The sequence below is a fragment of the Cynocephalus volans genome, chromosome 2 (assembly GCF_027409185.1).
Source record: "Cynocephalus volans isolate mCynVol1 chromosome 2, mCynVol1.pri, whole genome shotgun sequence".
In the NCBI taxonomy this organism is placed as follows: domain Eukaryota; kingdom Metazoa; phylum Chordata; class Mammalia; order Dermoptera; family Cynocephalidae; genus Cynocephalus; species Cynocephalus volans.
The window spans coordinates 59,064,947-59,186,842 of NC_084461.1; the positions used below are offsets into that span (position 1 = coordinate 59,064,947).

A 121,896-nucleotide genomic window follows, 5' to 3' on the forward strand; every position below is an offset into this window, starting at 1 on the left:
AATGCCACATGAAGCAGAAGGATCACCCAGCCAAGCGCTGCCCAAATTCCTGACCCACAAACTTATGAGATGTAGTTAAAAGGTTGTTGTTTTAAGACACAAAGTTTTGGGGTAGTATGCTTTGCAGCAATACATAACTAGGATACCACATTATCTAATATTAAACTGACATCTTCAAACCTTTCGTACTCAAAATTCAGCTGTTCCTAAACTACCTTAAATGACAGCTACTGAGAGAAAGGGCTAAGTCCAAGTTAAGACCACAGAAGAATTTCTCCAGCATCTCATTCCCATGGTGCCAGAGATAAATTTACATTAGAAATTCTGAAAGACTATCCCCTGCCACCCAGGACTCCAGATATCATGCAGGGAGCCTGAAGTTGGCTAGCTCACACAGGACCACCATCCCTGAGGGTGTGGACAGCCCCAACCCCTCCAATACTTCACCCATGTCCACCCATTAACCACATGTCCATCTGGTTAGAGCTCAGCCTTATAACACAAAGGTCACTGTTCGGATCCCCATACCGGCCAGCCTCCAAAAAAAAAAGCAGCAGCAGCAATGTAAATCCATGTCCACCTCATCATCACCTCATGGGGCCCACAAGTGGCTATTCTTGGAGGCAGGGTAAGAACCAGACCCTCTACTCCAGCCTTTGCCCTTTCAGGCTGGGCTGAGAGCAGGAGAGCTAAGTCTTGGAAGAGGAGATTCCTGGATTAACTTCCCCAGCCCACAACGACTGGCAGTTGCCACCCACTCCAGCCCATGTGCCTGTTCTCACCCACCCACAGAGTTGCCAAGGCCTGAGGGAGGTGGCACTGTCAGAAACCATAATTAGGGATTTCATTATATGCTCTAGCTCCCTGAGAACAAATTTTTCCTTCCAACATGCAGATCTACTGCTCGACTTTCAAACGTTCAACTAACTTTCAAACACATTGTTGGGAACCCATTAGATATAAAAGTAAAATACTACCTCTTCTGAATAGTAGACGTGGCCTTAAAATTCAGAAAAGGGCATTTCCAGGGTTGAAGCAAGAATGGAAGATTGAAAAACCACATAATGGGCTGGACGGTTAGCTCAATTGGTTAGAGTATAGTGCTGATAACACCAAGGTCAAGGGTTCAGATCCCGTTACCAGCCAGCTGCCAAAAACACACACACACACACACACACACACACACACACACACACACACACACACACACACACACACGATGAAAGAGGATGATGAGGTCAGCAGACATGGTTCAGCAAGGCCCAGGTTGCACCAAGGCAAGCGTTGGCAAAGAAGCTATGAGGGAGGGAAGCGGGGATGCAAAGAGGGTCCCTGGCTTCAGGGGAGTGAATTCCCATTCAGTTTCATAAAAGACCTTTCACAGTTGTCTATACAAATAAATTAAAGTGATGAGTTGACCATCTGAATAATCTATTGTGATAATAAGTCTGGATATTACTAGGCAAAAAGGTGTTAGTTTGAGGGAAAGCTTTTTTCTTAAAGTCTGAAGAAAGAAATTTTATGATTTTCCTAAATCAACTCAATAATTTTTCAACCCCTCACTTTAAACAAAATATTTACAGAAAAGCTATTTCCATAGTATTCTTGGGTCAGGTCTATAGAGCCAGAGCCAAGGGAGAGGCAGAGGAGGGAATAGGGGTGGGTAGAATCACCCAGATTACCTGTCTGGTTGCTTAGACTGGTCCAATTTCACTAAGAATCACACAAACCTCTTCATTCCTTCTGTTTCTTTCACCTGACCTTTTTCAATTTCTTTTTTCCTTTCCCCATTACCCTAAGGGAGTAAGTAATCTAGCCACTCGGGCTTTCTTTGCATACAAAATGTAACAGTTCCTTCTTTCTTCTTTCAGATAAAGGCAATCTTGGGGAGGGGAAGAAAAAAAGCGCCTGGCTTCTTCAAATTAGCTCTGAAATAAAAGTCACTGCCAGCTGTTATATAAAAGGTGACGTAATCCTAAAGTACTTCATTACATATGCAGCTCTGCTCTTCAGCCCAGGAGTTTATTACATTTGGTCGATCCCATTTTCTATACCCACATCATTTTTACATAATTTTTCCAGCCTGACAGACATCTTCACATTTTCACAGCAACCCATCAAGATAGCGTTACAACAGCACAGGGAGCCAGGTTAGCAGTTTACAAATAACTGTGCTAATAAGTCAGATTTGTCCCTGAGATACAAATCAGGGGTAAATGGTCTATCCATGCATGTGAGAAGCACATCTATTTTAGAATAATAGGGAAGAAAGCAGAGCACCGTTTCAGCTGACACTGTGTTCTTTCAGAATATGTACCAAATCTATTCTACAAGTAGGAAAATGGGGAAATGCCAATCTAAACTTATTCTTGAAATTCTCTTCATTTTTGTAATAAATTCCTGGCTCGTAGTAAAATAGATAGCCATGGCAAATGCATTAAGATCCAACTTCCTGCCTTTGGGGATTGGCACAAAGTTAGAAGAAAATACACCATTTGTACCAATGAAAGAAATATCTAGCTACTGAGATGCTTTAAGTGCAAACACTGTGAGACACTTCCTCCCACTTGCCAGGTGCTAAGCATCTTTCCCCTCCTTCCTGGGCACTCACTGCCCCACTGCCCTCTGATGGTGAAAAGCAGCAGTGCAGGCTGGACCCTTCCTCCTCAAGGACTGGAGTGAATGGCTGAGAGGCATGTGCTTTAATGTTAGTGTAAGAGGCCAAGGACACTGAGCTCCTAGTTACTAGCTGGAAATGAATTTATCTGACTCAGAATCCCAGTGGGATAAGAAAGTGCCTGTGATTCACACCTCAAAGAAATATACATACAAGGAAATTTTGTCTTTAGAGTCTCCTTCAGATTTAGGGAAAGATCCCTGATAAAATGTACATTAGGTTTTTAAACAGTAATCGCAAATGTAGGGTAACAGAAGTTTTTATTCTTTTATAAGAACAGGATTTAAATATAGGAAAGGGAAAACATGAAGGCTTTCTAGAGGAACTTTGACCCTCCCCTCTGTTTCCTCTCCCCCACTGCCCAGGACACAGAGATACTAGCAATTAGCCCCAAAAATAAATTTATTCAGTTTCATGCTTTTGTCCAAAGTCAACACATTCCTTAGTTCTGCAGGTAATTTGCTTCATAGGTTCAAATGTTCTTCTTTTTTAAATTTTTTTATTTTTTTGGCAGCTGGCCGGAACGGGAATCCAAACCTTACCTTGATGTTATCAGCACCATGCTCTCCCAAGGGAGCTAACCAGCCAGCTTCTTCTCCTTTTTATAGCATTTTTTAATATTAAAGTTATTTATGCACATAGTGTAAAGAATCAAATAGTTCTACGGTGTCTTGTTTCAAAAAAACAGCAGTCCAAGCAGTCCCCACCGTTTCCTGCTCCCAGGAGGCAACTACTTTCAGCTCTTCCAACTAAATCATTTGCTATTTACCCCTGTGTCTCCCAATAATGTATTTGTTTGCTACTTCTTGATTTTTCAGTTTAAGCATCATGTATTGACTTTGCACTACAGACGGTGATTTCATACACACACGTGCACACGCATGCCCATGCACACACACACACACACACTAAATCCCAGCACACGTATATACTTCCCAGTATATTATAATTTTGGTAAGAGCAATAATCACTATTTATAGTACCATGACTATTAAATTCTTGACCACTAAGCCATGCATTATACCATGTTTATACTTCCTTTCCTGATCAAGTTTTTATCTTCTCTGAAGTTAAAAACGTGCTTCTTTTCACATGCTAAGTTTTCTATATACTTATTATACTAGTTTGAACATCTGCTGTGACAAAGTACCAAAAACTGGGTGACTTTAAACAACATAAAATTATTGTCTCACAGTTCCGGAGACTAAAAGTCTGAAATTAAGGCATCAGCAGGGCCTTGCTCTCCCTGAAGGATCTTCCCTGCCCCTTCCTGGCTTCTAGTGTTTCCCAGCAGTCCTTGGCACTCCTTGGCTTGTCGACTCATCACTCCAATCTTTGCCTTAATTGTCACCTGGGAGTTCGGAAACTTAATTGTTTCCCTGTGAGTATCTGTTTCTTCACATGGCTTTCTCTTCTCTGGGTATGGCTGTCTCTGTGTCTCTTCTCTTGTTCTAAGGATACCAGGCATCTTGTATTAAGGGCCTGCCCTATTCTTGCACAAACTCATCTTAATTTACACCTGCAAAGACCTCATTTGCAATCAGGTCACATTCTCAGGTACCAAGGGTTAGGACTTTAACATATATCTTTGGGGGCTGTCAGCGGGGAGGCACAATTCAATCCACAACATTTATCTTCACTAATTTATCCCCTACTCTGCTCAGTTGTCTAAACCTCCTCTGAGTAGATTTAAATGTTTTCTGTTTTGATCTTCTGTGTCAGTTCACTCTCGAATGGGCTTTCCCCCTTATGAGTGGCTGCAGCTGCAGCCCATACTCTTTCAGGTTCAAGTGGAAAACCAGGACGTTTTTCTCTCATTAGTCTCATTGACTTACAGGATCACATGCCAACCTCAAGCCGGTCCTTAGAGGCAGGAGAACACTGTGTGCACACTGACTTAAGCCTGAGTCAAATGCCCCACCCCTAGAATTGGGCACAGGGTCAGTTTTATTTTGCTAAATGACCTGAGCATGGGAAATTAGTGATTCCACAAAGGTGAACAAATGCTGGGCCCCAAAAATAAATTAATGTCCACCACAGTGGCCTGTTAAAAAGCACTTTTATGCTTGGGGTCATTTTTCCCTCAAGCTTAGAACACAGATTTTGTCTCTCTAGAGAATTTCATAATAATCTGTTCACTCCAGGATGGTTAAGAAAACAGAAAAGACATTGAACAAAAATATATTCAGATCTGCATTTTATCCTTTTTCTGCTTTTACAGGAATTGGTTTGGTAATATCTGAGGGGAAAATACATGTCACTTTAATACATTTTAACATCCTAAAACGTTTGGGGAGAAGGTATTATCCCAAATACAAAATGTCATACAAGTGGAAGGAAATATCCTCTGGTCAAAATCCCTATGATTTCAAATAGAATGATGCAGAAAATAACAAATTCCAACCAGGCAAGCAATAACCATTCTGTTGATAAAAATGTTCTCCTACTGAGATGCCACAAGAAGCTTTCTTCAAATGAGTTTTCACACTACCATCTAGTTGTCCAACATCATTTCTTCCCATCTGTGAAGTGTTTGGAACGATGCCTCCTTCCCCCTCCACCTGACAGCATCTGCCCCTGTGAAGGAGTTCTGAAATGTTGAACTTTTGGTTTCCTTTTTCTCAGTTTTCCTATTAATTTTTTCTACTTTTAACCTAATTTTTTAATATTTTTGCACTACAGAACACAAACTTTGTCACCTCATTCATTGGGACTAATTGTTCGAGTCTAAAAAGAATTAACAACCTTTTCTGGTCGGAGCATCTCCATCAAGGCAGAAACAAAGGCTAGAGATGTAAGAGCTAAGAAGACAAAATTGAAAAAAAAAATGGGGTGTCAGCTCTTTTACCTGCCCGTAATCCTGCCGACTGGGCCAATTGTCGGGCTAGGGCTGGGTCTGAAGCTCACAGACCCCTCAAGCCCATTGTCCAGACTGGGTCACAAACCCTTCACACGCCAGGCTAGGCCCCAAGACCCCTCACGCAGGTCTATGAGCTAGGTAACCAGCCAAAAGGTCCTTGGAGCCATAGGTTCGAAAGCATGGCTGTGCACAGCAGACACCCAAGGCAGTCAATGCCAGCCAAGTTGGTAGTGCCGTGCATGCCCCCTAACTCCACCCACACACAACTTATTTACAAAGAATGTGCTGCACCACTCCCAACCAGACCTAAGGCAAGGGGGCCTGATTAAATTATTCTATTTTCCCAACAAGAGGGAAATGGGAGAAGATGGAGTGAGAAAGAAGCTAGGAAAAGAGAACAGGAAAGCCAGGAAAACAAAGGAATAAAGAAAGTGGAGGGAATAACAACGTGGGCATGAGGACTGCACTGTGGACACTGCCCAACCCTGTGCACCCCTCTGGGTGACCTCATGGGCCTCAGTCTCCCCACTGGGCACAGTAACCCGACACATCTCTTGACTGCCTCCCATTCTAACACACTGTGATCTCGATTCCTCCACAGGGCTATGCAATGGGTGCCACCCTCTGAGTTAACACTCACATGCTGGGGCCTACCTGGGAGGGCCGTCACCTGTGTGGGAAAGACAATTGAGCAGTTCACTGTAGGGGCTGGTTTTAAAGGCTGGCTTTGCCAATTAAGCCATCTTCAGCACTCTGAGACCACAAGGAGGATCCCCAGTGGGATGGGCAGCTAAGTGCTGGATATAAAGCGGCCAAACCACCAGGCCCCTGGGAGGCGCTCTAAGAAGAGCATTTCCTAAAAACTCAGCATGTAAAATGTCACATCTTGACATCACATTCCCAGAACCCATCACCTCACCTCCTAGGGGGGGTTAATGGCTTAAAAAACAATGGACTCTCCGTTCCAGGTGATGTTAGCAAAAGGCCTATTTCCCAGACCAATGTCCTCAACCAAATACTGAGATATAAGCTTTTTTATGTCTATTCACCTTTCTCTTTGCTGTTGCCCTAAATGGAAGATCCTGAGATTTTATATTGTGCTTAGTATTGAGAAATTTGGGCCGGCAATAATCTTCAACCCTAAGACATTCAAATCACCTACAGAGTTGTTTGGTTTTTCTTGTTTTTTGGTGGGTTTATTTTGTTTGTTTGTTTAATATGGATGTCTACTCCCCTTCCCTAAAAATTTGTATTTAATTGGTCTGATGGGGGACTTTGTCTTTTTTAACCCCTCCCTAGGTGATTCTAATATGAAGCCAGAAGGAAATGACACTGAGCTGAGGTAGTGAAGTGTTTCTAGGGGGTTCTGAGTAGCCAGGAGAGCCTCAGACACACCTGTTTTACATTCCCAATTTTTTAAACCAAGAATTCTTAACAAACGGGAAGTTTCACCCACAATAGCAGTAGATGCTGTGTATTTTGGACTGCCTTCTCTCTCCCCCATAGATCCTGCAGCTGGTACAGACATTCCCAAGCAAGCAAGAGTCCTACCAGGGGTAAGAAAATCACCAATTTTTTTTACTAAACCAGTGTCCTTTAAACTTGGGGCTTACACAGCCACTTCAGAACTTACACGAATAATCGATGTATCTGCATGTAAGGGAATGTGTTCCAATGCCAAGCTCTTCAGGTTCCATAACATATTCATCAGCAAAGTCACATCTTAAGGTACTGGAGAAGGCAGAGTCAATGCCCATATGTTCCTGAACTTTCTCCAGCATTCCAAAAAGTCTGCCTCTCCATGGAGTTTAAAAGACCTATATCCATTTCTCCTGAGCACTATCTCACAGTTTGTTGTGGATTTTTAAAGTAAATTATTTGGCTTCTGTGGCCATCAATTTTCACTTTTTGAAATTTGGCAATAAAAATCTTCACTATAACCTACCACACAATTAGCCCTTACAATGTCTCAGACACCATTTCAAGGACTTTAGTATCTAGAGACAGGACAACTCTGAAAACAAGCACAATTTTCCCAAGTTTACAGATGAGATGCCTCATAGCTAGTAACTGTTAGAGGTGGGATTCAAATTCAGGTCTGTCTGGCTCCAAAAACAGCAATCTTTTCACAATGCTCTACTGCCCACAGAAAATCTGTTAGAAGGTGAGTGACTATAACAAAACAATAAAAGTAAATATCTGTATGGTAAAAAGCAGAATCACCCTGACGTTCTCTCCTACACAGAGCCATAGAAAGGCATCCTTAAGTACCAGCTTTCATGTCCTCAACCACATCAAAGAAAAGTCTTTTAAGTATCCAAGTCCTTTGAAAATGGAAATACTTCCTGATTAATCTGTGGGGTGTGTTATGAGGTCACTTCTAAACTACTGTATAACCAGGTTTTAGAGATGTTTATTTTGTCTGGTAGAGTGGGAACTGGAAGGTCAAAGAGACAGATGGACATCTTTTTGAGTCAAGCAGGAAAAACACTTCTAACAAAGCATTGCAAGTTCTTACACACATCAGTCTCTTTGAGAGAGAAAGAAAATTTGGGGCAGATGCCAGGAATATTTATTCAACCGCATTCAAAACACACACACACTCAGTCCCTGCCCTCACAAAGCTTTCAATCTAATGGTGGGGAGAATGATATTAACCAAATAATTCCACAAATGTGATAATGTGAAAAGTGCTAGCAAAGAAAAGCATAGGGTTCTTTGGCAGCACATGACAGGGCACCTGAACTAATTGGGAGGCAGGAAGAAATCACATACAGTGAAGAAAGCCTTCCCTGAAGAATTTTTATTTTCCCAGTAAGAGTTCATCGTTCCCAAGTTAGTTGATGATATATTCTGGGTTATGTAGTAATGATGGCTAGATATGACCTACTCTCCCATCTGTATCTTCAAAGCCACCAACCAAGCCGGTAAGGTAATGGGTAGGAGCCATCAATGATATTGGTGCCTCCTGATTCTCCTGGCCTTCTTCTCTTCCAAGGTTTAAGTTTCTAGGTTTTAGTCCTAAGGGCATGGATCCAATCCCCTCCCTTTTCCTGCCCCCACTGTTCCCCTCCTCCCCACACTTTACACCCAGCCTAACAACTACATATCCATGGGCTAATGGTAATTCTCCCATATCTCCAAAGGCAAGGAAATTAGGATTCTTGCCAGCCTTTTTGGAACAAAGGAAGTTTTCTCCAGCTCTCTACAAGCCAAGTGAATTGACTACGTGCCTGTAATGTTTGGTCAGCTTCATTCCCCCAGGGTTCTTAAACCAAGAAAAGCAGCACCATACTATACAAGCCCCTGCCTCACTCAGTAGGCCAAATAAAAGTTGGAAGAATATTACAGTTTAAACATTTAGATTTCAGTAGGGTCGGCCCCTCTCACAGAGACAACCCAGACTTGAAGAAGGGCTGTCCCTCTCTTCTCAGCTATTAGTAGGCAGGAGCCACCTCACCAACCCTTCCAGAGCCCGGAAAGGCTATTATCCACCTCACGGATTTAGTGAAGCAAATAGAAGTTTGATTTCTTTTCAGATAAAAGAGATGATGTAAATGAGAATTTTATCTTGCATGGAGGAGTGACAAAGTAGGAGAATGAATCCTACTTGATTACAATCTTCCATCATTCTGATTTTATAATTACTGAATGGAATCCATCAGCTTTCAATTGTTTCCTTGGTGAAAGATTAAAATATCATTACTTGTCCTACATATTTCACACTTTAGCAAATTTTAATAAACTGAATGCATGAGAAATAGTTATATTATCTTTCATGATATTGGGATGCTAATGACATTTCTATTGATTTTAATTCACATTTGTTGGTCCAAACGAGTCAGATTCCAGCGAGGCATGGCATCCTATAATCGATACTAACAAATGAAGACCACTGAACACTGAAATGGCCCAAATGAAATCATTAATCAGAAGTATCGTAAAATGATTGCCAAAAAGCTAAGGAGGTTTATCTCCCTAGTGAACTTCTTTTATGGTATATTGGTTCATTTGTAACTTTTGCACACTGGTGATTTCTCTATTAAAATATTTTTAAATAAGTATATAAAAAGCACTTCAAAAAGACAAAACTGGGAGCACATCAATTTATCAATGGAGTGAATCACAGGCACCTCCCTATAAAAGGTAAAAACGACTTCCAAAGATCATAGAGTAAAAACAACTCTTCCTTAGGACCATTTGAGTTTGAACAATTTTTAGCCCAGTATCAGGAATGACCACACAAAGTTACCAGAAAACATAGTACAGAATTAGAGATAAGGATGCAGGTTTTGTAGTTAGACATCATGGCTTCAGATAACTTTGGCCACTTTACTTCTCTGTGTCTCAGTCCTCTCATTTGTAAAATAGGGATATAATAATAGTACCCACTTCAGAGTGCTGTTCTCAGGATGAAATGTGATCATGTTTCAGCATAGTCTAGCCAAACTTCATTTACATGGTTAAAAGCAGCATTAAATTTCATGTGTGAAGATTTTGTTTTGATTCTCCTAAATTCTCTGTTTAAATTTCTTCCAGCACTTATATTTCTCTCTAGCTAGCAAATTGGGCCACATTTCCTAGGGCTAGTCGAGTCTGGGAAGGTCTGGTATCCAGAGTTCAAACTTGCAGGAGGTAAAGAGTGAGGGTGAAGAGGAAACAGGGGGCAGACTGTTAAATGCTCTGCAATGTGGACCTTGCCCCATGGCCCCAGTCTTTAACAGACCTACAAAAATCATGATAAATGTCCTTTGTAAGATTCAATTTCTTGTAAAAGGTGGAAAAAGCAGTGTTTTTCTCCAAGAAGGTATGGATAGAATCTGGCTCTGGAAAGACAGGAGAGTGGAGACTAGGGATCCCAGCTTCATGAGAGCAAGGATATGTAAAGAGTCGCAGGAAGGGTGCTGGATGGGTCAGAGCTGAGTGTGCTTGAATCTCCATGAGACAGGAAGTGGAGGAATGGAAACGGAAGGTCACAAAACTGGGGATTTCAATATAAGATCAACCCCTCAAAAGCCCCATTTTCTCAATTTAAGATTCATTGGTCTTCCTTTCCATTGGGGTTTTGGGAGAATCTCATGACATCAATTCAACGCACTACTCTTCAAGTTCCAGTTAAATTCATTCTGCCACCCTTTTTAATCAGCTTTTTATTGTCTCACATCTTCCTTTAAGGTTATTTAAAATGTTGAAACAATGTAATATTGAGATTTTTTTTTAAATCAAAGAGCTAGGTCAAGACATCCCTTGTATCTGATTTAGAAAAAAACTATATAACCCATTCATGCCTTAATCACAATAATGACAACAAAAGTGGTTATTGTTTATGTAGCACTCACTATGAACCAGACATTGTATTAATTGCTTTACTTGCATTAATGTATTTAACCCTCACAGCAGTCAGATTAGAGGTATAATATATCGAATAAGCCACATTTTTTTAAAAATCCAGATTAAAGAAAAGAGAGATGCAGTTATATTTTTAAGTATATCTATTCACAAGAGATCTGGTTACTACCTAATTTAACTTCTAATGATGTAGATTAAGATCATCTCTGTTAGTTCTGCCTTTAGTTCCCAAACCCTGCCACTAACGAGCACAAGAGGATTGAATAGGAATCAGTAGATCTTGGTCCTAGCACCAAGTAAGGCAAGGAGCTGTGTGAGGTTGGTCAAGTCTCTTGGCCTCCATTTCTTCATATGTAAAATGAAGTTGTTGCCTACCTTTCTGAGTTCTTATAAAAATCAACAGATATAAATGCGTAAGAAGAGATTTGGTCAGAGTCCAAAATAAATGCCATTTGTGTATCTTATTTTGCCATGTGTATTAGTTTGCCAGGGCTGCATAACAAAGTACCACAAACTGACTGCCTAAACACAGAAATCTATCACCTCCCAGTTCTGGAGGCTACAAGTCTGAGATCCAGGTGTCAGCAGGATCAGTACCTTTTGAGGCCAAGGAAGAATCTGTCCCATATCTTTCTCTTCCTCTAGTGGTTTGCTGGCCGTCTTTGGCTTCCTTGACTAGTACACACATCACTCTTATCTCTGCCTTAATGTTCAACATGGCATTCTGCCTGTTGTGCATATCTATGCCCAAGTTTCCCTTTAAGAATGCCAGTTACATTGGATTAGGACCTATCCTAATGATCTCATTTTAAATTGATTACCTCTATAAAGACCCTATCTCCAAATAAAGTCACATTCTGAGGTACCAGGGGTTAGGATTTCAACATATGAATGGGGGTGGGGATGCAATTCAACCCATAACATCAATGAAGATATGATGATCCAAAATGGGTAATGAGATGACTCGGGCATAACAGGACACAAATCCAGAAAACAATGACAACTTGCTCCATATGTAGAGAGAACTGTGTGAAACACTTCTTTTGAAATCCCAGACTAAGTGACTCTGGCTGGATCACTTTGTAAACCGCAAATTTAGCCCAGATTCATAAATACTTGAAGAAACTCCAAGTCAATTCTGGAGTTTCTGACAAGCTCCAGAGGCTGAATGGATCAGACAGAATTTCACTTGGTATTTAGGATTATTGAGTCCAACCTGAAACTTAATGCAAATTTATGGAACACAAACCCCTTACAAATTTAATAGAAGCAGATAAAAAGGGCTCCTGAGCCATCTGGAATGGTCATGGGGGGTGAGGAGGCCAGGCTGGCCTCTCACCATCACCAACTCTTACTGCAATGCTGTGCATTTACTTCTCATGTGAATTTGAACTATTTCAAACAGTGTGATATGCAAAGTAATAATAATAAAGTCTCACTTTGTGAGCAAAATTTAAAACAATATGAATCTCCTTAAATGTAAAAAGTTGTCAAAATTTGCAAAATTTCAAGATGGGCTGGCTGAGAGGCTTGTAAGCTGTGTTTCTGTTAATATATCAAAAGATATCACTTTAACTGATTAACAGAATACCTTCCATCTTTAATCAGCAAACACTATTGTGCATGTGCATCCAAACTTTGGCCAGCGGTCTTAGTGGCTGTTGTGCTCTCATTTTAAATTCAACAGTTGTTAAGAATTAAAAGCTTTTGAATAGTCCATAACAGTGTCATCCAGGTGCTCCTGTAAGTAAGGGCCCTACTGCTAAAAAAAAAGTCAGAAAATCAATATATTTGGACTAGAAGCTAAGGCCACATAATCTTGATATACTCTATTGTTAGTTAGAAGAGAGCACTGATAAAAGATGTAAGGTTGAGAAAACAGAAAGTGGTTAAAGCAAAAATAGTCCACAGTAAGTGTGCGGTTTTGCACTTTGAGAACACATCCCTCTACTTTACACTAAGTCCTACAGGAAAATTAACCTTAAATTGTACAAGATTTGAATTGTGCAAAGTCTACAGGAACATATCTTTTGAATTAAAGCCTACCGCCCTACATTTTCTTAACAGTTTTATTGAAATATAATTTCCATACCATAAGATTCACTCCTTCTAGTGTACAATTCAAAGATTTTTAGTAAGTCTATTGAGTTGAATAATCATCTATGTAATCTAGCTTTACAGCATTTTCATCACCCCAATCAGATCTTTCATGCCCATTTACAATTAATCCCCATTCGTACCTCCTGCCCAAGGCAACCACTAATCAACTTTTTGTCTCCTTAGATTTGCCTTTTCTGGACCTTTCTTACAAATGGAATCATACAATAAATATATGGCCTTTGAGTATGGCTTCTTTCACTTAGCATGATGTTTTGGGGGTTCTTCCATGTTGTATCATGTACCAGTATTTCATTCCTTTTTATTACTGAATAGCATTCCATTGTATAGAACCTGTAGTTGTTTTTAGGCTTAAGTTTAGATGGCCCAAAGGTATAGCCACTTCTTACTGTGTGTGCCAGATGTGACTATGAATATATGTGATAGATATGTACCCAAATATGGCCACTAACAATTCCTCCCCTCCCTGTACACACTCCTTATTTTGAGAGGTGGAGTCTATTTCTCTTGCCCTAGAATTTAGGCTGGCCCAAAAGAAGGTAGTAGTGAAGTAATGTCCTTTTTCAGAGAGCAGGACTGATGCCATTTAAGATAACCTCTCCATTTTGTGAAAGTTTATGCGGGAATGTGGGGGTGGGATGGGAGGAGCTTCGCTAACTGCAAAATTAGCTTATGTACTGTTGGCTTGCTTGCATTGGCTAATAACTCCCAGCACAGTGATGGGGTGACCGAGTTGCCACGCTTGCGGCTTTAAAAACTGAAAGTAAAAACAGCTCGGGGCCACACTCTGAATTGGCTGGTGCAGTCCCGGCCACTGGAAATAAAGTTTTTTTTCCCTTTTTCATATCAGTCTCTGAGGGTGATTTCTCCCAATGCCTAAAACAGTAGCAATGACATTCTGGAACTTCTAAGCCCAGACTGCAAGAGAACTGGCAGCTCTGCTTCCTCCTCTTGGAAGCCAGCTGTCATCCTGAAAAGAAGCAAGAGCTAGACTGCCAGACGACAAGACATCCCAAGGAAAAACCCCTGGACCATGAGAGGCTATCTTAGATGTTCCAGCTCCAGCCAAGCTCCCATCTGAACGCAGTGGTGTGAGTGACCACTGCAACACCACATGGAGCCAAGAAACCACCCAGCTTAGCCCAGTCAATCCCCATGAGAGGGAATGAATGATTGTTTTTTCAAGCTACTCAGTTTTGGACTAGTTTGTTCTGCAGCAACAGGTAACTGAAACATTATGGTTTAACCAAAGTCTTTCTCTTCCCTTTTGATTCTTATTGATTTTGTACTTTTTAAGTTTTTATAGTCGTATTCTATTCTACAGAGACTTCTAATGGGTCCTGACTTTAACATCACATCCTTGGCTGTTTATGGCACATTAAAGAGTTTTATTTCAGTCAGCCTGCTTCCTGAAATTCATAACTGAAATTTTGAGACAATATTTTTTTTAAATGCTCTAAAGAGAATCACCTGAAGAGCTGTATAAAAATGGATTCTCCCAAGGTAGGGGGGGCCAAGGGCCTCAGCCACACACCCCTGAAGTCCACATCCAGCCCAGCTACAACCAAGGAGCTGCCGCCAGAAGCCCCCTGGGCTCCCCTACCAGAATGAGGGGGGTGCAATAACCCTTAACCATGCCTCCCTCCCTCCTTCCTCCTCTTCCCACCCTATCTCCCTTCCCCACCCCCTACCCCCCAACTGCTCTGCAACAGCTTAGGATGTAAAAATAATAATAATAATAAATTATTTTTTTAATGGATTCTCCATCCTCCCCTCCACTCCCTCACCATGATGGATACAAAATCAGTATCCAGCTACTCCCACACAGTGAAAAAGTAAATTTAATATTTACTTTTTAATTACTATTTCAATAACTCAATTAAGTATTTCCTGAATCTTGATTAAAGCAAAATTACCATGCTAAACCCTATGCATAAGAATATAAAAACTATCAAAATATAACCCTTACCCTGAAAAAGTTTAAAATTTGGTTGCAAAATTAAAAAATTTTAAAAAAAAATTAAAAAGGATGGCAATATCAGATTAACATTCAATCGACCTGCTCTCCAGTTTTCACAACTCCAGGGGACACCATTCACAAAGAAAACAATGTGAATGGTGCCTTCCTGGAGCTATTTAGCAGACTGCATTCAGCAGTAAAAATAATAAGGGCTATGACTATTCCTGCAAGCAGTGTATCCTCCCACAGTTGGAACCTTGTCATTCATCTTTGTCAATCCACATTCATCAACCTAGCACCTGGCACAACACAAGTGCTTGATAAGGCTAACTCAGTGACCATAACTGAGATGGCAAAATTGCTGTGGGCTTTGGTGGTAAGGAAAGCTTTCATCAAGGAGAGGCTGAGTCTAACCTTGGGGAACAGGGTACAGTGAAAGAAACATCATAGAAGCTAAAATTAAATGTCTGCTCCCTTCAATTAATAAGAAATCCTCAGAGGGGCCACAGCCAGACAGGCTATGAAGAGCAAAAAAAAAAAAAGAAAAAAAAAAAAAAAAAAAGAAGAAATCCTCAATGTAGAGCTAGATGAATACACAGGTCAGCACATACCACTGGATTCATGCTTACAGCCCATAAGCCTTAAGAACTGCCTAGTTACTCAATTCCCATCATCTGCATGCACCTCAGATAATATATAAAGAGGAAAAGATAAGTGCCACCATAGCAACACCCCACACTGCAGGGTCTATCTCCCGCTTTGAGGGACTCAGTCTGGAATCACAGAGCAAAGGAGCCCAAGAAATCTATATAGAGCTCTTTTAATTGGAGTGACAAGAACTAAAGAGCACCAATACTGAGCTTTGCCTCTGTCACATTGTACTTCTACTCCATTTGAATAAAGCAGGAATGGGGGTTCCTAAAACTCAGACTACTCCTGATTTCTCATCTGATATCTCCAGAGTCTGTAGAGAGCTTCAGTGAGCTGAGCAGCCAAGTGAGGTCTGAAGAGGACACGCGTTTGTAGCAGGAAACACCCACGACGGTCACATAACTTTAGTCGCAGGCCCCTGACACTCAACAGCAAAACACAGTGCATCCATGCTGGTTTAAGAAGCTTCTCAGAGACAGGTCAGAAGAAATGCATGTTTCAGAAAAATATGTCAATTAAAATATAAAACAATATCGCACTACATGAGCCCTCTATGTCAGCAGACTGATGCAGACTGTTATTAAATCATATCAGTGGAGAGACTGTTATTAGGGGAGGATTTAAAGGAGATCCTATTGACTCATGGGTGTATAGAATCTTCCTACAAAACCAACATGTTTATGTGAAGGAAAAACAAGTATAACTTTCCATGGGTCTAAGATAAAGTACAACTCAGGTGTAAAACACATTTTGTGCAAATGTCATGGGCCAATTTCTACAGTGTTAGTGAGAATATTTATAGTGGGTGAGAGAAGGCAGGCCCAGTGCAATTCACGTACTTCACAAATGTAGGTAGGATCCTGCCTACTATCCCACATACATGAGGCCAATCCTGTGGTATTGCAAATAAATATTTAAGAGAAAGCTGTTGCGTGAGTCAGGCGTAGAGATTGTGACAAGGACACCCATGGGAAGAGATGAAATGGGACAAGAGAAGGCAGCACATGTGGTTGAGCCCCTTCTGGAGTCTACCTTGCTTTCAGAGAGGCCCTTCCTCAGGACGTGTGCATTCTCTTCCACCCACAGCAAGTTGCCACCCCTGTTGTGCTGACCCAGATCTGCCCATGACTCTGGGTAAGTGTAAGTCTCATTCTCCAGGTGGCTCTACTAGGAACAAAGCTGTTATTTTGATCTTCATCAGTCTGACTCCGTGTTTTATTACCCAGGAAAGAGGGGTGCTGTATACGCTCCTTCCAAAACCCCTAGAATGGCCTCTCACCCTCCCCTGTCTCCTGAGGAAGAATCTGTCTTTGCTCCATCTAGCTTTGGAAAACTGTTGTGATGATCTCAGTGTTGGGGAAAACAGAAAACTGGAAAAGCTCAAGAGAGGTCAAATTAATTTACTTGAGAAAGGGCATGCAGCTCATCTTGAAAGAATGGAATAGATATGGAAGGTGAGAGGAGAAATCAAAGGGCTAAAAATTTGCAGAAAAGAGGTTGCAGAGAGATGTGGAGACACAGCCAGGGTGAGGAGGTGGACTTTGAGAAGAGAGATGATGCTGGGTGGCATAGTTACCCTTTTGCTCCCTCTTCAAGAGATATCTATCTTGACTGGCATACATTGCTTTTCAAGGTGAGTGATTTTTTTTTTCCAGACTTAAGCATCTTTTGGATGTGACAGTAGACTGAGCCTGGACTATAGAGAGCCCCATTTCATTCGGGTTAACATTGAGACCTGCTAAACAGAGCAAGGAAAGAGAAACAACATTTCCCAAAGTGTGTTGCAGAACACTAGTACCCACTTGGAGATTTACAATGGATATTAACATTCAAGTCAAGTTTCTGGAAAAAATGGTCAGCAAAAGAGCCTGTAAAGATTTTAATACAGCATCTTCCAAATTTAATTTACCACAGAACTCTTCTCTCCATGTAAGACACTTGGAGAACCCTGGCACAAAGAATAAAACAGTAAAACCCAAAGTTATTGTTTGGGGATATGGGAAGAGAGGAAACGTTGGATATTATTACCAGAAAATGCCATGGTATTCATATCTCTGCCCATGACAAAACTGTTTAACTTTGGCTTCAGTTAAAGTTAACTGTTTCAGTGTGAAGTTTCCTTTAAAAACTAAAGATAGAACTACCATACGATCAAGTGTATTTATCCAAAGAAAAGGAAATCAATATACCAAAGAGGTGTCTATACTCCCATGTTTATTGCAGCACTAGTCACAATAGCCAAGATACGGAATCAAACTAAGTGTTCATCAAAAGATGAATGAATAAAGAAAATGTGGTATATACACACAATGAAATACTATTCAGCCATAAAAAAGAATGAAATCTTGTCATGAGCAGCAACATGGATGAACATGGAGGACATTATGTTAAGTGAAATAAGTTGGGAACAGAATGATAAATACTGCATGCTCTCACTCACATATGGGAACTAAAAAAGTTGGGCTCGTAGAAGTAGAGTAGAATTGTGGGAAATAGAGGCTGGAAATACGGGGGGGGGGCGAGAAATAGGAGAGGTTGGTAACTCATACAAACGTATAGTTAGATAGGAAGAATAAGTTCTGATGTTCTGTAGTAGTGCTGGTTGGCTACAATTAACAATAATTTATTGTACATTTTCAAATAGCTAGAAGAGAGGATTTTGTTCTCAACACAAAATAAATGATAAATGTTTGTGGTGGTGAATATGCTTATTACCCTAATTTGATCATTACACATTGTATACATGTATGGAAATATCACTCTGTACCCCATAAATATGTACAATTATTTCATGCCAATTTTTAAAAAGAATTAATACATTGTGCTATATATATAGACAAAACAAAATGCTTTAAGTATTAGAAAGTCCTGAAAGTATGCTAAAGGGAATAAAAACAAATTTTAAAATTCAAAACAAATAAATAAATAACTGTTTTAACCTTAACCTCAAGCAGGAAGGACTTCTATCATGAGAGAAAGTGGAGGGAGGGAAAGGGGACGAAAAGAGAGGAGGTGGGGGAAATAATCTGCCATGGCCACAAACAGCAGGAGAATGTTAATCTTGCAGAAAAAGCAGCCAAAAGCTAAAGACACAGGCCTCTTGCTTGTTGAAGAGACCAGAAACTTTGCAGAGCCAAGGCCAGTAGCTGCTGCATTAGAGGAAGTCTTCCATGAAATCAAGAGAGGAAAACTCAATACTTAAAGACTGCATAAGCAGGGACTGGCCAGTTAGCTCAGTTGGTTAGAGCATGGTATTATGACACCAAGGTCAAGGGGTTCGGATCCCTGTACCAGCCAACCACCAAAAATAAATAAATAAAGACTGCGTAAGAAAGATTAGAATTTACTAGTAAGGCCCTGAAAGCAAGACAAGCAATGTCCCAGGAGCTAATGTTTCAATAGGAGCACAGTTGAGGAGAGAGACAAGATAAAAGTAGTTATAACAGAGGCAGGTGGATTTAGAAAGCAGACTCTACTGTGAACAAGACTTTCCAAGACAAGAACAAGACAATATCTACAGAAGGGAGTCCAGACTAGGCCAGAACTAGTCACGCTAGTTAAATGTTATCCTCGGTTCCTCAGTGAAGAGGCACTGAAAAATGATGTGACTATCAAGGCTGACCTCAGTACCTACTGTATACCATTATAGTTTATTGTATTCATTGTTAGAGGTGAGTATGTGAAATAACCTATACATTCTTCTCATAACAAAGTGCTTTTCTCAACTTCATAAAATCCTGAGTTACATAAACCCACTAGTTGGAAATGTGAATAGATCAATAACAATAAAAGAAATTGAAAATGTAATAAAAGATATAATTTCAAAAATGGCACCTGGCCTAGAGAGTTTTATTCATGGAGTTTCACCAAAACTTTAAGAAATAGGTGATGCTTGCATTTTCTTTAATAAAAGAATACCCTAACATATATAAAAAAAAAAAATGCAGGTAATCTGAGGACTACCATTCAAGAACCATTGTCCTTGTAGAATGCTGCTTTAATTGAGCTTATTTTAACCTGGGTGTGTTTCACATGTTAGAAATTGAGAATTAGAACTTAAAACAAAGAAGGCAGGTAGTCATGGCAGCAACACAGAAAGGAACGACATCAGGATCTCCTTATCAGAGCAGCCTGGCAAACAGGGCACAATGAGATGCAACAAAATTAGGCAAACCAGTCTCTCTCAAGATCCAGTTAAAACTGAAGAAAGCAATTTTGAGTTGGGCCAGGGTAATATCCAGAAGATAGGATTTCCCCCTGAAGCCCAGTTATGTAGAGAGCTGTCATCACATATATGATGCATATGATATGTATATATGACAAAGAAAGGAGGGAGCTCAGGTCTGTCCACTAAGGATTCCTTCAGCAAAGTCTTGACTAGGGACAAGTCTTGTTCAAAGTAGAGCCTCCTTCCTAAATCCACCTACCTCTGTCAACAACTGGTTTCTTATCTCTCTCCTCAACTGTGCTCCTATTGAAACATTAGCTTCTGGGACATTCCTTGTCTTGTTTCTCAGTTTTATTCTCTACGTAGGCCTGGCCAGGATTCATAACAGTTGCATTCTAGCCTTGACTTAAAGCTTTTTAATTGTGTCATCTTGTCCATATCTTGTTAGTCATCTGTTGCTTATACCCATCCAACATCCATTCTCCATACTCAAGTAAAAATGCCCCGCTTTACCTGAGGAAGACCATCCCTAACCCCTCTGTGTCGTCAGTTCAGGAGTTATTGTCTCCAGTTTGGCTAATCAGAGTTGACAACATATTAGGAAAACAGAACTGGGAGATGTCAATAGAAGTTGGGCCCTGATAGTATCAACTGAATAACTCTCTCATGGCACACCAAAAGCTAGTTCTAGTCCTGGACTTTGCAATTCAATGAGCCAAAACACAGAGTGAGAGACAGAGACAGAGATGGAGACAGAGACAGAGAGATACACACCTTTTGTTGCTTAAGCCAGTTTGAGTTCTCTGTCACTTGTAACACACTTTTCTTGGAAGAGTGTTTTTCATCAGTAAAATGAAGACAATACTTGCCACCAGGCTTCGGGGGTCCGAGTATATTGGAAAGTCTAAATCCTATTCAAATATACAGGATTATTCCCACTTACTTCCTCTTTTCTGCTCCTGCCTGAGTTCCTTGCATACTAATACTTTTAAAGTGTAAAACATAATGCTACACCAAAAGAACGTTTTCATTACCTAATATTTCTGTTTTGTGTTCAGGGATTTCTGATCTCACTTGTTCTACAGAATTTTTCATATGATAGAATTCTTTGAAACCAAATCAGCAAAGCTCTGTTTCAATGAACTGTTTGTTCTTTAGGCCATGAAATGTTTCTGCAAATAAGTCCTATGTTAAAAATGGTATTTGTGAAACCATCATTTTACCTGTGATATATGTGAATGTGCTCTGGAAATGAATTTGTCTTGCAAATTTGCTGTTGATGTTTAGTAAATTTTCATTACTACTAATTAGTTAAAATCTTAGTTCCTTATGGTTTCTTGGTCTTGGGACTTGCTGCTCAAAAAGGCACAGCCTTTGAGGAGCCAACAATGAAAGCTCTTTGGTCTTTATTCAAACAGCAGAAGATTTTCTTTTCAATAATCAACTGCCGTTTTACTTCTGTAATTCTCTTTTTCCTTCATTTCTGCTCCTCCTTTTCATAACTCTTTAATCCAACTTTGAAATTTGAGTCTTTGATCGAATCCATCTGCAATATTTATTTCTCATAGCCATTATCAATGCCTTTGTAGAAATTCATCTCTTGTCTGTGGACATTAGAAGACAGAGAGGTATTAAGGGTTTCAGTTGTACTCTAAAAAATTGGTAAACAGAAGTAGTACATTGTTATGTGAATTCTATGTCAATAAAGCTGTTACTTAAAAAGAAAAAAGCAATGAGTTAATACTGACCCACCCCTTCAATTACTGATACAGAGTCACAAACTGATTCTCCTCCAGAAACAAATCATTTTTCAGGGTTCATCGGGATGAAGGATGATGACAATCTTCTCTGGGCACCCAAATAAAACCCAACAGATCCTCCCCCAAATGTTACCAGTGAGGTACATGCAATCACAGTGAGTGGATTTAATTGATAAAAGCATTTTATTGCCAGCATTTAAATGTGCCCTTTAAAGACTAAAATCAATTCCAACATCCCTATTTATACTCTGGTGGTACACATGTGTATACATAGCAAACCAGCCATTAGAAAAGAAGCTTTGCATCTTTCCACGTTATCCAAAATGATGGCAAATTATGATGTGGTAATTAAATCAAGACCTTACATAAGAAAAAATATATTATGGAGTGGATCTGTTCAAAGCTACCTTCTTTTTAAATTTTACTTTCTATTTTTTATGTTCCATCCCATCTTGCCAATGTCCTTCCTTGTAATTCATTCTCTAGCTCAAGTGGACTTATTGCTACTTAGGGTGGCAGATGCAACAGTGAAAAGATGATGTCATCCTTTAGCCAAATTGCACTATTATTCCAGAACCGCATGTACTCGCATTCATTTATCTCTGCTGACATCGCTCCACGGGAAGGTTTTCCAGGGCAGATGTGCGCTCCCTTGGCAACAAAAGTGGTGGAGAATTCATATCCATTTTAAAATCTTGAGAGGCAGAATTTAGTGAATCCTGACTTTTTAAAAATGTATTGTGAATAAAGGAGACTTCAAACATTGTCCTCAAACCTATTCTGATTAAAAACGTCAAAGAATCTTGAGTATGAAACAATCCCCAAAATTTATTCTCATTGTCAAAATATTTTCTTCATTTAAAGGCATGCTTTTGAGGCATTAAAGTAGTCTATTTTGCAAGTATATACATATATGCTAAAGAATGACTTTATATTTTAGTGACCATTTGAGTTTGGGCAAAAATTAGTAAAAAACATTATGGAGGTTTCCATCCAAGTGCACTAAAATAACTTCAAGATCAAATGCAGGCATTAGAGAGATAAAGAGGGAGTTTTTGAAGAGGAAAACAAGCAGTCAGAGAAATGATATAAAACAGAAAAAGCAACCCAGGAAATGAGAGTGAAGAGAAAACCCAGGAAATATCAGGTTCATTTGAAGGATTCTTTCCTCCATATTTGCTCTTCCTCCTCCTTTCTTCCCTTGTTCTTTGGAACAGCAGGTAATTTTTCAAAATACATTTTTTTAATTTTTTCACCTTTTTAGAAAGTAACCCATGCACATAGCATAAATTCCAGTAGTACAATAGGACAGAGAACAGGAAATCTCTTTCCCACTCCCGACCCTATCCCCCTAGAATCCATCCCCTCCCCCTTACCCAAAGACAAGCACTGTTACCACTTTCTTGTTCTCTTTATATTTATGTGTGTACCATGGACCCCTTAGCCGTCTGATGAAGGCTATGGATCCCCCTCTCAGAATTATGTTTAAAAATATGTAAACTAAACTACAGAGAATTGCAAAAGAATCCAATTATATTGTAACATGATTCTATCCATGAAGCCCTTAGGGACCATGGACTCCAGGATAAGAGCTTCTGCTCTTACAGCTCTTCTGCATGTGCAAGCACATGCAGGTACACATATATCCTTTCCCCCAAATGGCAGCATGCCTTCTGCGGTGGCTGCCACTGCAGCTCTGTCCGGATCCCCTTTAGCAGTAAGTGTACCCATCTCTCAGCTTCTGGGAATGTTGGTGACCACTGATTCACAGCTGCCCCTTTCTACAGAGAATCCTCCACCCTGTGGCACACTGCAGCCAATACAGGGGGACAAAAGGTTAGACAACCCTGCGGTGCAATTCACACTCCAGAGCTCCCTGTGGGATCAGGCTAAACCTGATATGCAGGGAGACCACCTCCTTGCTTAGCTTTTTACCCTGCTCTGTCCTATAACCTCCCCTTCTCCTGGGAGCAACTCCTCCTAAAAGCAGAAGAATCCCTGTCTCAGTCTTTGCTTCCAGAGATCTCAATGTAAGACACTTCTCACTGCCTCTTACCTTGATTTGTTGATTTCCTGATTTCTTGGAAAGGATTCCATATCTGTACATATGGGTCTGTTGCATTCTTTTAACAACCACATACAGGGCCAGCCCGTGACCCACTTGGGAGAGTGTGGTGCTGATAACACCAAGGCCATGGGTTCAAGTCCCTATATAGGGATGGCCGGTTAGCTCACTTGGGAGAGCATGGTGCTGACAACACCAAGTCAAGGGTCATCCTTTAAAAAAAAAAAAAAATACTATTCCATTAAATAGATTTATCGTAATTAACTTAGCACATTTCCAGCACAGTCATTTCCAATAGTTCCTCTCTGGAAACTTAAAAATCTAATTTTTACACATTTAAATGCAATTACTGCCTTGCCACATTTTAAGTATCTAGTTAGTTGCTGGGGAGCCTTTCTTCAACCGCATGAGCTACAAAACTTTAGTACTTTGCTATCAGTTTGGAATAAAGCTTTATTCTCAAAGCAATTTATCTCTATATTTGACAAACTCTAGATTCAGCTGGTTCCTAGCCCCTGCAACTCTCAATTCCCACAGCCCCAGCCTCATAGCATCAGGTCAAGGACCAGCCTCCACTCTAAAAAACAAGGACCCACAGATGTTTGACCTCGACCCTCAAATCCCTGGGCCTCATCACTTGCCACTTGAGTCTGGTAGGAAACACTAGATCTCTTGTTCTCTCACACACCACTCCTGATGACAAACATTAATTGCCAAGGACAGCACAGTGTAAACCCCCTAACAGAAAGAGAAAGTTTGCTATCTGCCTATACATTGAAAGCCAGTTTCAGCCCATCGTATAGACGTTTTGAGGGTATTTGTTTAAGGTTGCCCTGCACCTTTTGAAGAGCTTTCCAATGTTTAGGAATTTCCCACAGCTTAAGCTCCACTTCTCCGAGATTGAAATCAGCACTCACCTTCCCTGCCTTGCAGCCGGCTCACACTTTGCACGATTATAAATCATGAGTAGAGCAACACAAGGAAGCAGGTGCTTCTTGGAATCCATTTCCTGGCCAGGATGGAAGAGAGTGATTGGGAGAGCTAGCGATTCCTGGGCTGACAGCAGGGTGTCCACAGGATTCATTTGGTGTGTAAGCGCTGCTGATTGCAGCAAAGAACCAGACTGATACTGTACTTCACAGGCATTTCTCAGACTGGCCAGGTTGTTCAGTTGGTTAGAGCGCAGCCTTAGAACACCTAGGTCATGGGTTCAGGCCTCATACCAGCCAGCCGCCAAAAACACAGGTGTTTCTCTTTCCCTCAAAGATTCCACCCTCCTCGACCATAAAGACACTCCACTTCACTCAAAATCAGAGAAATGCAAAATAAATCAAGAGAAATATTGTTTTCTACCTATCAGATTGGCAAAGATGAAAACGTTTGATGAACTGTGGTGGTGAGAACATGGGAAAACACACTGCTAGTGGAAGAATAAGCTGGTGCAACCTTTATGAAGAGAATTTGTCCATAACTTTCAAGTGTGTAAAGCAAAACCCTTAACCCAGCAATTCTACTAATAGGAATTTATCCTATAGATCAGAGGCAAGCAAACTTTTCTTTAAAGGGCCGAACAGTAAATATTTTAGGCTTCCAGGCCATATATCACTATCACAGCTACCCAACTCTGCTATTGCAGCATGAAAGCAGCCATCCACAATATGTAAACAAATGAGCATGGTTGTGTTTTAATAAAACTTGTAAAAAAAAATGGTGGGTTGAATTTGGCTCACAGGCTGTAGTTTGCCAACTCTTACTAGGTATGCTAGCACATATAAGCAAAAACATATATACTGTATTCATCACAGCGAAAGCTTAAGAATGGCAACCATCTTGATGTCCATCAAGAGAACACTAGGTAAGTAAATTATGACGCCTCCATTCAGTGGAATACTTGTAACCGTTAGAAAGAAGAAGGAAGCTCTATGTGCATTGATAAGAGTCGATATCCAAAATATATCAAAAATTTTAAAGAGCAAGATAGAGAACAGGGTAAATTATGCTTCCATTTTAAAAAATTGTATATGCATATGTATATATTTGCTTGTCTAAGCATATCTGAAGGACAAACAAGAGATTGGGGAAGGGAAATGGATGGCTGGGGGACAGGAGAATGAAGGAGACTTTTTTTTTTCACTGTATGCCCTTCTGTGCCTTTGGAATTTTATACTGTGTGCTTTACCAATGAATAACAATTAAATACAATTTAATATTTTAAGTGCATATGCTCTTGCAGTAGTATTTCAGATCACAAAGTATAGGTATAAAAATAAAGTGGGGCTCTGGACAACAGACTAGCTGTTTACAGAGTCCCCTCCTATGCCCTGTGGCATCCCTCTAAGAGCATCATAGTGGGAATCGGAAGACCTGGCTTCAAGCCCAGGCTCTATTCCCAACTCTGTGCTGCCCTGAGCCAGCTACCTCACCTCTCTGATCATCCCTTTCCTCTTCTATAAAATGGAAGCAACAGTACTTTTGAGCTATGTTATATAAAATAATATTACTGTTATTGGGGAAATCTCTTAATGTCTCTGGGCCTCTTTCTTGATCTGCAAAATCAGAAAGTTGGACAAAAGGAGCCTTTCTACTCTAAAATACATGGTTCTGTTAATAAACAATGTTATCATTTATAAGAACTCAAGCAGAATCATGAACTTGGCAAGCAAGAGGTCTTTTGGACCTCCAAGTCCAAAAAGAAAAAAAAGAGACATGTTTGTGCTGAAAGAACCATTTCAACCTGGAGGTCACCTTCCTTCAAGGACACCACCTCCTTTGTCCCTGGCCTGGCTGATCAGGTAGTTGTCAACGAGGCAACATTTTTTTGAGCTACCAGTGAATGTAGAATACATAGTATAGGGAAAGAATTAGGAAATATCACTCTTGAAGAGTGATACACTAATAGAGTCAAATAATAGACTCGTGAGGGCCAGCAGGACAAAGAAATGGAGGGACTGTGTCAGAGGGACCATGCAGAGAGGGCCCTCTGCCCCGTGCTGATTTCCAGCCTCTGCTAAGAGCCATCATTTGTGTTGTTTCAGGGAAATGACAGGAGAGTGACAAGGAAGAGCAGCGTTGCACTATCCTCCTATTTCTGAGAATTAAGAACAAGAATTGACTATTGTTAAACAAAAGTTTGGAGGAGTTAAACTGACAGGAAATATGTGTTGAGTTATAAGATGGCAAATGCTGTGAAATCAATTTTCAGAAAAGGCCAACTGGATGGGAGCACACTGATATGATAAGAAGCAGAGCTCTCAGCACTGTCTCAGCTGGTACAAGACCTTTTCTTTTTCTTTCTCCTTTCCATGGGCTTGGGTGTAACTTCCCAGACACTTTGAAAAGAATCTTGCAAAGTCTCCCTGTCTTCCTGGCTTTAAAGAACTTTTTACTCCTTAATAAACCATTTTTGCCTTCTCAGTCTTAGAACTAAAACAATCAAACCTAAGAGATTTTGACAAATCACAAACTCTTCCTGGCAATTCAGAGAGCACAGCAGGGGTACATTCCCAAAAATGATAGGGTGGGGCAAGGGACGGAGAATGTAGTAGACTAAGTCAGCTGCACAAGAAGTGGGTGGGATTTCACGTGTGAATTCAAGATTATGCTTTGTCTTTGGAAAGTGGAAGGCAAATATAAGACACAAGATATCAGGGTTTGATAACAAGCCTGGTGGTTTACGGGGACAAGTAGAAACAGGGTGGAAAAGGAAAAGAAAAAGGAAAGAGCAAGAGTGAATTCAATACGACAGGAATGTGCTCTGTCCCCATTCTTTGGGTTGCCTAATGAGGAGAAAGCTCTTGATGGGGGAGTTTATGCTAGAGAAGGACAGGCAAGCCCTGATGGGGTAGGAGTGTGAGAGAGAACATTCAGAAGGACCAGTACCCAAGCATGTGAGAAGGAGACCCAGCAGTATGGCCCCTTTGTTTCCTTACCAGTCTCAGGCCCTCCCAGGCTCCCCAGGGGGAACTACTATCGTAAATTAGGTTAGTCTTTCAGTCTACATTTTGCTACATATATACACATCCACAACCAACAGATACTCTTATCTGGGTGTTTTTTACCCATAAATGGAAAAAAAAAAAAAAATGGCAGCACCCAGTATACATCTTTCAGCAACTTGCTTTTTTATTTTATTATTATTTTTTTTTTGTCTTTTTCGTGACCAGCACTCAGCCAGTGAGTGCACCGGCCATTCCTATGTAGGATCCGAACCCGCAGCGGGAGCGTCGCCGCATCCCAGCTCCGCACTCTCCCGAGTGCGCCACAGGCTCGGCCCCAGCAACTTGCTTTTTTAAAAAACTGATTGTTTCCTAATGTATATTGACCAAATTCATTCGCTTTAACCACTTTGTATCATTCCATCATATGAACATACCCTGATTACTTATGCATTCCTCTTTCGATAAACAATTAGCTTAATTCTAATTTTCCTGTTTTGCAAACAATGCTGTACATTCTGTACATGTCTCCTAGTGTACATATGCAAAAAGTTTCCCTAGACCAATGAACACCTGGAAATAGAATTGTTGGATTCTATAGTATGCTAACTTTCAACTTTACAAAATATTGCTAAGTTATTTTCCAAAGTGGTTGTACCAGTTTACACACCCACTCCCCACAGACTATTACATGATTTTTTTTTTTTTTTTTTTTGCCATTCTAATACATATGAAGTGCTATCATGTTTTTGCATTTTCAAGATTACTAGTGAGGCTGAGAATTTTTTCATATACATTTTCCATCTGTGACTTGTCTATACCCTTTGCTCATTTTGCTGCTCCTCCTTTTTTTTTTTTTTTTTGTCTGCCTCATATTGCTTTGTAAGAGTCCCTTATACATTCTGGAAACTATTCATTTGTTTCATGAACTATTCATTTATTACCTGAGCAGATTCTTTTATCCAACAGTTTGGAAACCAAAATATCAGTAATCATTTCTGTAGTATAGCATTTGGTTATATAAGGTATTCTTATGAGAAAAAAAATCTTGTTTGATTTTCTGATCTAAAAAATTCAAAAAATATTTTCTTTCTTTGACTCTGATGCACCAAAACTTCTCTAAAGGGCCAATTACTAGAATATTGTCCAAGAATATTGTCCAAGAATATTACATCATATAGTTCAATAAAACACAACACAATAGAAGAATTTTCCCCCAGACGTGTTTTAAACTTTCTGTATGTCTACGTTCCCCACCCCAAAGAATAAAAACAGATGGCACACACAAATTAAGAAGATCTGAAGAGGATTTATTTACAGAGGGACTAATTACAAAGGGGTGAGTGGGTTTGGGGAGCCATAAGGGATATTAGCAGTGGAGCTGTCACCATACCCAAAGGGGAAGAAGAATTTGCCAGAACCTGGAAAGAGAGTGGTATAGAGTGGGCCACCTAGACAAAAGCAGTGACATTCTTTTGAGGGACATATAGCCTGTGGCAACCTCACAGGAAGGAACCTGGGAAATAAATGCCCTGACCCCATGTTCTTTTCTCCCTCCCTCCCTTCTCCTACAGAAAGCCAGAGTGCATAGTTGCCTTTGAGGTAATCCATGCAGGACAACCTCCCAGGGCAGAGAACAGTATGGAGAAAGATGGAGAATGGGTCTAGAGAGGCAAACTGAAGAAATCTAATACCCTTTCCTAGCCAAATAACTCCAGATTCTATCCCACATACAGGAAAGGCAGATAACTTAATGAAGCTATAAAGAATTATGAAACATTTTTCTTTCTTCCTGAATATGAGTTTAAATCATGAGATGGTAAACCAGGAACTCCCCTCTAAACTCTACGAAGCATAGACTACAATATTCCAACCCAATAAAAACCCATTTAATAAAGATCAGAACTTTTGAATAACTCACATTCCTTGTAAACCCAAGTGCTCTACTATAAACTTTTAAATGTTAAGGGTTACTTAAAGGAGTTTTTAAAAGCAGAGGGGGCTGTCCAGTTAACTCAGTTGGCTAGAGTGGGGTGTTGATACCACCAAGTCCAGGGTTCAATCACTATACCGGACAGCCTCAAAAAAAGAAAGAGAGAGAGAAAGAAACTATATCAGAGTAAAAAAAACAAGGAAAGTGAAAGATTGATAATAGGGGAAGCTACATAGTCCATGGAATGCTTCATCTCCTATTTTATATCTTTCCTCTCTGCCAAGGAGAAAGATCATTGAACAGAAAATAGTAGAACAAGCATTCAGACAAGAGACCTAAAAAATCCAAACTGGTAGAGAGATTATAAACAAGCACCTAGGTTCTCTACATCAGTGCAGCCTCCTGTCCCCAACAAACTACATCCCAGCCTACTACTAGAAGAATTGATGAGAAGATGAGCTGCTGTTTGTTATCTCAAAAGAATCCTAGAAACTGGGGCAGGAGTGAACAATGCAATTCTCAGGCAGGTTATCAAACATCACCTAGAGCACAGAAAGAAAAAAGGGGAGTACTTAATCGTGCATAAGATTCAGAAAGGACAAGACATAATTTAATGAATTAATAACACTTCTCTTTTTATCCAAACTACCAGACTGGCAATCAGAGAAAGCTGTTCACAAAGCTTCAGCATTTGAACTCAGCATTTGACAGAGACTCTCACATTGAGCACAGGACAGAGGACTTTGGCCCAATGATCACAGAGAATGGTGCTAATTATGAATCAGTGTCAGAGTCTAGTGCTATGGAATTCTGTCTACAGCCTCATCCTATTTATTGAATAAATAGCTAAGTGTATAGCCAGCTTGTTTATGCACTTCATTGAGGGAAAGGTAGCTAGTATAGTGAATGGCAGAGTGAAGATCCAAAGGCTATAACAATAAGCCAAACCTAACAATAAAAATTTTAGTTGAAATAAATGTAAGGACCTACACTTACTTTTTTTTTCATGCATAACCAGAAAAACATGAGTAGGCCTCCAGTTAAGTATGGTGGGGTTTATTTCTTGCTTTATTTCTTATCTCTTCCAAAACCTACCAAAATGACAATAGATGAATTTTTTAAAGAAAAGCATAAATCCACAAGAACAAAGAGAATGAAGAGGACAAATAGAGAACAGACGTGAGCAATAATTTGAAAGAAAGTACACAGTAACCAACTTGGCAGAGCCCACCACCAGAGTGCCTACAAAGAGGAATTCCAATGAGAATGAAGCCAATTCTCCCCAAGAACCCCGGAAAGACCTAATACTAGGTTCTTCCCAGGTACTGCAGAAGGGAATGGTGACACAGAGAATGAAAAGTGGAGGTGTGTGAAAATGTTAACAAAATGAGCTGCTTAGTGAGGGTGTGTTTTTATTCACTGAAGATATTCAAGCAGAATTAGACAACCACTAATCACTAATTTTATGAAAGCGATTCACAATCTGGGTAGAAACTTGATCCATACATAATCCCACTATCTCTGAAATCCTATGATTTTAGAATTTATACTTACATCATTGTGTAGACATTAGGTTTTGGTAACTTTTGAATGTAATTCCTAGGAATGTCCCATAGGTGGCACTGTGGTATAAGATGAAACTCGGAAAACTGCTCCTACTTGATTCTGCCCGCATACTGAGGGTATCTAGTAATGGGAAACAACTAGATTGTTTCTGGTTTTTAAAAAATCAGAAATCTAAACCATAGATTCAGAACACCTAGATATAATGGTTTTAGTGACACATGAGGCTTTGTGTGCTTGTCTGTCATCCTAAGCTCTGGGCTTCTGCTTTATTCATACCTTAGCTGGGGCACTTAACTTCAATGTATTTTTTCATTCTTGGAAACCAAAGCAGCTTCTCCTACACATGCCAGGTGTCCTGCCTTATTATGCACACCCGTCATCTCAGGGCTCTACAAGTAACATCCACCTTGATTTAAAAAGTAACAATAAATAAAAACAAAACAAGAAACTTCCAGCACAGGTTTAGACCAGGATCTCAAATACGATTATATCTGGTTCACCTCCCTTTTCCACAGTTAAAGGAGATTTATGCTTTGCTTCTTAAAAGTTAATTACTTAATATCTAGCTCTTCTTGAAAAATGTTGCCACTCATCAAAGCTGTAAAACTTGGGGCTGGCCCGTGGCTCACTCAGGAGGGTGTGGTGCTGATAACACCAAAGCCACAGGTTCGGATCCTACATAGGGATGGCCAGTTGGCTCACTGGCTGAGCGTGGTGCTGACAACACCAAGCCAAGGGTTGTGATCCCCTTTCCCGTCATCTTTAAAAAAAAAAAAAAAAAAGCTGTAAAACTTGGTTTCTTCATTTCTCTCTATCTGTCTCAGATGTATAAGGTCTGTGAGGAATTTCTGCTCCTCACCAAGTAATGTCTCCATCAACTCTATCGATTCAGAAAACTCTGCTCCTACATTCAGGTCTCAAATCCAGGAACACTTAAAATTAGGAATCCATAAAACCATCAGATCCATTCACTCTTGGCATAACTTGATTCTCTGGGCTTTTTAACCTACCGACTTTTTTTTTTTTTTTTTTTTTTTTTTTTTTTTGTCTTTTTGTCTAAATGCCATTAGTCTATCCAAAAACCAGGACTGCATTTTTTTATGCTTGGTTATAGTATTGCTGACAAGAAATGCTAATGATCTAAGTGGGTGGGGGGGAACCCTACTCACAATACAAAACAAAAACAACTCCCAAACAACAAACAAAAGTAGTATTCTTTCCATGACCAGACTTTTCATAGTAATGCACCCTTGCTCCTTGTTCCATGTATGTGTCCTTTTTGCCTTGGTCAATTATAGGCATAGGTTCCCAGTATGTAATCGACAGATAGATCTCCATTGAGGCCCAATAAGTTCTATTTCTAACAAATATCCAGGTGATGCTGATGTTTCTGATCTTGCAATCACACTTTGAAAACTACTCTAACCTGTAGATGGATGGTCCTTCGGTAAGAGTCCATCCACTGTAGGTAGGGGGGAAAGTTATGTGATTTAGAAAATGGCCACCTATGAATAAGGAACTTTCAAGTGCCATTTTCCTCAGCAAAAGGCTCTGGACAGAAAACTTTTATGGACAGACAAGCCACACTCTGACATTTTCCCTGTCCAGTCTTTTCCTGAGTGAGGGTCACCAAGCAATCATTGAGTGCTTACTGTGTGCCAAGCCTCCATTGTGCTAAGTACTGGAGATTAAAAAAAAAAACTAAGCAATTTTAACTTGTAATAGCCAAGAACTCAGCTAAATAATTTTAATAACACATAAAAATCAAGTTAATTATTTTGGTTTCCTTTTTAAAAGAAAGACACATCTAAAGAAAACTACAGAAATTCACAGAAGTCTCCACTCAAATCATATTGTGATGGAAACAGAAGTGTGAGAGGTGCCTAAGCAAGAAAAACACATTCAGAAAGATAATTAAGATAAAAGAATTGGTTATGAACTACTCAGAATTTCTAATGCTGAGCAAACCAAAGAAAATTATTCTGACAACAAACTAACCTCTGTGCTCTCAAAATCCAGCTGCATGCAAAGGAGTAAAATAAACTTTAGGAAAAGGAAGAGGTATTCTGCTGATCTGCTAGAGACAGGAAATAAATCAAACATAGGGCCGACCCCGTGGCTCACTCAGGAGAGTGCGGCGCTGGGAGCGCTGAGGCCGCGGGTTGGGATCCTATATAGGGATGGCCGGTGGGCTCACTGGCTGAGCGCAGTGCAGACGACACCAAGCCAAGGGTTCCGGTCCCCTTGCCGGTCACAAAAAAAAAAAAAAAAAAAGCCAAACATATACGGGTTTTTTTTCAGTAAAGGTCATATGTAATCAGCCTCTAAAATGGGTGCTGCACACCAAGGTCTAGGGTTCGATCCCTGTACTGGACAGCTGCCAAAAAAATAAAGTGAATGCTGTGAAGAATAGTGTGCACTATTTTCCCTTGAAAGTAGTACAGCAGAAGGGAAAGCAGGAAAGCTGCTTTTTTTCCCCAGTCATTCCAGATTACAGTGCCTGCTCTTCCCTTCTCTAAACTTAGGCAGCATTAGCACTGCCTAAATTCATAGTGGATTGTGTTGTATTATATCGTCCTCTAGTGGTTTCAGAAATTTCTCCTCTCCTCCTCTTCACCACAGGCAGTGTTTATCCCAGTGTCACACAAACACTTGGTGCTTCTGTTAAATGGGCTGCAATGAATGGCTTAGGTCCTATGTTCTACTCCATGATTAGATGATACGACCTATCTCAGCTTCATCAGGAGGATGAGTACCCAAGTATTTTAGGCTCCGGTTTCTTATGCCATCACTGATTTTCCTTTAACAGAAATAATGCAATATAGTTTGCCATTGTCTCTGCTATGGATTGAATGTTTGTGTCCCCCCAAAACTCATATGTTGAAGCCCTAATCCCAAATGTGATGGCATTTGGAGAGGTATTTAGGGCTAGATGAGGTCATAAAGGTGAAGCGCTCATGATGGGATTAGTGCCCTTATAAGAAGGAAAAGAGACTAGAGTTCCTTCTCTCTGCCATGTGAGGAAGACACAGCAAGAAGGCAGCTATCTACAAGTCAGGAAGCAGGACTTCATCAGAACCCAACCATGCTGGCACCCTGACTTCGCAGCCTCCAGAACTATGAGAAATAAATTTTTATTGTTTAAGTCACCCAGTCTATGGCATATTGTTATATAGCAGCCCGAGCTGACTAAGACTTGCATAGTTTCAACAGAATCCAGTGTAAATTTTTAGGGCTAATATACCATGTGGACACAAAAATTCCAAAAATAATAACTATAAGTTGTCTACTGATAAGAACAAATAGAGCGAGGTGAAGTGTTTAAAATCTATTCCAGCATATTGTGACTATGAGGCATTTCAGAATGGGCCTTCTCATCTCAGTCATATCCAAAATGTGAACACCTCACTTACTGAATAAGGAAACTAGGCTGGCCAGTTAGCTCAGTTGCTTAGAGTATGGTGTTATAACACCAAGGTCAAGGGTTCAGATACCCTTACCGGTTAGCTGCCAAAAAGAAAAAAAAAAGGAAACTATGCAAGCTTATGTCTCATTAATCTTTTTTTTTTTTTTTTTTTTTGGTCTTGGCTTGGTAAATTGTGTTTTTGGTTTTGGTTTTGTTTATTTTTATTTTGTTTTATTTTGCTTTTTCTGTTTTTGTTTTTTTACTTTATGCATCCATTCAATAGTGTTCAATAGTGTTTATTGCTTCTACTATGTTCCAGGCATCCTGATGGTCAGTTTGGGGGGCGATGGAGGTACAAATGGGACATATCCTCGCCTTCAAAGTGCTTACAATGTAGGGAGAAACCAAAGTACACACAGATTCTAAACTAGTGTTTCAAAGTGCCCCAAGAGAATAATCAAAGGGGAGTTTTAGGAGGTCAAAAAAGGAAGAAGACCACTCAACAGCAAACCAACCACAGGAAATCAACAGTGACTGAGAACTGATATCATCAATCTATATTAAAACTATAACTAAGGACAAAGAATCCATTCCTGTTCCTCAGAAACTACTGGATTTCAGCACAGAAAAAACATTTACTCAGCATTTACTGGCTCTAAGATACCTTACCAGTTACCATGAGGAAAGAAAAAATAGCTAAGATATTGACCCTGACCTGAAGGAATTTATCATATAGCGGGGGAAAGTTGCTTAGGATTAATAATCAAGCAGTGTATCAGAACTGAATGACTAAATGACTCTCCAATTTAAGCTCAGCTATTTTTTAAAGTTTTATTAAAATAATTTATAACATATCTAGGTGTTAGTATTGAAGTTGGGTAGAAAAAAAAGGTTTTCTTTTTTTTTTCTGGAAGAAAATATTTACAAAACATTTGTTGATAAAGGAATAGTATATGCTGAATATAAAATACTCCTACAACTCTAATAAAAATACAAAGCACCTAATCAAAAATTGGGTGAGATACTCAAACAGAAACTTCCCAAAAGAAGAGATACAGACAGCGAATAAGCACATAAAAAGTGTTCAACTTTTATTAGTTATCAAGGAAATGTAAATTAAACAAGATACCACTATACACCTATTAGAATGGCTTACAATTTAAAAAATTGATTCTACTAAATATGATGCAGATATGGAACAACCAGAGCTTCATACATTGTCGGTAAGCCTATAAACTGATACAACTATTTTGGGAAAAAGTCTGGCATGTTCTTTTAAATCTAAGGATATACCTACCCTGTGATCTGGCAATTCTACTCCCAGATATTTATCAGAGAAAAAGGAAAAAACCCTGTCTACACAAAGACTTGCATAAGAACGTTCATAGCAGCTTTATTAAAAATACCCCCAAACTGAAACAACCCAGGTATCCATCAGTAAGAGAATGGATAATCTGGTATATTCATTCAGAGAACAAAAAGTAACAAAACACACCATGACAAAAAATAATAAATTTCTGATATAGGCAGCAACACTGATGAATCTCAAAAGCATTATGTTGAGTGGAGGAAGCCTTACTCAAAAGAGAACACATTGTAAGATTCCATTTATGTGAAGTTCTAGAATAGGCAAATCTATTCTATGGTGGAAGAAAAATGAAAACAGTTGTTTCCTCTCTTGGGTAAGTGCTGTGGTCTGAATGTCTGTATCTCTCCAAAATTCATTTGTTGGAAACTAATCACCAATTCGATAATATTAAGAGGTGAGGACTTTGGGAAGTGATTAGGTCAGGAGGACAGAGCCCGCATGAATGAGATCAGTGCCATTATAAAAAGGACATAAGAGAACTGCCCTGCCCCTCCCACCATGTGAGGACACAGTCAGAAGGTGCCATCTGTGAGCCAGGAAACAGACCCGCACCAGAGACCAAATCTGCCAGCACCTTGACGTTGGACTTCCCAGCCTCCAGAACTGTGAGATATAAATTTCTGCTATTTTCAAGTCATCTGGACTATGGTATTTTTGTTATAGCAGCCCAAATGGCTAAGACAGTGGGGGTGGAGATTAACCAAGATGGGACATGAAGGAACTTTGTGGGGTGATGGTAATTTTCTATATCTTGATGGGATTTGTTTACAAATTCATATTTGTCAAAACTCAACAAATGTACACTTAGGATGTGTACATTTCATTGTACATAAATTTTATATCAAAAGAAGAAGTTGTAAACAAATATTAAACTTTACTATTTTAGCAGCTGGCTGGTATGGGAATCCAAACCCTTGACCTTGGTGTTCCAAGGCTGAGCTCTAACCGAGGTAACCAGCCAACTCCAAACTTTAGTTAATAATATACGTGCTAAAGTATTAAGGGGAAGTGTCTGCAGGTGACTTTAAAATGCATCAAAAAATATGATGGAGCAATGAATGGGAAGATGAACAGACATTTGACAAAACAAGCATAATATAATGTTAATGGAAGAATCTGGGTCATGGTTATGTGGGTGTTCATTGTAAAATTCTTTCAACTTTGCTGTATATTTGGAAATATTTGTAATAAAATGATGGGGAAAAAACAAAAAAAACAAATAATAGGCTTAAAAAGTAGAGCACGATGGTGTAAATACTGAAATAAGTGTATCTATAGAAATTTTATTTTATTTTATTTTATTTTAAAAGATGACCGGTAAGGGGATCTTAACCCTTGACGTGGTGTTGTCAGCACCAAGCTCACCCAGTGAGCAAACCGGCCATCCCTATATGGGATCCGAACCCGCGGCCTTGGTGTTATCAGCACCGCACTCTCCTGAGTGAGCCACGGGCCGGCCCATCTATAGAAATATTTTTAAAATATGGTTATAGTCAAGATTGTTACAATCATATTCTCCTTTTAAAAAGTTGTTCATTATTTCACACTGTTCCTATTTCTTTGTTGTCTTCATATTTATCCTTTTATCTTTTTTTTTTTTTTTTGGCAACTGGCCAGTACAGGGGTCAAACCCTGGACCTTGGTGTTATCAGCACTACACTCTAACCAACAGAGCTAACTGACCAGCCCCATACTTATCCTTTTAAGTGACCACATAGTTATACTCCCAAACCTCTATGTCAGAATCAACTATTCCCCTATGATAGATATTCACATTAGAAGAGGCAATAGGAAAAGCCCTAGAATAGAGGCCTGTCTGGGGTTCCAGTCCTCCTCATCTCATCTCTGCTGGTTACCCTCTATAGAATCCTGGCTAGGCAGGTTATCTATCTCACCTAGCCTCAATCTTCCCCTATGCTAACTGAGGTACTAAAATTAAAAGAATCTATGTCCCCCACCAGCTCTGCACTTCATGCCTTGATAAGGGTGGTTTCTAGTTTTTCCTCTATTACGAATAATGCCATTATGAATACAATTTTAGAGTGTTACTTTTCAAATTATAAAAGTACAGTAGTCCCCCCTTATCCCTGAGGGACACGTTCCAAGATCCCCAGTGGATACCTGAAACCACAGATAATACCAAACTCTGTATGTACTGTTTTTCCTACACACACATACCTATGATAAAGTTAAATTTATAAATTAGGCACAATAAGAGATTAACAACTGATAAGAAAATAGAACAATTATAACAACATACTGTAATAACAGTTATGTGATTATGGTCTCTCTCTCTCAAAATATCTTATTGTGCTGTACTCACCCTTCTCATGATGATGTGAGATAACACAATGCCTACCATGATGAGATGAAGTGAGGGGAATGACGGAGGCATCGTGACCTGGCATTAGGCTACCATTGATTTAACCAGCAGGTAGCACACACAGTGTTCAGTGACAACGTGAGATTTCATCCTGCTTACTCAGAACAGCATGCAATCTAAAACTTATGAGCTGTAAAAAGAAAAAAAATTAAACTTATGTTTGTTTCTGGAATTTTTCATTTAATATTTTTGGGCTGTCGTTGACCACAGATAACTGAAACCGCAGAAAGTGAAACCACAGATAAGAGGGGACTACTGTAATAATATTAAATAAATAAAATAATATTCCAAAAAATTAAGAAAATGTTTAAAATTGAATCACCCATAACCCCTCTACCCAAAGATTATAATTGTCAAAGATACAGTGTGTCTCTTAGTTCAGATTTGTCCATTTTTTAATGAACTGATTTGAATTTTTTTTTTTAAAAAGGCTCTGACACATGTTGGAGTCTCCAGGAGCAGACACTAATTTGGAATTTGCATGCAATGTATTTATTAGGAGCCAACACGTGTAGAAGTGAGGGGGAGGGAAGCATGATTAGGCAGAGGGAAAAGTGGCACTGAGATGAAGATCTGATAAATCCTCAACCCTCAGAGTTGCATGCTCTGGAGTGTGCATGATTTGTCTAAGTTGCCATGCACTAAGACAAACTAGCCAGGCCTAGTAACACTGCTTCAATCAGTCATTGGTTGTTGGCCACCCTAGGAAGCTGAGGCAAGCACTGAAAGAGCTGACAGCTGGACAAGTCCCTCCCCACCCCCCATTGAGGTGGGATCTGGGACATGCATCTCTCTGTCTACCACACAGTATATTTTCTGTTTGGATTTGCATTTCTTTCGCTATTAGTGAAGCTTAAAAATATTTGCAGGTTAAAATGCAAATCGAATCATGCTTTAAAATGCTTCCAATCTAGGCTGGCCAGTTGTTTCAGTTGGTTAGAGCACAGTGTTACAACACCAAGGTCAAGGGTTCGGATCCCCATTTACCTCTGAGATAAAACGCTTCCAATCTAAGGTAAAATCCCCTCCCCAAATTAGGAGCCATTTGAAGGATTCTATTCCTGGAAGTGCCTTGTAGCCCTGGTGCAGTGAAGCAGAAAAGACAATGGTGAGGCTGGATAGGAACGGAAGAACAAGAACCAACTTGAGGAGACAGGTTGAAACTTTATGTAGGCTGGCAGCAAGGGAGTCACCAAATGTCCCTCAATAGGTGGATGTCATGATAAGATTGTGGTCTATCCCAGTGATTCCAGCAAAAGATGTCAGCACCCCACTCTAGCCTTAACTTACAGTCATATGACCCTTCCCAAGCCAGACTGGAGAGAGTTTGACTTTTGTGACTCCTTCCAAATCTAGTTCTCACTGGCCAACCACTCAATCACCATGAATAAATTAAAGTCAAAGATTATGGTGGGCAGAAACAAGCGTTGGATCAGAAAATATTTTAAAAAGTGTAGAAACTATACCTGACCATGGCCCAGGCAAGGAACCCAAAGCTGGAATTAAAGTCAAAGTAATTTCCTTAATATCTTTAGCATCTAAAGAATTTTTCAAACAATCAGTAATAGAAAAGATAATTCCCTTAAAAGAAAAATGAGAAAAAACTTGAAGAACAATTCCCATAGACTTGAAAATGAGGAGGGAAAGTCAAGAAATATGTCGACAAATGTTCAAACTCAATGGTTAAAGTAACAATTATTTATAATTTTTTTACGCATTAGGTTGACCAAAATCTGGCTTTTTATTTTGTTTTGTTTGGCAGCTGGCTGGTATGGGGATCCAAACCCTTGACTTTGGTGTTATAACACCACCCTCTAACCAACTGAGGTAACTGGCCAGCCTTAGGTTCTTTTATTTTATTTTACCTTGGGATATCCAAAAATGCATTCCTAATTTTTTTATAACAGCTTTTTGAGATTGATAAAGGAAATAATCAAAATGAAGCAAGTTTTCCAAAACTCACTGACTTGAGATAAGTTTCGTGAACTCAATGTCAATGACTTGTTCATAAGATAAATAATGTATGTGGTGAGAATTGCTGATTTATTGGTTTATGTATAACATACTGGTTCTGAAAAAGCCATTTAGATACTGTTAAGAATAGATGAAGCATGGAGCCTCAGGTTGCACATAGACGTTTTTGTTCCCATGTTGCAATCAGTAGCCAATGATTGTGATCTTGTGTTTGGTGAGAAAGGGACAACTGTACTTGAAACTTTCCCCCTCCCTTTTGAAACCTCCTTATAAAATGACTTTGCTTATAATAGTCTTTGGAGCACTTTCCAACTCTGTGGGCAAATTGATCTTCAAGTTTGTCTTTTTTTTTTTTTTTTTTTTTTTTTTTAAAAGATGACCGGTAAGGGGATCTTAACCCTTGATTTGGTGTTGTCAGCACCACGCTCAGCCAGTGAGCGAACCGGCCATCCGTATATGGGATCCGAACCCGGGGCCTTGGTGTCATCAGCACCGCACTCTCCCGAGCGAGCCACGGGCCGGCCCTTCAAGTTTGTCTTTTAAGAAAAATTTATTGAAAGTTTGTCTTTCAATAAATCTTTATAAAATTACTTCTGCCTTGGCAGCCTTGATTTTCGTCCACTTACCATCCAATTCACCCATTTATAGCATACATTTCAATAGTTTTTAGTATATTCACAGAGTTGTGCAACTATCACCACAATCAATTTTAGAACTTTTAAAATATTTTACCTTTTTAAAAAATTTATCTTATTTTAATTGACACATTGTAATTGTACATGGCAATGGAGTACAATCTGATGTTTTGATATGTATATATGTTGTATAATGATCAGCTCAGGGTAGTAATTGTAACCATCACCTCATGCATTTATCATTTCTTGGCAGTGAAAACACTCAAAAGCTTCTCCTCTAATTATTATGTAATATACAGAACTGAACTGTCAACCATAGTCATTCTACTGTGGCATAGAACACCAGAACTTATTCCTCTTATCCAACTGTAATTTTGTTCCCCTTGGCCAACTTCTCTCCGTTTTCCCTTCCCTCCTCCTCCTCCCAGTCCCTCCTAACCACTACAATTTTAGAACATTTTCGTTGCTTCAAAAAGAAACGCTGTATCCATTATCAGTTACTCCCCATTTCCACCTCTTCTCTCCTTCCTCCACACCCTCCCTGGACCAGCCTTAGGCAGCCGCTTCCTCTCTATATAAATGTATAGATTTGCCTGTGTGGACATTACGTATAAATGAAATCATGCACTTTTGTGATTTACATGCTCTTTTGCGATTGACTTCTTTCAGTTAGCCACGTTTATAAGGTTCATGCCTGTTGTAGCATGCATACAATTCCCTTATCAGATAACATGACTTGCAAATATTTTCTCCCATTCTGAGTTGTCTTTTCACTTTCTTGATGGTATCCTTTGAGCAGCACAAGTTTTTAGTTTTGATGAAGTCTAATTTATCTATTTTTTCTCTTGTTGCTTGTACTTTTGATATATCTAAGAAACCATTTCCTAACCAAGGTCGTGAAGATTTATACCTGTTTTCTTCTAACAGTTTTATAATTCTTGTGGTCTGTTTTTGTTTTGTTTTGTTTTTTAGTTCTTGTGGTCTGAATGCTTATGTCTCCCCAAAATTTACACGTCAAAGTCCTAATCCCCAAGATGATGTAATTAGAAGGTGAGGCCTTTGGGAGGTAATTAGGTCATGAGGGTGGAGCCCTTGTGAATGAGATTAGTGCCTTGATAAAGAGATCCCAGAGAGACTCCTTGCCCCTTCTGCTATGTGATGACACAGTGAAGAGTCAGCTGACTATAAACCTGTAAGCAGGCCCTCACCAGACACTGAATCTGCCAGTGCCTTGATCTTGGACTTCCTAGCCTCCAGAACTATGAGAAATAAATTTCTGTTTATAAGCCACCTAGTTTGTGGTATTTTGTTAGAGCAGCCTGAACAGAGTAAGACCATTTTTTTAACTCTTAAATTTAGGTCTTTAAATATTTTGAGTTCATTTTTGCTTGTAATATGAGGAAAGGGACCAACTTCATTTTTTTCCTCGTGGAAAAAATATTTAGTTGTCCCAGCACCATTTGTAAAAAAACAAAAAAACCTATTCTTTATTCATTGAATTGTCTTGCATTCTTGTCAGAAACCAATTGACTGCCAGTATTAGGGTTTCTTTCTAGACTCTCAATTTCATTGCATTAATTTATATGTCTATTCTTATGCCAGTACCACACTATTTTTATTACTGTACCTTTGTAGTAAATTTCGAAGTTGGGAAATGTAAGTCCTCCAAATTTGTTCTTTTTTAATATTTTTTGGCTATTTGGGGTCCCTTGAATTTCCGTATAAATTTTAGGATCAACTTGTCAATTTCTTTTTTGTTTTTTTTTTTAAAGATGACCGGTAAGGGGATCTTAACCCTTGACTTGGTGTTGTCAGCACCACGCTCAGCCAGTGAGCTAACCAGCCATCCCTATATAGGATCCAAACCCGCGGCCTTGGTGTTATCAGCACCACACTCTCCCGAGTGAGCCACGGGCTGGCCCTACTTGTCAATTTCTGCAAGAAGCCAGCTAGGACTTGATAGTGATTGCATTGACTCTACAGATCAAATTGGAAAGTGTATTAGTCATGGTCTTCAGAGAGACAGAACCAGTAGGATACGTATATAGATATATGAGAGAGGACTTATTAAGGGAATTGGCTCACACAACTATGAAGGATGAGAAGTTTCACAACAGGCCTCCTGTAAGCTGGAGACCCAGGAATACCTGTAGCATGGCTCAGTCCAAGTCTGAAAGCCTCAGAACCAGGGAAGCCAATGGTGTAATTCTCAGTCCAAGGCCAAAGGCCTGACAGCCCAGGGACTGCCGCTGATGTAAGTCCTAGAACCCAAAGGCTGGAAAGCCCGGAGTTCTTTTTTTTTTTTTTTTTTTTTAAGATGACTGGTAAGGGGATCTTAACCCTTGACTTGGTGTTATCAGCACCACACTCTCCCGAGTGAGCCATGGGCCAGCCCAGAAGTTCTGATGTCTACAAACAGGAGAGAAGAGTGTATCCCAGCTCCAGCAGATAGAGAGATATATTTGCCATTTTCCTGTTTTTGTTTTCTCCAGGCCCGCAGCAGAGTGGACGGTTCCTGTCCATGTTGAGAATGGATTTTCCACACCTAGTCCCCTCAGGCTCACAAGCTAATCTCTAGAAAAACTCTCACAGAAACACCCAAAAGTAATGCTTTACTATGCTTTTAGGTATTCCTTAATCTAGTCAAGTTGACACTCAAAGTTAACCATCACAGAGAGTATTTTCATTCTAACAATATTAAGTCATCTAATCCATGAACATGAGATGTCTTTCCATTTACTTAGATTTTCTTTAATTACTTCCAACAATGTTTTGTTGTTTTCAAAGTACAAGCTATATTAGAATGCAGCCTTTTAACACCAAGTTCATGGGTTCAGATCTTTATACTGGCCAGCCACCAAAAAAAAAAAAAAGTGTAAGTTTTGTACCTCCTTTGTGAAACTTATTCTTAAGTATTTTATTCTTTTTATTGCTGTTGGTTTGGTTTGGTTTAGTTAGGGAATTTTGTTTGTTTGTTTGTTTGTTTGCTTTGGTTGGCCAATACAGGGATTGAACCCTGGGCTTTGTTGTTATCAACACCAAACTCTAACCAACTGAGCTAAGTTACCCACCCCAAGTATTTTACTCTTTTTGGTGCTATTACAAATGGAATCATTTTCCTAATCTCATTTTTGGATGGTTCACTGCAAATGCATAAAAATAGAATTGACTTTTGTACACTGATCTTGCATCTTTAACCTTGACAAAATTGTTTATTAGTACCAATAGTTTTTAGTGGATTCCTAAGGATTTTCTATATGCAAGATCATGTCATCTGAAAACAGAGATAGTTTTGCTTCTTTCTTTCCAATCTGAATGACTTTATTTCATCTTCTTGCCTAATTTTCCTGGCTAGAACCTCTAATACAATGTTAAACAGGAGTGACAAGAGCAGACATCCTTCTCTTGTTCCTGATATTAAGGGAAAGTATACAGTCTTTCATCATTAAGGGTAATATTAGCAGTGAGTTTTTTCATAGATGGCATTTATCAGGTTGAGGAAGCTTCCTTTTGTTCCTCGTTTGTTGAGGGTTGTTACTATAGGTCAGAAAGGTGTAATACCTTTCCTCACCCATCATAAGGATCACAGCTGACACTCCTATAATGAAAAGACAGGTTAACAATAGAAAAGCTAACAGATTTATTTAATCAAAATTTTATATGACATGGGCACTGTCTGTTCCTGTTGCTTATAACAAAATACACAGAACTGGGTATTTTATAAAGAAAACAAAATTTATTTGCTTACAAGTTCTGAGACTGGGAAGTCCAAAGTCCATCTGACGGCGGTGACAGTGACCTAGGGGTCTCACATTACAAGACTGTGGAAGCGGAGAGAGCACAGAGAGAGACAGATTTTCTTCTCTCTTCTTTTAAAGCCCTCAGAACCATGCCCCTGACCACCATTTTTAACCCATTCACTATGGCATGGTCCTACAATCATATCAGCTCTTCAAGGCACCACCTTTCAATTACCGTAATACGATTTCCCACCGTCTTAACACTCACAGTGGGGACCAAGTTTCTTATACATAAAACTTGGGGGACACAATTCAAGCTTCAGTGAGTTTTAGGGGACATAATTCAATCCACTACCAGAGCATTCAGAAATAAAGACCTAAAGATCCAGGGAAAACTGTCTACTTGTATGCTTAGGTTTGGTGAAGAATGGACAGATGTGCAGAAATGTGATTGGACAAAAAGGGAACGAACCCATCAAGGACTGTTTGTTCAGATTCTTCTTGGCCTCTCTGTGTGGCATTCCTCCCCTCCGGGCATAGAGCAGGACCCCTTCTGGAATGAGGGTCTTATTACCCACTATCAGACAAGGTAGGTCAGAGAATTTTTTTATGGTCAGCTTTTATACAGAAAGGCAGGGGAAGATTAGAGTAATATTTCTTGTTTCTATGACCCACCTTGGGGGAAATGAATTCTAGTTTCTATGGCCTGCCCTGGGGAAGAAAGGGAAGCAGGAGAAAGAAGGCAGGAGAAGGTCAGAAAGACACTTTGCTTCTGAGGCCCTTCCAATGTCCTTCAGTTCAAAGTACTCAATATGCCAAAATGCCATACTTGTGGGTATTGTTTTATGAGCCCCAACATTATCATAAAAGGGTGTTAAATTTTGTCAAATACTTTATCTGCATCTATTGAAATGATCATATCACTTTTCTCCTTTATTCTGTTGATATTCAGGTATTTTACATATCTTTATTTTTTAAAGTTTCTTTTAATAATACCTAAACATGGCAAAAAAAAAATGTATAGGGGGGCTGGCTGGTTAGGTCAGTTGGTTAGAGCATAGTGCTGATAACACCAAAGTCAAGGGTTCAGATCCACGTTCCAGCCAGCAGCCAAAAAAATTAAATAAAAATGTTACAAAAACATGTACAGAAATAAATCAAACCTCCTTCATCTTTGACTTTCTCTCACTGTTATTTTTTTCCTTTTCTCCTTCCAGATACTCTCTGGACAGACATAAATGAATAAATTCTTATTTTCTTTTTACACAAATACAAGTGTAAAACAGCACACTTATTTTTTCACTAAATACAAATAGACGTACTTCATTTAACTGCATGGTATTCCATTGAATGATTATATCATTATTTATTAATAATACTCTCACAAGCTGTGTAATATGGGAGAACGTTTCTGTGTCTTGGTTTTCTTAGCAGTAAAGAAGGGATATAATAATACTATCTCATAAGGTTGTTGTTAGGAATGAATTATTATAGGGCTGGCCCGTGGCTCACTCGGGAGAGTGTGGTGCTGATAACACCAAGGCCCCGGGTTCGGATCCCATATAGGGAGAGCCAGTTAGCTCACTGGGTGAGCGTGGTGCTGACAACACCAAGTCAAGGGTTAAGACCCCCTTACCGGTCATCTTTTAAAAAAAAAAAGGAATGAATTATTATATATACAGTTATTTAAGAGAGTCATTTAAATTTAATAAAGGCTAAATAAATGTTTTTTATTATAATTAAACTTACATAATTACTATCAATTATTGCTGCAACTAATATCTTTATATTTATGTCTTTGTATGCTTGTGTAATGTATCTATAGGTTAAATTCCTACATCATGTACATTTTAAATTTTGATAGATATTGCCAAATTGCCCTTGAAAGGGATTATGTGAACTAACAATTTCGCCAACAATGCAAGAGTCCTTGTTTTCCCACACCCTCGACAACAGTGTATCACAAATTTTTCTAATTGAATTATAAATAATATTGTTTTTGCGGGAAGGCATGTCAAGAACTGTAATTAGACTTGCAAGCTCACAATTATCCAGTTTCATGGATGCTGGCAGAAGATACAAGACTCCTGGGTCAGTGACAAAGGACATTATTACTCATGGCACAGCCAGCAGCATGAGCCTCATGCGTGCATCATTTTGCCCTGCCTGTCCCCCCTTTCCCCCCAATCCCAAGTCCCATGTCAGTGTTGCAAGGCAGTCTAGATAGATGCTGTGCAGTGAGTTTGTACAGCAACTAAGGAAGCCTGAGTTTAGGAAACTCCAATCTTTTGAAGGGGCTGCTAGCAAATCTGCCCAAACTTTGCCATGAGGGAGGCATTATCTTCATCACTCTAATCAGCAAACATACCTTCCCTCTGCCCTAGAGGAAGATACTATCTCTGTCTTCCAAGGCTGTTTGCTATACAAACACCCTTTAAAACAGTCTGGAACAAAAGCTCTCAATGCCCATTTCAAAGTTCAGTTTTGATTGTGTGGCATTTAGCACAGTGATCCATTTTGGTTTGTTCTGGTCTGCTGGGGCCTAGTGCAGGAGGCCAGTCCAAAACAACAGCCAACCATAAACTTTGTTTAAAACTTATAGAGTAATAATTACTCAACTATCATCTTTATTTTTTTTTAATTTTTTTAAAGATGACCGGTAAGGGGATCTTAACGCTTGACTTGGTATTGTCAGCACCACACTCACCCAGTGAGCTAACCAGCCATCCCTATATGGGATCCGAACCCACGGCCTTGGTGTTATCAGCACCACACTCTCCCGAGTGAGCCACGGGCTGGCCCCATCAACTATCATCTTTATTTTTTTTATTTTTTTTTTTTTTAAAGATGACCAGTAAGGGGATCTTAACCCTTGACTTGGTGTTGTCAGCACCACGCTCAGCCAGTGAGCGAACCGGCCATCCGTATATGGGATCCGAACCCGGGGCCTTGGTGTTATCAGCACCGCACTCTCCCGAGTGAGCCACGGGCCGGCCCCAACTATCATCTTTAGAACATAGCACTGGCCAGCCGCCCAAAAAAATTTTTTTAAAAGAACATGAGAAAAGTGCATGTATAGTACATTTTTTGGAAATACAACATATACATTTACATTAGACATATTATAATATAGAAGTGTCTATGTTATAATAGGAGAAAAGCAAATACAAAATTATACGTATACTGCAGTGTACAAACAAAAACTCCAACACACTATGCTTAGAAAAGAGACTAAAAGGAAATATACTATCATTCTATGGGCAGTGTAAAGATAAGTTTTGGTTTTATGTCTTTAAGTACGTATACTTCCTTCTAATTTTCTGTTTTCAATACTTTTTATAAAACAGTGCAGTTTCATATTTCATGTAGATTCAGTGTCAAGCTAACACATAAAACAAAAATCATGTTTGCAATATTATCCTGACCATCCTTTAAATTGGGCCATCTCCCAGAAAGTCTGACAGTGATTTAAAGAATATTCAGGGTAATTTTGTGATACAATTTTCCCTCTACCATTGGAATTGTTGCTGTTTCTCTGAACAAGCACCAGATGGAGCAACAGAAAAGCAACCAGGTATAAAATCTACATTGTGTCTCTTAGAATCACACTTACTATAATGGGATGATGACATCATAGCCACCCAGGAACCAACTGGAAAAAAAAAGCAGGTTTACACATCTCCTCTCATGCTCACCCTGGGGTTCACCGAGTGGAATGTTAGGCAGAATCATGCACAATTTAGATTGTCGCTTTCTCCCTCTCTTATTTTTGTAAGGCTGAGCTCAGATAGTTTGAACCAGCTGAAAAAAAAAAAAGATTAAAATGGCAAATTTAAAACAAACAAATATCATTGCATGTCTGCTCTCCAGCACAGGGCTACATAATGCAAGAGACAGAAGGGAGAATTTAAACAGTCCCATCCCTACCCTCATGGAGCTTAATCAGCTAATATATCAGTCACATAAATAAAAAATTATCCTATGAAAAGAAGAGGTACATAGTATCTTGAGAACATACAATAGGGATATCTGAATGACACTGGGGGTTTTAGAAAGGTGTACTGAGAAAGTGCTGAGACAGATCAGAAGTGTGGGGGCTGCTGTGACGTGTGACAGGAGAGTGCTGGAGCCAGATCATGCTGCTTCATGAGAGCCAATGGTTTAATTTTCAGGAATTTTGAGACAGGTCTTAAAAAGCCATTATTAGGGCCTGCCTGTGGCTCACTTGGGGGAGTGTGGTGCTGATAACACCAAGACCACGGGTTCGGATCCCTGTATAGGGATGGCCAGTTAGCTCACTTGAGAGAGCATGGTGCTGACAACACCAAGTCAAGGGTTAAGATCCCCTTACTGGTCATCTTTTAAAAAAAAAAAAAGCCAGCCATTATTAAATATTAAATTATGAACACCAAGGTCAAGGGTTTGGATCACCTTACTGGCCAGCCACCAAAAAGAAACAAAACAAAACAAAAAAATATATTATGTAAGTTTATAATTATATTAAAAACAAAGGTCATAAATGCTCAAAACGCATCACTTCCTAATTATTTTTACTACATTTTACTATTGTCTGTGCTCTTGAGGTTATCTCCTGTGCATTTTATCTCAACTCCACATTCAGTGACATCACATCAGTAGCTTGAAATTGGCCAGGATGGGAGTATTAACACCATGGAAATTGACAAACATTGTAAACAAGGGCTTTTTCTTCCAAAGACTTGATTGTTAAACATTTGCCACCATACTACTGTGCAAAGCCCAGATCCTCCTTTGAGGAAAGATTCATTGCTCTGCTGGGAGTGTTCTCAGCAGATATGTGGCTCCTTTTAGGGATTGCTTACATGCTGCAGAGGGCCATCCTTCCAAGAGTGATGCACATACCATGATTGACTAAAGAGAGAGTATAAAGGCCTAGACATTTTGACCAAATGCAAAATATCTCTCAAGGATGATTTTATTTTATTTTATTTTATTTTTTAAAGGATGACTGGTAAGGGGATCTCAACCCTTGATTTGGTGTTGTCAGCACCACGCTCAGCCAGTGAGCTAACCGGCCATCCCTCTATAGGGATCCGAACCTGTGGCCTTGGTGTTATCAGCACCACACTCTCCCGAGTGAGCCACGGGCCGGCCCTTCAAGGATGATTTTAGCTCCAAAACTGTCCACAATGCCAACTGAAGCTTTTGCTGTTTTGTTGAACTATACAACTTTGGGCCGGCCCGTGGCTCACTCGGGAGAGTGTGGTGCTGGGAACACCAAGGCCCCGGGTTCGGATCCCATATACGGATGGCCGGTTCGCTCACTGGCTGAGCGTGGTGCTCACAACACCAAGTCAAGGGTTAAGATCCCCTTACCGGTCATCTTTTATAAAAAAAAAAAAAAAAGAACTATACAACTTCTTTTTTTTTTTTTGGCAGCTGTCTGATATGGGGATCCAAACCCTTGACCTTGGTGTTATAATATGGAGCTTTAACCAACTGAGCCAACTGGCCAGCCTTGTAAGTTTACTTTTGGACACAAAGAACTTGAGATTTTGTTTTTTTAATCAAACAAATGCAGGACTCTGGAAACCAAGGAAAGACAATGTTTCAAGGAGTGACAGATCAACTATGTTGAAAGCTATAGAGAGGTGAGGTAATATATGGCTGAAAGATATCCATGGGAGAGCTGCTTTGGAGGAGTGATAAATGTAGAAGTAAGGTTGGAACAAGTTGAGAAGTGAGCAGGAAGAAAGAAAACAGAGGCACTTTCCTTCTACCACAAAAAACAACAGTAGAACATATACTTACACTTGCCTAAAAGAAAAATGGTGTGGCTGTAACCACATGAGAAATATCAACTGAATTCAAACTTCACTTGGGATGAAACTTAATCTCAATTTATACATCATTTTATCTAGTTTTCTGAGCTCCAAAGGAATGCAAGTAGCTCTGGAAAAACTAACTAGTTAGTTGTACCACCGCCAAATCCCTATTCCCAAGTTTCCTCTATAAGTAATAATAACAGTTAACATTTATTGAGTGATACTATACACCATTCATTGTTCCAGGTACTTTTCACATACTAACGCATAATTCTCCCAACAACCCTATGACATAGATATTACTGTTCCTATTTTATAGATAAGAAAACCGAGGTACAGAAAGAGAAGTGACTGACCCAAGGTCTCACAATTAATAAGTGGCAGAGTTGGGATTCAAACCAAGACAGACATGGGAGCCCACTTTTAGCAAGAGAAAAATAACCCTTATTAGGCTGGATTAAGTGGCACAGTTTCGTAGCTAGAATTTTTAAAAATTCTATTCTTTACTTTTCAAAAAGGGGATAAAACATAGTTTACAGTTGCACTTAACCAAATACCCTTCCTTCTCCTGTGTTCTGTCCTCATTAACTTCAGCAATTCCAAGGCCTCTGTCCAGAGATCACTACCAGCTAGTACTCCAGCTCCAAACCAATAAAAAAAAACCCACAAAAGACATTCCCTCTCTCTATCCTTTCATTAGGATTGCCTCAGCCTCCCGGTGGAGGAAAAGACAAAATCCTTCCTTTAGAAAGCTAGGGATTACGTTTAGCTTCCCTTTATCAGGGGTGGGAAAGAAGGCCCTGGAGAGCCACACATAGTCACTATCAGAAAACTGCACTGGGGTAGTTTGCAGAGAAGATAAATTTTGGCCAAATACCAGTTTCTCCTTTGAAGGTCCACCAAAGGAGATGTTCAACAAAAGAGGCTGGACCACTATTTGTTTTAGATTTCCTTCAGATTCAAAATTAGTTATTTCTTGCGGAGGTCAGGCACACTTTTCAGACTTTGGGCCTCCTCGTCATAAAAATATTGATCCATACTCACGAATTTTGAGGCAGTGGGTATGTTGCAGACCTTGAACTAAGAATCCCTAACGCAAACAGAACTGTGGTTAGAAGAGGTGGGAAAGGGGGAGGGGGGCCAGCGAGAAATTGGTTAATTGACACAGGGAATGATTACCTATTGTAATAACGAATATGCTAACTATTCTTTTTTTTTTTTTAACTTTTATTTTGTCGATATACATTGTGGTTGATTATTGTTGCCCCTTACCAAAACCTCCCCGAATATGCTAACTATCCTGATTCGATCATCACATACTGTACACAAGTATTGATAGTCAACTCTGTACGCCACAAATACGTACTATAAATTATGTTTCCAAAAAAAAAAGTAATCCCTAATGCAAAAGATAAGACTAGTGAGCTCTGTTTAAACACACCCCGGGCATTTTCTACGCCCCCTCCCTCTGCGCTACAGAAACCCGCTGTACCCCTGATGGCCCATCCCGTAGGTGGCGCTGCAAGGACAGGTAACGGCGCAGGCCGTTCCAATGGGAGAGGCCGAAGGGGGCGGGGATTCCGTCCGTCACCTGAGGTAGGAGGAGCCTAAAAAGGGCGAGGGAAGGCACGCGTTCTTTTGTGCGCAGGCGCAGGGCTGTTCACTCCCCGAGGAGTGAGGGCTGCTGGGCCGGATGACGTGGCCTGGCAACGTCCGGGCCGCTGCTGCCTCCCGGGACCCGACGCCGCCGGAACTGCCCGCGGCCTAGTTCCGACTCGCGCGTACCTGTGAGCCGGACCCCGGGACAGTGGCGGCGGCGGCCGGGCCTGCAGGGACCCGACTGGACCGCTGCCATGGGAGAGTGACGCGTCTGCGCCCGCTGTTCCGCAGCAGCGGACAGACATGAGGAGATCCCGCGGCGGCGGCAGCGGCGGCGGCTCCTGAGCCCCGGTATGGAGGAGAAATACGGCGGGGACGTGCTAGCCGGCCCCGGAGGCGGCGGCGGCGGCCTCGGGCCGGTAGACGTGCCCAGCGCTCGGTAAGGCACCGACCCGGACTTGCCGGCTCGCTCACTCGCGGACCCGGACGGGAGCTGCCAGTCCGGCCGCTCCGGACACAGCTTCCCCGGCCTCCCCGAGGTCCCCGCTGACAGCCCGGAACGTCCTGGCTTCAGCACGCGCCCAGCGCCCTCGGTCCTCTCTCACTTGCTTCCCGGCTTGCGGGCTGCCTCCAGGTTCCACTGGCTCCTGTGGTGCCCGCCGCAGAAGGAACGCTCTAAAATCAGGAGGCTTCTGCCTGAGTTCCTCGGTTTCGGAACAGTCTGTCAGCCTCAGAACTGCCCATCAGTCAGTTCACGTGAGGTTTTTCTGATCTCTGAGAGACATTTCTCTTGGCTGTTTCTCCTTGAAATAGTAGTTTAGTGACCGTTTAACCTTTTTGACGTCTTCCTGCGTAAATTAGGGGAAGGTGTCACCATCATCTCTCTTCAGGCAAAGAAACAGACAGATGAACTTGGACCATCAAGAATCCAGCCCCGTTGTCTAGTTTCCTTTTTCGGCTTACTTTATTATTAAATAAGAAATGTATGATCGTTGGGGAAAAAATTTAAAACAGTGCAGAAATTTATAGAGTAAAAATAAAAACTCCCCTTTATCTTTCCCCCAATCTTCCCACCAACCCCCAAAAGGTAAGAGACCCAGTGGTTCAGTGACCACTTTCAGGTGTTCCTTTCTGACCTGTCCTAAGTTCTGAAGTAGTGTCAAAGATGCATGAAATGTGGTCCAGCAATTTGGTTGGAACTGGTATTCATTGCCTTCATTTTTAATGAAGTTAAGTTTTTCTCATTCTTTAATATTTCCTTTGAGATTTAAAGATCGTTTTTGTAAATTCTTTAGAACTGTAGTATAGCATTACTAACATAACTTTTTTATGAAGACTAAAGAACACCATATATAATGCTGAAACCAACTGCATTTTTGTAGCATAAATTTAATTTTCTGATCTATTTTGAGCAACTCATTCCCATAACAGAATATCAGATGTTAATTATTGAGACGTGACAACTAAATGCAATATGCATTTCTGCTCCGGATTTGGTTGTAAAGGGGAAAAAATGCTGTAAAGGGCATTACTAGGTAAATTGACAAAATCGGACTATGGATGATAGGTTATATAAAAGTATCATATGTATGTTAAATTTCCTGAAGTTGACAGCTCTGCTGGTTCTATAAGTAAATTTCCATGTTCCTAGAAAATACAAGTACTTGTATTTAGGGGTGAAGGAGCATGATATAAGTAACTTACTCTCAAATAGCCCAGGAGGAAAGAAGCCTCTACGTGTGTATTTAGAAAGAGAGAGAGAATAGTAAACAGATGGGACAATATGTTAACAATTAGGGAATGTAGGTAAAGAATATACTATTCTTGAAACTTTTCTGTAAACTTGAAATTATTGTTAAATGAGTAGTTGAAAAGTGTTATTTACTCAAATTCTTATTGTCTTAGGTAGGTAAATGTGGTAAACAGTTCTTTGCCATCTTATTTGCATTGTTTACTTAGCACAGTTGCCCTTCTCTTATAGCTGATTGCAGAATCAAATTCAACTCAGGACTGGTTGAATTTTGATGGATTCCAGGTTGCAAGTTTTTACTTTATATAGACTAAAAATCAAATAATCTTCAACAAAAACTAATTGACAAGTTCTTTAATTATGGATATTTTTACACCTGAATTCACAAATATGGCTTTAGGTAACAGTTTCTATTTTGGCTTAAGTCCTCTTCAAGTAAGGGCAGAGGGTGATGCTTACATTTGTTGAATACCTCCTATGTTCCAAGTGCCTCTAGTACATGATCTCATGTAATTCTTAAAACAATCCTATGTAGGGCTGACCCGTGGCTCACTTGGGAGAGTGTGGTGCTGATGGCACCAAGGACATGGGTTTGGATCCCTATATAGGGATGGCCAGGTGGCTCACTTGGGAGAGCGTGGTGCTGACAACACCAAGTCAAGGGTTAAGATCCCCTTACCGGTCATCTTTAAAAAAAAAAAAAAAAGCAGTCCTACAAACTAAGTTGTGGTGTCCTTGTTTCGCAGATCGGGAAACTAGAGTCAGAAAAGTTAAGTAATTTGCCCAAAGTCATACAACTAATAAATGAGCTGGGAATCTGAATTGTTTCAAACCCCATGTACAAGTATAGTGCTTTCTACATAGTAGACACTTGAATATTTATTGAATGAATTGAACTTCAATCACACACTGATTTATTTATTTATTTGTTTGGTCAGGGAATTGTGAACTGTAGCAATGGGCAAAGCCCAAGATGCAGGTTTGAACACAAATCCAAATTTCTGTAATTCTAGGTTTAAAGAACCAGAGAATTTTCTAACCTTTCACAGAAAATACCAGTGATACCCTTGACAAGACTGGTTAATAGCAAATACCGACTTATAAATTTGGAAGTTAGATTATATCCTGCACCTGCATTTTGTTTTTTTGTTTGTTTGTTTGTTTGTTTTTAAAAAGATGACCGGTGAGGGGATCTCAACCCTTGGCTTGGTGTTGTCAGCACCACGCTCAGCCAGTGAGCAAACCGGCCATCCCTATATAGGATCCGAACCCGTGGCCTTGGTGTTATCAGCACCGCACTCTACCGAGTGAGCCACGGGCCGGCCTCTGCACCTGCATTTTGACTGTGACCCGTCATATTGGTCACATGATGTCAGGTGTAGAATTTTCCACTTGTGGCATCATGTCAGTGCTCAAAAAGTTTTGGATTTTGCAGCATTACACATTTTGTATTTTTGGATTAGGGATGTTCAGCCTGTATGAGCGTCATCTGGTGAACTGAGCTTAAATACAGTTAATGTCTTCAAAGGCTCCTTTTCAGGAGTAGTGTTTTATGTATGCTGCTGACTGTTCTTTGAAATACCCTTTACCTTTCCTTCCTTGGTCATTTCTACTTAGTCTTCAGTACACAGTTACAAATTTCAAACTCTGGGAAGATAACCTCTGCTTCCCTAGTTAGTGTTAGTTGCTTCCACATCTGTGTTTATAGAACTGTCTGTTAACTTACTTGAGTCATATGTATATCTATTTACTTGCCTGTTTTTCCCAGTAGATCCAGAGCTCCTTGAGGCCAGGGTCTCTAGTATGCATTTAGTGTCTTGGATACCACCTACAAATGTGTTTGGTTGTTAGTAACAAAACTAACAGATTTAAACAAATAGAGATTTAGTCTTCTCAGATTAAAGAAGCTAGAGGTTGCCAGTGTTTGTTCACAATCCTCAGTGATACCATCGGGGACCTGAATTCTTTGTCTTTTCTCTCTATTGGCTTTCCTATTAAGGCATGTTATAAAATGGATGCCGCAGCTTTAGATAAAATTTTTTTAGATAAATGGTGGAATAAGTACATCTTGCTCTTTCACCAGGAAGAGGGAAGGCTGTACCTGAAGCCACTCTGTCAGACTTCACTTAGGTCTCGTTGGCCACATGGCATCTGGTGCATAGTAAGTGAGCGAGGAATATTTGAATGGCTACATAACCCTCTGGGGGATGTACAAGGGTGTTTGCTGAGATCGAGAATTCCTGGACTGCTGCGATTTTTAATGTACCTCTATTTTTCCTAGTCTTTGTTTTTCCCTTACCTATCTTGTTGACAGTGTTGTTATTCTTTTTGTCCTTGCTTCTTTCCTTCTGCCTTATTTTTACAGCCAGTTAGGAGCTTAAAGAGTAAAGCACTGAGGTTTTGAGAGTCCTTCTCTACTTGATTTTATTCTTTTCTCTTACTCTGAGTTCATGGCTGGGTTGCTGATAGTTTAAATTGCCAAAAGCTTGACTGCCACCTATGTAGTGTATTACTACTCTCTATATATGTTACTCTACTAGATATCACAATATCACACAAGTGTAATTGTAAAGGTTGCATTCTTTCATTTGGTAAACATTTCCTGAGTGCATATCATACAAGTTCCTGTGTTAGGAACTGGGTAAACTAAGGATTTCTAGCTCAACTATATTTTTATTGGCTAATTATAAATTGCTTCCACAGCCCGAATATTTAATTAGCATTAATATAGTTAATATGCTTAAATCTTGGGGTTTTGTGTGTGTGTGTGTGTGTGTGTGTGTGTGTGTGTGTGTGTTCTTTTGGCCGTTGGGGTGTGTGTGTGTGTTCTTTTGGCAGTTGGTGTGTGTGTGTGTGTGTGTGTGTGTGTGTGTGTGTGTGTGTGTGTGTGTGTGTGTGTGTGTGTGTGTGTCTGTCTGTCTGTCTGTTTTCTTTTGGCGGCTGGCAGTACAGCGATCCGAACCCTTGATCTAGGCATTTGTCAGCACCATGCTCTAGTTAAATCTTCATGACTTTTTTCTTTTGCTTAAACAGGCCAAAGTCCAAATTCATCTTAGGTTTTAATATGCATTTTGTCTTTCATATTTAAAGATGGTTTATAAAACCATCTTTATATGTGCATGTGGGCTGCTGTGAACGTATAATTGGTAACTATCCAGAAGATGGGAACCCTCAAAAGCCTTTTGGATGAACTTTGATTTTCTGTGTGATATATGAAAAAGAGCATACTTAAGAGACATGGGTTTGACCCTACCTAGCTCTCTGGGCTTCAGCTTCCCAATCTAGAGCATGAGAGGAATTGGTTAGAGAATCTGCAAGGTGTTTTTCACCTCTTAACTGTTAGTGTTCTTTTTTTTTTTTTTTTTTTTTTTCCCCCTAGCATGTATACATTTACTTTCATACCTAGATAATTGCCAGACAGAGATTTGGTAGGTTTTCCAAAAGGTTCTCCTGCTGGGAGATTGAAGCCTGGCTGTTGAGATATTAGAATTAAATGAGAGAAGGGAAGGCAGGATTAAGAAGGGAAACTTCTTTTTGTTTTTTGGTGGCTGGTTGGTATGGGGATCTGAACCCTTGACCTTTGTGTTATAACCCCACACTCTAACCAACTTGGCTAACCAGCCAACCTGGGAAACTTCTTTTTAATCTCCACATTTTTAGTTCAGTCTCCTGCCTTTCCTCTTTGCTTTATGTCTAGACCTCGCTAGAGGCTAAGTAAGCCTCATGATTCCTGTAGTGGTTGAGGAGGGATAGTTGCCTGTCTGTGCTGGGCAGGAACTAGGGATCTGATTACTTGGAAGACTTCTTAAGGATCCTCCTCGTTTCAGCTTCCCACTCCCGTTCTGGGGTGCTTCCAATTCCTGAGACTTTTTAGGACTCTTGTAGGTCCAAGTGACTTGACTTTTCAACCACAAACGTCACTATAGTTAGTTAGCCAGGCAGAAGAGAGGAAAACCTAAGACATTTACCATTCCTTGCCTCTTCCTGTATTGTGGTCCAGTTTCATGACAGATAGAATTTTGTTTCTGTTTTTGTTTTTATTTGTTTGGAGTTATTGTTACGTTAAAAATCATATTATGGGCCGGCCCGTGGCTCACTCAGGAGAGTGCGGTGCTAATAACACCAAGGCCCCGGGTTCGGATCCCATATACGGATGACCGGTTCGCTCACTGGGTGAGCGTGGTGCTGACAACACCAAGTCAAGGGTTAAGATCCCCTTACCGGTCATCTTAAAAAAAAAAAAAAAAAAAAAAAAAAAAATATTATGAGTGGCAAAAATAAAAAAAAAATTCAAAATAGTACAGGCAGCGCAACCAAGAACATTTTTATTTTTTAGTTTGGTGATTTATTTATTTTTTTATTTATTTATTTATTTTTTAAGATGACCAGTAAGGGGATCTCAACCCTTGGCTTGGTGTTGTCAGCACCACGCTCAGCCAGTGAGCAAACCGGCCATCCCTATATAGGATCCGAACCCGTGGCTTTGGTGTTATCAGCACCGCACTCTACCGAGTGAGCCACGGGCTGGCCCCGTGATTTATTTTTTAATAGACTCATGTCTATACGTAATCATTCATATACATTGAAAAGAAACCAGAAGTATATACAGTCAGTCCCCAGTTTAGGATGGTTCAATTTAGGATTTTTCAATTCATAATGGATTTATCTGGATGTAACCCCATCATAAGTCGGGGAACATATACCAAATGTATATGTATACCAAAATGTTAAGAGTATTTATTACATGGATGGTTAGTTGTTTGGAGTTTTTTTCTTTTGTTTCATTTTTTGTCTGTGTATTTCTGTGCTTTCTGTAATGACCTGTAGTACTTGTATAATAAGAAAAAAACAGACTACTGACTTTCTTGTGGTTTCAATGATACTAAAACTTACTTCTTTTATTTTTCAGATTAACAAAATACATTGTGTTACTATGTTTTACTAAATTTTTTAAGGCTGTGGGACTTTTTGAATCATATGATCTCCTAAAAGCAGTTCACATTGTTCAGTTCATTTTTATATTAAAACTTGGGTGAGTATGTGGGGGGGTTCTTAATGATTTTATTTCTTTGACAATCCTGTTTTAACTGAGTATCTTTAAGAAATTTTACATAGAATGTTATGTGAAATTTATTCCTCCTGACAAGTATATGATACATTTTAAAAAAAAAATAGAATACCTAAGATTAGAGGTACAAAGAAACACTTAAAAAAAGATATAGTTGTACTCTAATCACTTGCTAAAACATAGACTTTTACTTTAGTTTGTGTTAATGAGATTTTTGCAAAGTTCTTTTAATGTTTGGCTTAATATATTTAGGACAGCTGGATTCTCATATCTATTTCAGCATTCAGTCTGTTGTATCTTGCATCATCTAGCCTCTGAAAAACTCAACCATGTACTCCTCAGAGAATAAGAGTGAAAAGGACAGATAAGGTCTTGGTATTTTATAAAGATAGTCTTGACCTTGCAGACTCTCTGGAAGGGTCTTGGAGACCTTAGGGATTATCAGACTGCACCACTGACGTAGCGCAGTCTTAAAGCAGGCACAAAATGTTACCTGAGGTTTACCTTGACACAAATGTTCCTTTTTTTTCCCTCAATTAAAACATGCTGGGCTGTGTTCACTGCATAATTCCTGCATAACACAGGATCCTCATATGGTATAAACTTTACATTATTCTACATATAGTAAGAAATTCTTTCTAAATAAAGATTGCTGGACCTTAAGATTGATAGTGACCACCCTCTATGTTAAAAATCTATTGAAGACTCTTAGGAATATAATTTTGGTAATTTGGGAAAGAGATTCTTGACTAGGAAATTTTAAGCATCAGTTGTATGCATTTTTATGTAACTATTTTGGCAATGTGAAAGGTAGAGATATATAATTAGTACTTTCTTCATTTCTATTATATTGTTGTAAGATTTTTTTTTTTTTTTTTTTTTTTTTTTTTTTTTTTTTTTGTGGCTGGCTGGTAAGGGGGTCTGAATCCTTGACCTTGATATTACCAACGTTGTGCTCTAACCAACTGAGCTAACCAGCCACCCTGTTTCAAGATTTGTTATTACTGAATTTTAGAGAAGATAGGAATTATTTTCTTTGGTACTTCAAGGTATAAACAAATATTGAAACTTTTATTTTTGTGGCTTATGAAATGGTTCTGAAGACAAAAAGAAGAGTTTCCAAAATGTTGCAGTGGGAGCCTTCTTAAAATAAGTATAGTTCTCCAGAATGATTTCTGTAGAGGATAGCATTCCTTTCAAGTTCTATTTGTTTAAAATAAGTGTCTTAAAACCACATCTTGTATTTAATATTGACTAATATTAATATGTTAATGTTTTGATATTTACAGGACTGCATTTTTTATGGTTTTGTTTCAAAAGCCATTTTCTTCTGGGAAAACTATTACCAAACACCAGGTGAGTTTTTGCAAAATCCTTTATTCCTAGCAGCTTCTCATTCAGTGGGCCAGGATACAATGCCGATTTTTGGATCAAGGATACCTAACAAATTATTTAAGGGCACAGCAGAACATTTCCAGAGTTAACTTGCTCTTGACTTGTCTTTTCAGAATTGAGATTTCAAGAGTGAACTACAAAGAGCTAAAAATAAATAATAAAAATGTATTAAAATAATAAAATAAAATATTATTTATTAAAATAATAAAATAATAAAAATGGAATGTCTAAAATGCAGAAGAGGGTAGAAAAATTTAAAAGCACTTATGGGGGCCAGCCCATGGCTCACTCGGGAGAGTGCGGTGCTGATAACACCAAGGCCCCGGGTTCGGATCCCATATAGTGATGGCCGGTTTGCTCACTGGCTGAGCGTGGTGCTGACAACACCAAGTCAAGGGTTAAGATCCCCTTACCGGTCATCTTTTTATAAAAAAAATAAAAATAAAAATAAAAGCATTTATGTAATTGTTTTCTTTAATGCAGTTTCTTTATTCTGAAAGACCTACAAACGAACATGGAGGCATGCCCAAGATCCTAGTACAAATGTCACGGGGAGGCTGATAAAGCATAGGGGTTGACAATTTCATATTCTGTCTGTCCTGCATACTAACTCTTACTTTGGGCAAGTTTTTTTCTAACTTAATTTGTTCACCTGTAAAATAGAGATAATACCTTCCTAATGGAGATCTGAGAAATAAATGAATTAATACATGTAAAGTTCTTAGAATAGTGCCTGGCATATAATATGTATATAGTACATATTAGGATGTAGTACATCACCCTCTTCATTATCATTATTATTCCCTTTAGGCAGCTGAAGTTCAGGCTTCATGCCAGAAATGTCCTACGTTCTGTATGATCATCTCATGTACTCCTCTACGTGTTTGCTTTATGCCATGCCTTAGAAACCTGTTCCATGATTTTTTTTCCCCCCTGGCATCTGTCTGGTACCGGGATCCAAACCTGTGACCTTGGTGTTATAGGGCTGCACTGTAACATACTGAGCTAACCATCCAGTCTAACTTGTTATTAGAATGACAAATTCAAGTACTTCTGTTTTAGAGACCAAGAACATTTTTTAAAATAGGATTAGTATTGGGCCGAGCCCATGGCGCACTTGGTAGCATGCGGCGCTGGGAGCGCGGCAACGCTCCCGCCGCGGGTTCAGATCCTGTATAGCCTGTATAGGAATGACCGGTGCACTCACTGGCTGAGTGCCGGTCGCGAAAACAACACACACAAAAAAAAAAAAGAAAAAAAAAAATAGGATTAGTATTTTAAATCCCATCTTAACTTTTGTCTTCTCTTTTCAAATATTATAAATAATTATAAATAATTGGAACACTAAAAATTCTTTTCATGGGAAAGAATTTAAAGACTAAAATATTAAGTGTTCCTAGGAAACTAGTGAGAAACTTAGAAAACAGAAAATTATATTCTGTAGGAAAAGATTTCAAGATCTAACAGACAAGAATATAGATAATGGAAATCAATATTGTCTTGCAAATCTAGAGTTAGTCAAGAGATCTTAACATTTTCTGTTTAATTTCAAAATATGTAATGATTTAGTCTTTAAAATAGTTGTTACCATTATTATATTTCCCTGTGTATTTTAAGATTGAGATATTTAGCAAAATATATGTGACTGAAATTTTAATTTTTTGTTTCCATTTATAGTGGATCAAAATATTTAAACATGCAGTTGCTGGGTGTATCATTTCACTCTTGTGGTTTTTTGGCCTTACTCTTTGTGGACCACTAAGGTAAATAAAATGCATATTTTGAATGTTTGTTTATATTTTTTCATTTTGAATATTAATTCTTTCCCATATTTTATGTCAAGTATTTATTTGTAAAATGCTTTTATCATTTCTATAGCATTGGATAGAATTAATAGAGAAGGAGAGAGAACCTATTTAGTTTGTGAACTAGTTCTTTGGTGCATACTATTAATGTATTTATTCATGATTTGTCATAGATATTTTACTAGTTAGAATCCAAAGAGTTTCAGAAAATTTTTTAGCATAGGTAGCTTTTTTTAATCATTCATTAGTGATCCTCTTAGTAGCTGGTTTAGAAGCTAAGAGGTCTGAAATGGTAACCAATAAGGAGGAGATCAAAATCTTTAAAAGCACTCATTTTTTTTTTTGTACAACTCTGCAAGTACTCTTGTAAACAAATGTATTGGGAATAGTGTGCCAATCATCAGATTAAAGGTACAGTGGGTTAAGTAGACTATTCTCATTTCATATTCCCCTAGATCTGTATAATCTTTTTGCGCAAATGGGTTGATTTATGAAGGAAATGCTTAAGAGCTTTTTTTTTTTTTTAAGATGACAACTAAGGGGATCTTAACCCTTGACTTGGTGTTGTCAGCACCACACTCTCCCAAGTGAGCTAACCGGCCATCCTTATATAGGGATCCAAACTCGTGGCCTTGGTGTTATCAGCACCACACTCTCCCAAGTGAGCCATGGGCCAGCCCCTTTAAGAGCTTCTTAAACAACAGTCATAACATGTGCACCTGTACATAAACATTCTTTTAATATTTCTCTATTTTTAAGGGGTTTTACTTAGTGGGTAAGTGTAAGAAAAAGTACCTTGTTATTGATAATGGGGAAGAGTAAAATGAGGGATAGTCTGAAGGATCTCACTGAGAATATTGGGGTGGGCAGAGTGGAAAGTAATAGATAGGAAATGCTTTGTGAAAAGTTCTTTCCTCCTTAACGGCCAATAGAGTAGCTTCTGGATTGGAGTCCCTTTGGCTTATTTGCCCTGTACTTTGTTAGATGCAGAGAATGCATAATTCCAAAAGTCATGTTCCCATACATGATAGCAGCAGCATTCTGGAGAGGTGGGAAAGCTGGCTGAATTTCTCAGCTTGGGTAGAACTCTTTCAGTTTATGCTTGAATATGATTGAGTGGTGTTATTGCTTATCATCTGCAATATTTTAAATTTCTTATTTGTGAAATGGTTTGTTGGTTTGTATGTTACTAAATCACTGTCCCTGTGTGTTAGGATAGGGAGAGAAGGGGAAAATATTCAAGTTCTTATTTGCCTCCTTATTTAGTCATCTACTGTCCAGCCTGTAGCCCCTTATCACCTCCAGCACTGCTCCTCTCATTATTTTACTAAACCATCATGCAATTTCTCTATCAGAAAGACTCCTTTGGTGTTTCATAGCTGTCTCATTTTAGGTTAGTATTAATTTGTTGATGTATTTATTCTCTTAAATTATAATCTTCCCAATATTAACAGAACTAAAGTTACCACTGATGTGTTCTCATTACAGATTTTTGGGTAAAGAGGGAAAATGAAAATTTATTTAACAGTCAGCTGCAAATCTGTTGTTATTAAATTCTTTTTTTTTTAAGATGACTGGTAAGGGGATCTTAACCCTTGACTTGGTGTTGTCAGCACCACACTCTCCCAAGTGAGACACAGTCCAGTCCTATGTTGCTATTAAATTCTATAAGCCTCCTTTTGGCTGGATTTATTTAGTTTCTAGCCTGGCGACAGTCCCCACGTGACAGCCAGCATGGTTGCAGTGCTCATGCATACCTCTTTTTAAAATTTTTTTGAAAAAATATTTCATACATATAAAAGAATAAATATAGATGTAGGTATATTTAAAGAATAATAAAATGAACATCCATGTGCCCAACACCCAGCCCCCCAAATGAAACCTTACCAATACCTTTGAAGCCCTGTATGCCTCTCCTGATTGTATCCCCTCTCTCTCCCTGCCTTTGGATATAACCAGCATCTTAAGTTTTGTTTTTCATTTTCTTGGTTTTCTTTATAGTTTTACCACACATTTGCTTTTTTTTTTTAATGTTTAACTTTGGAAGTATTTTACTTTATATGAGGGTACTTCAAAAACTTCATGGAAAGATTTGTATTATCTTTTTTTTTTTTTTCTGGACAGCTGGCTGGTACAGGGATGGAACCCTGGACCTTAGTGTTATCGGCATAACATTCTAACCAACTGATCTAACTGGCCAGCCCTCGTATTATTTTTCTTCTTTTTTTTTTTTTTTTTTTTTTTTTTAAAGATGACCGGTAAGGGGATCTTAACCCTTGACTTGGTGTTGTCAGCACCACGCTCAGCCAGTGAGCTAACCAGCCATCCCTATATAGGATCCGAACCCACGGCCTTGGTGTTATCAGCACCACACTCTCCCGAGTGAGCCACGGGCTGGCCCCTTCATATTATTTTTCAATTCTGTTTTTCCGTGAACTTTTTAAAGTATAAATGGAATTAGATTGCATGTATTTTTATGCAACATGCTTTTTCATTCAGTGTTATGTTTGAGATTTGCCCACTTGACACATATAGTTTACAGTTTATTCATTTCTATAGCAGTTTTTTAAAAATATAATTCACATACCTTAAAATTCACCTTTTTAAAGTATACTTCTGTATTTTTTCTTGTATTTTCAAAGAATTTTCTTCATTCTTACTGCTATAGCCCATTGAGTGGAAATACTCCAATTATATTATCCATTCTTTTATTAGTGGATATGTAAGTTGTTTCCAGTTTTGGCCTACTGCAAACAATGCTGGTGTGAGCGACCTTATAAGTATGTCCTGGTACACATGTACAAGAAATTTGTAAGATATAATCCTAAGAGTGGTATCGTTGGGTATTTGTAGCTTCAACCTTTCTAAGGTAGATAATGCCAAAATATTTTCCAAAGCAGTGGTACCTATTTATTTTTCTCATAATGTTTTACAAAGTCAAGGAGAAATATTTCTTTTCTCTTACTGTAGTTGAATTTATGCTTCCTGATAAAGATAAGATATAATTCATGAATGATAATATTTTGTTGTTGTAGGACTTTGCTGCTATTTGAACACAGTGATATTGTTGTCATCTCACTACTAAGTGTTTTGTTCACTAGTTCTGGAGGAGGACCAGCAAAGGTAGAATTTCCCATTATCAGTTACTTGGATATTTAGAGTATATGTGTAAAATGTTATCCAAAGCAATAAAATCGTATCTTTTAGCGTTTAAATGAATTTAGGGGCTTTTTCCGCTAGTTTTACTTTTTTTTTTTTAACAAATTGTTTTTTGTTTTTTACTTTTTATTTTGAAATGATAGATTCCTAGGAAGTTGCAAAAATAGTACAGAGAGGTCCATGTACCCTTCATTCAGTTTCCCCCAAAGGTGGCTTCTTACCTAACTTAAATACACTATCAAAACCAGGAAATTGACATTGGTACAATCTGTAGACCTTATCAGATTTTACCAGTTTTTCATACACTCATGTGTGTGTATGTGTTTGTATGTACCTAGGTCCATGAAATTTTATTATGTGTATAGATTTGTGTAACCACTACCACAACCAAGATAGAGAACTGGTACATCACCACAAAGATCTCCTTCATGTTGTACCCATACCCCTCTCCCTACCTTGTTCTTAACCCCTGTAAATTATCTTTGAAAATTACCTAAGAACTTGTGATATTTAAAGTCTGTGAACATTTATCCAACATTTTGCCAAAAGGCATCCTTGTTCATCTTAAGTAATTCAAGTATTACCCTCTTTTGGTAAATGAGTTACCAATCTGCAGTTCCAAATTGTTAGAATTACAATGTTTCACCAAATTAAACACTTCCTCTGCATGGTACATTGTCCTAAACATAAGGGAAAGAAGAAATAAAATATAATAATCCCTGTTCTGAAAGGGACTTTCAGGCAAAGTAATGGAGGGAGATGAATAAAATAATAAAGTGAACAAAGTAACGGACCAAGTAGAGCAGAGTGGGAGAATACCCAGCCTGTAGATTTTAAATTGGGTCATTATTATTCAAGCAAAGGCCACTATTTAATCCTTCCCCTCATTCACAAAGTACTCCCAAATAAATTTTAAGTACATTGAAGAGTTCTGTGGATTTAAAAAAAAAAAAAAAAAAAAAGATATCTGTAAAAACATAGAATAAAATAATCTATAGGTGGAGAAGAACTTTCTGAGTGTAAACATAATGGAAATAAAAATCACAAAGGGAAAATCTCTACACTTGACTTCATAATGATTACAAACTTCCTATATAACAGAAATCATTGTAAAAACAAAAACTAACAACAAAAGCTGCCACAAACAAAACTACATTTCTTTTAAAATACTCAGTTAAGAAAAACACTTAAGATTCTCAATAGAAATGAGCAAAGGACAGGGAAAGACAACTCACAGAAGAAATACAAATAATTTTAAAACATTTAAAAAAATAAAAGTTTGGCTGCACTAATAGTCAGAAATGAAAGTACAGATCTTGCGTATTCTCTCATTATGTCAATAATGAATCAGGGCATTTGTCCAGGACTTGGTGAATTTTTTTTTTTAATTATAACCCTGAAGTACTACAAAATTCTCAGTTGCCCTTTTTGTTATTAAGGAAAGATTAAATTATATGAGTGTTATTGATATTACCATATCCTAACTCAATGAAAATTTAAGAAATTTTATCATTTTGTTTTGTTTTTGGCGGCTGGCCAGTACAGGGATCCAAACCTTTGACCTTGGTGTTATAACATCGTACTCTAACCAACTGAGCTAACCAGCCAGCCCAGAAATTTCCACACTAACAGAATATATCCAGTGTAGTGGTAATCATGTAATGAATAGAATAGTATCCTTGCTTCCTCACTTTTCTTTTTATTTTTTTTTTACTTTTTTTTTTAAGTATCCTCACTTTTCATTTTAAACTTTTATTAAATAGAAGTGTTGTACTTCCATTATATATATATATAATTACATATTACTATATATATAAATTACATATAAGTATACATATTATACAAATTTGTAAATATAGAATGTATAACAATACTATTTAGATTGCCTTTGTACCTAACATTCTGAAATATTTACATAAACTAGGCTAATATACCCTTTCTATAATTTTCTCTTGTCAAAATCCTTTCCCAGGAATGAGAACATAGTTTATCAGCTTTTTAATGCTTTATACCTTTACTAGATCTTAGCAATGACTTCACTGATTTTCTTAACATGCCCTCTTGATTGTTTTTCCCTAGAGGAGTAGTAACTAGAGTATTCTTTATCTCTTGCATGTTGTAGAGTAAACTAAGTCCCTACTAATTATTTTTTAACTACATGGGCTTTTCAACCAGAAGTAAAGTAACATTTAGGAAGGTTAATTCTGTAAACAGTGACAGTTTGTTCATAGTAACATGCCTAGCCATGTTAGCAAGGAGGGTAATTGAAGGTGTCAATATTATGTGTCTTAAGTGCCTTTAAAATATTCTGCAGAATTTGTTGGATCTCTCTTCTTTTATATCTTACTGTTAATACTGTACATTTATATATGGGCTGTAATATCAGATGTTATTTTTTCTTTAAATGTTTATTTTTTGAAAAATGTTTTCCTTTAGCATCTGTATAGTTATTGTCTTAAAGATCAGCTCTTGAAAAAGCTATCCTTAGTATTATTTTCTTCATTTTTAGACAAGAGGGGCTGCTTTTTTCATTATTGCTGTGATCTGTTTATTGCTTTTCGACAATGATGATCTCATGGCTAAAATGGCTGAACACCGTATCCTTTTTTTGCAATAGACTGGACTTATTTAATGTCTTGCAGAAAAGTAGAAGACTGGCAGAGTGGGAAAAGAAGAGGTGAATGAATTAAACTGATCAATCATGAACGAAACTTTCATAGGTTAATGTAGACATTCAAAATCAGTATTTAAATAATGAACAAATTCATTCTATTAAATATTTTACAGCATCTCAGTATTTTCATCAGTATACTAAATTTTCAGAAATTTAAGGATATTGAAAGAATATTTTAGGGGCTAGCAGGTTAACTCAATTGGTTAGAGCGCAGTGGTGTAACACCAAGGTCAAGGGTTCAGATTCCTGTACCGGCCAGCTGCCCAAAAATATATATATATTTTTTAGAATGTCCTGGTGCTAAAAAAAAAAAGAAAGAAAGAAAAAAGATGATTTGCCACTCAACATAATCAGTGTTTGCTCCCTCATAATTTAATAATTCAAATGCTCATAAATGAAAAACATTTGTCATCTTCTTGCATGAAAGAAAACATTCAAATTCCCTTACCTGGCATTCACTCTCTTGCTCTAAATTATTTCCAGTTCAGACACCACTCTTATCTCATATAAACCCAATTTTGCAGTCAAATATATCTATTCATTCTACTCTACAGACATTCCTTGTTCTGTCCTTTGCACACACCTCTACCTACTCCATTCAGCAGAACTCAAAGCACCAGTGCCCTAAAACTTATTAGTAAACTAATAATAATTTACTTTGTTGCAATGAGAGAGGGGAGCATAACTTTGAAAAACCTCTGTGTTGCTTGTGGTACACCCTCTCCCACCCCACCCTCTTTTGCTTGCTGCTTACTTTGCTGAGACTTAAGTGGTCAATGACTTAGAAGACAGATTTAGGACTGGTTTTACATGTCATTCTAAAATGGTATCTGAATTCCACCGGGCAGGAAAAGTCCATGGAGATTCCTTGCTCTTGTCCCTTTGTCCTACTAAAAGTATGTATACAAATGTCTTTTGGAGGTTAAATACTAAAATTCAGCCACTTTGTCTTAAGCACTATTATAATCATTTTAGAGATGGCATAAGAAATACAGGCCATTTCAACTTATATATTGTGTCCCAGAATTAAATTTTACATTGTTTTGTTTTTTGTTTTTTGTTTTTGTTTTTTTTTTTGTCTTTTTGTGACTGGCAGCACCGCGCTCAGCCAGTGAGCGCACCGGCCATCCTTATATAGGATCCGAACCCGCGGCGGGAGCACTGCTGCGCTCCCAGCACTGCACTCTCCCGAGTGCGCCACGGGGTCGGCCTACATTGTTTTGTTTTTAAGGGAAACGTATTATTGAAGGTTGTCAGGTTTGGGGCCCCCAGATTAGTCTATATTCAACCCAAAATAATGTAACTAAAATTTCAGGAGGACGTCAGGTTTCAAAGAGTTAATATTTGGAATGTTTTCCTTTATTTCAACTTACTTAGCTGAAGGACATCATGACAGTGCTCTAACTCACATGCTTTACACAGCCATTGCCTTCTTAGGTGTGGCAGATCACAAGGTATGTTCTTTTCTTTGTTGCTAAAGTGATCAAAAGATTCTGAAAAGTTATAGCTATTATAACTTTAAAAGTGCATTTAAAATAAGTTTTCAATAATTTACAATATTGCCTGCCATTTAAGTAGTTAAGTAATTGAGGATATGGAAAAAACATACTGGTTCCATTTCTTCAAATATTATGTATTTAAGGATTGAGTTTTGGACTGTATATGTTTCTAATGAGACTTATCTAATTTTACTCCTAGGCTGGAGTATTGTTGCTAGTACTGGCTTTGTGTTGTAAAGTTGGTTTTCATACAGCTTCCAGAAAGCTCTCTATAGATGTCGGTGGAGCCAAACGTCTTCAGGCTTTATCTCATCTTGTTTCTGTGCTTCTCTTGTGCCCATGGGTCATTGTTCTTTCTGTGACAACTGAGGTAAGAGCAAGAATTTACTGGTGATAAGTAAAATGAATTGCTATTGCTTATAAATTTTAGTTCAGTACATTGAATTTTATTTCAATCTGAAGTTGAAAGTGGCCTAAATTATCTTTGCTTTTTCTTTGTAGTTTTAAAAAAACATTTTTGGAGTTAATTTTATTTATAAAAAACACAAATCTGTTGTAACAACATACTGTACCCCACAAATATGTACAAGTAAATCTTAAATTTTGAATTAAAAGAAAAATACAAATCAAATACTATTACATTTACATATCCTTTGCATTCCTGTGACCCAAAGGAATCAGTTGAACAAACAACAAGCCATATGTTAGGCTTTAGGATTGTGGGTCACGTGTTTATAAAGTTTTTAAACATTAATGCTTTGTTTTTTAACACTTTGGAGAATACTGGGAAAATGTGCCAGTATTTTGTAGCTCTTATATGTTGGCATTTTGTGGATATTGAATCATGAGAATATTTGCTTATACATAAAAAGTTTAACAAAAACATCTTACACGATGTGAACTTTATACCTATATAGTATTGACAGTTTCTTTTTTTTTTTAATTTTTAGAGTAAAGTTGAGTCTTGGTTTTCTCTCATTATGCCTTTCACAACGGTTATCTTTTTCGTCATGATCTTGGATTTCTATGTGGATTCTACTTGTTCAGTCAAAATGGATGTTTCCAAATGTGCCCGCTATGGATCCTTTCCCATTTTTATTAGTGCTCTCCTTTTTGGAAATTTTTGGACACATCCAATAACAGACCAGCTTCGGGCTATGAACAAAGCAGCACACCAGGAGAGTACTGAACACGTCCTGTCTGGAGGAGTGGTAGTGAGTGCTATATTCTTCATTTTGTGTAAGCATTATTTTCCCCCTTGTTTTTATTTTAACAAATTTCTTTTTATGGATTCTGATGGTCAAATCATTTCTTTACTTAATTTAGGAAATTCTTCAGTGCTTGCATTTAGTGCTGACGGTTACCATGTTGGTTTTTTCATAGCTTAAACTTTTAAAACTTTTGTAATGTTCCTTTTTTTTTTTTTTTTTTCTGTTTGTAGCTGCCAACATCTTATCATCTCCCTCTAAGAGAGGACAGAAAGGTACCCTTATTGGATATTCTCCTGAAGGAACACCTCTTTATAACTTCATGGGTGATGCTTTTCAGCATAGCTCTCAATCAATCCCTAGGTTTATTAAGGAATCACTAAAACAAATTCTTGAGGAGAATGATTCTAGGCAGATCTTTTACTTCTTGTGCTTGAATCTGGTAAGATTTTTAAATATTGGTGCCATATCTTAACCTAATATTTTAATTTTGACAGTTCTGGTATAATTTTAGTAATTCCCAAATTTCCAGTAGAGATGGGCTAAAATTTACATTTTCTCTAAGTAGTAGCAAGATTACAGTATCATATTCAGACTAGTTAAGCAAACAGTTTTTTTTCTGGCTGGCCAGTATGGGATCCGAACCCATGACCTTGGTGTTATAAGGCTGTGCTCTAACCAACTGAGCTAACCAGGCAGCCCAAGCAAACAATTTTTGAGGCATTTTAGAAGCATTTATTTAATATGCTCTTTCAAATCAGTAAATATAGTAACATTTAAAGAGTTTTATCTACTTCTTTATAAGATGTGACTTACAGACCACTGGTTCCTAACATTTTATAGCCTAGTTTACTGATTTCTACAGGCATGCAAATAAAACTATCTCCATAGTTTATATGAGAGATATATCTGATTTGTCTTAGTTTCTTACAGTTTATATGAAATAAATTTTCCTAGTATGAGTAACAGTTAAATAACTAAAGAGGCAGAGTTATGGCACATCTTCAAGTAAGATTTGGGTAATTAGGGTTAGAATTCTCATGATTAAATCCTGAGTAAATCTCTATTGAAACATTTCCCAGCATACTCCTCCCATTCTTTTTTATTTATTTATTTATTTATTTATTTTTAACATTTTTAGCTTTTTACCTTTGTGGAATTATTCTATGGCGTGTTGACCAATAGTCTGGGTCTGATCTCAGATGGATTTCACATGCTCTTTGACTGCTCTGCTTTGGTCATGGGACTTTTTGCTGCCCTGATGAGTAGATGGAAAGCCACTCGGATTTTCTCCTATGGGTAGGTACACTGACTATCAAGGTGATGTAGCACAATGAAAAAATTTTAAGTGCAAATTCCATCTTATAGAATAAAACATTATTACTTTCAATACAAATAATTTTTAGATCTTCATTTTTCTTAATTTGAAGTAGGTAAGGGGATATGAACTAAGCATTTGATAAATACTGAATGGCAATGAGATTATAGTCCCTGACAAATTCTCTTTAGGCAGGGAGCAAAAATCAGTTAAAATCTCGAGGTCTTTGCCCAACTTGTTTCTTTTGAGGGAATGGAATGTGCATGGTCATTCACATCTTTGCTGTTAAAAAGAGTATTCAAAATCTGAAGTTGCTATACATGAAAATATTCTTTCATTAAGCAAAAAATTCAATTCAACAAATATTAGAATCTGTTTTGAGACATATTTTGATAACACCTACTCTAAATTAATAAATTCAGCTCTTATTCTCAACTGTTTATATTTTGAAAGATGGATGAGCCAAAAATACAAATAATTTTGGTAAAAAGCAGAATTTTTGTGACATGAGATACAGAGCACATCAAGAGTTTAAAGGAAGAAGAAATAACCTCTTGCTTGGAAATTAGGAAAGGCTTTGTGTAAGAAGGATACTGATTAATATATAAAATTTCAGCAAACAGATATATGTACAGAAGGACCTTCAGCATTAATATGGTATTTAAAATCTTGGTAATTTTCTAATATTATTATAACTACTAAATAAGTAGTTGGAAAATCTGGACTTATTTCCTCATTTATAAAATAATAATGTTTTCATACTTTTAAAATATTTGTCATTTTCCTTTTCTAAAAAGTATTCTACATTTTTAGGTATGGCCGAATAGAAATTCTCTCTGGATTTATTAATGGACTTTTTCTAATAGTAATAGCTTTTTTTGTGTTTATGGAGTCAGTGGCTAGATTGATTGATCCTCCGGAATTAGACACACAAATGTTAACAGTAAGTCTTTATTTTCCTATTTGAATTTCTACTCATATAGTTTTTTCCATGCTGAAGTTTAACTGTTTCTAGATATTGATATAGGAAAGTTTTATTTTATTTTTTACTTAAATCAATGTAATTTCCTATCCTTCTATTTACATTTACACTGCCGACTCTTAGAAATTAATTAATCCTTTTCTCTAATATTTTAGTAATCAAAATATTAGATGACATTGTAAAACATACAGGTTTCTTTCTGACTAATGAAATGTTTTTGTTTAAAGATGTGTTTTTAAAGGGCCGGCTGGTGGCTCACTTGGGAGACTGTGGTGCTAATAACACCAAGGCCACGGGTTTGGATCCCTATGTAGGGATGGCTGGTTAGCTCATTTGGGAGAGCGTGGTGCTGACAACACCAAGTCAAGGGTTAAGATGCCCTTACCGGTCATCTTTCAAAAAAAAAAAAAAAAATGTGTTTTTAAATACCTGAGGAAATTGGTACAATGTTAGAGATAAAATCAGAAAAAAATTTATAACTTTAAAAGCTTTACTCTACAGATTATATTACTACTATAGCAACTTTTAATGTTCTCTCTATACCTCCAAACCTTTAAATGCACTATTTCTTGTACTTGACATGCCCTTCTCTCACCTCTCAGCCTCACTCAAGATTTTGCTTACATGTCTCCTCTGGTAGAATACTTTCCCTTATTCTCTCTCTTTCCTCCACAAAATTTGTTAGACTCCCCTTCTCAGTATTCCTATAGTATCTCATGCATTCTTCTTTTAGCACCATTGAGTTGCAGTTAATTTGTTGTTTAATTTCTTCCACAATTAAGATGTGTCTTCAGGACCTGAATGTTAATTATCATTAACTCTTAAATGATAGCACCTGGTTTGTAGTAGGAACTCAGCAATTAATTGTTGAATGACTAAAAGCAGTTCTGAGTCTTGGTAGAAGCATACTTTAGTGAAATGGTTTTAGAGTACAGTTTGGAAATATATACTGGATTTTCAAGTGCTCATACTCTTCAGTCTTTAATATTTATCATACAGAAACATTCACACAAGTATATAGAAGTACATAATTCATGTAATGAAAACAATCCAGTGTCTATCAATGAAAGAACCAGTTAAATAAATCTGTTATCCATATAATAAAATACTATGTAGCTATTAAAAAGAGTGAGGCCGGCCAGCTGTCCAAATATTTAAAAAATAATAAAATTAAAAGAGTGAGGTATAGGGCCGGCCCGTGGCTCACTCGGGAGAGTGCGGTGCTAATAACACCAAGGCCCCGGGTTCGGATCCCATATACGGATGGCCGGTTCGCTCACTGGCTGAGCGTGGTGCTGACCACACCAAGTCAAGGGTTAAGATCCCCTTACCGGTCATCTTTAAAAAAAAAAAAAAAAAAAAAAAAAAAATGAGGTATATCTATATATATTGGCATGAAAACAACTTAGAAGATGTACTAAGTGAAAAACAAATTGCAAAATAGTATTATAATGATTCTCATATTGGTTTTAAAAGATATATATACATATATTAGTATACATGTAGAAAATACATCATTCTCCTAGGAGTGAGTAACTATTGGGGGTAGTATTATAGGGACTTTCACTTTCTACATTTTTGTCTTTCTGATGAAATATACAAAGATGAAATATTTCTCAGTAGAGGAGGAAGAGCATGAGGTTGTGGGGATTCTGTAAGCAGTATTTGGTTTCACTCAAACTCGTTGACCTTCTACAAGCTTTATAAGCTTTATAAAACTGAAATTTTAAAGTCTGACAGAAAAGTGGTCTGACTCACAGGAAAAAGTAAATAAGCTCCATATATGCTTACCAAAGTAAATCTCTTCTGGGGCTGGCTGGTTAGCTCAGTTTTATAGAACACAACCTTCTAATAGCAAGGTCACAGGTTCAGATCCCCAACCAGCCAGCCAAAAAAAAAAAGATAAGTAATTAAAATTATTTGTTCCCTTCATTTTTATACTTTCCTTTTATGAAACAAATGATTCTCTAAAGGAGAAATTGTAGACATATAAGGATAATCAAGGAATAAGTAACTTTGCTTATCTTTTGGAGTATTATTGTGGCACTGTTAATTCAAGAAATGTTATTCACTTTGTTTTTAAAAAATGAAAGATTACTTTTATATGTTTGCTATTTTATTGTACTGTTTTTACTTTGGAAAATTTTAACACATGTAAGACACAGTAAGACTACATTAATTTGCAATCCACTAGTTATTAAATTTTAATCATTACCATACAAACTGTTCAAATTTACCTAGTAATATAAACAAGGTTTCAAGTACAGTGTATTCTTGCCCTACTAAGCAGTACTTTCAAACTCTTTATTTAAATAAACAAAACTTTGCACCATTTGTTTATACATAAGCCATGAGCCAAATACATATCAGTCTTAATAACTTAAAGTGAGTCTAAATTCCAGTATTTGTCAATTTTGTTTGATATTTGAAAGTTAAAATGTTCCTGCTAAAATATTCTAAAATTCCCATTTTTTAAATTTTGGACTTACTTATTGAACTTAGTGAGGTTTTATTGTGAATACTTTCAAAACTATAAACAGAAAAACATGTAGTATATAATAATTTTTCAATAAAAAGTTTATTTAAAAACTACAAATTTTAAGGTTTTCTTTTCTCCCTTTTGCTAGCCAGTCTCAGTTGGAGGGCTGATAGTAAACCTTATTGGTATCTGTGCCTTTAGCCATGCCCATAACCATACCCATGGAGCTTCTCAAGGAAGCTGTCACTCATCTGATCACAGCCATTCACACCATATGCATGGACACAGTGACCATGGGCACGGTCATAGCCACGGATCCACAAGCGGAGTCATGAATGCTAACATGAGGGGTGAGTCCTTGCCAGATATTGTCCTGCCTTTCAACTGCATTCTATATTGACACTCTGTTTATTTGTATTAAATATTGGGCTACAATGTACAATTTTATTTTTAAAAATCAACCTGTGGCTAAAAAAGTCTGAAGTCATCTGCTATAAAAAACACTTGTGTTCTATATACATGAAATGAAATATTGTTCAGCCTTTTAAAAAGAGGGAAATTCCACAGTATGCTACAGTGTAGATAAACCTTGAGAACATTATGCTAAGTGAAGCAAGCCAGTCACAGAAAGGCAAATACTGCATGATTTCACTTATATGGGTGAAATTCATAGAATCAAAGGGGGAGAAGGAATTGGAGGTTGCTAATCAACAGCTATAAAGTTTCAGTTAAGCAACATGAATAAGCTCTGAGGATCTGCTGTCCAATATTGTACCAATAGTCAACAATAATGTACTGTACACTTAAAAATTTGCTGAGTGCAGATCTCATGATAAATGTTCTTACCACAATAAAATAAAATTTTTTTAAAAAATGAAAATACATTTGTTCATAAATGTCAATTTTTAAATAAATAATTATAATTATAGAGTCCTTTTCATAGTGTCACTTGAATAAATATTAGTTGAAAGGGAAACCCTGAGTGTACCATTATGAACTTTCACTACAAAAGAAAAAGGAAATTTTTATTGCACTACAAAAAAATATGGAAGAACTATTCATCACTTATTTTGTTGTATTGTTTATTCTGATTGTTTAAGTAATTTGGATAATGTCAAAACTTGGTTCAAGCATGATTCTTAGGAAACCTTCCCAAATTGCACCATCATAAAACTCATCATACTGTGTCAGTTGCCAATGTTCTTATCTTTTTACTACTATACTCCAGATTCCTAGAGGGTTGTGACCATGTTTTAGTCATTTTGAAGAAACAGCTACTAGCAAAGTGTGTAGTGCATAATAGGTACCCAGAAATATTGGTAGAATGGATAAAAGAACTAAATTAGATGTGCCTTAGTTTTTAATGTTTTTATATATTTTATTTGTAGGTGTATTTCTACATGTTTTGGCAGACACACTTGGCAGTATTGGTGTGATCGTATCCACAATTCTTATAGAGCAGTTTGGATGGTTCATTGCTGATCCCCTCTGTTCTCTTTTTATTGCTATATTAATATTTCTCAGTGTTATTCCACTGATTAAAGATGCCTGTCAGGTTCTGCTTCTGAGACTGCCACCAGATTATGAAAAAGAACTACATATTGCTTTAGAAAAGGTACTGCATGTAATTTCTTCACTATTTTTTTCCTTTTAAAATAGCATTTGAATTTGAATGAGTTGACCTAACAAGAAATGTGCAAGATATGAATGAAGAAAATACAGTTTTACTTAAAAGACGTAAAACAGGGACTGAATAAATGGAAAGAGACATTTTCTTAGATGGGAAGACTGTATTATGAAGCTGTTAATTTTCTTTTTAAATCTCAGTTGCCTCTCATTGGGATTTTGTTTTGTTTTTGTTTTGGGGTGGAGGGATAGATAATTCAATATTATTTGGAACTTATTTGGAAGAGTTAGTGCAACAATAAAAAATACAAATTTTAAAATGTTGTAGAACAACTGTTTACGTAGCATTTACACTATATTTGGTATTATAAGCAATCTAGAGATGATTTAAAGTCTAAGGGAGGGTGGTGCATCCTGCGAGGAATGTGGGGAGCCTGAGGGTGCTACCATGGCTTCCAGTGGGGTCACCATGAGCACTGCTGGCTAGGCAAACAAAGCTCCCAAAATTCCAGACAACGTGGGAGATTGGCTTTAGGGCATCTACCATTTTGCCAGTGATAGGAATGATTTCAGAGAAACTTCCTCCTCGATTTGGGACTCTCCCCTGTGGGAGTTTGGCTGGCCAGGAACTTGAGTGACATTGACCTAAAGGCACCTCAGCCAGGGGTGTAGCCAAGTAGACAAATGGAATCCCTGTGCTATACCTGAAACCTTCCAAAAACAGAGCCTACAATCTGTGACCACTACAAGATATGCCCTAATGGCAGCTGAAGTTTGATTCAGACAAGCACCTTCCCCCTTTCCTCCCTGGTTTCCTTTTGTTCCTTGAGTCCACTCAGAACTCCATTCTCTGGTCAGCAGTCAGGCTTCAGCTGAAGTGTTGCCTCTGTTCTGTAAAGTTCTGTGCATAGTTCCTAAGTTTCAGCAAGGGGGTGATCTTTGCTCTTGTCCTGAGGAATAACAATGGTGTTCTAACAAATATTTGAAATAAAGAATGTACAGAAAGACTGAAAAAAAAAAAAAGTATAAGGGAGGATGTGCGTAGGTATATACAAATACTCTGCCATTTTTATATAAGGATTTGAGTATCTAAGGATACCAAGAAACAACTGTATAAAGTTACAGAATTAACTCACACAACTAACAATTTGGTCTTACACAAGAATAAACCCATTAATCAACTTTTTAAAAAATAGGTTGTCCAGAAACAGACTTAGGAATTATGGAATTCAGTATACAGCAAAATGACATTTCAGATCAGTAGGGAGAAATGGTTGCCTTGGAGCTGGCTAGTCAGCTCAGAAGTTTAGAGGGTGGTGCTGCAGGGTTCAATCCCTGTACCAGCCAGCCGCCACAGAAAAAACACGTTGAAAGAAACACTTTTATAAGTTGTTGTTCTATATAAAAATATTTTGAAAATAAAAATGGCAAAAAACTGTTTTGTACTGTTTTATTAATTTTTCCCACTTAATTATGTCACATTGATAAATACGCTAATACACTTTTAATGACAGTGTAGTATTACATTCTGTGGGTAGTCAATTTATTTAAACAATCCTCTATTGTTGAACATTGAGGATATCTTTTGAATGTGTTATCTCTATATAACAAATAACGTGTGTATGTATGTATCAATGTAAAGGAAACCATGTAGTTCATTGAACATGTGCAGGTAATATTTAGAACAGGAAAAGTCATGTTATACTGGTGAAAATGAGTGTATGACTGTTGGTGAAAGCCACATTTGGGTGTAAAGACATCTGTAACCTCCATTCGCTTTCCTATTCAGAGCTCCTTTCCTCAGCATCAGTCCTAGGTCAGAAAATTTTAGGCACTTCAAGTTTGTTGTCTTTCTGCTGTTCCTTCCCATTTCCAGCCTCTCCTTATCTTTTTTTATTTTTTTCTTAAACAGCTTAATAGTGACTTGTAGATCAAGGAATCTGTGATTGCTTTCTATCAGAAAGCATCTCCATTGTGTTAATTAGCCTTTAAAACCGTTTATATTACCTCTTCTTTTATTTGACAGATACAGAAAATTGAAGGATTAATATCATATCGAGACCCTCATTTCTGGCGTCATTCTGCCAGTGTTGTGGCAGGAACAATTCATATACAGGTGACATCCGATGTGATGGAACAAAGAATAGTACAGCAGGTAATAACCTTTTGTTTTTAAAGTAATTTCAGTTGAGCTAATTCATACCTAAAATTGCACACATCATAAGTTATATGGCTCAAATCATTTTTACTGTTCAAAAATATCAGTCTTTCAGCTGTTTGAGAGTAATATAACTTATTTTTTACATCTAGATTTGTTTTATATCTAAAAATTGTTAAAATCAAGTTTTAGTATTTAGAGGACAAGCTTAAGTAAATGTAAAAAAATTCATTTATGATCCATCTTGGTTCCCAGTAGATTATCAAAAAATAAGGTACTGTAAATATAGCCCTAAATTAATAATAATAATCAAGTTGGAGTCTGGCCACTTAGCTCAGTTGGTTAAAGTAAGGTCAAGGTCAAGGGTCTGAATCCTACTACCAGCCAGCTGCCAAAAAATAAAAATAAGTTGGCAAGGTATATGCTGTTTGGAGATAGGGATCAAAACAGTTCCTATAGCCCTATTCTAGATGTACCAAATTGGAAACATTAGCTATTTTTCTTTTCTTCTTTGAATGTCAGGTCAATAATTTACTGACCTTCCAAAAAATCCCATCTAACATTTTGACTAAATAAATAATAAACATTACTTTGAGGATTTATCTTAGACTACCTGTAAGTATAAAAAATGTAATATCAGTTATTTAAGATGTGTACTAAATGCATGCTCTAAATGCTTTAAAATGTCTGGATTCATATAACAGGTTACAGGAATACTTAAAGATGCTGGCGTAAACAATTTAACAATTCAAGTGGAAAAAGAGGCATACTTTCAACATATGTCTGGACTAAGTACTGGATTCCATGATGTCCTGGCTATGACAAAACAAATGGAGTCCATGAAATTCTGCAAAGATGGTACTTACATCATGTGAGCATAACTCAGGAATTACCCCTGGGGTATGAACAATGAAGATTAAATGACTCAGTATTTGTGATATTGCCAGAAGGACAAAAATTGCACATAATTGTACAGAAACTTTTGAAGCTCCCTACTATTGGATCAAGGAATCTTTCTTAAAAGAAATTTAAATACAGAATGAAGCATTAATTGTGAAAGTAAGATAATTATTTGAATAATGTGTATAAAGGAATCTTAAAATTTGAACATGACATATAACATCATCTTTAGAAATGGATACATAATGATGGATTCTAGTGAAGACCAAAATTACTTCTGTGTGTTTACTTTCTATTAGAAAGCGTCTCCATTGTAAATATGTATTTACATGTTTATTACAAAGACCCAAATGAAAAATTTTAGTCATTTTTTTTGCATAGCCTAAGGATAAAATAGGAATAAAAGTTCTATATTTATGGATTTTCTGTATATAAAACTGGTTTCTAATTATAACTTAAGTTCATTAAGTAAAATCTGGATTGCCTCTTTAAATGTGAACTAAATTATTTGGGAGAAGCTTCAACCACTGATATGAGATAAGCAGTGAGAATAAGGAAGTATAACATTACAGTTTTTGATGTATTATAAAAACCAACCACTCTGTAAAATAAATTTTTTTACTTTTGGTAATATTTGCAAATGAATAATTTATTAGGATGAAGAACTTACACGAGGTTGTGTCTATGTTATTTGTTCACTTGTCATCTTTCTCCAAAGTAGAATATTTCATTTCTTGTTGTGCATCTGGCATTCCAAGCTGCTTATCAAGCTGGTATCCAAGCAATACTAGGATTTCATCTTTTCATTTAGCTCCATATGTTGTGGAACAGCTAGTTAAGAGAATCATAAATAGTTGTCAACCAGAGTTGAATTCTCTGCCTAAGGATGTAACTTTTTTTCTGATTTCTGGAACAAATAGATATATATAAGAAATATTGGGCCAGCCCATGGCTCACGTGGGAGGGCCTGGTGCTGACAACACCAAGTCAAGAATTAAGATCCCCTTATCGGTCATCTTTTAAAAAAAAAAAAAGATAAGAAATATCAAAGAATAGTTATTTCAAGGTTTAATAATTAAAACTTATCCATAAACATTTGAGAACTATGAAAACAAAATACCCTATAACTACTTTATATAGTACAAATTGAGTATCCCTTATCCGAAATGCTTGGGAACAGAAAGTTTTGGATTTCACATTTTTTTCAGATCTTGGAATATTTGCAGAATGCGTATCTAATCTGAAAATCCAAAATGCTCCAATAAGCATTTCCTTTGAGTATCATGTCACTACTCAAAAAGTTTCAGGTTCTAGAGCATTTTGGATTTTCAGATTAGGGATACTTAATCTTTAATATCTAATTTATATCTTTTTATTTCCAATTTTAACTGCATGTGTAATTGAAAAGATTTTATGATAAACAGATATATATAATACATGCAGTTTTATAAACACCAAAGAATATTGTCCAAAAGAAACTTTTGAATACCTATCTTTCTATTTATAAGCATCTAAATATTTTCATTCTTATACTAGGAATTGTGATAAGTAGGATGAATTTAGTATGAATACTATTTTCTTATCTCTACCATAATGGCAAACATGTATTGTAAATCATATTTTTGTCTTACCAATTTTAATATGTGAGAGGTTTTAGAAATTTGTTATAAGTTATTTTGATAATCCTTGTTTTTGCACATTTTTTGGTCCTAAATATTCAATACATATTAAAAACTTTGAGTTGTGGGTAAATAATTACATATGGATATTTTAATGCAGTTTTTACACATTAAAAATAAAATTTAGGGGGCTGGCTGTTTAGTTCAGTTGGTTAGAGTGCAGTGTTACAACACCAGGGTCAAAGCTTCAGATCCTTATACCAGCCAGCTGCCAAAAAAAAATTTTTTTAAGTAGATAGTGAGGTACAATAAATATTAAACCATTATTAACATTGTCATTTCCCTTAAAAGTCATATAAATAGCAAAACGATTAATGTGATTGAGAGATAGGGTGAGAGGAAGGGCAGGGGCTGAAGATTAAGGGGGGTGCAGGTAGAAAGTAGGGAAAGTCCAGTACTGACAACACCATGGTACTGGTTTCACCTCATATAAACTATGTGACTTTTATTCAAATGAGCCTCTCTGGGTATCTTTATTTTTCTCATGTATAATATCAATAAAATCTGACAGGGTTTGGGAATAAATAATGAATGTGAAGATAAATTGAAAGTTGAAAAGGGCTATAGTTGAGGAATCATTATTTTAAACCTGACTTCAAAGGTAGCTTTCATTAATTTCTCTGTTTTTCTATAAATCAACATCCCATGGCTGGCTGGTTAGCTCAGTGGGTTAGAGCTTGATGTTATAACACCAAAGTCAAGATTTCATATCCCTGTACCAGCCAGCTGCCAAAAAACTTAAAAAATACCCAAAACAGAAGCCTGCTTAGTAATTTGTTTGCTCTGAGAATGGTGGTGGTTACTGTTTTCCACACCTGTTAATTTCTCTTGCTTCCCTTTTTCTCCATCCATTGTTTTCTGTTATTACCAATTTGGGAGCTCGTGATTTTTCTAATTTCAGCAGAAAAATAGTGAAGCTACATAATCAGCAATCTAACCAAGCATGATGTTGATAACACCAAGGTCCAGCATTCAATCTCTGAACCAGCCAACCACCAAAAAATTTCTAACCAGAGGACTCTGGTCTTATCTTAAATTTAGATTATGATTCTCCCCTAAAGTATCTACTATATTAAGGCAGAGATGCATGTTTTTACTAGTTAATGGTCACCTGGTCCAAAATGGCAAACAGCTCCTTTTTACCTCTGTCATTCAGATACACAGCTCTCCTGTCTAGAAACTACCACTCTTGTCAGTTTCTAGTACTGTATGTTTCCAGATATTTTATTTATGCATATACAAGCAAATACATGTGTGTATTATTTTTCACTTAGAAATTATTCTATAATTGAAACATTAAAAAGCATCCTCATTCTTAGCTGCATAGTAAACCTACCGATGGATTTTTTTTAGGTTATACCAGCCAGCTGCCAAAAAAAAAATTTTTTAAGTAGATAGTGAGGTACAATAAATTTTTTTTTTAAAAGATGACTAGTAAGGGGATCTCAACTCTTGGCTTGGTGTTGTCAGCACCACAGTCAGCCAGTGAGCAAACCGGCCATCCCTATATGGGATCTGAACCCATGGCCTTGGTGTTATCAGCACCACACTCTCCCGAGTGAGCCACAGGCCAGCCCTAATCTTTTGCTATTCTAGACTGATAACATGAATAGCCTTGTACAGGCATCATTTTGCATATTTGCAAATAAATATTTAGGATAAATTCCTACAAGTAGAATTTCAGAGGCAAAAGGTTTTGGACATTTATGAATTTGAAAAATATTGCTAAATTGCACTCCACAGAGATTGTAACAGTTTACCCTCCCAGCAGCAATGTTAGATGTCTTAAAATGGAAATAGGCAAACATTTCTTATGGCCTTAATTAGCAGCAGGTTAAATATGCAGGGAAATTATATATAAATGCTGAATAGACTTCAATTATAAAACCAGTAATGTTCATTTTTAGGGTGATTTTTCAGAAGGGAAATTTTCTAGTAAATTATATAATTCAATTAAAATTGTGAATTATCAAACTTTCTGTCTTGTTCCTCGTATCCACAGCAGGTTCTGACACATATGCTCAAAGAGGTTTATTATATTCTGTGCATGTACAAACATATTGTTCTGTTACATTTTTCTTTTCTTATTTTTATTGAGGTATATTTAATACAATAAAATACATGGTGCTCAGTTCAGTGAAGTGGTGAGTATATGGAGCAACTGGAACTCACACACTGCCAAAGTTAAACATATCCATCATGTGACCCAGCATTCCCACTCCTAGGTATTTACCCAAGATAAATGGAAAGAAGTGTCCACAAAAAGACTCGTACAAGAACGTATGTATTCATAAAGCAAAAAACTGGAAACAATCCGAATATCCATCAAGAGAACTGATAAATTGCAGTGTATTCATAATAGAATACTACTCAACACTAAAAAATAAAATTACTGTTACATAGGGCCAGCCTGTGGCTCACTCGGGAGAGTGTGGTGCTGATAACACCAAGGCCCCGGGTTCGGATCCCATATAGGGATGGCCGGTTTGCTCATTGGCTGAGCGTGGTGCTGACAACACCAAGTCAAGGGTTAAGATCCCCTTACCGGTCATCTATTTTTAAAAAAAAAAAAAAAAATTACTGTTACATAAAATGTAGATGAGTCTCAAAAACACGTTAAGTGAGAGAAACCAGACACAAAAAAATATAAATCATCATACTGTATGATTTCATTTTTATGATGTCCAAGAACAGGTAAGACTAATCTATAGTGATAGAACACAGAAAGTAGTTTGTATGAGTTTTCTATCACTGTCATAACAAATTACCACAAATTTAATGGCCTAAACAACACAAATTTATTATCTTACAGTTCTGTAGGTCACGAGTCCAGTGTGGGTTTCACTGAACTGAACTCAACGTGTCAGCAGGGCTGTGTTTCTTTCTGGAGGTTGCAGGAGAGAATCTATTTCCTGATCATTCAGGCTGTTGGCTGGATTTAGTCCTTACGGATATAAGTCTGTGGTCTCTGTTTCTTTGCTGGTGTTCCCAGCTTCCAGAGACCACCTGCATTCCTTGGCTTGTGGTCCCCTTCCTCCGTCTTCAAAGCCAACAACAGCAGGTCAGGTGCTTCTCATGCTTCACATTTCTCCTGTCTCTTCTTCCATTGCTGCATCTCTCTGACTTGCTCTTCTGCTTTCCTCTTCTACTTTTAAGGACTCAGGAGATTGCACTGGGCCCACCCAGGTAATCCAGGATATTCTCCTCATCTCAAGGTCTTCAAAGACCCTTTTGCCATGGTAAGATAACATATTCACAGGTTCCAGGCATTAGGACATTGGCATCCCTGGGAGGTCATTCTACCTACTATGTGGTTGTCTTGGGGAGGTAGGGATTTGTTGGAAAGGGGCAGGGAGGAATGTTTTGGAGTGATGAAAATGTTCTATATCTTGATCAGAGTGGTGATTACACAGGAGTATACAATTGTCACATCTTTTTTTTTTGGCGGCTGGCTGCTCCAGGAATCTGAACCCTTGACTTTGATGTTATATCAGCACCACGCTCTACCCAGTGAGCTAACTGGCCAGCCCCTTGTCAAATCTAATTATAATTTAACTTCTACATTATTGTATTTTGTTTTTCAAGTGTTTTACATTTTACTTGTAATAATTTATTCAGAGGCTATTTTGTGACGGTACATTAAATTCTTTATGTAATCATCTCATGCATTTTTTTTCTCCTAGTACTTTACTGTTTATCACATACTAAGTTTGCTTTAACTGATCAAGTTTGATAATACAGTATAGTCGACTAGATTCTTTCAGGTATATATTGTTTCACTTCATGGCTATTTTCCATTTGAATTCCAACGAGGTTTCCCCCTGCAACAGTATATACATTTGTCAATGCTAACATTCACACAGTTATGGAAAGCCTATTTAAGAAAATAATGCAATAGTTTATGGATTTTAAAACATTCAAAGGCCAGCCCGTGGCTCAATTGGGAGAGTGTGGTGCTGATAACACCAAGGCCATGGGTTCAGATCTCTATATAGGGATGGCCGGTTAGCTCAGCTGGGAGAGCGTGGTGCTGACACCACCAAGTCAAGGTTTAAGATGACCTTACCGGTCATCTTTAAAAAAAAAAATTCAATGAATTTATTAATACTAAACAAATACTGAAGGTCTTTGTACCAAATACACTGCTCTAGGAGCTAAAGTCATCAATAAAAGTCCTGCCCTAATGGGGCTTGCTTTCTAGTGGAGAAGACGGACTAATCTGTAATAAAATGTTAAATGCAATAAGTGATATGAAGAAAAGTAATACTTATTGAACCCTTACCATATACCAGATGGGCACTGTTTTAAGCAATAAATATGTATAATTATCACCATTTTACTGAAGAAGAAACTTGAGGCAGTAAACAGTTAACTAACTTGCCCAAAGTCATCATGCACCTAGTTAAGTGGGAAAGCCAACTTTCCAAGCCAGAAACTGTAGATTCAGGGTTGATACTTTTTTTTTTTTTTTTTTTGGCTGCTGGTGGATATGGGAATCTGAACCCGTGACCTTGGTGTTATAAAGCTGCACTCACTCTAACCAACTGAGCTAACCCACCAGCCAGGGGTGATACTCTTAATTAAAGCAGAGCTCAAGGCTAGAGAGCCAGGATTCTAGAGAATGGTTAAAGAAGCTCTCTATGGAAGAAGACTTTAGAGCCTGATTGAAGGAGGCAAACAATATCTGGTATTCTAGACCATCTTCTAATATCTGCTATTTTAGACAGAGAACATCAACTCAAGGACATTTGAGGCAAGAAGTTCTTAGCATGGTAAAAAACAACAAGGCCAGTGATAGCAGCAAAATTAGGCAGATAGTATGTTGAAGACTAGGAAAGCCTGTCGAGTGCTGAGCAGATGTTGTTTCAAAGGGGTCAGGGCAGGAGACCTAGAATGGAATCTAGGGAACAGTTGGAAGGTCTGGCAATATAGGAATAAACAAATTCAGTTTCTCCTATTTTACTCTCACAAAACACTTCTGACACCAGATGTATGCGGGTTAGGGTCAGGGTTAAGGTTAGGGTTTTCCCTCACACCTCAAGCAATTGAACACTTCTACAGCACACAACATCTGGTGTCCTCTAATTCAATTTAATTCTGACATTACCTGGAGACAGCATCAGATCCCACAAGACTGACCCCCTTCGGGTGCCAATCACAAGCTCCAGGTTGTTTTACCTGTGCTTCTGACCCACTGGCTATAAATCAGGGTTCCCCCAAACCCCTTCCTGTGTTAGAAAAATTCCAGGTCCCACTGGCTAGATCCAGGTTCTTGGTGTCTCAAACAAAGACTTGGACAAGACATGTCAGAAATGAAAGGTAAAGGCAGGTTTATTTAGCAAAGGAAGAGAGCGTACACTCGGGAGACAATGGAGCGGGCTCAAGCTAAAGAGAAGAGTGCTCAAGAGCGCAGACGGTTACTCTCCTGGGGTTTTAAGACCTCTTAGCTAGATTCATGCCATTTGGTCATTGGTTGAGCCCTGAATATAATTTCTGTTGTATTGGTTAAAGAGATTGGTGCCCTAGCTGGTGGGGACTCATCGGTCTAACCCAATGGTGTCCAAGGTGAGGGTCTCCGTATCTGCAAATGACTTTGTCTCCTGTGGTCGTTTCTGCGCATGCGCATGCCTGCTCAGGGAACCGGTTTGTCCTATCTGCAAATAACCAGTTTTTCTTTCTCCCACTCTTATCTCTATCTAGCGTCCTGCCTCACTTGGGTTCAATTGATTTGCTAGAGCGACTCACAGAACTAAGTGAAACACCTATGTTTACCAATCTATTTCCAAGGATACCAATGAAGACATGCATAGGGTGAGTGAGGTATATGGGAAGGAGCAAGGACCTTCCATTCCCTCCCCAGGTGACCACCTTCCAGGAACCTCCACGTGTTCAGCTACCTGCAAGTTCCCTAAACCCAGCCCTTTGGGGTTTTTATGGAGGCTTCATTACGTAGGCATGACTTGATTAAATCATTAGCCGTTGGTGATGAACTTAACCTTCAGACCTTCTCCCCTCCCCAGAAGTTGTGGGGTGGGCCTGAAAGTCCCAACCCTCTAACATCTTTAGTCTTTCCTGTGACCAGCCCCCATCCTGAAGCTACCTAGGGGCTGCCAGCCACCAATCGGCTCATTAGCATAAAAAGACGCCATTTTGGAGATTCCAAGGATTTTAGGAGTCGTATGCCAGTTAAAGGGGACGAAGACAAGCCCCTGAAAAACACAGCACATGTTTGAACTGCACAGGTCCACTTATGTGAATTTTTTTCAATAAATATATTGGAAAGTTTGCGGTTAGGTCTGTCATAAATGCTCATAACAAGCAGAACTCCCACCCCTCCCCACTCCTGGGGGCTTGGGGTGCACGGTGTATTGCTGGGGAAACCCAGGAAAAAAGCATTCAACATACTTAAGATATAACAACATAGTTAAGTATTAGGGAAGTCAAAAGCTATACTTGGGGGCCGAGCCCGTGGCGCACTCGGGAGAGTGCGGCGCTGGGAGCGTGCTGACGCTCCCGCAGCAGGTTCGGATCCTATATAGGAATGGCCGGTGCACTCACTGGCTGAGTGCCGGTCACAAAAAAGACACACACACACAAAAAAAGTTATACTTAGATTTTCGACTGTGTGGGGGATCAGTGCTCCTAAACCCCACTTTTCAACGGTCAACTGTACAGGGTACTTCAAAAAGTTCATGGAAAAATGAAATTAAAAGATATGAGGCAGCTAACAGTTAGCTCAGTTGCTTAGAGCATGGTGCCGATAACACAAAGGTCCAGGGTTCAATCCCTGTGCCAGTCACCAAAATATACAATGTTTTGTTTGTTTGTTTGTTTTAAAGATGGCCAGTAAGGGGATCTTAACCCTTGACTTGGTGTTGTCACACCACGCTCTCCCAAGTGAGCCACAGGCTGGCCCTGTATACAAATAACATTTTTAAGACAAAACTCTCCACTGCTATCAAGGGACAGTGGTAAGAGGTATAAGTATACATCAACTTTACAAATGGGACAGTCAGTGTATAAGATTAAAAATAAGTTCATGATGTTTCTGTGTATACTGTCTTCTTTTTCAACTCTTGTTTCTATCTCTGTTTTAGTGCAAATGCCCCTGATTTTCAGTCAACAAAATCAACCACTTTCTGTCTTGATTTTTTTTTTCAGTTATACATTTTAGGTACAAAGTTTTAAAAGGTCAAATAGTTCTTTAAAATTTATAACAAAATCAGCAGGCCCTGTTTTCCACTCCTACACTGTAAAAGAAACCATTTCTCTATTCTTATCACTGTGTAGTTTACTGCCATAATTCTCAATAATGTCTTTATACTGCTATTTCTTGATTACATGGTTTTAAAAATTACCCATTAACTTCTTACAGTGGAAGATGAGCATTTAGCTCTTTTATACCACCACCAGTGTACTCTCACACCCCTCCCACTTTCCACCATTCCAATAATATAATTAAATCATAATTTTTGGCTAAATCAATATTCAATGTTTCCACTATTATGACTGTATAATTTACCATAGTGCCCTATGTACCCTATTATATTTCCATTTTCTGTTTTAACAACTTCTAATTTGCTCCAGATTTAATATGCTCTTGTTTATTTTCATTTGTCTAAATTTTCTCTGTACCTATCACTAATTTATCCCCAGCTATACCAGAAGTGTAAATTTCTTCTCAGAATGTTCAAATAAGTCAGGTACCAATTTCAGTTTTTTGCTTGGAGAGGTCCCTCTTAGAGCTCACCATCCTTGTCATTCCACCCCAACCCACACTGATTGCTGTGTAGGCCTGCAGAGTAGTGGCAGCCTCGGATGCTCTAAGTCTTGAGAATTTCCTTTGTTTATCTCCTGTGTTTATAACTACTGCTTTATTTTGTGTTATGGTTTTTTCTGCAGCTGGCCCTCACTCTAACCAACAGCTAACCAGCCAGCCCAGAACTACTGTGTTTTAGATCCCATAACTATCTGTATATTTTTTCATCCTTTTTATTATAGACTTCAATAACTTCCTAAGAAAGGGTATGCAGGAGATGCCTTTATTAGATTTTGCAAGTCTGAAAATGCCTTTATTCTACCTCATGGCTGTTTGATGGCTTGACTGCATATAGAATTATAGGCTGAAAGTCATTTTCCCTCAGAATCTTCTAGCTTTCAGCATTGCTGTTGAAAAGTCCATTCTGATCCTTGATCCTTTCTTTTATTTTTATTATTATTATTATTATTATTATTATTTTTAAAGATGACCGGTAAGGGGATCTTAACCCCTGACTTGGTGTTGTCAGCACCACGCTCTCCCAAGTGAGCCACGGGCCGACCCCTTATTTTTATTATTTTTTAATTCACTTTTTTCTTTTTATTTTTTCCTTGATTCTTGATCCTTTATATGCTGATTCTGTTTCCTTTTAGGAATTGCCTGTTCACTTAGAGTTTCTTTTTATGTTGGCTTGTTTGTTTTGATTTCTTTTTTTCAAGTTGGAGGATTTCCTTGAAAGTCTGGTGCTCCTTAGCTGGCTATTAACAGTTCAAAGTAAGACGCTGAAATATTGATTAGAAGCTCTGTCAGTGTGCATGTTAAGTAGTGTTAAGTAGTGAGCTTCACTATAAGAGTGACAAAGTGGTAATCCAGCCACTTCTTTGGGACCCTTTCTAACCATTAGATTTTGGTTTTGGTTTTGGTTTTGGTGGCTGGCCAATAAAGGAATCAAACCCTGGACTTCGGTGTTATCAGTACCCTGCTCTAACCAACTAAGCTAACTGGCAGCCTAACCATCAGAATTTTTGTACCTATTCTCTTGGGCTGATCCATTCCTCAGAAAGGCATTCTCCTATCTCATTTAGGAGGGTATAAATCCAGACTCCAGCATTTAGGGGACTAGATGGGAGAAGCAGACTGGAGAGCTCACCATTTGGTACACAGAATTTCACTTAATCTCCCCTCAGCTTGCCTGGTATCCTGAAATCCAGAGTCCTTATAGTTCAGTCACTCCAGAACATAAACCACCAGTATCTGCCAAGACCAGGGAGAGACAGCACTCTCCTTAGCTGGCTTCTCCTCCTCAACACAATCTTTACATATGGAAGGACCCAGGGTTTGCTTCTGGACATCTACTTTTCTCTACAGTTCCTTCCCTAAATGATATCATCTGTGTAGGTACTACCTACAGCAAAAGGAGAACTCTGACTTCCCACCTGACTTCTGCCTAGTGGAACTCTCCTCTTGTATATCTCCAAGCATTCCAAATGTAGCAGAATTCTTAATATCTTATCCATACCTTGCTACCCCCTAAAAGCTGGTCATCTCTTGATCTTCCCTATTTCAGTTACTCAAGCCAAAACCCAGGAGTCATCCTTGATTCCTATTTCTCACACTCCAAGCATGCAAGCCATTAAGACCTAGCAATTCTATCTCCAAAATATATGCTGAACCCACCCTTTTCTGTTCAGCTATTATCCAAGCCATCATCTTTTGCCTGGCCTCCTACCATAGCCTCTAATGGTTCCCCTTGCTTCTCTTCTCCTCCCACTTCCCCTTCATCCTCCCCGCCCCCCCCCCCAATCCCACACATTCTTTCCATAGTGACTAAATCAGATCATGCTACACCTTGGCTTAAACCTTCCAAAGGCTTCCTCTGAACTTATCGAAGCCCAGGTTCCTTACCTTGATTTATAAGGACTTGTATAATTCTACCCTTTCCAATGTCTGCAATCTCATCTCTACTACTCCCCTTTTATGAATATGACAAGCTCATTCCTATTTTACAAAACTAAACATACTCTTACCATATTATCCAGCAATCACATTCCTTGGTATTTACTACTCATATGAGTTTAAATCTTGTGTCCATACAAAAACCTGCACACAGATGTTAATAGCAGCTTTATTCATAGCTGCCAAAACTTGGAAGCAACCAAGATGTCCTTCAGTAGGTGAAAGAATAAACTGTGGTAGATTCAGACCATGGAATATTATTCAGCGCTAAAAAGAAATGAGCTATCAAGCCATGAAAAGACATGGAAGAACCTTAAATGCATATTTAAATAAAAGCCACTCCGAAAAGGGCTATATACTATATGATTCCAACTATATAACATTCTGGAAAAGGCAAAACTATGGAGACTAAAAGGGTCAGTGGTTGACAGGGGTTTAGAAGGAGGAAGGAATGAATAGGTGGAGCAGAGGGTTTTTTTTTTTTTTTTTTTTTTTCAGAGCGGATTTTTAAGGCAGTGAAACTATTGTGTATGATACTATAATGGTAGATACCGTCATTATACATTTGCCAAAATCCATAGAATGTACACACCGAGTGAACCTTAATGTAAACTATGGACTTTGGGTGATAGTGAGATGTCAATGTAAGTTCATAGATTGTAACAAGTGTACAATTTTGGTGTCTGATGTTGATTGTGGGGAAGGCTGTGCCAATGTGGGGTGAAACTACTTTCTGCTCAATTTTACTGTGAACCTAAAACTGCTCTAAAAAAAAAAAAAGTATAAAAATAAAATAATTAATTTTTTAAAATGGAAGTACCAAGTATGAGTAAGTTGCCCAAGCTCACTCAGCCATGAAGGGGTGGAGGAGAAAGACTTGCTGAGGTTGTACAGCTGAGCAGAGAACTGAAGGATGAATGGGATTTAGCTGGACAAAACCCAGAGCAAGAAAAGGGGAGACATTCCAGGCAAAGGAAAGGAAGGGCAAAGGCCCCACGTCAGGCACCCATGTAAGAGGGAAGAACTATGACCGTGTAAGATTGATTAATGATCCCATTTAATAAACTAAATGATTGGGCACTTTCTTCTGGATCCTTCACTTCCAGCACCAGCGGCCTCTACTAGCTCTTAGGCAGTTGCACTGTGAGATACCAGTGTGTTTATCTGTCTCCCCTCCAACTGGTGAGCTTCCGTGTGCTGAGAAGTAGAAAGCAAAAAGCACCATCTTGTTTTTCTTTGGATCCACAGAAAGACTGAGCAAATGACAAAGCAAATGGAGTAAAATGTTAACGATAATTGAATCTAGCTAAAGCACATAAGGATGTCCCTTGTAATGTTTTTGTTTGTAATTGGTGTGTTTGAAATTATTTCCAAATAAAAAGCTAAAGGAAACAACAAACGATTGGCTTTGGGTAACTGGCCAATCTTGAAGCAATCGTAATGAGAAGTAATCTGGCTGACATTCCTAAGAGATAATATTGCCTCTTAAGAAATATTACGAATCCGAAAAAATCCTAATTTCAGTCCCAGCATTGCTAATTCCTGCCAAGGTCACCTAAACTTCTGAACTTCAATCTCTCCAATCCAAAGAGCTGTTGGAACGAGCAAAGGAAAGAATGTATATCAAAGCCTTTCACGAACTGTAAGATGTTATTGCTGCTACTGTAGAAGAGGAAAGTGTGCAACAGTAAGTTGGACTACAACCAAAACTGCTTTTCACGCTTCTAAAGCTGCGGCCGGCCCACTGTCACCTTTCAAAGGCCACAAGCGTCTCTCCCTGCCTAGCTCGCGCGCCCCACACTCGCTTTTCTCGCCTTTCCCGCCTTTCCAGGTGGGCGGCGCACGAACCGCTGGCCCGTCCAGTTGGCAGCAGCTGCTACCCGAGACCGCAGGCGCGGGACCAGATCACGTGAGGGCCGGGCAGGCGCCGTAGGGCCGTAGCCTGCCTCTGGCCCCGCCCCTTCTCGAAGGTCTTCGCGGGGTCACCCTGGAAACGCATTCTCAGGGAACCGGCAGTCGCCAATGGGAAGGGAGCGAGTGCCACGAACAGGCCAATAAGGAGGGAGCGGTGCGGGGTTTAAACCTGAGGTAGAGCTGGTTTCTCCTGGCGTGCTGCGGAGGAACGGCTGTTGGCCTGTGCTGGTTTAGGTCCTCGGCTCGTCGGGGCCTCTGGTGTTCTGCTTCTCCCCGCTGAGCTGCTGCCTGGTGGAGAGGAAGCCATGGCGCTCCGGGTCACCAGGGTGAGCTGCTGCGGCCTGTGAACAAACGCGTGCCTTCTCGCCCTGGCTTGCCTGCGGGAGCCACCGAGCGAGCCAGGACCGCGGCAGCGATTTGGGACGGGGGGGCGGGGAGTCGCCGAGGGAGCGCCCAGGTGGGCGCCTGGCGTGGTGGGGGAGTTTGGGGGGCGGGCGGAGGGAGGAAGGAAGGAAGGTGAGAAAGAGAACTAGATGGATCTTGGTAAGTGTTCCGGGGTGAGGTGGAGGTTCGACGAGAAACCTTTTGAAAAACTGATGGAGGTTCCCGGGTGAATCTTCCATCAACTGCGTAACTCCCTTCCCAGAGAAGGTGTCTGCAGTTGGAGGCTTTTTCGGTTTCTTATCAAATGTAACTTCATGGTATTTTAGTGTTGGCCGGGACAGGACATTCCTCATAGGTAAATAAGGAGATTCTAGGAGAAAAGTGACTTGTCACGGCCCTAGAGCAGCCCCTGAAACCCACGTTTCCCCTTGGATCCCGCTTTTAGCCGGCTTTCGTTCTGAGAGCCTCTCCTGCGCCCTACCTTAATTAACTCTTGACTTACTCAAGCCTCCGTGCACCAGCTCTCAAGGTGGTCTTGCTTCTTTCAGAACACGAAAACTAATGCTGAAAATAAGGCGAAGATCAGTATGGCAGGCGCAAAACGTGTGCCTTTGGCCACCGCTGCAGCCTACAAGCCTGGGCTGAGGCCAAGAACAGCTCTTGGAGACATTGGTAACAAAGTCAGTGAACAGCTACAGGCCAAAATGCCTCTGAAAAAGGTAACTATCTTCCTGCCCGAACTTCTCTGTAAGAGCCCACCTTCCAACTGTGACCCTTGATGGAGAAACATTCTATTTTCTCTGTTTCATCTACAGGAAGTAAAAACTTCAGCTACTGGAAAAGTTGCTAAAAAACTACCAAAACCTCTGGAAAAGGCGCCAGTGCCAGAGCCAGAGGCGGAGCCACAGCCACAGCCTGAGCCTGAGCCTGTTAAAGAAAAACTTTCGCCTGAGCCTATTTTGGTAAACTCACTCTTGTTGATTGTTTCTTTTCCCTCATTTTACTGATGCATGGGACAGTGTTTGAATAGTAGTCAATACTAACATTTATTGAGTGCTTAGCATGAGGCAGGGTCTGCTAAGCACTTTACATGCATTAACTCACATAATCTTTAAGTAATACTCTCCAAGGTAGGTATTACCTCTACATTTTAGATAATGGCTTAGAGAAGTAATAAGTCAGCATCCCACAGCGAATATGCAGTACATATGGGTTCAAGCCCAGGCTGTCTGGCTTCAGAACCTATGCTTTTAACTGCTTTCTTATATTATCCCTTTTGTTAATGGTATTAAATTGTACCTACCTGAACCAAAGATTTTGTTGTCCAAGTACAAACCATCTCTGTCCAGAATTTATTGACTAAAACACAGAATATTCTTTTGAATCTTTTTACTCCCTAATGTGATCACTAAATAATAAGCCTGTAACATTGAAATATATAAAGGAGTAAAGCAGAAAAAAATTGTTGCTCTTCGGAGAGTGGATAAGATGAATTAACACTTAACCTCAAAAACCAAGAATTTTTTTATTAATGTATTTACTCCTGTGAAGAAAAGACAGGACATGTAGAAGAGGCTGCTTTGTTGGAATTGCAATGAACTGCATTCTGAAGCGCTAATTTTTAAAACTTAGTTAAAACTAGTTGAGAAAATTATCTGTAAAAATTCATTCAGTCCAGGGCTGGCCTGTGGCTCACTCGGGAGAGTGCGGTGCTGATAACACCAAGGCCATGGGATCGGATCCCATATAGGGATGGCCGGTTCGCTCACTGGCCGAGTGTGGTGCTGACAACACCAAGTCTAGGATTAAGATCCCCTTACCGGTCATCTTTTAAAAAAAAAAAAAAAAAAATTCATTCAGTCCAGCTTCTTAAATTTTATCTAAGGGTAAGAGATTGGAGGCTATTACTTTAGTGCTGAATTTCTGGACATAACACTTGAAACATGTAGTATGCACAGTCTTTTTCTTTTTTTTTTTTTTTTTTTTTTAAGAAATTCTTTTTATGTTCCTACTTTTGGAGGAGTGGAGGCAGCTGGCCAGTATGGGAATCCAAACCCTTGGCCTTGGTGTTATAACGCTGCACTCCAACCTGCTGACCTGACCAGCCAGCCAACATGCACAGTCTTTAATTGGGGATATCAAACTACCTGAGTCTTTCTTGACAGTCTCATCCTGATCCTTGCCTTTGCTTTCCCACTTTTTTTTTTTAATTTTGTAAAGTTTTGAAACCAAATGTGAGGACCGACCTGGAAACACCATCCCACAGTCAGAGAAATGTTCCCTCCCACTTATTAAGAATGCCTTCCCCACCCTCTCTTTCATTTAGCTAATAACCTTTTTATTTGTCAAAACAACTCAAGCATCAACTGAAGCTTTCCCTAACTTCCCCCACCCCACCCCTGTTCCTAGAATCAATCTCATTATTTTGTTTACTTTATCTCTACTAAATTCAAAGCCACTTGAGAATGCCATTAAGTCCGTTCCTAGTACAGAGTGTGACTTGAAGAAGGTGCTCATTAAATTTTTGAACAGTGGAGTAAAAGGAGCTTGAAGGAAATGGTTCATGGAAATGAAGTCAGTTAATCTTTAGTAGTCAGAATTTAGTGTTCTCTTGAGTAGTGAGAAGCAGTCCATGTCTTGAAATAAAAACTGAAGACTGACTTGTCATTCATTTCGATTAACTTCACATGATGCTGATAAACAGATTCATTACTTATCAGTTTTCTTTGGAGTAAAGTCTAGAATGTGAATTTATTTGCTTTTTCTCTGTTTTACCTGTTAGCATTTAGGTTCTGCTAACTATAAATTGACTCAGTCAAATTGGTATTTCACTTTTAAAATTAATCACTTCCTAAAAAGAAATTGAATAAATCTGAAAAGATACTTTTTCTTTAAGGAAATGAATTATATGTCTTTGGCAGAATGGTTTCTTGGGTTGGTACCAATAATATGACCTTCATTCCCAAATATGTGTGCTCCTCTTTGCTATTATTTCAAGAGGTCTCTCTCTTTCAAGGTTGATACTCCCTCTCCAAGTCCAATGGAAACATCTGGATGTGCCCCTGCAGAAGAATATCTGTGTCAGGCTTTCTCTGATGTAATTCTTGCAGTGAATGATGTGGATGCAGAAGATGGAGCTGATCCAAACCTTTGTAGTGAATATGTGAAAGATATCTATGCTTATCTGAGAGAACTTGAGGTCAGTATATCATGAGTCTGTTTTTTTTCTAAACTGCATCTAGCTTTATTAAAGATACTTTCTACCTAGAGTTTACAATAATTCAGACAAGACATGGGCAGCATTTTTTAACAATAGTTGGCACTTTCAAATTCTCCTTCATGGAATACCAAAAATAAAAAGCCACTAAACAAACCAATGAAGGCCAGTTAGCTCAGTTGGTTAGAATGTGGTGCTGAAAACACCAAAGTCCAGGGTTTGATCCAAGTATGGGCCAGCCACCAAAAATAAATTAATAGTAAATAAGCCTAGCTGGTTAGCTCAGCTGGTTAGAGCACACAGCCTTATAACACCAAGGTCATGGGTTCTGATCCCTATACTGTCCAGCTGCAAATAAATAAATAAACCAATGCAGTTTATTTGCCATTTTGAATAGGAAAGTTCCAATAACCCAATAATCTGGATTATTACCAAATTATTAGGGTGGATACCGCTGTGGCTCTTTCTAAAGGAAAGTCCACAGACTGAATGATACATATATAGAGAGAGAGATACACAGATGGATACACATCCATCACAGTTGGCAGTAGGGAGGTCCCAAACTCTCCAGGTTTAAGGGGGATAACAGAGCAGGAGGTGGATGGTAATCGAGAAGATGCTGAAAGCTGAAAGATTATAGCCACCCCTAACACAAGTCATTTTATGTCAGTGTGGCTGATGTGCACTTTATTGTCAGGGAAATTGTTATTTCCTAAAAGGAATAAACTGAAAAGCAAAAGTCTTTGGTTTTCTTCAATTTCATCCCACTTCCAAAACTTTCTATTGCAGTAATGGTATTTGCTCTTCCCCCTCCCCCCAAAACAAGGAAGCATTCTGTATAGTGACGAACTATATAGTTATCAGATTTACCCAGTTGTTTTTAGTGCATTGTCTTCTCATGGCTTCATTGACATCTTCAGTCTTCTTGCCTGGTCCTTTTAGGCATCTCCATTTTCTACAGAATTCTTCTGCAAGTATTTCTTTGCCAGGACCGACCTTCTGCTTTGGGTTTCTTCTCCCTTCTTTTTAATGCTTTTTAACGTTTGTATTCTGTACTGGCCAGCTGCCAAGAAATAAACAATAAAGTTTATGTTCTAACTTTGGAGGATTAGGTTTAGTAAGTGTATGTGCGGGTGCTTAGTGATTCATTCTTCTCCTTAGCTATGTTGGTGTTGGGGTTTTTACCCCAGAGCAGACGGCAGTTTGGTAGCATATGGGTTCCAGCTGATCTGGGACTTACTGATATTTTCTCTACTTCATAAAATCTTACATTCTGGGCTTAGTGAAAAGGTCTGAGATGGTGTCTTTATTTGGGAGGACGTGGTTACAGGATGAGGGCCAGCAGCAGTGGTGGTGAATTAAACATCGTAAGATCTAACAATATGAAAAACCTGTCACACTGTCCTGTCTTATGTTTGCTTGCTTTCTTCCTCAGTGAAAAGCTGTTTATAGTGACCATACAAATAACTCATAGATTCTAAATGCCCCAGAGCTATTCTGTTGTAACTGACCTTTCTGGATATACATGTCATTTGGAATCTTGCTTCTAAGAATAATGAGCATTTTCTTTTGCAGGAAGAGCAAGCAGTCAGAGCAAAATACCTACTAGGTCGGGAAGTCACTGGAAACATGAGAGCCATCCTAATTGACTGGCTAGTACAGGTGCAAATGAAATTCAGGTTGCTTCAGGAGACTATGTACATGACTGTTTCCATTATTGATCGGTTTATGCAGGTGAGCGTAATTCAGTAATTGAGGGTTCTCCTTGCTGGGTTCTAGCTGATTCGTAACAAACTATCTTTAAAGCTAAAATCTGTTTCAGGGGATAGGGTGTCCTTAATTGAGATTTTACTATGGGAGTATGTCTTTCCCACCTCTAGTTCATAGCTCTGTGTCTCCTTTTCAAATACATATTACATATTCATCCAGTTGAAATTTCCATTGCAGAATAATTGTGTGCCCAAGAAGATGCTGCAGCTGGTTGGTGTCACTGCCATGTTTATTGCAAGTAAATATGAAGAAATGTACCCTCCAGAAATCGGTGATTTTGCTTTTGTGACTGACAACACTTACACTAAGCACCAAATCAGACAGATGGAAATGAAGATTCTAAGAGCTTTAAACTTTGGTCTGGGTCGCCCTCTACCCCTGCACTTCCTTCGGAGAGCATCTAAGATTGGAGAGGTAGATATTTATTGAAAAACCATTGGTATGGTACATTAGGGAATAATGCTGCTGACGAAGCAGGTCTAATTCACCTTACCCATATTAAATACCTAACTATACAGGAAAGGGATAAAAATGTTCTTTATTTCCAATCATGCAGCATATTATGATTAAGGCCTTCCATGGGCAATTGCCTGTGAGAGTTTGTAGACAAACATTTGTAGTTACAGATAATGGGCATGCAGGTCATTGCCAATGTAAATGTCTCTGAAAGAAGCTGAGTGACGTGGGTTTTGTTCCAGGTTGATGTTGAGCAACATACTTTGGCCAAATACCTGATGGAACTAACTATGTTGGACTATGACATGGTGCACTTTCCTCCTTCTCAAATTGCAGCAGGGGCTTTTTGCTTAGCACTGAAAATTCTCGATAATGGTGAATGGGTAAGTTCTGTCCCACAAAGCTACCAAGCTTTGAAATTGTAAATGGAACTTTTGTCATTAAAAGACAATTCAAATGGTTCCTAAATATGGAATCTAATGAAGGAATAGTTAAAAGTTATATCTTGTTTGTGATGTTTTCCTCATAGAATGCTTCCATTTCTTTACCAAACTTCATCCTTATATACCCCTTTGAAAAAAGCAGAGTAGCTTTTACTCCTTTTTTTTTTTTTTTTTTTTTTCTCTTTTAAGATGACCGATAAGGGGATCTCAACCCTTGGCTTGGTGTTGTCAGCACCATGCTCAGCCAGTGAGCCAACCAGCCATCCCTATATAGGATCCGAACCTGTGGTCTTAGTGTTATCAGCACTGCACTCTCCCGAGTGAGCCACGGGCCAACCCTCGCTTTTACTCCTTACAGATAGAGTAACTGCATCAGGTCAGATGACATGCTAGAAGTTCATTGATGCAACAAATATTTCTCCTGTGTGCCAGGCACTAGCCTGTGCCCTAGGAATAGAACTATTAATGAGAAAGTTGGCCTCAAGTAACTTGGACTCTAGCTTTGGGGTTGACAATTCAGCAATTACAATAGTGTAATTAAGTTTGAGCACAGGTTCCTACAGAAGCATGAAAGAGTACCTGAGGAAAGAGGAGTCTTTCCCCCCCACCCAAAAGGTGACTGGTAAGGGGATCTTAACCCTTGATTGGTGTTGTCAGCACCGCGCTCTCCAAGTGAGCTAACTAACCATCCGAACCCATGGCCTTGGGTGTTATCAGCACCACACTCTCCCAAGTGATCCATGGGCCAGCCCCAGAGGAAGGAGGAGTCTTAAGCTTGTCTTAAATTTCAATTGTAGTCAGTCATACAGTATCTATCCCCCTACCCTACTCAAGAAACATCTAGAAATTTTATGAAAACCATTATTGGTCACCATTTTTTACATAATCTTTTGTTGTCTTAGACACCAACTCTACAGCATTACTTGTCATACACTGAAGAATCCCTTCTTCTTGTTATGCAGCACCTGGCTAAGAATATAGTCATGGTGAATCGTGGGCTTACAAAGCACATGGTGAGTCAATTAATAGCATTGTTAGATGTTGAAAAAAGGTGAAAATAATTCAGGTTTCATGCCTATATGCATAGTTTATTTTTAAGGAGTTGATGTTTTAAATGAATATATGTATCATTGGATTTCGTGATTTATTTCTTTGGTTTTGTTTTCCCTTTTTAATTACTATGCTTTTCTCTTCCAGACTATCAAGAACAAGTATGCCACGTCCAAGCATGCTAAGATCAGCACTCTAGCACAGCTGAATTCCTCACTAGTTCAAGATTTAGCCAAGGCTGTGGCAAAGGTGTAACTTGTAAACTTGTGTTGAAGTACTATATATTTGCAAATAAAATTGGCACCATGTGCCACCTATACATAGTATGTTACATTTATTTACTTTTAATAAAGTTTGTGGCCCTTTTTACTTTTATAGCTCATTTGAATGTGGTTACTTCCTACTCTAGGGTAACCTAAAAGTTGACTTAAAAGGTATGGTGGGGAATATTTTAAAAACTGCTTTTCAGATTACCTGGGACCCAACTAATGTATATAGCTGTTGGCTTATGTTTATATACCTGGTTCTTCCTGTTTTGTGTGGCTGGTTTTTACTTTATTAAATGAGTTACTGAGGTGGTGAAAGTGTTTAAAACCTTTACTTCCATAGTGCATACTACATGTAAGCCAAGTCATCTTGGAATATCTTCTGCCTGGTTCTATTTTAAAGTGTAAGTCTCTCACCTTATCCCTAGTTCCCTTGTTTTGTTTCTTTTTGTGATTGCTGCCATAATTCTGAGTGATTTACTTGTACCACTATTTCTTCAGTTACCAATTTTAGCTAGTATCATTTCAAACTTTTTCACTTTGAAAAATAAGAACTTTTTTTTTTTTTTTTTTTTAAAGATGACCGGTAAGGGGATCTTAACCCTTGACTTGGTGTTGTCAGCACCACGCTCAGCCAGTGAGCGAACCGGCCATCCGTATATGGGATCCGAACCCGGGGTCTTGGTGTTATCAACACCGCACTCTACCGAGTGAGCCACGGGCCGGCCCGAAAAATAAGAACTTTTATAGTCTAAGTATTTTATGTTTTCATTTATTGGTTAAGAAAATAAAACAGGATGCTGAAAATAAATACAAAAGTCTTTTTAAAAACATTAATTTACCCCTCCCTTACACTCCTACTTCCTAGTTCATCCACCTAAAGGACAGCGGCAGTTTGGAATGTATCCTTCCATGCCTTCTATAATAATAGACATTCATATAAATTGTTATGAGGATTTTAGAAAATGGGTTCCTTACCTCATATATAGGCCTACCTTTATCTGTGCATCACATTACATGCTATGGATATACTGTAATGTATTTAACCATTCCCCTTTTGACATTCAGACTGCTTTTTCTCTTTGCCTCTACAGACAGTGCTGTTTAAATATAATTTTATAACTTTCTTTATGTATGCCAGGTTCCCCAAACTGCATTTTATGTTCGGACAGAGCCAGATGACTTTCTCAATGTCATCAGTGTACCAAAGTGCCTGCTTTCTCTGCATCCTTGTTAGAATTGAAGGTAATGTCTTCAATTTCTGTGAATACAACTGGCAAAAAATATCCTTATCTCATTTGCTGTTTTAATTTATACTTCTGATGGCAAGTTGAATAAATTTTTGTCTACTTACTTATCCCTTTGTCTGTTGTCTTTTGCCATGCAGAAATTTTAAGGTTTCGTATTATGAAGTCTATTTTTTCTGTAGTTGCTTTTGGATTTTCAGTCTTAAGGTCAACTCCATCCCCAAACCATGAATACTTCCTAAAATTGTATCTTAATTTTTCCCATTTATATCTAGCATCCTTCAGTAAACTATTTTTGTATGTGGTATAAAATAAGATTCTTACTTACTGGTAGATACCCATTTATGTCAATTATGATTGAAAGCCCTCCTTGTCCAACCTGAAACATCTTCACTGCCCATCTATTTCCTAATCTACTTGGTTTTTTCCTGTGACAATAGTTTTACACGAATTTAGCAGTTTATCTGATGAGGATCATCACTGTTTTCCTAACAGTTGGGGTCATTATCAAACTCTTCCGTATAAACTTTAATATTGTCTAGTTACCAAAAAGTTCCTTTGAGATTTTGACTGTACATTATATACTAGTTGGGATGGACTGACTCATCTTCCCACCTAGAAAACATTTTCCGTTGAGCCTTATTGCATGCCCTTCAATACAATGTTAGAATTATATGATTCTGCAGTTTTCTTGAATTTATTGCTGGGTTTATGGTTTTTGTCACTGTTATGCACAGGATATATTTCACATGTTTTATTTCTGGTTGTGTATTTAGTACACAGCTGACTAATTAATTTCACTTCAAATAGTTTTTAGGGCCGGCCCGTGGCTCACTCGGGAGAGTGTGGTGCTGATAACACCAAAGCCACAGGTTCGGATCCCATATAGGGAAGGCCAGTTGGCTCATTGGGTGAGCATGGTGCTGACAACACCAAGTCAAGGGTTAAGATCCCCTTACCGGTCATCTTTTAAAAAAAAAAAAAAAGTTTTTAGCGGAGAGGTCTTTTGGTTTTCTTTTTTTTTTTTTTTTTTGCGTGGCTGGCCGGTATGGGGAATCGAACCTGTGAGCTTGGTGTTATAAGGCTGTGCTCTAACCAACTGAGCTAACCAGCTAATCTATTGGAGAGTTTTCTAGGCCTTATATCCAAAAGTTTAATTTTTTTTTCAATTTTTTTGTTAATTATATTAGAATCTCAATCAATTATAATAATAGGTAGAATGATTGGATATCACTTTAGCATTTTTACCATCTATTGTTTTTGCTATTAGTCTTTAAGTGGTCTTCACATTTTCTATTTCTTTTTTTTTTTTTTTTTCTTCCGTGACCTGCACTCAGTCAGTGAGTGCACCAGCCAGTCCTATATAGGATCCGAACCCGCGGCGGGAACATTGCTGTGCTCCCAGCGCCGCACTCTCCTGAGTGCGCCACGGGCTTGGCACACATTTTCTATTTCTTTTTTTAAAGATGACCGGTAAGGGGATCTTAACCCTTGACTTGGTGTTGTCAGCACCACGCTCTCCCATGTGAGCCACAGGATGGCCCTCAAAATCTTCCTTTTCATCAACTTCTGGTTAAGTTATTTCTTTGTGGTCCTTTTTGATCTGGAGATTATTTAACAGTGCTTATTTTCCGAGTAGTCAGTTTTGATTTTTAATTTTTTGTCAGACACCTTGATGTTGGTGATTTTTTATTTCATTGGAAATGTGGCCTGTAAAAACCCACCTTTTTGAATCTTAATGTTTTCTTTGTGGATAAGCACTTGATTGACTTCTGTAAATGTTCCATGGAACATTTGTCCTCATAGGGAACAAAGTTCTGTTGATGTCTATAGGTGAGTATTAAGTCACAGGTATATAGAAAGACTGGGGGGGAGGGGAAGAGGGGTGTGTGTACCTGTGTATACATCTTTTTTTTTTTCCCAGAGCCATTTGAAAGTGTAAATTTAAGGTGTCATAACACCAAGGTCAAGGGTTTGAACATCCAGCTGTCAAAAAAATTTAAGGCATCAAGATAATTTCACCTTAAAATACTAAAGCATGCATCTCCTAAGAATTAAGTTCATTTTCCTAAAAAATCCTCAATCTTAAACAAAGAAAATGAATAATGTAATATCTAATATGTAGAACATATTTAAATTTCTTCAGTCTTTTCGATCTTTCCAAAAATGTCTTAGGCAGAAATAAATGGGGGGGGGGGAGAGAAGTGTCTCAGGCCTTTATTTTTTTTTTTTTTCCCAATCCAAAATTTAGTCAAGTTTCATTTGTTTTTCCTTACGGAACAACTTCCCTACTTTTTGTTTTTCAGGTCATAATCTTGTCCAGGCCAGTTGTCTTGTAGAGTGTCTCTCTCATTCTGGATTTCCTGTCTTATAGTTTCTTCACAGTTAACTTCAGGTTATGCATTTTGGCAAGAATATACATGATGTACAATTTATGCACAATATATTGGAGTCACACATGAGATTGTTACACTACTGGTCATACTAAGTTTTTAGGGTTTTTTGTTGTTTTTTCTGACCGTTAAAGGGGATCGCAACCTTCGGCACGGTGTGCTCGGCGCCAAGCTCAGCCAGTGAGTGGTGCACCGACCATCCCTATATAGGATCCGAAGTCTCCGCGCTACCAGCGCCGCACTCTCCCGAGTGAGCCACGAGGTCGGCTCTGATGCTAAGTTTGATCACCTGCTTAAGGTGGTAACCACTAGATATAACTTTGCTAATGGTCCCTTTTTAGTTAGTTTCAACATCTATTAACAATACTTTCCTGACTCATTTGTCTCACTGAGAATGGCATGATGGTAGTTTTCTAATTCTATCATCCTTTCTGTATTTATTATTGGACTTTCTAAAGAATAGCTCCCTACCCACACTCGCCCTTTTTTGTTGTTTTGTTCTACTGTGGACTCTGTGGGTTTTTTTTTTTTTTTTTTAATTCAGTGTCTTATGATCTATTACAGCGGTGGTTCTTAAAGTGTCATCCCCAAGCAGCAACTTTACTAGGAACTTGTGCAAACCAGAATAGTAGACACCCAGTAATCTGTTTTAACCAGCCCTCAGTCTGCATTCTTAGACCAGCAGACGCTTGATAGGCCACTTAACTGCTTAAATGGATGAAATTGATGTGAGATGTTGGAAGGCAGTCACATAAGTGCTAAGTGAAAAAGAACAATGGAATCACTTTTGTAAAACAAAAACAAAATAATTAAGGAAACAGTGTTCCGTGAGTTCAGGGGTAAGAGTAGCGAACCTAACGTCTTACTTTACATCCTACCGTGCCTTTTGAATTTAACTGTTACCAGGAGCTGTATTTGATAATGGAAAGGAAGAGCACTGTGTGATCAAGTTTAACTGGGGGGAACTATGAAAGAATTATCGGCCCTCTTGTTCAGAGGTCTGAGCTGCTGTGTTTGTGCAAGGACATAGTGTCCCTTACACGGCCAACTATAATGAAAAGCTACAAATCAACTAGGCATTTATAGGCCGTGCATTTTCTCATCGCCCACCGCGCTCCCGTTCCCAACTCCAAGGCTGAATGACCACTTAGGTTGGGGTTTTGTCACCTCCACCCTGCTCTTCCCGGAGCCGGGGAGTGCCCCAAACGTCTGTGATCCAGCCCCTAGCTCAGCACCCGGTATAGCTGACGTTTAATTACAGTTCTTCGAATTTTTTCTAGTGGTTGGTAACGATTAAGGCCAGTCGAGAAAAGATGACGGCCAAGAGCAGTAGCCATGGCTGGGAAACGGAGCGGAAAGGGTGGGGCCCTAGGGCGGAAGGGGCGGGACCCTCAGGCAACTTCCGGGCGTCAATTTAGTGGCGGGAAAAGCGATCCCTTCTAAACGGCGTGTGCTTGTGCTGCCTGGTAGCTCTTCGCACTAACCCGCAATGGAGAAGCAGCCGGAGAAGCAAGCCGCCGCCGAGCCCGCGGACTCCGGAGGGGAAGGCGGGGCGGGCGGGCCGCCACAGGTCGCCGGCGCCCAGGCGGCGCGCAGCGAGGACCGCATGACCCTGCTGCTCAGGTTGTTCCCTCTGGTCCCCGCGGCCCGAGCCCAGTGGGTGTGGTGGCCGAGAGCTCCGCCCATTGCTCAGGAGGACAAGCGTTCGAATGTACACTCGGTCACCTAATGGCACCGTGGCCGGGCTGGTTGGTTAGCCCAGTTGGTTAGAGCACAACCTTCTGACACCAAGGTCACGGCTTCGCGTCCCCCAACCAAAAAAAAAAAAAAAAGGCTCCGTGACCACGTTTCACTTCAACTCCTTAAGCCCTTCATCTGCGAAAAGGAGACAAAAATGACTCTCGGCAGAGATGCTACGGGGCTTAAGTGAGATACCTGGGAAAGTGTTTAGCACACAGCGCCCAGGGCGCTCAGGAATCCCCTCGGAGCTGTGACTTCCCCTCACGCCGGGCCCGGGTTTTCGGGCAGGATGTGCGGCGCATCCAAGTCTCCAAGTCGGAGCTGCTGGAGGGAGGGTGTATTTTCTTTCTCGTATAGCTACGACCCTTTGTCATCCGGAGGTTTCATTTGTTATGTATTCTACTAAGAGGACGATGTTTATGCTTTTCCACTAAGCAGTTGCTAGGGAAGGTTTGATGAGAAGGGACATCAGTCTTCTAAACCAGTGGGCAAACTAATGCCCTGGGCCAAATCCCCCCTAGTGCCTGTTTTTGTGTGGCCACTCAAGCTAAGAATAGTTTCTATGTGTTTAAGGGGGAGGGAGGAGAGGGTTAATCACAAGAAGAATATTTCATAACACGTGAAAAGCATATGAAATCCAAATTTTAGTGCCCATAAATAAAAGTGTATTGGAACACAACGGCTACAAGGGTAGAGTGGGATAGGTTAAAACAGAAGTAAAAAATATAACTCACAAAGCCTAAAGTATTTGCTCAGTGGTCCTTTACAGAAAAAATGTTTGCAGACCTCTGTTGTGAATCATAACAAGGGGATTTTTTTTAAACATTGTGACTATATATTAGCTTTACCATTGCTCTGAAAGGCCTTGACTAATAATCAACCTCAGTCTCACTTAAAAATTCCTTATCTACAATATAAAATGCTTAAAGCTAAAAAATCTCCTTTAACATTTCAGCTTTTCTTTCCATGTGTCTTGTAGAATGCTAGCCTAGTTAACCTCTAAGAAATTGCTGTTTCCATTTGGAATCTTGAAACAAGGAATTTGCCACGGAGTTTTAGGAATTTCTGTAATGCTTCTTAGCTTCTTAAAAGGGTTACATCTGTTGTGTTTTCCTCTTGCCAATTTACTATGATTGTACATGGGCCACCACTCCCCCCCAACCTGTGGGGGACAGGAGAAGGGTACCTGGCCCTGCCTGCTCCACTTTTTCTGTCTTGGAATTATACCAGATAAAATCACTTGTTTGTTCAGTTTTTCACTGCGAGGGGAAAAAAGGGGGGGTCTCCAAAGTCACAAGATAACAGTTTCAGAATTATGAAACTATCATGCAAATGTGTAATATTTGTGGATTTACAAAATATTTTGAAAATATGACAATAACTAATTACCATTTTACCCATAGTTTTTCTACTTATTTTAAAGAATAACAGAACTAAGGAACTATGTGAATTACATATCTGTCCAAGAATTAGTATCTGTTATTTTTTTGTATCTCCTAAGTATGTTAACAATCTGTGTTTTTAACTTATTTATAGTGTTTTCCGGGTTTCATCATTTTGGTTTATTTCTTCTTTGTGTAGCAGTTTTCATTAAGCCCCATCCAGTTTGACCTATTAAGCATGAATTTAAAAACAAAATTTTTTACTTTTTCTCACAGATGCCATTTTCCTACTGTATTCCATTTTGTCTTCCTCTGAGGCCTTAAAGTTCCTTATGCCCATTTTAAATAAAATGAAGCCTAACTGGAAGATTTTAGTGCTGAGTTTAATTATTTATACTCATATTGTCATAACCACTTCTGAAAAAGATGAATTGGTGTATCATATGGTAATGAGTAAAACCTCAATTAATAAATATGTGACTTTCTTTTTATTTGTTTTCAGGCTGAGAGCACAGACAAAACAACAACTCTTAGAGTATAAGTCGATAATTGATGCAAGTAAGTATTTTCATTTCAAATAAGATTTTGTGAGATTGATCATTAATGGTACTGTAGGGAAAATAAAATCAACTTTACAAAAAATTGTTTATATACATTTTAGTGTAGCAAAACAAGTAAAGAAACATGCAAGATAACTGTGAAGAATGGTAAGTGTGAGGAAGGAAATAATGGCTTGATAAGAGGGAAGGGTTACTTTAGATAGAGTGATTGGAGATGGCTCTTCTGAAAAAACGCTTTTAGGGCTGAGATCCAAATGATAAGAAAGAGTCTGCCTACTCATACAGTCCTTGTTTTCCTTGTACAGATAATTCCATTTTTAAGGGACTGTGGCATCTGTAAACTTGGGTAGATTTAATAGTCCACATTATAGAATTTCTATACCTAAAGGAGAGATTTAAAGCAGGCCACAGGAAGTTTAGTCGTAGATACTTATCTGAACTATTTTTTTAAATAAATATTACTGAGACTTCATTGGTTAAAGGATTTTTTTTTTATAATAAAGGCGTCCATTTTAAGGGTACAATTTGATGAGTTTTTTGATGAGTATTGACAAATGTATTCATCTTGGTAACCACCACCACCACTATCAAGATATAGAACATTTTCATCATGAAAAAAGATTCCCTTGTGCCACTTCACAGTTAGTCCCCACTCTTACCACTAATTTGATTTGTTACTATATATAAATTTGTCTTCTAGAGTAGTGCTGTCCCATAGGGTAGCCACTGGCCGCATGTGGGTTTTCTAAGTTAATTAAAATTAAATAAATTATAAAATTAAGTTTTCTAGTTGCACCATCCACATACCAGATGCTTACTAGCCACATGTGGCTAGTTAGTTGCTGCACTGTTGGACAGCACAGACATAAAACATTTCCATCATCACAGAAAGTTCTGGGCTCTTTTCTCTGTTCCATTGAGGTATTTGTCTAGCCTTAGACAAGTATGCACTGTCTTGATTACTGTAGCTTTAGAGTAAATTTTTTTTTTTTGCTGCTAACCGGTATGGGGATCCATATAGTGAGTCTTGATATCAGCTACTATAAGTCCTCCAACTTTGTTCTCCTTTGTCAAAATTGTTTTGGCTACCCTTTGCATTTCTACATGCATTTTAAAATTAGCTTGTCAATTTCTACAGAAAAAAAAAAGTCTGATAAAATTTTGACTAGAATTTGATTCGGATCTATAGATCAATATGGGGAAAACTTGTATTAGGAGAATCAATGCTGCTAATATATACATGGTATAGCTATCCATTTCAGTTTTTAGCAGTGTTCAGTGTCGAGGTCATACACATATTTTGTTAAATCTATCCTTAGGTATTTCATGTTTTTCATATTTCATGTTTTTGAATGACATTATTCATGATAATTTTAAAATTTTAATTTCCACTTGTTTTTGGCTAACATATAGACCTACAGTTTATTTTTTGACATTATATTGTTAATTTTTACCTTTCATTTTTCTGTCATTCTAAAACTTTTGTCCAATATGGTAACCACTAGCTCTTTGTGACTATTGAGCACTTGAACTGTGGTTAGTTCTCACTGAGATGGGCTGTAAATATAAAATATACACAAAAGAAAAAATTGTATTTCTAGCATAGACAGTGTCTTAAAAAAAAGAAAAGAATGTGAAATATTTCATTGGTAATTTTAAATTGATTACATGTTGAAATAATCTTTTGGATCTATTGGGTTAAATAAACTAATTTTACTTGTTTCTTTTTATTTTTGTAATGTGAAAACTAGACATTAAAATTACATATTTTGAATTTGTGGCTTATATTCTTGTTGGACAGCACTGTTCTAAATGTTATTAACTTCATAAAACTATTTATTTGTAGATGAAGAAAAAGCTCCACAACAAATCATGCAAGAAAAGCAAATTGAAGCGTATGTCCTATTTTTAAATTTTATTTATAGTTTTTACTAAGACTTAATCATATTATTCATGTTATAACATTGTCTTTCTTTTTCCTTTTCTTTATTTTCCAAATAATTTGTCATGCTTATAGTGGGAACTTGTTGATTTGGGATGGAGACTTACAGGTACATGAATAATCATATTAGCATTTTCTGGCATTCCCCCTTACCAGATACTAAATAGAGTAGCTCAGGAGGCATCAGTTTCAAATCTGTAAATATGCATTGGTATGGTGAGCCTATAGAATACTTTTATTTAGAAAAAAGTGTTTTACTTTTATCAAATACTTACTTTATACATGTATTTCAATAATGACTTTTTCTATTATTAAAATTCTTTTGTTCATGCTTCTTATATAGTAAAATTGAAGACCTGGAAAATGAAATTGAAGAGGTAAAAATTGCTTTTGAAATGAAAAATCTTGCATTAGACAGGTAATTATTACATTTTAAATATAATATTATGAGCTGAATGCAAAATGGATATGAGAGTGAGGTGGAGGGAATTTCATAACTAGGCTAAATGAATTAGTCAAGTGAAATGATAATTAGATAATGGTCACACAAATTTTGAGCCCCGAGAGAAAAGTTACATCATTCATTAATATCTTCATTTGAAGAAGTTACATAGGAATGGGTTAATAAGGAAACTTAAATCAAGACAATAGAAGTGTGAAGCTAAGTCTCATTTGGTATTTGACAGGATTACACAAATTCATTTATTCCAGTAACTATTAATCCAGTAAAATAATTATCATTGGGTTTAAATATACAGTCAGGACTGGTCGGTTAGCTCAGTTGGTTAGAGCAAAGTGTTATAACACCAAGGTCAAGAGGTCAGATCCCCATACTGGCCAGCTGCCTACATACATACATGCATACATACATTGTCAGCCCTCCACATCTGTGGGTTCCACATCCGTAGATTCAACCAACCTCAGATTGAAAATATTCAGGGGAAAAAAATTGCATTTCCATTGAACATTTTCTTGTCATTCCCTAAACAATATAGCATAACAGTTATTTATGTAGCATTTACGTTCTATTAGATATTAAAGTAATCTAGAGAGCATTTAAAGTATACGGAAGGATATGCATAGGTTATATGCAAATAGTATGCCATTTTATATAAGGGACTTGAACATCAGTGGATTTTCGTATCTGTGGGATGTCTTAGAACTAATCCCCTACAGCTATCAAGAGACGACTATTTTTATTTACAGGTTTTACATCTGTATTTTAAAATGCATTCAACAAATACATGAGGGCTTAGTGCATCCTAATCTTTGTGCTAAGTGCTGGTATACAGCTATTAATAAGACAAACATGGTCTCTTATAGACTTGTGATTTGAAACATCAACCTAAAGGAAGAAACTAATGCAGAAATATGTAAAACAATGAGTTTATTTGGAGCAAGGTTTAGGACTGTAGCCCAGGAGACAGATTCAGGTTGCCCTGAATATGTGCTCCACTTAGCAGCAGTTACAGATTTTTAACAGGAGAAAGGGAGAAGTTAAGGGGGCAGTCCCAAAGTTGTTTGCCAAGAGTTTACATTGGTTCACTAAAACAACATAAGCTACTGATTGGCTATACGTTGCTCTTTGCATCATAAATTCCAAGAATGTTGCAACAAAGAAAGAGTACGGGTCATATTGTACAACTTGTGTTAACATTTGGATAATTTACACCCATTGAGGGAGGCAGTTAGTCTGGATACTATTGCTAAAACATGTCTTAGCAATTTTCCCAGACATAGGGGAGGGAGACTTGACTGAAGCCCCATGCTTATATCTTTCTGCACCTGATAAATTTAGCAGACCTCACACGGCTCAGGTTGTTCTGGGCCACTTTTCTTTCTCAAAATTAGTAGTCTTGATTAAGTGACCATCTCTTATATTTACTTCCTTGTGTTTCTGGCCTTCCCAGATGAATTTCTTCATAAATTTAATCGAAAAGTAGTTAAAGCTGTTTTAGTTGCTTTTAGTAGTAAACTTTTCCTCCCTCCTATCATTTGCTGTCTCGTCATATTGATCATATTTTTGTGTTCTGCTTCCCTTCTGGGATTTTTTTTTAATGGCTGGCCAGTACAAGGATCGAACCCTGGACCTTGATATTATCAGAACCATGCTCTTAACCAACTGAGCTAATTGGCCATCTCCTGATCATATTTTTTAATTAAAGTGACATTGGAGCTATTAAGATATTGCCTTTTAATGAATCAAATTTTCTATGTGTGACAAAAGGGAAGAAATAACTCTACTATTGCTAAGTTGATTGCCTTTACATATTTACTTATTTATTATCTATGTGAATTTAAACGTATTTTATGTAGGCATGTTTTAAAGTTTACTGTCAAGTATGGTTTTGTATTCCCTAAGTCTTTTCAGGCTTGTGCTGGTGTCTATAGTGCGTTAATCTTTCTCCGCAGTCCTGCACTGGGTAGATGACAGCTCATCCAGCTCAGGCTAGATTTCAGGTCCACTTGACCTCTCAGCCTGACAATGCACAGCCATGTGCAACAGTCCCAACCCATCTTAGTTTTATCTCATATTTCTATGATTTAATTCTCAAAGTGTTTCTCATACAATACTGTTTTAAAACCTACTTATGTTTTATGTATATTTAAAGGAAAATCTATCTTTAACTTCTCATGTTTAAAAATTTTTTTATTGTACCATAAATGTTATCCATGTTTTATAATACAAGTTTTTTCCCTCTCATAGGATGCAACTTTCAACTGCGCTTAAAAAAAACCTGGAAAAAATTGACACCAAAACTAGGTATGATTTTTTTCCTGGATTTTTTAAGGATGGGAATAAAAAGGGAGATCTGTATAATGACTTTAGTTTTGTGAATTTTTATTTATTTATTTATTTATTTATTTATTTTGGCAGCTGGCTGTGAATTTTTTTAATTAACTGTCACTGCCAACTGCTTTTTTCTGGGGAATAAAAAGAGTGATGGAATTTTTGTGGACCCTCCCCAGAATTACAACTTTTATAGTCCTGTTGACATCTTGTTCCATATGGATTGCATCTGTAAAAAGCAGGAGGTTTTATCCAGACAAGCGGAAAAATTTGAAGGAAGATTTTGAAAGTTAACTTTTATTTATTATTTTCTATAAACCTGGAACAATTCTATCTCATTTAATCCAACAAAAACCCAGTAAGATAGGAAGTATACTCCACATTTTTCATTGGTAGAAATGAGCTTGTTCAGATTAAACAATTTTACCAAGGAATGTAAAATAAAGACTGGCAGTCAAGATCTACTGTCTGGTCCTAAGTGTCTGGACTCAGGGGCTTTACTATGATCTTATCTCCCAAAACTCTAAAAATCTTCTGATAAAATATCCTCTGCCATTAGCACCAAAAAAATTCCAAGGTGGATCTAGGCATTTCTCCTCTCTGGGCATCTTAGCCCAGAGTTATATGCATTTTCCTAGCATCAGGATTACATAAATCCTAAAATATGAATTTGGGCTCTCTTAACTATTGCTCCCCAGTAAAAGGAGAGCTTAAAACATTCTTGAGTTAAAGGGGTGAAAAAATTTTTAGAGCTGGCCAGTTAGCTCACTTGGTTAGAGCACTGTGCTGATAACAAACATCAAAGCACCAAGGTTCAGGGGTTTGATCCCTGTACTGGCCACACACACAAACACACACACACACCACACACGCGCGCGCACGCACGCTACATTCTAACTAGGGACTTTGCACTTTAACCAATTAAATATATTTTCTTTTTCTTGATTCCATGAACACCTTATAAAAGTTTCCTCTCTTGCTCCCCCTCCCTGCCACCCACAGTAGAGCACTGAACTGCGTGCCTAAGTTTATCTTTTAACACAACCAAGTATAACTAACTAGTAGAAATATGAGTTCAAATGAGTTCAGTTCTCCCAGGTTTGTGCAAACATTCCCCGTTTTGGGACTTCCCAATAAGTTCCTTCTGCAATGTTTCTCACACCTGGCTGATTAACAGAATAATTAGTATTATCAGAACGATCACATTGTTGATCCTATCCAAAACCTACTAAATCAGAATCTCTGAAGATGGAGGGCTAGGAATCCATATTTAACAAGCCTCCCAAGTGATTGTCACACTCTGAAATATGACAGCCACTTGTTTGCCCAATCTTATTCCACACCCCTTTGCTCCAGCCCTACCAAGCTACTGGATCTAGGTAATTACTTCACGTCCTTTAAGGCTCAAACGTTTCTCTTGTTTCACCCTATGCATAACTTTGTTTCATATTCGTTGTATACTCTACTATACTATGGTTGTGGGTTTATTTTTCTCCTCCACCAGATTCTTAACTCTTTGAAAACAGGTACTGTGTTTTATTCTATTTTATATTCCTGGTGCATTGCACAGTTGTTGGCATATAATAAGCACTCAGAAATATTTGTTGAAGAAATGGGGATAAAATGTAGCTTACTCAGTGAAACTATTTTGTCTGATACTGTAATGGTGGATACATGTCATTATATATTTGTCAAAACCCATAGTACAACACCAAGAGTGAACCCTAATCTAAACTATGGTCTGTGGGTGATAATGAGTTGCCAGTATAGGTTCATAGATTGTAACAAATTTACCACTCTGGTGGGGATGTTGATAATGGGGGGGGCTATGGAGGTATATGGGAAATCTCTATACCTTCCTGTCATTTTTGCTGTGAACCTAAAATTGCTCTAAAAAATAAAATCTATTTTTGAAAAAGCAGCTAGCTAGCAAATTGTTAGTTTTTTTCCTCCCTAAATATGAAACTTTAGAAATGCTCCTGCATTCTTTTTTTTTTTTTTTTTAACAAAGATGACCAGTAAGGGGATCTTTGACTTTTTTTTTTTTTTAACAAAGATGACCAGTAAGGGGATCTTTAACAAAGATGACCAGTAAGGGGATCTTTGACAATATCTTGACTTGGTATTGTCAGCACCACACTCTCGCAAGTGAGCCATAGGCTGGCCCTGTTCCTACATTCTTTAATTCAGTAGCCTTCTTGTCCAACCAAAAATTTTTCAAGGGAAACGCATCTCTCATTTCAACAGAAATTTAATTTACATCAAACTTTTCCAGATTTATTTTGTTAAACAATGACTTTCCACTGAAGTGTACAGTGGATTTAATGAAAGTAAATATCTACTGACTGATTCCTTATTAATGAGATATATTTATTATTTTTAACTAAGGTTAATTAATCATTTTTGTTTCCTTTTCAGTGTGCTCATGGATAACATGAAACATGTATTAAAACTAAATAAATTAATAATGAAATCACAACAGGTAAGCTTGAGCATTAGGCTACTTATACATTCTCATGATTTTAGTAACAACTTGCTGGTAACTGTATTGCATAATGATTAAATAGGTTTGTGCAAAGGGACTGGTATGATTGGAATTCACTCTCCTTAAGTTGTTTCTTTCCTTTTTTCTTTTTTTTTTTTTAAAGCTGGTCAGTACAGAGATTCAAACCCTGGACATTGGTGTTATCAGCACCACATTCTAACCAACTGTGCTAACCAGCCAGCTTAATTTTTTCATAACTCCATTATTTCTCACTGATGTTGCAAATCATCTATTTATAATTTAAACCTTGTCTTCTCCCTTTTGTGTGTGGAAATAGAGGAGTTGAAAACCAAAGCTTTAGTAAACATAAAATAATATATAAAACTTAGTGATTTAAGTATTATACAGATTTGTTCTTAAGTAATGTGCTTTAATCTTTTTATTCTTAATAACAGGAGTCTTGGGATTTAGAGGAAAAACTGCTTGATGTTAGAAAGAAGAGACTGCGTATGTAGAACACTTTTTTTTTCCTTTTTTTGGTGGAACATGTTTTCACCTACTTTGGAGATTGAGAAGGCCAGATCTCTTAGCCACTGAGAAATTTCTTAAAATTTTGGATGTGGCAATTTAAAAAGGAGGATATAAAATACATTTTGCTTTGTTTTTGTTGTTTTAAAACTTGATTGTTGTTGTTTTTTGGCAGCTGGCCAGTACGGAGAGGATCCGAACCTGTGACCTTAGTGTTACCAGCACCACGCTCTCTCAAGTGACGTAACTGGCCAGCCCTTGTTTTAGAACTTTAAATCACGGGCCGGCCCGTGGCTCACTCGGGAGAGTGTGGTGCTGATAACACCAAGGCCACGGGTTCGGATCCCATATAGGGATGGCCGGTTGCTCACTGGGTGAGCGTGGTGCTGATAACACCAAGGCCACGGGTTCGGATCCCATATAGGGATGGCCGGTTGCTCACTGGGTGAGCGTGGTGCTGACAACACCAAGTCAAGGGTTAAGATCCCCTTACCGGTCATCTTTTAAAAAAAAAAAAAAAAAACTTTAAATCACAAAATTAGTAATATATTCTTAGTGGAGGGGAGGGGGGAATCAAATGATACAGAAAACTATAATGCAGAAGACATGCCTCCTCTTTGTGTGACCACAAGTTTTGTATATATTACTCTGGACCTTTTTCCATACCCATATAACATTTTATATATACATAATTTCTAAATGATCAATTGGTACATATGGTTCTACAGCCGTTTCACTTAATTTATTATGACATGAGATGGCTTTTTGCATTGAAACTATTGAAATGTTTATTTCAAAAGCAATACACATTAAAGTATGGTGGTATAACACCAAGGTGAAGGGTTTCGATTCCCCTACCAGCCAACTGCCAAAAACAAAGTCATACACATTCTCAGTGGAAATTTAGAAACAGAAAAGCAAACATAGGAAAAGTTAATTTTTTTATTTTACTTATCAGTCTTTGATGGGTATTTCTTATAAAATTGTCATAATTTTATTCTGTGTTCTAAACTGCATTTAACAGTACAGGCATGATTTATTATTTTATTTTATTATTATAAAACATTATATGGATTTGCCTGTTAGCAAGTAATCTCAGGGTCAGAAGTAGTCTTGGTCATCCAGTCTACTCATCCATTTGATGTTTCATTTTTCCCATTGCATTCTAACCTACCTTTTGATATACATTAGTGTCAAGTGTACCCAACTTTCCCATACACTAGTATCAAGGAACAAACCCCTAAGACACACCTATTTATCAAATAGTTAGATTCTTAGAATATTTTGGGAAATACAAAAAATGGTTGATGATGTTTATCCCCCGAGAAGAGAATCTTACTTTTTACTTAAAATTTATCTTGGGATGGCCAGTTAGCTCACTTGGTTAGAGTGTTATATAACACCAAGGTCAAGGGTTCAGATCCCCATACCAGCCAGCTGCCAAAAATAAAAAATTAAATTAAATGTATCTCGTGTCATTTTTATAATTAAAGGAGAAAAAAGCATTCCCTTACATTGGTATTTATTTCCTGCCTATTCTTTTGGCATCCCAGAATAAATCTTCTTTTACATGAGGCCACTTCATTTGTCATACATAAATTGCTTGAACATATCACTGAGGGTATTGCTAAGTATAAAATTAAAATATTGTTATTTTACACCAGGGAAGTCATTTTCAGAAAAAAATAGAACTGTAACCTAAAATGCTGCTTATTAAAAGTTTCCTTTCCTTCTCTTTTTTTTTTTTTTGTGGTTAGCCAGTAAGGAGTAAAAGTTTTCTCTTGACTAAAATAACCAGGAAATGTTCTGCTTCAAAATTTTTCAAGATCCTTGTTTGTAGGGTTGTCATATACAATATATTGTTTTATTTTAACCTAATAGAATTAAAACAAGCTTCAGAAAGTAAGCTTTTAGAAATACAGACTGAAAAGAACAAACAGAAAGATGATTTGGACAGTATGGAAAATTCGGACAAGATAAAGACCATACAACAAAACCTACAGAAGGAGATACAAATTACTACAGTTATTCAACATGTGTTCCAGGTAACACTTATATAAATTAGGAAGGTAGATAAAGAACGTTTTTTTAAATGATTGATGCTATTGCAGTATTGACGGACTTTCAGTTAGTTTTTGGTCTTAATAAAATAATTTAATACTGAGTATTGATCTGTTTACATATATCTGAATTAATGTATATTTAAAGATTAAGGCCTTGGTTTTTCATTGTGGTTAGACCTTAGGCATTTATAAATAGAATGACTTTTTGCATCTCTGTGGAGGCAGAATCGTCTTATGGTGGAGAGCAATTGATTCCAAGTTGGAAGTGCAGGGAGACATGGATGGGGGTGATGGGAATCTAGGGTTAAGATTCTGACTGCTACTTAATAGTTGCAAGTGACCTTGAGCAAATTACTTAACTTTTCTAAGCATCGGTTTCCTTGTTTAGAAAGAGTGGTTGTGAGAACTAAAGAAGATAATTCATGTTAATCTGTTTAGCATAGTGTCTGGTCCAAGTAAATTCTTAATAAATGTTGGCAGTTATTATCATGTCAGTTTTTTAATTTTATACATTCCTTAATTCTAGATATTTTTTAATTACTTTTTAATTGTAAAATGTCTCTGGAATTGTTGAGATAAAATATTTAAATTACCAGTTTTCGGTGATGTATGATATGCAGTTAAACTATATAAAGCAAGTGCTGACTTGTAAAATATGAGGTCTTGCAACACCCTGGGTCTTATACTGTACCTGCTTTATAGAGCAGTGGGTGATTGGATTAGGAGTTACCAAATCCCCTACACTAACCTAAAGTGGAGGATTAAATCATGAGTACAGAATTATTTTACTTTTTTTTGGCACATGTCCCTTCCATGCTGCTTTAAGACTTCAATTATTCTTCATTTCTTGATTTTTATTCATCCCCTATAAATTAGTGTTAATTTTGATTTAATTAACTCCTCGCTTTTTTAAATAGAGCATAGCTTTGGCCAACTTTAGGAGCTCTCTTTATTCCTAAGATCAGCCTTTAGGGGTTCAATCATGTTTGACTGCTAGCTTCCACCCACCTTTGTAGATTTGACTGAATTTATATACACTAGCCCTTTCATTCACTTATAGCAAGAATATGCTTTATATAAACAAAGTTTTTAATACTTTTATACCTAACAATATAACCCTTATACTCTAAAATGTTTTAACATTATTTCAATCAGTAATTCAGCATCACTGAGCCATGGTTTTTCAAAGAATAATGACCAGAATTTTCATTAATTATGATCCTAATCATTTCTCCATTGTCTACTACAAAAAAATATTCTTCAGGCCAGCCCGTGGCTCACTCGGGAGAGTGTGGTGCTGATAACACCAAGGCCACGGGGTCGGATCCCTATATAGGGATGGCCGGTTGGTTCACTGGGTGAGCATGGTGCTGACAACACCAAGCCAAGGGTTGAGATCCCCTTACCAGCCTTTAAAAAAAAAAAAATATTCTTCACCTTTTTCAGGATCTTGAAACGTTGCAAGGGCTAAGAACTCAGCTGTTCTTTTACCTCTTTTGAAAATAGGACATATTATTTATGATTAAATTATTTTTTAACATAGAAGTGTAAAATGAACTCTGAACCACAGCTTCAGTCTTTTTCCTCTAATTTAGGATAGCACTACCAAGTTTCCTTAACGAGTAAAAACTATCCATGGAAACCAGTGAATTATAAAAAAATTATTGTAGGCATTATAAATATTTATTAGTATTATGGGTATCAAGGCTGAAGCCTTACTAAAAATGGGAATGAAGATAAAAGAATGTATTACTGTGTTTTCTCATGATCACGGAGCTGTACACCTAGTAAATGTTCAGTAAATATTAGGTAAGATCAGTGAAAAAGGACTTTTGTAAATCCTGTTAAATTTTTAAAAGTACCTATAACTTAAAAAAAATTTTTTTTTTGTTACAGGGCCTCATTTTGGGGAGTAAAGCCAATTGGGCAGAGGATTCTGCCTTTAAGGAAACTGTTCTGCAGCTTGAGAAGAATCTCACCACAATCTAATAATGTTTTGGCATTTTGTGTTTTTGTCTTTGATATGTCATCTAAATAGCAAATACCAAGTGAAATGTATTAGTGTTTTGGAACTATTCTAATACTGCAATTTTTTTAGCTTGAGTTAACACTATTACATGAAATCTGTTGTTTTAAATATGATCATTAAAGTGACTGGCATACTCTAAAAGAATCCAGAAATCTTAGCCTTGGAAGGAAGACATCTGGTCCAGCTTTCTGTTGAATGTGGACATTTTTTGTACAATATTCTTGGCAGTCCCAACTCTTATTTGAAATACATTTGTGCATTTGTTTGTCAACCAAAGTATTAGAAAAGTACATCCAAAGTGTTAACAGTTGTGGTTATTTGTAATGGGATTGTGAGTGATTCTTTTTCATTTTGTATTTGTGTCATGCATTATTTTATAAATTAAAGTTATAAATGTTTCTCTGTCATATTAATTAAAAAATATAACTTGCTGTTGTTGACCAGTACCCCAAGGGGAGAAGGTGGGAAATGAAGAAAGACATGATTTATTTTATGGAATCAGAAGTACCTTGCAGGCTGCTGACCTGTAAGGCATCTCAGTTTATTTTTGGTTCCTTTTTATAAGCCAGTAAAAATAACAAATCATACTGATTAAATCAATTATATCTGGTACCAAGCTATTTATAGAACATTTTCAGCTGCCATGGTGCTTGAAGATTCATAGCTAACTACTTATCAACAAAATTAGAACATAAGTTCCTCATTTACAAAGCTTCCAGGGTCCTGGGTTCAATCAAAGGTCAGACCTCAAAGGGAGGGAGAAGGGGGAAGTAGGCAAAAGGGATGCCATTCTTGCTGGCTTCCCTAGAATAGCAAGGACTTTGTCAGCTTGCTTATTCAGTACCCCACAACTTGCTACTTTTTATAGCATCCCATTTCATTTTTGGAAAACTCTAATTTGAGCTCTTTATTAGTTTGGAACTATTGATTATTTTTATAGGCAATGTAGTGTGTTCAACATTCTTTTTAGAAAGAATTTAAACTTGAAAAGATTCACTGCAGTTGAAATTTGTTCTTTAACAACAGAAAAACAAAGATTTGCCTAAACTCATATTCTGAACACTCTTTTTTCTTTAAAATATTGAAAGTTTTACTCCATTTGTCAATAAATCATAATTTATGTGTAGTTTTATTATTTTTGCCACAGTGTATTGTCTACATAAATTGTTGCAAAGCAAGTTATATTTTTCTTACACACAAAAACATTTTTTTGGAAAATGCCTTCCTGATCTAAAAATACAACCTTAACTAAGTCATAGATAATCACTATGTAAGTGAATCCCAACCCAATGGATTATCAGTATCTTCTGAAAAACCATTTTCTTGGGATTTTATTGCACTACAAGTTCCTTCTTAAAGCCCAACTCAGAGAGAAATTGCGTTGGTCAGCTTTTCCTGAAATCATGCAGAGTAACAACCAAATCTCAGTGGCTCATAACAAACATTTATTTCTGTCTTGGGTCTGTGGTTCATCTGACCATTCTAGGACTTAGGCTGAGGGCAGTCACATTGTCATGGCAGAGAGCAGGAGTTTACCAGGCCAAGTCCAATTACATAAGCAAAATCAAAGTTTCTGCTTGGAAAAGGTGGACACTGACCAAGCCCTATATCATTGAGGCAGAAAAGTATACCTCTTCCACAGCAGGGGAGTGCTGGGTTTGAGTCAGGGAAAGAAAATGAATACTTGCTAAAAAGCACACAATCTGCCATAGTCAGCTGTCTTAGTCATAAATACTAACTTCACATATGAGGAAAATATTAAGTCATTCAATTATGATATTATTTGAAAGTTCAGGATCTCCTGATAGTATTTTTTTTTTTTTTTTTTTTTTCCTTTTTGGCCGCTGGTCCCTATGGAGATCCAAATCC

The 121,896-nt window shown here is 38.1% G+C and overlaps 3 protein-coding genes and 1 pseudogene across 11 annotated transcripts; all 4 read left to right on the top strand.

Annotated features, from left to right (window-relative positions):
• The first annotated feature begins 52,088 nt into the window (after positions 1-52,088).
• SLC30A5 (solute carrier family 30 member 5) lies at positions 52,089-87,901 on the top strand. Of its 9 annotated transcripts, none has more exons than XR_010022652.1 (18): positions 52,089-52,391; positions 58,612-58,734; positions 60,060-60,126; positions 61,843-61,928; positions 65,006-65,093; positions 67,639-67,726; positions 69,181-69,257; positions 69,502-69,672; positions 70,253-70,541; positions 70,744-70,952; positions 71,652-71,809; positions 72,642-72,771; positions 75,438-75,639; positions 76,678-76,904; positions 78,942-79,070; positions 79,778-80,132; positions 84,809-84,891; positions 87,353-87,901. XR_010022652.1 is itself a non-coding variant. In XM_063087232.1 (16 exons), the coding sequence occupies exons 1-16, from the start codon at positions 52,306-52,308 to the stop codon at positions 84,498-84,500; spliced, it is 2,166 nt and encodes a 721-aa protein (XP_062943302.1). In that variant the 5' UTR covers positions 52,089-52,305; the 3' UTR covers positions 84,501-84,802. The 9 variants fall into 9 exon arrangements, 6 of the variants coding, with proteins under 6 accessions (XP_062943302.1, XP_062943299.1, XP_062943301.1 ...); XR_010022654.1 differs by lacking the exon at positions 79,778-80,132 and adding an exon at positions 84,465-84,713; XR_010022653.1 differs by lacking the exon at positions 87,353-87,901 and adding an exon at positions 85,114-85,183.
• On the top strand, positions 77,364-77,587 carry LOC134367370 (mitochondrial import receptor subunit TOM6 homolog; annotated as a pseudogene).
• Positions 87,902-93,340: 5,439 nt separating the features above from the next.
• CCNB1 (cyclin B1) lies at positions 93,341-101,363 on the top strand. The gene is made up of 9 exons (XM_063087041.1): positions 93,341-93,607; positions 94,214-94,384; positions 94,481-94,627; positions 96,682-96,864; positions 98,458-98,616; positions 98,830-99,066; positions 99,351-99,491; positions 100,454-100,564; positions 100,749-101,363. Exons 1-9 carry the CDS (start codon positions 93,587-93,589, stop codon positions 100,854-100,856), a joined length of 1,278 nt encoding a protein of 425 aa, XP_062943111.1. The 5' UTR covers positions 93,341-93,586; the 3' UTR covers positions 100,857-101,363.
• Positions 101,364-105,996: 4,633 nt separating this feature from the next.
• Positions 105,997-119,987, top strand: CENPH (centromere protein H). Its single transcript, XM_063088231.1, has 9 exons — positions 105,997-106,130; positions 108,132-108,187; positions 110,036-110,084; positions 110,475-110,549; positions 112,839-112,895; positions 115,341-115,404; positions 115,863-115,914; positions 117,817-117,980; positions 119,895-119,987. Exons 1-9 carry the CDS (start codon positions 105,997-105,999, stop codon positions 119,985-119,987), a joined length of 744 nt encoding a protein of 247 aa, XP_062944301.1.
• The last annotated feature ends 1,909 nt before the right edge of the window (positions 119,988-121,896 follow it).

Bases quoted from the DNA above. Each gene is read 5' to 3' on its own strand.
- SLC30A5 (XM_063087229.1), top strand. From the start codon at position 52,306: ATGGAGGAGAAATACGGCGGGGACGTGCTAGCCGGCCCCGGAGGCGGC. The intron at 70,542-70,743 runs GTAAGCATTATT...TTCTGTTTGTAG, and splicing joins TGCTATATTCTTCATTTTGT to CTGCCAACATCTTATCATCT. The intron at 75,640-76,677 runs GTGAGTCCTTGC...TTTTATTTGTAG, and splicing joins CATGAATGCTAACATGAGGG to GTGTATTTCTACATGTTTTG.
- CCNB1 (XM_063087041.1), top strand. From the start codon at position 93,587: ATGGCGCTCCGGGTCACCAGG. The intron at 98,617-98,829 runs GTGAGCGTAATT...TTTCCATTGCAG, and splicing joins TTATTGATCGGTTTATGCAG to AATAATTGTGTGCCCAAGAA. The intron at 99,067-99,350 runs GTAGATATTTAT...GTTTTGTTCCAG, and splicing joins GAGCATCTAAGATTGGAGAG to GTTGATGTTGAGCAACATAC.
- CENPH (XM_063088231.1), top strand. From the start codon at position 105,997: ATGGAGAAGCAGCCGGAGAAGCAAGCCGCCGCCGAGCCCGCGGACTCC. The intron at 110,550-112,838 runs GTAATTATTACA...TCCCTCTCATAG, and splicing joins AAAAATCTTGCATTAGACAG to GATGCAACTTTCAACTGCGC. The intron at 112,896-115,340 runs GTATGATTTTTT...TTTCCTTTTCAG, and splicing joins AAAATTGACACCAAAACTAG to TGTGCTCATGGATAACATGA.